At 41.7% G+C, this 144,179-nt stretch overlaps 1 protein-coding gene, 2 long non-coding RNA genes and 1 pseudogene across 8 annotated transcripts; 1 reads left to right on the plus strand and 3 right to left on the minus strand.

Annotated features, from left to right (window-relative positions):
• Positions 1-7,627: 7,627 nt before the first annotated feature.
• On the minus strand, positions 7,628-41,287 carry Ccdc80 (coiled-coil domain containing 80). Its single transcript, NM_022543.2, has 8 exons — positions 40,911-41,287; positions 38,579-40,464; positions 31,136-31,292; positions 18,891-19,027; positions 17,093-17,241; positions 12,066-12,169; positions 9,812-9,892; positions 7,628-8,833 (listed from the first exon to the last, which is right to left on the minus strand). Exons 2-8 carry the CDS (start codon positions 40,451-40,453, stop codon positions 8,487-8,489), a joined length of 2,850 nt encoding a protein of 949 aa, NP_071988.2. The 5' UTR covers positions 40,454-40,464; positions 40,911-41,287; the 3' UTR covers positions 7,628-8,486.
• A 7,190-nt stretch (positions 41,288-48,477) lies between these two features.
• On the plus strand, positions 48,478-61,340 carry LOC102551825 (uncharacterized). 2 transcript variants are annotated; one of them, XR_015633436.1, is made up of 5 exons: positions 48,478-49,029; positions 50,357-50,477; positions 50,929-51,121; positions 55,337-55,604; positions 60,620-61,340. It is a non-coding gene; the product is annotated as an uncharacterized LOC102551825 (long non-coding RNA). The 2 variants fall into 2 exon arrangements; XR_015633437.1 differs by having other exon boundaries at positions 55,439-55,604.
• Positions 61,341-69,268: 7,928 nt separating this feature from the next.
• On the minus strand, positions 69,269-89,891 carry LOC102551884 (uncharacterized). Of its 5 annotated transcripts, XR_015633441.1 has the most exons (6): positions 89,300-89,887; positions 89,021-89,225; positions 76,733-76,887; positions 70,153-70,362; positions 69,881-70,041; positions 69,269-69,781 (listed from the first exon to the last, which is right to left on the minus strand). It is a non-coding gene; the product is annotated as an uncharacterized LOC102551884 (long non-coding RNA). The 5 variants fall into 5 exon arrangements; XR_015633440.1 differs by lacking the exon at positions 70,153-70,362; XR_015633438.1 differs by lacking the exons at positions 69,881-70,041; positions 70,153-70,362 and having other exon boundaries at positions 89,300-89,891.
• Positions 89,892-129,075: 39,184 nt separating this feature from the next.
• LOC120095569 (thymosin beta-10-like) lies at positions 129,076-129,207 on the minus strand (annotated as a pseudogene).
• Between the last annotated feature and the right edge of the window lie 14,972 nt (positions 129,208-144,179).

The following is a 144,179-nucleotide window of genomic DNA, read 5'->3' on the forward strand; positions in this document are numbered from 1 at the left end:
GTTTTCCTAAGAACGCACTCACTGTTCTCCATAATAGCTGTGCCAACCTTTCCCTTTCCTTTACGTTTTTGCCAGAACATTGTGTTTTCTTTTGATAATGGCCATTCTGCTTTGCATGACATGGTCATGGCATCATTATTTGACAGTTCTTTCTCTCGTGGCTGAGTGTTGGGCAGTATGTAATGTACGTATTAGCACTTAACTTTCTTCTTTTGAGGAATGTTTATTCAGATCACTCCCTCAGTTTTAACTTTAATATGGATGTGATATGAAGGCTACATGTTTCTGTGCTTGTTTGCATATGTGTAAATGCACATGTGTGAGGGGTGTAGGTGCAAATGTGTGCATCTGTATATAGATGCCTGAGGCTGACATCCGGTGTCTACTTTGATTGCTTTCCACCTCACTCATTGAGGCAGGGTATCTCAGTTGAACACAGGGTTCAATGGCTTTTATAGCTAGTCAGCTTGCTCCAGGGAATTCATCTCTGCCTTAGATTCTAGGAATCCAAATACCTGTCCTTGTGCTTGATTGTGTAGCAAGCAGTAGAACTACTACGCTATCTCCCATAACCCATTTCCCCATTTTTTGGATGATTCTTACATATTCTAGATATTAATCCTTAGACAAGTGAATAAATAGCAGGTTAATATTCTTCCCTTTCTCATTTGTCCCCTTACATTCCTGTCTTTTTTACTGTGCAAGCCTTATTTTGCTATAATCCCATGTGTATAGGATTAGTTTAGTTTTTATTTTTTTGGTCCTAGGTATGTAAATGTGAGCATGTGTGTCTGTGTGTGTGTGTCTGTGTGTTTCTGTGTGTGTCTGTGTGTGTGTCTATGTGTGTGTCTGTGTGTGTGTGTGTGTGTGTGTTAGCTCTTTTATAAAAAGAACATCTGCCTATAACAGTATTTCAAAGTGTTTCCCTTTCTAGTAGTTTCAAAGTTTTGGGTAAAATCCAATGTTTTTAATTATAGCATAGGTATAGAATAAATGAGGTATAGAGGGAACATACTTCGGCATCATAAAGGAGGCACATATACACGTGTTCACACATTCATTACACCATCATCACATTAAGTAGGGGAAAATCAGAAAGCATTTTCTCACATATCAGAAATAACAGTCAGATAACTAATTGTAACTGTATTCAGTATTATATTGGAAAACTTAAGACTGTAAGTCTTACAGGATTTGGAAAGAGGAAAGAATAAAAAGATTGCATAAAGGAAAGGAACAAGTAAAATCATTTCATTTTGCAGAAAATATTCAATAAATAGAAAAGCCAACATATTGAATAAATGGTTAAATGGGAATAATGGAAGGATAAGGATTGAATGAGTGGGGTTTAGGGCAAGGTAGAAGTTAGAAGTAGGGGTTGGGGATTTAGCTCAGTGGTAGAGCGCTTGCCTAGCAAGTGCAAGGCCCAGGGTTCGGTCCCCAGCTCTGAAAAAAAAAAAAAAAAGAAAGAAAAAGAAAAAGAAAGAAGTTACAAGGAATTCAGGAAGGGATAAGTAACACTTAACACCATTCAAAGAAGTCATGTGGAAACTTAGGATGTTGAAGCAGCATAAAGTACATGTATACACATATATTTTAAAAAGTGGTCGAGTGTGAGTGCCATATAATGACACAGCAATGTCTCTAGACACAGGCTAATGAATATTCCAGAGGCATGAAATTTCATGTCTTTTAGAGTTGCTGACAATGTCCCAAGAGCCTTACAAACATCATAGGCTACCCCAATGCTCTTGAACCCCCACCACAGTACTTAACAATAGAACAGGATAACTGAGTCACAGAACATGAGGGTACCAATCCCCTACAGGGCTGAAAACTTCCCCTTAGTTTTCATAGTGCTGGAAAGAACTATGCATGCTACTGGAGGAGAAAAGCAATCAGCTACCTCATCCAGCTCTGAATACTATTAATAAGCTACAATAATAACGGTCTGCCAAGGCATGCCAGACTGGTATGAGAGTGGCACGAAGGTCATAGGAGTGTTCAACACTTTCTGATGGAATTAAGGCCTACCCCATAAGTTAACACCCACAACTATAATTGTTATCAAGGCATGAACCTATGGCTAGACATGTCATTGACTATAGCATAACTACTATAACCACTCTACTAACTTTCCTTAGTATTAAGCTTATTATTATAGCCATAGATTAGTACATCAGCCAACCTTCATTAGCGAGGCTTCTTTCTATAGTAGATGTTGATTAACAGAGACCCACAACTGGTCAAGGTGCATCGAGTAGGAGACTACGGAATGCTCAGCCTTAAATGAGGTGTCTGAATCATAACCCCTTCCTCCCTAGACTTAGAGATCGTGGCAGAAAAGGAGCCAGAAACCTTTAAGAGCCCAAGTGCTGGATATCTACAAAGAAACATCTTCCAGACACAATACGGAAGTTACACATTCTGCCTCACAGCAGTTTGTGCGACAGAATCTGCCCAAGCTCAAGCCAGACAAATGCAACATGAAGAGGGGAGGTGGTCCCAGAATCCTCACCTTGGCTGAGGAGCTCTTGGCAGCTGAAAGTTGCTCAGAGTGGGAGAGCTAGCTTGCTTTCTGGGTATTATTTGGGTAGGTCAAACATATTTCAGTGAGAGGCCAAGAGTGTAGAAGTAGCACAGACTGTCACTGACGTAAGTGACAGTAGTCACAATGGTAAGTGTAATAGCTACTTTCCTGTTGCTGCGATAGCATATCATAATCAAAGGCGATTTCTGGAAGAGTTTATTTTATCTTATGGTTCTGGTAAGCTGAACACTTACATCTTCAACTGCAAGCATGACGCAGACAGAAGGGACAGAAAGAAGAATGAAGTCTGTGTAATGTCAATGACCATGCCCAGTGATCCATCCCACAGCAAGGCCACACTACCAACCCCTTTCCAAACCATGCCACCAACTGGGCAGTGTGTGTTCAAACACCCGAGTCTGTGGGCAGGGGTGGAGGTAAGGGTGGGGGTTTCTCATTCAATCCATCACTGTACGGAAGAGGAAGTAGATCTTGGGGTCTTACTCTGCTGCTGTCTTCAGTCTTTTAAAGTTTTCACTGCACAAGTCTTTCATTCCCTTTGTTAGAGTTTACTCCATGATATTTAATTTGGGGATCAGCGGTACTGTGATAGGGTTGGTTCCTGATTTCTTTCTCACCTGTTTCTCTTTGGTATTTAGGAAGGTCACGTATTCGGACATGTTAATTGTGTAACCTGCTCTGTGCTGAAAGTATTAAGGAGCCTTGGCAGTTTCCTGATGAATTCTTTGGCTTTTCCTGTGTATAGATTCATGTCTCCTGTGAATAAGGATACTTTCACTTTTTCTTTTCATGACTCCCTTCTATTTGCCTCTCTAGTGTAATTCCTCTACCTAGGACTTCAAACAAAATATGAAATAGGAAGCAAGAAGACAACTAAGTAGCCGGTGTTGGTTCAGACTTCTAGAGTCTGACCCCGAGTAGGTTATTTTAGGTACATTTAAGCACAGCACTATTTGATGAAAACTTAGTCTGGTGACAATTAACTCAATCGCATGTGTACAACAAAGCATACATAAATCTCTTTGAGGAACAAATTAAGCTAAATACAGATTGGACACGACTACATGGAAACTGTTTACAAAATCCACAAAGGTAAATTCTACAGATTAACTGAGGAAAACAAGATTACAGTAAGAGTCTGAGGACCCCATGCTGGAAAAGTCTCTAGCCACACAGAGAGTGAAAGGACACCAGGGTATTAAACATGTTTGCTCCCAGACTGGTACAACCATTCTGGAAATCAGTCTGGAGGTTTCTCAGAAAATTGGACATTGCACTACCTGAGGACCCAGCTATACCTCTGTTGGGCATATACCCAAAAAATGCTCCAACATATAACAAAGACACATGCTCCACTATGTTCATTGCAGCCTTATTTATAATAGCCAGAAGCTGAAAAGAACCCAGATGCCCTTCAACAGAGGAATGGATACAGAAAATGTGGTACATCTACACAATGGAATATTACTCAGCTATCAAAAACAATGACTTTATGAAATTCATAGGCAAATGGATGGAACTGGAAAATATCATCCTGAGTGAGGTAACCCAATCACAGAAAAACACACATTGTATGCACTCATTGATAAGTGGATATTAGCCCAAAAGCTTGAATTACCCTAGATGCACAGAACACATGAAACTCAAGAAGGATGACCAAAATGCGGATGCTTCACTCTTTCTTTAAAAGTGGAACAAGAATACCCTTAAGAGGGGATAGGGAGGAAAAGTTTAGAACAGAGGCTGAAGGAACGCCCATTCAGAGCCTGCCCCACATGTGGCCCATACATATACAGCCACCAAACTAGATAAGATGGATGAAGCAAAGAGGTGCAGGCTGACAGGAACCAAATGTAGATCTCTCCTGAGAGACACAGCCAGAATACAGCAAATACATAGGTGAATGCCAGCAGCAAACCACTGAACTGAGAACGGGACCCCCGCTGAAGGAATCTTAGAAAGGACTGAAAGAGCTTGAAGGGGCTTGAGACCCCATATGAACAACAATGCCAAGCAACCAGAGCTTCCAGGGACTAAGCCACTACCTAAAGACTATACATGGACTGACCCTGGGCTCCAACTGCATAGGTAGCAATGAATAGCCTAGTAAGAGCACCAATGGAAGGGAAGTCCTTGGTCCTGCCAAGGCTGGACCCCTAGTGAATGTGACTGTTGTGGGGAGGGCGGTAATGGGGGGAGGATGGGGAGGGGAACACCCATATAGGAGAGGGGGAAGGCCTAGAGGGATGTTGGCCTGGAAACCGGGAAAGGGAATAACATTCGAAATGTAAATAAGAAAATAAGAAATACACAATTTAATAAAGATAGAGAAAAAAAAGAAACTAAGGAATTAAAAAAAAACAAAAACAAAAACAAAAACAAAAACAAAAAAAAAAAAAAAACAGGTCTGCTCCCGATCTTTTGGGTAACAGGTTATACATTCCTGCCTTTGAAGGAAGAACCCTGTGTGTTCCCTGAGTGCCAATCTGTGAGCACAAGGATCCCAGTGTCCCTTACCCAATATAACCACTATGAAAATAAATACAGGGCTTTTCATTCTTTTAAATAGAACTATCATAGTTTCCATTCAGTCTGTCCCTGAAAGACTCTTACAGAGATACCTACACACTCATGTTTATTGCTTCATTGTCCTCAGTGGCAAGGAAATGACAGACAGTGGGATTTTGTTCAGCCATAGAGAAAACTGAAGTGAGATTTTCAGGGAAGAGAAGCAAACTCGAAAGTGTTACATTAAGCTGTCTGTATGAGGAGCGTGTGTGAGTAGACTGTATGCAACCAGAGAGAAGCTGAAAAATGAAATGTGGAGAAAACATGGTAAGGCAGTGAGGTGCACATGAGGTAAGAAAGAACAAAGGAAGGAAACCATGGGATGGATGGGTGAGTGCAGGGTACAAGGGGAGGCCAAGGACATTCGGAAGGAGTAGGGAGGGAAAGACATATTTGTTTAAAAATATATAAGGTAACCTAATGATAATTAGAAAGCAAAAGCAATAAGAAGGGCAAAGGCCTTTTAACCAATGTAAATGTGCATGAGTGTGGGTTTATATACAAACAAACATGCCTTTTCCCCAAGGCAGGCTAATTTACCCTGCTGCTCGGCTGTCTTTTTAACAACTCCCTAATGTTGTCTGTATACTGTAAACCCAGCTTCACATTCCAACTGAGCCTGCTATTTGCCATGAGATGGTGTAGGAAAAATTCCTCTCATGTCATCCCTCTTCGCTTGAATACTGTTTGATGGTCTTTGAGATAGTTGCCTCAAAGAGGAGGAGAGACAGGCTGTAGAACTTTACATCGAGGGCACAGTGGCTGTTCGTTTTCCTTCTGCATTGATAAAAACTCCTTAAGGACCACTTCTCCAAAGACAGGAGTAATGCCACCCTCTGTATGTGAGGCAGTTGGGTTTTACCTTTTGTAATGGTTCGTATATGCTCAGCCCACTATTAGAGTGGCACTATTAGAAGGTGTGGCCCTATTGGAGTAGGTGTGTCACTGTGGGTATGGGCTTAAGACTCGCACCCTAGTTTCTTGGAAGTGACTAGTCTTTGGATGAAGGAGTAGAACTCTCAGCTCCTCCTGTACCATTCCTCCCTGGATGGTGCCATGTTCCCGCCTTGATGATACTAGACCGAACCTCTGAACCTGTAAGCCAGCCCCAGTGAAATGTTGTCCTTATAGGAGTTGCCTTGGTCATGGTGTCCATTCACAGCAGTGAAACCCTAAGACACCTTTGCTTGCCTGTTTTGAAGTAGGTCCCCTGCTTTGATAAGAAGTCAGTCGGGTTAAATGAAATACCTCAGAGCAGCTCAGCTCTATCTGCAGCTATAAAGACAATCACAAGAATTCTCATTACATTTTATAGATTTCTAATATTCGTCGTGTGTGGTCTTAATATAGTATGCAAAGTATTTTTGTTATTTTAGGCTTAATATTTTCTATGTTTTATAAAAATATTCTACTCTTCCAAGTTTTCCCAAGTTCACATGTTGTTTCCTTGTTTGTTTGTTTACAGTGGTAGAGGTTAAAGAAACCTTATGCTTTAGGCATTCTGGGCCCAAACCTTGTTGAAACAGTCTCTGATGTACTATCATTTGGGTTTAGTTCAGAAGAACAGAAGGCAGCATTTATAAATGAGTTGGTATTAGTGCCACCATCTTTCCTGTATACCAAAAAAAAAAAAAAAAAAAAAAAAGGATCCAAAATCCATCAACCATTGACCATGATGATGGAGCCAATGGGAGACACCTGGCAAGATCATGGGGAACTTGTGGGGAAGGCAGTGTAATCGTCCAGATGACCAAACTGCTGTTCCGCCTCGGTTGTCCCTTTCTGGTGCTTCCTCCCCTTTCTTTCCATCTCTATGCCTACCAATTAGCTATCTCTGTAGCTGTTCTCTCCTTGTCTGAGCTTATGTATAAGGAGAAGTCTTTCCAGTTTTGTGTTCTGGATTCTAGCAGAATGTATAAAAAAAATAGCATACGTGATTTTAATTATTTATTCTCCATGGAGTCTAACCTTCAGGGTGATATCATGATTAAGAATGGCAATGTCAAACCATTACTTGCATAAGCCAAATCTTTCAGTAACTCCCAACTTGGTCTTCTCAAATTTAGGAATGTTTCTGGAATAGGATCCACTCATGTTCTCTTTTGTCTGTCTGAAGACAGTCTGTGGCAAGAAGCAAAGTAAAGGAGCTTATGCATGAAGTACCAAGAAAAACTATAACACATCGTGTAGCTGCAGTAGGACCGGGACCCAGACAGAAGAACTAGTAAGGTTGAGTGAGCTCAGACCCAGGGAATCTCAGACTTGAGATCTCAAGTCTCGCCACTCCCTATCCATTTCTGTACCTGCTCTAAGTATCCATGACACCCCATTGAGAGGACAACACCAGTTAGTCACCTGGAGTCCTTCCCCATGCAAATAGAGCATCATTAACATCTCAAACTGAGCCAATAGGAAACTCCTACCCCTAAATCCCACCCCACTCCTCAGTGTTTATGAAGACCCTGTAGACACAGAATAAAGCTCTCACAATGATGAGATCATCAAGGCTCATGTGGGAGTGACTGCTTTTACTGAGCTGTAACACTAGGGGAAAAGTTCGATCTGAAGCATTCATTGCTAGGCCTTGGGACTGCGTGGCTGGCCAGGCTCACACCACCACTGCTACCACTGTTGCTGCTGTGGTAGCTGACAAAAGACCTGGGACCTTGGCTATCTGCCCTGCCCAGGTCACCCAAAACTCAATTCTTTGCTAAGAGCTGCAAAAGAACATCATATGGCATAGAACTGTTGTAAATATTTTTAGACTGACATTTCAAGTGTTAAGCCATCTGAAGCCAGATATGGTGATTCATGCCTTTAATCCCAGCATTTGGGAGGCAGAGGCAGGTGGAACTTGTGAGTTTCAGACAAACCTGATCTACATAGTGAGTTCTAGGTCAGTCAGAGCAACACAGAGAGATCCTTTCTCAAAAGGAAAACTAAGCCATCTGTTTCCTTCTGTGTCTATCCAGATGTTCTACGAAAACATTTGTACTGTGAGTTTTAATATTCCTTAACACAATTTTTTACTTACAAATTGATAGAAGAAATGAAGATGTACAAATAGTTTATATACATTTGCATATCTAATAATAGCTATTATATGAGAAAAGAGATACTACCTTTTGTTTTTCAGTAAAAATTATTTAGCAGCACATTTTCCTCTCTCAAGATAGAGAGTTCTTTTAAATGTCTTAATAATAACTCATGAGTAGGGGAAAGTTTACTATTCCTTTAATCTTGTAAGAACACTGAGAGAAAAAGGCAGGGTATGTAGAATATGGAGAAATTCCCTTATGAAGCTGTCTGCACACAGCTTTAGCAGATGAAGGGGAAACTGGATGGGAATAAGGTTACACATTTCTGTTCAGTAAGGGTATCCATGGTGGTAACTTTCATGATGACGGTAGTCATCCTGGTAGCCATCCTGGTATCCTTGGTGATAACTATGGTAACCATATCCCGCATACTCATCTTCTGGACAGCGCATCCCCAGTGACTGCTGAATGGCCATTTCCTGTCTCCGAAGTTGCATGGAATCAATTAAGTCATACACGATGACCATCGACCACATAGGAGAAGGATACCAAGATTTAACATTGCCATCTTTTCCAACTAGAAGCATGGAGAAGTACTCTGGGCTCACTTGAAAATAGTTGCGGATGTCTTTGACCAGGTGGGCTGGCACATCTTCCCGCTCAACAGTGGAGCTCCCTAGAATAGCATCGTAATGGTTGTTAGTGGATTAAAGAGTCAGAGTTCAAAGATACAACAAAACAAGAGGAAATCACCATGAGAACAGAAGATCCACAAACCTGTTCTCTTTAGCACAAAAGCCAGTCGTTTGCTGGCAGTGTCCAAAGAGCAATTAAATGCCGGGTTGTGCAAGGTTGTTATTGCCAAACCATGGGATGATGGACAAACTATGGCGTCTCTTTTGAGAATGTTACAAAATACAGAACCAAGGCCTTAATTTAATGCTGCCACGTCAACACCTTTACAATCTGTCACAAACAGTGATGCTTCTATTTCTAGGTATGTTTCCAATTAGTACACTTCTTTATAGTCTAGTTTTCCCTTCAATGGACAATGGAAAGCTTGTTTTGTTGTCCAGAGTGAAAAGGAGCATTTATGTTGAAAAACAATGCCTGGATCTAAACCAGTAGTGTGTGTGTGAAAAGAAAAAAAGAAAAGAAAAGAAAAGAGATGGGGAACTATGGCTTTCTGGGGGGGGGTCTACTCTGGTGCTCAGCCAGGGAACTCCCACACTGGCATTTGTTTCAAACTGAGGGTCTGTGTGCAGGAAAGATGGCTATGCCTTCTGCAAGCTTCAGTCTGTAGTCGTTTTCGTTTGACTTCTTTGAGCCTTTTATTGTATTTCTTTACCTTGTGAATGGAAATCAAGGTGCTAAGACCTCATAAAACAATCATGAGATTAGATGATAGAGCATAGTTACTTTGAAAAACCTTAAAACTCGTTATCGAACAAAAGCATGATTTTGATTATGAACGTGGATGTGTTTACTGCTGGTTTCAATGGTTTTATATCAAAACCAAGATTAGTCCTTAGTCCAGCCCCTGCCCCATACACATCACGGACACACAAGCATGCCTGTGCTCACATACTGTTCCCTGGAGGCACTCCTGTCGATTGCATGCAGCCAAACAATGTTTAAAATAATAAACTATTACCATTAATTGGGAACAGTTCTAAAATGCCTCCAACTTCCTCTCCAACGCCCAAAAGCTTCAAAATGGTTATATGTCGCAGGCCTGACACAGAAGAAGAAAATTACAAAGTTAGAGGGAAAAAAAATCTGAAAATGTCTTTTCCTTCCACAGACCTGACAACTGATGATTTTCATGTCACTTAAAATCTGAAAAGAATATATAAGACACACACACACACAAAGAACAATCTGTCTTTGATATTTCTATGACATGGAAACTTTTTTTTTTAAACTGACAAGAGCAGTTACAGATTTTAGGATTAACAAGAATCAAGCAGTTTTGTGTGTGAGGCAGAAGGACTGAGATAGATTTGCTCTTAGAATGATTCATACTGTACAATACCAAAATATGAAACTAATGAAAGTAAAATATCTACCATGAGCTAAGCACAGTGTTGGAATCTGGGGGAAAAAATAAACCTGAAAGTTTCATACCTTTTATGGATAAATTCCGCTCAGAGAAAAAAGCCACACAAACCATCTAAGTGATAGTTTAGGAGTCAGTCAGGTGCTAGACACTTCACATGACTGACAGGTTCTTACTCATGCAGAGTATATATTGGGAAACCCCGGGCAAGCACAGCTGGCTTCCCATCTTCTGCTAAGGTTTCAGCAAAGGAGAGGAGGTCATGCCTTGATAGCTTGTTGGAATTCTTTTGAAGATGAAAAGCATGTGAAGGGACTCAGAAAGAAAACAGCAAGATGAAGAGAGTCTCACCCAGGTCCTTTGAGCTAATGATAAGATCAGTGGAGTTCGTTGCCCAGGGAGAAAATTAAAAGTTTCTATATGGGAGGGCTCCATTAAGGAGGAGCTAACATCAAGGCAAAACACCATTCCCCACCATTTTGTTTTGTTTTTCCACTTTTTTCTTTTCCTGGAAAGGTGAAGCAAGCGTTCTACTCCAAACACCAGTGAGTCATATTTTGAGAACCTGAAGATCATGAATTTAATGACTCCTGGAAAGCATGATTTGTTCACATTTCCTGCGTATAACAAAAGGCTTTGCTTACACTCCTGTGGCACAGGCTTTCTGTGCTAGGATAAAAAACCCAAACAGCCCCACCTAGCTCTTGAGAAGGTATCTACAGAAAAGTGGCAAACCATGATTTTACTTGGCATCATTGTATCTTTGACATGGGCCACACTCTGCAGCCCAAGCTAGCCTGGGACTCAAAAATCCCTAGTTTGAGTCTCTTGGCGATGAGATTACACGACCTCTGGAACAGCAGTCAGTGCTCTTAACCACTGAGTCATCTCTTTAGCCCCCAAGTGCAGTTTTATAATTGTGCCATAATCAGAGACATGATTCTTCCTACTTGAAGTATCAGAATGGTCTGGATTTGTAATGTTATAATGATGAATTTTTATATCAGTGACAGGAAAGCAGCCCTCCCATACATACCTCTAATGATTCAAAGCCCTCCTCTTGGCAGCTGCAGGGCTCACGGTGTCAGCTGTGACACTGGCACTATTGACCTCATTGTCACCGCAAGTCACAGTGAACCTACTAATAAGTTCTGTATACTGTACATATATTTCCATGGCAAGATTTAAAATGATTCTAGTGCTTTTAGTTAGCCCAGCAGAAAATGTTTAGCAAATAAGGTGCCATGTTATTTCTCAAAATATTGATATTTGCAACAAGTAGAAAAGAAATGTTCCCTTTCTGATTTGGCTTTAAAAGGTTCAGAAATAGACACAGTAACACACACCCAAAATTCCAGCAGGGAGGAGGATAAGGAATCTGGAGTTACATAGTGACATTCTGTTTTTAAAGAAATAAGCATTCTGTTGCATTAATTCCTAGAACAAGATCTGTATATGGGAGAGTACCCAACATTAGTAGCCAGGACCCAAGTATCTGATAAGTGATACTGCTGGCATTTCATCAACTTAAGACGTTTTAAAAACTGGCTTGCCTAGCAAGGGCAAGGCCCTGGGTTCAGTCCCCAACTCCAAAAAAAAAAAAAAAGAAAAAAGAAAAAAACTGATTAAAAGTAAAGCAGTGGATACTTTCAAACACTTGGAAGGAATGTATACCCGATTAAAACAGTACTTCGAAAGCAACCTTATATTCAGTATAATAGAATACGTGTCTGGGAATGTACATCTGAATTAGAGTATATTTGGATGAGCTAATAGCCTATGTTCCATTTTAGAATCATCCAGAAAGAAAGCGGCATGGGAAAGCAGAAATGAGGTGCCTCCTCCTTACCAAAATTGCATGCCTGACCGTTGAGGGCGGAGAGCTGCTGTGAATAGGCCCAGTCTTCGTCATTGGGAGCAGAGATCACCAGCAACCGCCTCCTCCATCGGAACCTGGAAGAGATGCGGAGGGCCGCTATGACTGCTTCCCACACTAGAGGCCAGTGTAAGGAAACCCAGCAAACATCGGCTCTTGGGTTTTTCCATTCCCAGAATAAAAATCCCTGGCCCACAGAACTCTTCCACCGCTCCCGAAAGCCATTCAGCTGCATTACCGCACACTCTTACTTTTTCCGTGTCTCCTGTATGCCTGAATAGGTTGGGTCATGGTCACCACTGCCTGACGAGGACACTCAGAGTAAAGTGATGCTCTCAGTTATAAGGAACAAAACTGTAAAGGAAGCAAGGCCACCAAGATGACAGAAGACAGATAAAGTCCCTATAGAGTTCCCCCTTGAGTTCGGCAAGAGCTGGGAAATGAGACTATCAACAAGAAAAGACTAGAAAGGGACCACCAAATTTTAAGTACGTGACCACGGCAACAAGAAAGAAAGTGGGGGTTGGGGATTTGGCTCAGTGGTAGAGCGCTTGCCTAGCAAGCGCAAGGCCCTGGGTTCGGTCCCCAGTTCCGGAAAAAAAAAAAAAAAGAAAGAAAGAAAGTGGGAAAGTCACTACAAGGATTAAGGAGGGTTCCAGGAAAAGAAAACCCCACGTATTTTCCTTAGTAGGGGGTTGTTATTCCAGAGGAAAATGCAAGTTCCGATCTCTATCATATCATTGCAAACTGCCCCATGAAGTTCAGGATTTTGATAAAGCCAGCTTCTACTGTTAGCACGGCTGTCATGCTGGACTAATAGACTTTTTTTTTTTTTTTTTTTTTTTTTTTCGGAGCTGGGGACCGAACCCAGGGCCTTGCGCTTCCTAAGCAAGCGCTCTACCACTGAGCTAAATCCCCAGCCCCAATAGACCTTTTATCTTATACATGGACACTTGAATTCAAGTTTGTCATCACTACTTCTTGGATGTCTTTGTGCACGTCACTCAGTTCAACTAAGTCTCAAATTTTCATTATTTCCGAAGTAAAAAGTATATTGGCTTCTACTCCAAAGACATGTTCCAAAATTAAGCTCCTAAAGCCATCAGTATGTTATCCACATGATGCCCCGGAAATCGTGTCTTCATTTACAGCTGCTCCCAGTTTAAAAACCTGTACCATTATCGTACCTTGGACATCACTCATCACAGTACAACATGGCAACCTATTCGATGGTGTCCGTATGTCGTTTTAAAGCTCACTTTCACTGCATAGTAAGTGTCCTTCACTGAGGCTCGGGAAAGCAAGCTGGTTTGCCCCCATTTTGTGAATAGTAAGACATAAGTAATTTGCGCATAGTAAATCTAAGGTAGTAATGGTACCAGAATACAGACTTAAGGATGAAGATGCTGTATTTGTTCTTACAGGGTCCTCAGCGCACTATGAAATAATACAGTGTGCTCCCGGTGGAAAGCTGAACAGAGTTATCACAAACTGGAGGAGTGTCGCTTTCTGCCCTAGGTGCAGGAAACCAGAAAGCATTAACAGTCACCGAGCCAGTGGCCGGCCATTTTGTTTGTGTCTTCTCTTCCTATGCCCTATCTAGCTTCAGGATGAACACGAGAGTTTTTAACCCCCAGGAAAATGGCCTCTTGGAGGGAACAGTGGTTTGGGGTGGAATGAAGGAAAATAATAGTCTAATGAAATACAAGCTCTGAATGGATGTCTGTCTCCTGAGGCTTGCCAAGAATTGCTTGCCGTGACATTGCATTCACTTCCTCTGCTTGTTTTTCTTCAAAGGGAAAGGCAAACAAGGCTCCCCTGAGGATAGGAGATGCATGTTTTGGCACAGATAGAGGGAAAGGAGCATATGAGACAGCCCAGAGGTTCCTGGGAAAAGGAACAGTGGTGGCTGGTGGGTCACAAGCTCTGTCTCTGATCTCCCTGCTTCCTTAGGATGAATGCCAGACCAGAACTGGCCCCTAGCCAGCATGTAACCAGGCCAGCCTCGCTGGCCTACATGGAGCCATAGAGTTATTTTGGTGAGGTCTGTTTTAACTTGTTTACCTGTATGTGCCACTGAATGAGGTTTTGATGGTAGAAGGATGAGACACCTTGTCTCAGACACAACCCAGAGAAGGTTGCTTCCCATAAGGAATGATTGGACTTTACACACTGAGACCTAAGGCCCCAGCTCAAAGGCACTAAAGAAAATAACTTCCAGGGCCCATGACAAGAACTGTGACCCTGCTTAGGTCCCCATTTGGGCCAAATTATTCTTCTGTCACGATATCTTCTCAGTAATGAAACCCTACAAGCTCTGTGTGTGTTTGCTTCTTTTAACTGGCATCCCAAATTAGTGTGCCTTAGCCCACTGTTTGGGCTTCTGTCTCAGGAAGGGTAATTATAGTCTAAAGTATACTGCTAAAGACCAGACTGGCTTCAGGGTCTGGTCACTTGAAACCAGGCTGTGCAGTCTTACCAACCAGTCAGCAAATTTAAGGAAAATTCCCATTTAGGGACTGGCTTGGCCATAGGATTTCTTTTTTTCATTTTGGAGCTGTTTTCTTTTTTTTTCTTTTTCTTCTTCTTCTTCCTCTCCCTCTTCCTCTTCCTCCTCCTCCTCCTCCTCCTCCTCCTCCTCCTCCTCCTCTTCTTCTTCTTCTTCTTCTTCTTCTTCTTCTTCTTCTTCTTCTTCTTCTTCTCCTTCTCCTTCTCCTTCTCCTTCTCCTTCTCCTTCTCCTTCTCCTTCTCCTTCTCCTTCTCCTTCTCCTTCTCCTTCTCCTTCTCCTTCTCCTTCTCCTTCTTCTTCTTCTTCTTCTTCTTCTTCTTCTTCTTCTTCTTCTTTTCCTTTTTTTGTCTTAGCCTAGATACCGATTCTGAATGGTCTACTGAGCTTCTCTCACTGACGAAGTGTATATAAAGGTCCCAAATAATGCCCTGGAATACTGTTATAGCATTTACTAATCACCTGCTTTGTGCTAGGGCCTGGGCTACTGTTACCTTTAGTATTAAGTTGCTATTTAGTATTTGAAGTATTATTAGTATTAATAACAAAAATGCTTTTATCATTTTGCAAATTAGAAAACTGAGTGAGAAAAAAAGAAAGAGAAGGAAGGAAAGAAGGAAGGAAGGAAGGAAGGAAGAAAGAAAGAAAGAAAGAAAGAAAGAAAGAAAGAAAGAGGCAGAATTGCAACACAGGGCTATTTTATTCCAGCCTCTGAGAAATCTGTTTATTCTGTTTTAATTTTTAGGAAAATATTTTATTAGTTCTTTGAATATTTCATACACTATATTCTGATTATATTCACTACCTGTCAACTCTCTCAGGTTTTCTCTCCCCACCCATAACCTCCTACAAATTCAACTTCCAATTCTATCATTATTATTATTGTTGTTGTTGTTGTTAGCCATTAAATATAATTGCATCGTCCAACTAAGCTTAGGAGTTAGGAGTAGGGCCTGCCCTGGAGTGTGGTTCTCCCACCAAGGGTCACCATTAAAGAACACTGACTGTCCCTCTACCAGCCACTATCAAGTGTCAGTCTCTCTTCAGTTGGCAAGTGGGATTGTGTCTCTAGCATGAAGGAGGGACTAGGGATATTTTAAGTTCAGAGGTGGTGGTTAACTGTAAGGAAAATGTTTTCTAGACACAGCAGAGTGGTTGTACACACAAACCTAAGAAGATTACGACACAATCCACAAGACCTGTAAATAAATGTGTACGAACACACACACACACACACACACACACACACACACAATCTAAGTGAATGCAATGGGGTGGGGTGGGGCATTTGAAAATATCCAAACACAAGAATCTATGGGCACCATTTTACATCTGTATGTACAACAGTGAAGGTTCCTGGTATCAACATGAAGGAGTATACAGCAACCCTGGGTAGAGGAAGGGTTCCTTGCTATCATTATTTCAATTTTATAGTGGAAAGATTTTTTTAAGGCAGTTTAGTTAAGAAGTGTAAGGTCAACATGGCGAATGTGCTGCAAACTGAACATGAATGATAAATTTACCTTCTTTAGATGAGTTGTTATAGCCTAGGAGTTCAAGTCATTCATCTTTTAATCCCTTAGTTCTTGAGATCCTGACTAACACCAGGCTGTGGGTAAAGTTTAAGCCCACGTGACTCACATTTAACAGTGAGCCTCCAGCAAACGTTTGCTTCATTTCCGGAGACCCTCAGCCTTGAAGTACAGCTGGGGCCATGCTTATATTGAGATCTCTGTGATTTGATTTGTTGTTAAGTATATTCTTCAGTTTTGTCCCTCTTAGGAACCGACTCAAAGTCCCTATGAAACTTTCACCCAACACTGGGAAAGCTTAGAGCAAAGACTTAGAGCAAAGAAGAAATTGGTATTTTGTTTTTCTTAAGCTGGTCTCTAGGGAATGTCCCAACCCCTGCTGTCAATGGACTTGGAGTAAACACTACTCCCCAGAGAATCCAAGAGCAAAGTCAAGAGGATTTCTACTTCTAGGGTCTCAGTGGAGCAAGGTCAAGAGGATTCCTACTTCTAGGGTCTCAGTGTGGCTTTCGTTGTTTTGCTGTTAGGAAATGGAAAGTCAAGCACAGTGCACCAGTCCCATTTGTAAGTGGAAGAAGACTCATGGCAAACAAAATATGATGTCTACAGCTTGCACTCCTTATGAAAGTTGTGAATTCTATGTGAAGTGCAAAAAAAAAAAAAGACCTCTCTAATATCACAACACCAACCTTTGCAGTTGGAGTTGGAACTGGCCTTGCAACCAGAACCATTTCTAGACACACAGGACGAGGCCCCATAGCCAGGGTGCTCAAAAGATGAGTACATGTGAACCGCCATATTTCTTTGATTCTCAGTCATCAAATTCAACCATCAAATTAAAAAGAAAAAAAAAACAAAGAGAGGAAGAAAGAAAGAGAAAGAAAGAAAGGAAAAAAAAGGATAAAGAAAAATCTCCATGTAAAATTGCACTAGCCTCTTCTGAGAATACAAAGATGATGTACCTGGATAGGAAATTCTCCAGGGACTGCCTCTTGTCCTCCTTGCAGGTAATGCCCTCCTTCTTCTGCTTTTCCATATCTTTGATTCGGGATTGGAAAGTATCGATCAGATCAAACACGGACTTCATTGCTATTGGCACTTCGTAGTATTGCTGTTTAAGAAAGCACAGGATGCATGCAATTTATACCTTCCAGAGAAATCTAGGAAAATCTTTTGACTTGGAGGCTAGAGGGTTTATGGTTTATGAACACTCTTTTGCAATAGTACTATCTGCTAACTGTTTGAAATTGGGCCCCCAAGAAGCAATTGGTATAATTATAAAGAATGGTTCTAATATTCTTTTACTGAAAACCATTTATACCTTCCTTACCATACAAACCCTAAGTTTATTCCCATAATACTGGCACTAAGCTGGTTTCTATTTATGACACCACCAGAAAACATAGACCAGCAAATGAGACCACATGTTAAGGTTGTTAACTTGACTTTCCCACCAAATCCTGTTTTCTTGAGTCATTTAATGTTAGGTCATGTTTGCTGATATGTTCTCAGAAGCAGGTAAGGACCCAACTTACAATTAGATTCATTCCCTTGGATCCCAGCTACCCAGACTTTCAAACATCATGTGATGTGGATATGGACCCTGCTGAGCGAAACCAATATGAGGGCCACCTGAGCAGGGCTTCCAACTTTGTCCCTTAGAGATCATCTAGTTCAACTTCTCCCATGAGAGATGTGGTAACACGTGCAGAGCACATGAATGGAGTGATATCTCCTCAGAGCCACAAAATCACTGCAGGTCAACTCAGCTGTTCTGATGGTGCAGATCACAACCCCCTCCAAACAGATCTTCATGGAAGCTTGCTAACTGTCAGCATCCTAGAATGCTAAAGACTCCAGGACCTTAGATAGTCTCTGTGGGGATGAAATCTAATGCTAGCTGGATCAACTTGGACTAGCCACTTACCCATTCTGGGTATATTTTTTTCTCTGTAAAACAAGAAGGATACTGGCATTTGATTTAGATCCTTAAGACAAGGGTTGCATATTATTTGAGCAGTTTGCTTGGTGTAAGGAAAGCACCTAATAAAGTAAGCTTTTTTGTCACTATTGTGACCCTGTAACTCAGTTTTTGGTGCTCCAGATACTTTGTTGCTACAGAAAGAAAATAAATGGAAAATTCTTGCAGTCTTTGTATCTTAAATCCTGAGGTAAACTTCTAGACTTTCCCTAAAGCAGTGGTTCTCAGGAAGTTTGGTTCCTTCCAAACGGACCTTACAAAGGGTCCAATGCTGGCACCCTTTAATACAATTCCACATGTGGTGACCCCCAACCATAAAATTTTGCTTCTGTTATGAATCATAATGTAAATACCTAAAATGCAGGACATTTGATATGTGATCTCCAGGAAAGGGAAATTTGACCCCCAAAGGGGGTCATGACTTACAGTTGAGAGCCACTGCCCTAAAGGAACCCAATGTAAGTGTAGGGTTTCTTGAAGGAAGGAACTCCCCTGACTCTTGTATTTCCAGGGCATGGATCACTACAGCCATTTAACTCGTGTCTGATAAATTCTCCACATTGGTGTGATGGCAAGATTCAAACTGAATCATGTAGCTGAGCTGTCTAAGTTTAGGTCTCCTTTTCTGGAGAGATCATTTCTGAATCTGAATGACTGAAATACTAGGGGCTGTTTAAAAGCCTTACCAGTAGAGCAAAGTTTTCGGGCTTACTGATCACAAGAAACTGTAGTTTCTATTCTGAGAAATTGTACCACATCACTCACAGCAAATCGCATACCTTGACTCTGAGATCCACATCTGTCAGCACCATGAAGAAGTCATTGTAGGTCATTCCATACTCCTTCCTCAGCTCACTGATGAGATGCTGGTCTACCAAGTCCTCGTCATCCACCACACGCATGGGTTTCTCATTATCTTAAGAAAAGCAAAATGTGCAGCAAAAATGAATATGACAAAAGAGAAAACACTGAAGAAGGTGAGTGGGGACCCTGAAGTTCATCCAGCTCAAACCAGACCATTCTGTCTAGTTTTATAGACTTACCTCACAATGTGTGTGAACAGTTTTACAGTGAACTATATAAAATTAAAACTATACCAATAGTGAATTCACAGGTATAAAGCCACCAAAGGAATATACAAAATACCATTTAAAACCACACCTCTAAAGATGACAGCCCATCTCCGCCCCACGTTCTTGTGAAACAGAAGTGTTAGCATTGAGTTTGCCTAGCATTACTAGAAAACTGTCCATCCTATGAGGCGTTACCTAAATTGCCAGGAAGCTAGACCAGACATGTTTGTTAAGGTTCACTTCCACTATGGATAATTCTGAGTCTGAAGCCTGTATCTGCTCCTCTTTTGGCATATAATTAACTTTGGAGCTCAGTAAACATGTGCCAAAGAGAAAAATAAAGAGTCTATGCCCAAAAGTAGTCGCAGGTTCATTTGGGCTCCAGAAGAAGCTTTGCAAATTACTCAAATGAACACAATTTCAAGCAAAATTTAAGAGCATTTGGAAGGCTTTAAGCATTATGCGTGCCTTCAATCAAAGAATTATAATTGAGAACAGTTCCTGAAGGTGCCACTGAGGACATGGGAAACATGAATATCCAATGGTCTTAGTTAGGGTTTTTATTGCTGTGTTCAAACATTTAAACCAGAGTGGCTTCGGAAGGAAAGGGTTGATTTCACCTTATAGTTCCACAGCACAGCCTATCACTGGGGAAGTCAGGCAGGAGCCTGGAGACAGGAACTCATGCAGAGGCCATTGAGGAGTGCTGCTTACTGATTTGCTCTTCCTGGCTTGCTCTGCCTGCTTGCTTATAGCAACCCAGGACCAGCAGCCCACAGGTGGCACTACAGGGACCACAGTGAGCTGGCCCTCCCACATCAATCATCAATCAAGAAACTACCAAAGGGTCTTCCACAGGCAGTCTGGTGTGGGAATTTTCTTAATTGAGTTCCCTCTTCCAAAATGACCCTAGCTTGTGTCAAGATGACATAAAACTAGCCAGAACATAAGTATCTATAGCTTTTACATACAAGTTATATATCTGGAAGTTATTTAAACATTTCTAAGGACAAGACAGTCTACAGACTGTCACTAACTTGTGGTTTGATTTAAAGTTTTTTCAACTTGATGATAGAGTAGAAGTGACACAAGTTCAGTGAAGCCATGATTTGAATGTTAATCCTTTCCAAGTATTCTCTTACAAGGTGAAGGCTGTAGAAGCCATTTGATCATGGGTAGCCACTGATTCTGTAGGGCCAGCTGTGCTGCTATGCTGTGTATCACAGCTTAGAATGTCAGGTTAAGTACATTTCTTATTTTTACTGGTATTTATTTGTGTGTGTGCAAGCGCTGTGTGTGCACTCAACAGCATAGGTGTGAGGGAAACTCTCAACACTTCTCACAAAAGCCAGGTCTCCCCTGCTACCCAAGGGCTCAAGGAATCAAATTCAGGTCATAAAGTCTTCGTAGAAGAGCCTCCATAAAGAGATTAGTGTTTCCTGCAACTCCAACTAAAATTGTACCTTCAAAATAATCACTCATATTTAAGGTAAATGAAAAATAAAAATAAAATTAGTGAATGCGTGACAACGTAACTATTACCACGGGCAGTCTTAGTTATTAACACAGACACACAGTGCGCAGTAACAGGGACTATTTTGCAAATAAAAGATTAAAGCTGAACATATCCATTGCCTTCCCAGATAAGAAGACAATGACAGTTAAACTGTTACTTTGATCCAGTTGATTATGCTAGGTAGAAACAAGTAGCTTGCTTCTAATTTCTTTTCCAAAGTCATAACAGTGCTTCATGGAGGTGGTCCACAGACACAGAACCTAAGAAACTGTATGAGAACCAAGCATTGTCTGAAACCTGGAGGAGGATATGATGGGACATATTGCATAGATGACATATCTGGTTTTTCAATTGTACAGTTTGTTCTTGACAAAATACATACTAATTAAAAACTCTCGTGTTACAGTAGTAGTCTTGCTCATTTTTAGTATATCTTCTTCAGCATAGAAAGTTAAGATGCAGAATTAAATGTGCCATATGATATTATTCTTGGTTCAAAACATGTTTAAGGCAAAAGAAGATGCAAATTGGACAACACAGCAGGCAGCACCCGTTCTGTAGGACCCAGAGCTGTTCACAGTGATTCCCTTTGTGTGATGGGAGTGGCAGATATAAGGTGGCGTGTTGACTTGTTACTCTCCGCCTCTATACTGCTCACATTTCAACAAGGCATACTTCTCTGCGAATAGTGAAGATTTAAAATTTCCTTAACCATAATGTGTCCATCAAGCTACCTTCTAAATTATTGTGTTTGTGCCCATAGGATAGCACTCTTGTCAGCTTTTTGCAGTGCCCGGTGGTAACTCCAGAGATTCACTGTTGGTCAAAGTAGTGGGAATGAACGGTTGAGGAATGACCTTCCCTAAAGGGGACATCTGTAGCACTCCCCCAAAGGCTCAGGCGATATCACAGAAGAAGGAACAGAAAGAATATAAGAGCCAGAGGAAGGCAGAGGAGATGAATGCTGAGTTCTAGCCATGATGTGGCTGCTACACTTCTGAGACTCATGTCCACCATGCTTACCTATACAAGATGGTGCCTTCTAGTCACTGAATAAGAGGCGATTATAGGGCTCTGTATTACAGTCGACAGGGAAGGAAGAAACCATTTTCTTCAGTGCTGTAGACACTGATTAGGTACCCATGTTTCTATAAACAAACTCTCACCCTTGTTTCTGTTAGCAACGCTAATGAAACTAATTGGTACACACACACACACACACACACACACACACACACACACACACCCCATAGAAACAGAAGGAAGGCTAGTTGGGAAGAGTGAGGGGATCAGTGAGAATGGGAGAAGGCCAAAACAAGGAAAAAATGCTAAGATGATTAAATATATTGTGAACATGAAAGAAATGTTACAATAAAACCCATTATTATGCATATATAAAATGCCAATGAAACTATGAAAGGCAAAAATGTCCTTTGCAGTTAATATTCTAAGTCTTTAAAATCGGATTTTTATCTTCACCTAAGAATTGTAATTTTGAGGGGTTTGTTGTTACCTTATTTTGTTTATTTTTTTTTAAATAGTGTCTCACGTAGCCCAGGCTGGTTCTAAATTCACTCTATAGCTAAAGATGGCCTTGAACTCTTTTATAATAATGTATCTACTTTTTATTATTATCATTATTCTCTCTCTCTGTCTCTCTCTCTGTCTCTGTCTCTCTCTCTCTCTCTCTCTCTCTCTCTCTCTCTCTCTGTGTGTGTGGGTGTGTGTGTGTGTGTGTGTCCATGATGTGAGCAAGTGGATGCTTACTCATGCCATGGTGCACACTCAGAAGTCAGAGGACAAGTCTGTATCCTCTATTCTCTGTTTCCACCCTTACATGGGCCCAGGGGATTAAACTGAGGTCACCAGGCTTTGAGTGGTAAGTCCTTTTGCCATCTCACTGGCCTGACCTTGTACATGTGCAATGGTGGGTGCAAAGTTGGGTGAGAATGATGGATATAAAAGCCATCGCACTCACTCCAAACTGGCAGCCCCAAGTGTCAGCCACATTAGAGCTCAACGCCGCCTCCCCCCTTTGTCCATCCTTGTGCTCCTTTCTCCCCTAGGACTGGAGGAAGGGAGATAACTCTCCATTCACCTCCTTATATTCAACACTCAGAGAGTCGAGATCTCTTTCTCAGAAAACATGCTATATAATAGATTGTGAGAAGGAAAAAGAGAACTGACTTGATCAAGTCCATACTGCTAACTAGAAGCAAAATGGCAGCAGGACTCAGACAGCCCGACATTCTCCCCTGTATCCCTCTCGGTTCTACACACAAACACCTCCCAATCATTGGCCAAGAGGAGCCTGATTTAAGACCTAAGACAAACTTTGCTCTAACCCGCAAGAAGCTGATTTCACAGTCTGGTTTCACCTCTCAAGCAAAATGTTTTCAGAAGCGTTGGAGCCAAACATTAGAAATAAAACGTTTTACACTCTCGGGCTACTGAAAGGCTACATGTTTGACCTGAGGAGAAAAACTCTGCCAAAGGACAACAGTGAAGTCTCTGATCAAGGCTGAATCCAAGGAGGACAGAGGCAAGTGTACCACAGGGAAGAATCCACTCCTAGCCAAATTCTAAAGAAGGTGCATGTGAGGCCAGCTCCTGTCTGTGGCTGCCTGCCCTAGTCACAGTAGCTCTGCTATTCTGTGCAAATCAGAGCGAGGCTAATAATATCCTTCAGTCTGGGAGGCAACACAGAACGTACATATTCTTAAGTTTATCCGCATCTGTCTGAGCACACTAGTCAGTACTCATGGAGAACTCTAAGACATACAAGCAGACATTCTTTAAAGAGGTCCTATAAACTGTTAACTGTCTCCTAATACAGCTACCATAGCTCCATGTTCTGTTATGAGGTCAGGAATGGGATTATCAAAGAAAGGACTAGCCCGATGAGGGGAGCTCTTTTTCCACACTATTACAAATAACCTAGAAATGGGATGCTTGTCTGGTCCCTCATCCTTTAGGCATCCCAGTCCCAAAACCCACTGGCACAATTCTGGTTGCATTATAGTAAGTTTCTTTCTTGATGGACTATAGATAGGACTATAGAGAGCATAGATAGAACAGTGGCACTTAAACGTCAGCTTCAATTATAAGCCATTAATCAATTGTATGTCTGGCAGTCTGGTCAATATCCCCACTTGTGACTATTTCCTCTCTTGGCATCCATGATTTCTTTGCCTTCCCCTAAGTTCAAGCCATGAACTGAAGTTCTCTAAGGGTGCCATGTCTGTGCTAGAGAGTGTGTAGACGACTGACAGACGACTGACTGAGTGACTGACTAGAATGTTAGAACTGTGGAGAGATGGACTGTCGCAGGTTAAGAGATGAAATTTTCCTCGGACTATCTTTAGTTGTCTTAAGATCCACACGTTCCCAAACCATGCCTTTGACCTAACATCTCTCTGACTATTAGTAAAACTTTTGGAATGTGCTACTCAGCAGATCTCCACCAACCCTAAAGCTCCAACTGTTAAAAGATAACATCTGGGCTGAGATGACTCATGTGGTACAGCACTTGCCACGCCAGCGTGAGGAGCCCAATTTGGATCTCTAGTCTCAACATAAAAAGCTGTGCATGGGAGTGGACGAGCTGCCCCGTCTAGACAATCAGCAAGCTTCAGGCTCAGTGAGAGGCTCTATTTAAAATGGGGGGGGGGAGGTGGCCAGGCATGGAGATGCTTGCCTTTCATTCAAGCACTCTGGAGGCAAAGGCAGACAGACCTCTGTGAGTTTGAGGCTAGATTAGTCTACATGTAGAGTTCTAGACCAGCACTGGCTACATAGTGAGACCCTGTCTGAAAACAGAGAGAGAGAGAGAGAGAGAGAGAGAGAGAGAGAGAGAGAGAGAGAGAAGGAGAGAGAGAGAAGAAAAAGAGAAAGAGAAAATGGTGGATTATGACTAAAGAAGAAATCTGATATCAACCTCTTATCACTACACAGAATGGCACACATAGGAACATATATATACACACACACATATACACAAGCACAGACACACTGAGTCAGGCACACACACCTAGACACGCATATACACAAACACACACAGAGAGACACAGAAACACAGACTCAGACACCACACACACACACACACACACACACACACACACACAGACACCCACCCCATCCCACCCCATCCCACACACACACACACACACACACCCCACCTGAAAACTGTAGAAGAGATTGCCCTGATGTACCTCACCAACTTGATCTCCTATCAATGTATTTGATAAGTACATTGATTTATGAATTTTCTTCTTGTTTTATCACTATGAAAGCTCGTATAACCTCTTCCACATTAGAGCATGCCATTCGAGGTGACCTGAATCTTCACAGGCCATCACGATGAACTCCATTTTCCCCTTGAGTCAAGCACTGCATGTCGCATCTATAAATCCCTTCACCAATGCCAGGATCATTTCCCCATCTCCTGGTGCTATACCACTTCCACATGGTCGCTTGCTGTTTTCTTAAGAGTGGAATTCATTGCCAACTTTCATCACCATCACTAGAAATCTTCCTGTTACAATCTTTGGATCCAGATCAATCAAATTAGAATCACTCATAGTAAGGCCAAGTGAGTTGCATCTAAACAGATTTCCTAGTTAATTGCAATGCTCTCAAAGGGCAGAAAGCCAGAGAAGAAAACCTGAACTCTTATCATAGCATATAAGGCCATTAATGTTCTCAAGTCAGTGTATCTTAACTAATCTATCTATTAAGACTGCCTCCATATTCTATGTTCCAGCTCTCTCTTCTCAGTTGTTGAAACTATGGTCTCTCTCAACACATTGGTGGTACACATCTGGAATCACAGGAAGCTGAGGCAGGAGGGTGGCAAGTTCAAGGCCAATCTGGACTAGAGAGTGACTTCCAGCCCATCTTGGGACTCTCAATTTCTCTCTCTCTCTCTCTCTCTCTCTCTCTCTCTCTCTCTCTCTCTCTCTCTCTCTCTCTCTCCTCCTTCCTCCGTGTGTGTTTGTGTGTGTGTATGTGTGTGTGTGTGTGAGATATAACAAATAGAAAATAGATATTTGTACTTTCATAAAGAAGTGCAACTACATACAGCTGCCTGCAGAGGGCAGGGAGTGATGGGAAAGTGATAGGGAATGAATCAGGCATAGATTCATTGTAATACAATGTATCAACATCAAAAGTTAGTTAAAGATAAAATACCTCAGTTTCCAAAGTTTGCATGATATAAATTTGATTTCCCAAGGCTTCTCCATTAATAAACTCACTATGTCATTTATGGTGTTATTCCTGATTATGGGAGTTGGAAGAATCTCTTTTTCTATGTGTATATATACATACATACACATAAAAGTCTAAATGTAGCTTCTGCATATGAGAGAAAGTATTAATTGTCTTTATGAGTCTGTCTTCTTGTGCCTAGCTAGCATGATTTCTAGTGGCATCTGCTTTCCTACGGTTTCATTTTTTTTACTAGCTGTTGAAATTTCCTGGGTTTATAGCCCATAGTTTTGTATTTGTTCATCTTTTGATTGGGAATCGCTTACCTCTCCACCACATTGTCCAATGACTTGTTTTGCACATGTGACTTCTGCACTTTTGTCTCCCTGATTATCCAGGGTTGATGTTAACACTGATACCTTAGATGGTAAGGGCAGACAGTAGAGTAAAGATGAGGGAATGGGTGCTGGGCTTTCTAGCCCACTTAGATCCTTGCTCATCATCAACTGAGCAAACAGGAAACCCCGTGACACTGTGGACACCTGCTTACCCAGGCTTCCTGCCTTTCTAAAAGGAAGACACTGTGGTGGTGGGGTCTAGGAAGGTCAGTTGCCAGACGCTATAACCACAGATGAAAGCAACAGTTGGAGTCAGAGGATCAGTTTTTCCAGAGTGCCTCAAAGGAAAAGCAGACTGGAGGGTATTATTATGGGTACTGATGTTGTGAGCTTTGCCATATAACATAATTCTCTTCCAGAAAAATTGAAGATGCAAAATAACCTAGACTAGAATGTGTTCTGTTATTTGAATTTGTAAATGTTAATTTTAAAACTCATCTCTGTGCATACCTTATTTTTATAAACAACTTTGTCTCATATTGTATTCCACACCCGTCACTTTTTCTACCTCCTTTTTATTAATGTCCCTTAAACATTCATTCCCTCAGAACAAACTATCAGAGCTGGGGAGATAACCCAGTGGGTAAGAACACACACACCGGAGCAGGTATGGGCCTTAAAGTACCCTTTATGTTTTGGCCCTTAGTATGTGGAAACCAATAAAAATGTAAAAATATTTTTCAACTTTATGGATTTTCTAGGGAAATCAAATTCTTTTTTTTTTTTTTTTTTAGTGATGAAAGAGGTGTTTATTTCTCATCTTCCCCAACTCAAAGCTGACAGATATGAAGGAGATAACTTCCTTCTAAGTGTGGGGACACAGAATTAAATCTGGATCATCAATTTGAAGTCCCAGGATTTTACTTGCCCCATCAAAATCCAATCATGGACAGGGAAATCAAATTCTTACTTGTTGTATTCTATCTCCTTCTCATTTTATCCTTTGATAAAGAACCAGTACCCAGAAACTTCTTCCTAACTGACCAATTCTATGATCTTTCAATTTAGTATATACATCAATATTCTTATGCTAGAGTGACATTTTAAATGTAAACAATTAAGAAAGACTTTATGTGTGAATCCATTTTAGTATCTCACACATAATATCCTTCTGTGTTGGCAAACCCATATGGACACTGGAATTTGCCCAAACCATATGACTAGACTAATGTCTGAAACCTTAAATTTAAATTCCTAGTGTTTGTGACCCATAGTAGATATTCTAACTACCATTAGCAAGATGGACCAGCTGATGAGGGCACCCACATTGTGTCTTGTGAGTGTCTGCTTTGAAGAGCCAGTAAAACTCTGGAAGAATACAGAGTATTTACTTCATATTTAAGGAGAAGTGAAGCTGCTGGACAGATCTCAGGCTGAAAATCAGACAAATCTGGGATTTGGTTCACGAAGACTATGGCTCATGCCAAGTTTTATTTTCCCATAACCGAATCCCAGTCTTGGCTGAAAGAGCTACAAGCCTTTCTCATGAGGGTAACCTGGGACACAGGGAGGGAAGGGCCTTCCAGGAATTAGGTGAAAGACATAAAAAGCTTCTCATCCCCCGTCAAACAAGGTCAGTGCTGTCCCTCTGTGAGTCAAAGATACAAACGGCAAGACCTGATTTTCAATATCAGAAAAAGAAAGAAGGAAAGAAAGAAAGAGAGAAAGAAAGAAAAAAGAAAACCCTCAGCCCCTACAGTTCATATTCAATCCAGATTTCTAAAAAACACCAGAATAATGCTAAAAATTTTCCAAGGCGGCACCAGATGCTTATAATATGACTATACCAAGACAGATGCAGCAGATATAATGACTTTCCCAAACTCCTCTGAATTAAGGAATGGGAATGCTTTGTGGAAGAGTTGGTAGGTAGCACATTTGACACTGAGAACACCTGGCTGAAGAGGACTTTTATTTCTTGCCACCACCGGTATGTGCTGGATTGAATGTCTATTTCCTCTCGAGACATCTGGAGTATCATGAAGCCGGCTGGCTCAAGCTACTATGTGAAACTCCAGGAAACAAATAGTTTGAATCCTTGTTAACCACTAAATATGCATTTATGTTTTTAGTCTCTTGGGCTTCTCATTTATCATCAAGAGTACTAATATGATCTTGCCATCTGACCAGAAAGAGTACTTGCAAATCAGCATTCTGTAATTAGCAGAAAGCAGTAACAATCGTTTTCCTGGTGACAATTGTGACAGCTCTTTGATTTCCAACTACTTGGATCAAACTACACTGATCACCAGATCCAACAGTGGTGATATGGATAGCTATAAAAATTGTGCCCATCAGATGCTCACAGCCAACCATTGGACTGAGCACGGGGTCCACAATGGAGTAGTTAGAGGAAAGACTGCAGGAGCGGAACGGGTTTGCAACCCCATAGGAAGAACAACAATATCAACCAACTAGACCCCACCCCAGAGCTCCCAGGGACTAACCCACCAAACAAAGAGAGTACACATGGAGGGAGCCATGGCTCCAGCCACATATGTAGCAGAGGATGGCCTTATCAGACATCACTGAGAGGAGAGGTCCTTGGTCCTGTGAAGGCTCAATGCCCCAGTGTGGGGGAATAACAGGGTAGTGAGGCAGAAGTTGGTGGGTCAGGGAGCACCCTCATAGAAGCAGGGGGATGAAGGATGGGATAGGAAGTTTCTGGAGGGGAAACTGGAAAGGGGATAACATTTGAAATGTGAATAAATAAAATATCCAAAAAAAAGTGCCCATTATCAGCAGGGGTGTGTTTACACAATCTTATTTCATCATCACCACAGCCTGTAAAGTGGGTTTGATTTCTTCTAAGACTTAAGAGTTGGGTTGGAGAGATGAGTCAGCCATCAAAGGCTTAGGTTCACAACCAAAAAGTATCCACAAGATCACATAACAAATAAATTATAAATCTGGATGTGGATCCACTGACCTCCTGAACTGTTTCGCCACCCCCCCTTGGTTTATCTGATTGGCGTTTTTATTGCTTGAGGCAAAATATCACTATGTAGTCCAGGCCTCTCAGACTCAGAAAGATATGTCTGCCTCTGCTTCCCAAGGACTGGGATTAAAGATGTGTGCCACCATATCAGGCGGCTGGAGTTGACTAAGGACATTATTCTCTCCCCCAGACAAGCACATAGCAGAGGGATAGAGTATAAAAAGAAGTTACTAATATGTAGTAATTAATGATGAGCCACAAGGAAGGATGCTATCTATGTACCCTTGCAGCCACCTCAGGGGATAGCGAGCTAAGGAAGAGAATGTATAACTGAAAATGTGTAGCCACGTTCCAGAGAGCTGCTGTGTAACACTTGCCTATGCTTACACCACTATATTTTACATTAAAAGATGTGTGAAGACGAGAGGTTGTATGTTAATAATTGTGGTTACAATTAAATGTGAATGGTTTAGAAAACTCATCCATAGGCAAATTGAGTTGACATAATTGGAGCAGATGGGTCATTTGTACCGAGATCCTGCATCAGAAAAATCTGAGCTATGCTAATATTAACATTAGCATTAATAATTAATAGGGGAAATATCTGTATATCTTTTCTGATATTTTCAGAAGAAATGTATTATATGGGAAATATAGAGGACAATGAAGATAAAGAAGACTAAATCCAGAGAACTTTAATTACAGCTAAACAACAAAAGCAGTAAACCATGTTTAAGGAAAGATTTAAAAGAAAAGAAAACTTTTGATGAGGAGAAGAGTTTCAGTGGGAGAGGGAGGGGTATGAGAGAGAGTAATTGGGGTAAAAATGACCAAAATAACACACACGTACACACACACACACACACACACACACACACACACACACACATACACACACATACACACACATACACAATGTACACACACACATACACAACACTCACACACACGCACACACACATATACAACATACACACACAGTACACACACATGCACAAATTGTCATATAGAAAATTTTATACATAAAAGAACTATAAAAAAAAACCCATCACCTCTGGTTCCAGACTTCTGAGTGTAAGACTGGACTAATCAATAAATCTTGCAACCCGCTCACAGGAACTGCTACATACCTCACCTCAGCTGTGTGAGGCTAAGCTGTGCCTCACGCACCTCATACACATCGTTATGAAAACTTGTGAAAACTCTAACATTCAGCCAAATTATTCTGCTCTCCAAAACAACTTGGGAGAAGTTCAATCTACGTTTTCAGTGGCTCTTTAGTTAGTTCAACAGTTTCCAGTTCTAGATAATTCTCTCTTCCGGCTTGCCAGCATCTAGATAATTCTCTCTTCCGGCTTGCCAGCATCCAGGGGTCTGGCAGGTCCCCATGCATGCTGAATCAGCAGTAGCGTAAAGTCTGTAGGCATGTCGGCTGGTACTGCTCACAACCAAGAGGACCCAGGAACCAAGAGAAAAGGGTCCATATACTCTGATTATCCCAATTATGTGATACATTTCTCATTTCCCTACGCCTTTCATATCTTTGTTTTAAAGTGCTAACATCTTAAACCAGAATGTTCCTGGTTTGGCTGAATAGGCAGGAAGGCAGGCAGACATTCAGACAGCCAGATGATTGATAGATGATAAGATAGATAGATAGATAGATAGATAGATAGATAGACAGACAGACAGACAGATAGCATGTCTGTCACCACAACCAGAGAACCCTCCAAGCATCCCATTGTTTCTTTTGACTTCCGCCAACGACCCCCTAATACCTCTCCCAAAACAACTGTCGCACCATAGAGAAGAGCCTAAATAAATAAATAAATAAATAAATAAATAAATAAATAAATAAAAAATACAAAACCAACAAAATGCTGAAGAGCACCTAGCTGGAAGTGGTCAATTTTCATGGAGCTGTTGTTGACAGGACCAAAGATAGTAACCACAGAGATCCTCCTGGTGGCCATCTTGCAGAAGCTCTCCAGATACTCATCCCGCTGCTGCACGTACATATTGTTCTCGGCCTTGGGAGTGGTGATCAGCTGCAGGCATGGGAGGACAAGCAAGTATTAGTTCATAGTGCTCCAGTCACGATGAGGCCAAATCCAGAGACAACCAAGAGTAGAGAGCGCTTAAACTGTGTCAACTGCTCTCTTAGGCAGTTGCATAATCAAGACCCAAACCACCATTTTGGCAGTCTTCTTTTTCTTTTTTTTTTTTTAAAGTAAAATAGAAACTAGCCCAAAGAGTTTAGATATCTCTATTCAGTTCTCTAATTGGCCCTCACTTCATGCGTACCATGGCTTTCCTATTTGTGGGCACACAGAAGTATTTATTCTTCAAGTCTATCACGGTCCATGAATATCTATGTAGATCTATCCTAACGAGTTAGACTCTGGATAGTTCCATCATTTTCTCACTTCCATAGTGTTGGCAGAGTTTCACAGCCAGGCCTGGCCACATTATGGGATAGAATTTTTATGACAGTGCTTATGACGGCTTATGGGGCCATATATTGCCATGTAGATGATATTCATTGTCACACTGGGCCCAAGGAGGGGATTTTGGTACTCTATTCTATCAGATGGCTCTAACTCACTTATTTTAGCCTTCTTTTAACCAGATCTGGGATTTTTTTTAAATCCATGTTTTATGACTCTTCTGGAGAAAAGACATGCAGATATTTTGATCCCGAGCCATCTGACAAGCTGTATTTCATTTTGGTTCAGTTAAATGAGTAGTCTTTGATTATTCTATTTATGAATATATGCACTGTGTGTTTATGCGTATGTATGCACACATGTGCATATACATGTATACGTGTATGAGTTTAGTTAATTATTCAGGTTCTCTTGCGTCCTCAAAGAGTGTCTACCCTAACACAAAAACTCCAATCCTCTGGCCATTTAGTTGCCTATTTTGGAGCCTTCTCCAATGTCACAAATTTTCCAAGCTGAAACCAAAACTCTCACCCACACTCTGAGAATGGGCAGGCGCATGCTGCTTGCTCTGGCAGTGGGAAGCCACGAAACGTTTTCTGATGGAGGTCAGGTCCTTCTTGATCCTTCTGAACTGGGAAAACTCACAGGGCAGGTGTCTGCAGTGAGGCCCGTCCAGACCCCCTGTGTTGGCTCACCCCTTGCCTCAGAGACAAGCCCACAGTTTGCTATTTTTTTTCTGTAATATTTTCTTGCATTAAGCCATGTTCAAATTTAAAGTCACTTTCCCACTTACCCATCAAAAACTTTCGAGCTCTTTCTAAAGTCTGTGTTCACAAGGTTAGCATTTTCGGGTAGGAGGAGTTACTGTGTCAAATATTTTACCAAAAACAGCCAGTAAATTGGGCTCTGGATTTATCTTGCTCTTTATTTTTCTCCATCAGACTTGTTTATTGATGCCTACTAGAGTTCCCTGATGAAATTTTTGTGCTTGACAAAATACTCCCTCTGGGAATTTAAAATGCTTCTGGAAGCCTATGAGTGGAACACTAGCAAAGGTTTTTGATTTTGCCTTTTAAAATGTTTTTTCTTAGCTTATCATTTTAAGCAGACAGGCTCCGGTTAATTTTGATTTTGTGTTTTATGCCTGTTCAGATGGTCATATTGGCTATGAAATATGTTTTAATCTTCATGAGAAAAAGTATAAATATTTCACGCACTATCTAAAATATATTCGTTGATTCAGACTTAGTCTTAAAAAAACCAGGGTGGTTCTAAAAAAATATGCTGATCATATTTTTGGTTGTTGGTTTGTTTTTTAGTTAGCTACATGTTTGATAGGGAAGGATGAGTTTTGAAATTTTATTTTAACTTGACATATTTTAGATTTTTCTTTTCTGGCCTGTCTTTTGCTTATAATAGACCACATGGAATGAACAAAACGTTGCTTAAGCGACAATGTAAAGCAGTGAAGACAAATATTAAAAAGGTCAACTGCTTGTGATTTTGGACTCCCTGCCCATATTTAGAATATATCCTAGAGAGTTCGAAAGCACAGCTTCCCAGACACTGGACGAGTGATAATTACTGTCCTCTCTTATCCATACACAGGCGTCATTTCATCGTCTCATGCTTCATCATGGAGCCCTGTGGTCCACGACCATATTTTAGGAGTCCTCAAAGTCTCCTCCAGTCTTCTCCTCCTGGACATGTATAATTAAGAATTGGAGACAATGTGTAATCTCAGAGATGACCTTTCTCCCCTGCACGGCAGCGTCTTCCACCAATGTGTACAGCAGTACCAGGCGATGGGAGACCAGTAACAATCTCAGAGAAATAAAGTCCTCCCAGGCTTCTCTTAATCTGGAGCTTTTGCCCAGGGACGTTTTAACTCACCAGGGAGGTGATGCTCATGTCGCACGATTGGCCTCCTGGCTTCTGGCCATGCAGGCTCTCCCCCCACGGTTATAGACTCTCTTGACCCTTGATATCAGACCGATCTCAATCATGAAACAAAAGCAACTTTAGGCAGAGTGGTGCAGAAGAAAAACTGATGCCCACGGTCAAAGTGGGAGGCCTGGCATTTTGTCTTAGTCCAACCCCTGTATATCGTGTGGCCTCTCACCTTTGTCATCCTTGCCACAGAATGACCTCTACACCAACTCCATGGCCAGGAGTTGAGTGATGCACACGGATACTTGTACAGGCATCCAAGCACGTGTGTTGCCTTTGACGAGTTCATGCTGTCTCCTCCTGTGTGTGTTTGCCCATGTCCTCCAGCCTCCTACACTCTTCCCTACTACCATGGCTCAAATACTCACTGCTTTTAACTTCAGTTCTAGTAGTCTGTATAGTTCCCATGGGATTTTTTGTATCTCTTTTATAACTCTTTTTAGGTAGACATTGTGTTTCTTAATACATCGAGGTCTCAGACTCTGCCCCTATCCTATGATCCACACCAGCTGGCTTGCATTCCTCAAGCTGCAGAGATCAACCCATCCATATCAGAGGCAGGGGAAACTCAGAAACATGAGGATCCCTGTCTATGACTATCTAGGCAGAGCCCATAAGCCAGATGGGAAAACCTTCTCCTTACACTTAATCTGCTGGTGGATGGATGGGGTTTGCACAGGGAGAGAGGAGCAGCTGATCACCTGACATGTCCGAGCCTTTCCCTGTGCGTTGACCTCTCTGTCGCATCCATTTTCTAGCTTGGCTGCATTTCCAACAGTGCTAAAAATGAAAACTGTTCCCAGTTTCCTCTTCCTAGAAAGAGCTCTCCAGCACTCCCCAGGGGATGGGCCAGTCATTTGGCCTCTGGCTAGCTGGGTGGCAGTAACTCAGGGCATGGGTCATGAATTGAAGTGTGCAAGATCTTACTTGTGTTTCAATGGTGTGCTGGATCAGTGGGTCTCAGAGGAGGATGAAGCCTGGTTCATAAGTTTAGGGGGCAAACAGGAACCAGAAGATACTGAGAAAGCTTTTGGAATACATTAAGTTTCTGCTTAGTCTAAGTAACATGTTAGCCTCAAATCACGAGACTTTTAAGAGGATTCCATAAACTAACTTTCTGCCTTGTAAAACAGAAACCTAGACTCCTTTGCTAAAACCAAACCAAGTAAGCAGATTGCCACCTCCATACCCAAGTCTCTGAAGCAGCGTTGAAAATATTAACCCACTTGAATTATGGGGGACTCTATTGCCTAAAGGAAGCTAAGATGGGAGCCTGAATCCATGTAGTTCAGCATATCGAAGCTCCCCGTGAGCTGGCAAGTAGGGGATCCCAGAGCCACTCAATATTGTCTGTTAGCTATCCTCCACAAAGACCAATATTTTAGCGATAAACAGCTGTTCATCCTCTCTGTAGGCAACCCCAAATGAACAGTAAGCCGTCTGAAGGAATAGGAAAATGAACTCAACTATTTTACCAACTGCCTGGGAAGTCAGAGTCTGGAAAACTTGTGTAGTAAGGACAATAACTCCACACTTGCACTTCTTACAAAATGTGACTGTCTCCTCACTAGTTTCAGAAACTCAAAGTACAAAATGAAGTTTTACAAATGCATATTATTTATTGACTGCATGCGGGGAATGTGGGCGTGTGATGCACGTGGAGGTAAGAAGACACATGCTCACTCCCAATACTGGGATACCAAGACTGGACTACCCCATCAATATGGAGGTAAGGGTACTCATACTCATTTCCAATACTGTCAGAAGAAACCGGCATCTTGGGAATTGGTTCTTTCCACCATGTGGAGCTTGGAAGTTGAACTCGGGTTGTCTGGCTTGGTAGCAGGCCCCTTGACCTGCCAAGCCACCTCACTAATCCCAGAATAAAGTTTCAGACGTTCATATTTGTTAACGAGTAGTTTTACTCCCCAGTTTTCACTTCCTTAGTGGCATATACCTAGTGAGGCTCATGCTCAGTGGGAGGGAGGTTGGAGTGTGGATTGAGTTCGAAGTTGAGCAGATACAAAGTCTTTGTTACATAAAAGTTACAGGCCTTGGGTGAGCATCTCACTAATCTAAATTCCCACTCTCTCATCTGGGAAAGAAGGTTAATAAATCATTCCATGTAGGAACTGTGCGGACTAAGCCATGCAGTCTCTACAGAGGTCCTGACTGAAAAATCTACTCTTTTTAACAGACTAAGATGCAGATGACTTAAGGGATTGAGCTCTGGTCTAAGAACAGGACCCCTGGATCTCTCTGCAATACACTCGGAGGCCTTGGAGGAGTCATTTGCTTAATCAGGACTTACACAGTCGCTGCTAGGGTTTCCCTAAGTAATTGGTTAAATAGCAGCTATGGGATGTTTTTGCACCTAAAGAATGGTTTGGATGAATATAAAACACCAAGGGTTTTACAATAAATTTGAGTCAGGGATCCAGTCACCAAAAAGCTGGAGAAATGAGGAAGAAAATGCACACCATTTCTTGGAATGCAACCACACTCATAAATTGAGCAATTGAACACACCGGGTTAAGCTGAGGCTAGAAGTGAAGGTTCTCCCGCCTTTCTTTCACAGCTCTGAGACTGTTAAACCTAATGAATGCTAATTTTCGCACTACACTTCCTGAATAACGTCAACAGAGTTGGAATGGAAAAAGTGAGTTGGAAGGGATTAATGCACCAGGAATTAATGCCTTTCACCCAGAACCATTGATTTGATATCAGGGTAGTTTCATCTTGCCTCTTCTACTCCATTTTTTCCCCCTCCTACATCATTAGCACTTCAGAAAACACACTAGTGATATGATCAGCTGGTCACACACAGGCCTGACAGATGGAGCCTTATCCTGCTGGGATTTTCTTTCTAATAACAAACCTGATTCTCTGGCTAGCTCCAGAGAGCCAGCATAGGCAGAGGCGATCCCAGCTGGTTTCTGTTTTGCCTCCTATGACATCAGCAGAAGCTGTCCTTTGAGTTTTATTTGATAACAATTTATGACCAGGGATACTGTTAAAAGCAGAGGAGCCCCAGCTGGGCATTCCGATCTCTAACAGAGAGAGCAGCGAACAGGCAAAAGAAGAAGAAGGCACGGCTAACATCAACGGTGGAGTATGAAAACCTCTTTCTTTTGACTCTCATTGGGGCAATGAGAGTATTTGTCAGGCGGTCCCACAATTGCAATCCTGACATTTTACCCTCGGTTACTTCTTTCTGTTTGAAATCCAGCAGAGGAACACTCTGCCTGCATTGTTAGCTAATTGGACAGAATTGGGTGTGAGGGTGTTTTAGTGGGCTGGGCAAAGTCCCAGGTACTCAAGAGAGCAAATCAGCCCAAGTGTTAATGCTTTCCCACGCCCCCAAGAGAGCAGCTTGGCTCCGTGGATCCCAGACAAACATTCAGGAACCTGCTAGAGTTCTACTTTGAAATCAGTGATTCTTATGGCACGGACCAGAACATTTCCATTTTGGTTTATGGATTCTGGGCATAGACAAGTGGCTGTAAAATGACTAACAGCTAGCCTATCAGATGATAACCTAAATTTGTACAAGCACTGGCTTAAAATGCCATCAACCTACAGAAAGTACCAAAGGGAGTCTCTTCCATTTCCCGTCCCTCCCTACCTCCCTCCCTCCTCTCTCTCTCTCTCTCTCTCTCTCTCTCTCTCTCTCTCTCTCTCACACACACACACACACACACAGAGAGAGAGAGAGAGAGAGAGAGAGAGAGAGAGAGAGAGAGAGAGCTTTGTTCTAATCTCTAACATCACTACTGACGGAAACTAAAAGAAAATTCAGACATGTTCAACCCAGAACAAATTCCACAAAGGCATCTGCCCTGGTTAACATGTCAAATATGCATTTAAAACTTTCGAAGCCACTGCAGATACATAGTCATCAGAGTCTCTCTACTCGATCATTAATCCAAGTTTAGGCCACATTGGACAAACCAAAAGACTCTTGAGAAACACCCTAGAGAACAGTGCCTATCTGGCTTGCGAGATGAATGCAGGCCAAGAGTCAGCTCCTGGGTTCAGAAGAATGGGTGTGGTCCCATTGGCCTGACATGGCTCCTTCAACCAATATCTAAGAAAAGCCTCACCCAGCATGAACTTGCTGATCTTTGTTATGTATTATGAGTACCATATTAAACTTTTTCTTGGCAGTCTGGGCTCATACCATGATGTTAAGAAGCCAAGGTTAGGGTAGAAATCTTGGAGTTCTGGTTACATGCAGGAGTCATAAATAGGAGAAGCCATGGTTCTTTCTTTGATGAGGCAAGACCTTCCATTTAGGATTGGCTTATTCCTGCCTAAGACCTTCTTTCAGTTTATCTAGATCCTATTACAATTTCACAGACAGTGGCAAGTAATGCCCAAAGAGAAGGTTCCTGAGATGAATGGACACACCCAGCATTAGTGGTACTCATTACACCAGGCAAAACAGAACTGAGGATTGAGTATCTCCTTTCCCCAACCTGGGCCCACATGCTCATTTCCAATACTGTCAGAAGAAACTGACATCTGACTCCAAATTCACCCAAACCTCTGGGGGACTAGAAACCAGAGCAAATAACTCAATTCAATGTCACCCTGAGATTCTGTCTGCTCTTTCTAATAATTGGGACAGCAACAGAGGAGGCAGCCTTCCTACCGAAAAGATATCAGCCCGTGTGCTTTAAAAGCGTCTCTGAGTTTCACCACCACCAACTCACTATGTACACCAGACTGACCTTGAACTCACAGAAATACATCTACCTCTGCCTCGAAAGACCTAGTGTCAAAAGCATGAGCCACCATGTCCTGCCCCCAACCTTCCTGAACATGAAGCAGACTCAGCCCCAGTCTTTCGTCCACGAAGTGATTTCACATACACAATGAACACGCCAATGCCCCCACCTCAGCACACAGAGGAAAATGCCAAACAAGTTACTTACGAGGAGTCTTCGTTTGCCTTCGAAAGACCCCAACAGGTCGGCCACTGACTTCCTGGGACTCGGAGCGAGATGTTTTGCTGTGGGCTTCTGATAGTCGTCCTGCTCTGTCTTACCTGCCTTTTTCTTCTTAGTCTTCTCTTTCTCCTGCTTGCTCTTTTTCTCAGCTTTCTTCATTTGCTTTTCGCTCCTGAGTAACTTGTCTGGTTTTGCACTCTTCCCCTTTTTTTTCTTCTCCTTCTCGGGTTTCTCGGGCTTTTCATGCTTTTTTGACTCCTTGGCATTCTGGGAGGGAATGTTATCCACCTGCAGCTCCTCCTCCCCCTGAGAGGTGGTGGGCCGGCTGAGGTCATACTTAGCTTCATACTCATTGCTGAGAATTTTCTCCTTCTTTTTGGGCAGCTTCCCCTTTATGGGCTTGTGAGGACCTGGCACCACATTTGGGTCCTGATGGCCATGTTCTCGTTTGTCTGTCCGGTTGTCCCGGAAACGGCTTGTGCCCACAGCTCTTGTGCTGCCCTCCCAGAGGGTGGTAGGCGGGGTGGCTGTGAAGCTTCCATAGTTGGTGGCTTTGTTAGGCCTCCTGGTGGCCTGTGGCTTTTCTCTCTGTTGCTCCTTCCGAGGTAGAGGGTAGAGCTGCTCTGAGACTGAGGGGCCCCTGACGGTGGTCATCTCAGCTGTTGCCGGAGGCCTATGGGAGACTGAGAAGGGATGTAGCCGAGATGTCCAGGGCCTCTGAGTAGCTGGATAGGCAGTGGTAGTTGTAGGTCTTGCAGCTACTGTCACCACCCGGGATGTGGCCCGAGTGGCTGTTGTGACTGGAGCAGGAGGAAGCGTGGTGGCCCTTGGAGTCGGGGGAGGTTGAGGAGTGGCTGCCTTGGTGGTGGTCTGCTTTCTTGGAGGCTCTCTAGTGGGGTGGATTTGTGTTCTCCTTGGGTCCTCTTTCCTCTTGTCACTGCCCAGGCCTGTGCTTCCTCCTCCACCACCGCCATTGTTCCCTTCCTGGACCACATGGCCCTCTATGCCCGAGGCCTTACACTTTTGGACAAAACCCTTCTGCCTGATTTTCTCAATCCTGCGGATGGGGCCTTGATCAATAACCTCATACATGGCTTCCAGTCTGACTGGGTAGGGGTAGCGCTCCTCCACCTGGAGGGTCTTTTTCAACAGCACCATGCTAAACTTGCCCTTCTCCAGTTTCAGGAAGCTCATCAGCTTGGGGATGAGATTTGGGTCCAGAGGCTGCTCCAGGATCTGCCCCTCACTGGTGATCCTCCGTACCTTCCCCCCTTCCTCCCCTGCCTGGTGGAACAGCACAATCTGTTGAATGTGCCTTTCTGCCAGCTCACAGTACACATCATCCTTCAGGAGGCTCATCATGAGGCGGTAGTAACCCTCTGAGGCATGAGGGGCTGAGATGACCCACACCCTGTTCTTTCCTGCAAAGCTGGCCAGGATATTGGGAGAACTGGATCCAGAGGGGAATCGCAACATTCTTGTCCGAGCAGAGGACCCCTCATCTCGGACCATCTCACTCGCGGAGCCCCTAGCTATGGGTTTCAACTCAGGTCTGACTGGGGCTCCATTGATACCTGAGGGGGGCGGTCTCACAGTCGGGTGAGCTAATCTCAACACTGGTACACTCTTCCTCCTTTGGAAAGACTGAGGATTTGGTTCTTCCTGAGTGGATTTCTCAACTCCACCAGACCTCCCAGTGTGCCTCAGATATCGAGCTGACCTACTGCTGATTGGAGAAGCCAAAGGTACTTTCCTTCCTGGGCGGCCATCGCTATCCAAGGCAGAAGACTGAGATGCTGATCCACACACCAGCCACATGGCCAAGAGCATGGTGAAGTGGGGTCCCATTTTCCACGTCATTGTGTTATCCACTTGGGGAAGTAGAGGGAGCATAATACAAAAATAAAAATAAAATAAAATGAGAAGGGAGAAAAAGAAAAGAAAAAATCATTAATTGCAAACAGAGTTGGGCATTCTCTCTCTCTCTCTCTCTCTCTCTCTCTCTCTCTCTCTCTCTTTCCTGGCTAAGGAGAAGGACAGGGGGTAAAGAAGAAAAAGGAGGGAACGCGGAGGAGAGAAAAGGGAATGAGAGCTTCTCTCACGCTGCTGTGATTGTCAGTGCTTAGCAGAGGCAGTCGTTAAGCAGGAAATCCCCCTTTGCTTCCCAGGCAGCCGGCTTGAGGCATGCCTGCTCTGCCTAGGCTGTGCTCCGGATGCACCAGAGACCGTGTAAACGGAGCATTCACATTATGAGCACATTCACACTTCGTGCAAGCAACAAGAGACAAACACCAGAGAGCAAAGTTTGCACACTTACACAGTGGTTCATGGAGATGGCGTGCAGAGGCTTTTAAAAGAAACTTGAAGGTTGGTCCCGAGGACAGTTTCCTAGGTGAGATCGTTTCTCCTTCCTGCCCTCAGTCTCCTTGTGGAGGGTGAGCAATACAAAAGGGTATGCTGGGTTCCTGTCTGCAAAGCGGCCCCAGGGAGGCCAGTCTGGGCTGATTCCTCTTTCTGGCTGTCTTTTACCTTCTGGTCCAGTGGGATGGGGTGACTGTTGCTGTCCCTGGGACTGTTTGTATCTCCATTTGTCTGCAGTTCCTCCTGGATCTGTGTGTGCCGGTCCTTGGCTGCCACAAGGTTTTTCCTAAAAGTGAAGTCCTGGTGAGTTCTGAAGCTCGCTCTTCCCTTCTCTGGAGTTCCCAGAACTTCTTATCACCCTTCCCCTCCCGCAGCCTGGCTGAGCCCCTTTGTTTCCGAGCTTAAAAACACTGGGATTAATATGTTTTCCAGGCTGAGGGAAAACAGAGGAGTGTGAACGTGAAAAGGGGACAATTTCCCCCTTTCCTTCCGTCTCTCCTCCTTTTATTTCTCCCCACCTTCTTTTCTCCTTCCCCCCCCCCCCCTTCTCCTTCTATTTCTTCCTCATCTGGATTCCATCCCAGACATGTCAGGGCTACTTCAGGTTTGCTCCAAACCAAACTCAAACAACAGCAGCCACTGGAAATGGAGAAAAATTCACTAAGAATTTAACAGATCAGCAAAACACGCCTCCTTCCCCCCCTCTTCAGTGCACGGAGAGTCCGTGAACCTGGCGAGGAAGGAGAGGGTTGTACTTAGGCTGGGAAAAGTTTTGAAACTCTACACATCACCGTAAATCACTTCAGAATAGGATGACCGACGAGGACTTAACCCCTTCCGTACCGAGCCATGGGGCGGGGCCTTCTTTCCCTGTGGACTCTCACGCTCTCAAGTTTGAACGGGGGAAATGTGAGGACATTGCTCCACCTGACTGGGTCTCCTAGCAACAGCCACTCATTTGGGCCACAGAAATTGGTGTTGCACACGGAGGCAGTACGCATCTATTCATAGTTCCACCTGTGTATTCTTATCTCTTTCTGCCTGTTTCACGCTTTGAGTTTTGGGGTTGGAAAAGCCCATGGAAAACATGACTAAGTTGTCTCTATATTATGCTAATTGGGGCTCGAGTTACTGTGTTCTTGGGATGTATTTCTCCTTGGGATGGGTGGAAGCTGGTAAAAGGTTAGCAATGCAGGCAAAGGCTGCTGTCTCCTGAGACTGAAGTTGGACATTACATCAGAGAATGGGCATTCTGGTTCACAGCTTCTCTCTCTCTCTCTCTCTCTCTCTCTCTCTCTCTCTGTGTGTGTGTGTGTGTGTGTGTGTGTGTGTGTGTGTTATATTATTCAGCTCCCCAGATACTTTAGGAATCTAAAATCCTTAGTCAGGCCCTAGAAGTGGCTTGTATGCCTGGGTGGGGAGATGGCTCAGCTGGTAAAGTGTTTGCTTCTTGAGCATGAGAACCTGAATCCCCAGCACTTACATAAAAACTGGGCACCGAGGCTGTAACCCCACCACTGGGGAAAAGAAGCAGAGGCAGGTGGATCCCTGGAACTCACTGCCCAGCCTGTCTAGCTGAATCAACAAGCTTCAGGTTCAGTGAAAGCCCCTGCCTCAAAAAAGTAAGGTGGAGGGGCTAGTTAGACTCACTGGTTAAGAGCATTAGTGGTCTTTTGAAGAGGACCTGGATTTGATTTCTAACACCACATGGTGGCCCACAGTCATCCAAAGCTACAGTTCCTGGCAATGTGGATCTTTCTGACTTCTGTAGTCACCAGGCATTGTGCGCGCGCGCACACACACACACACACACACACACACACACACACACACACAAAGGAAAAGCTTTCATACACATTAAACAAATAAGGTAGAGAGTGACTGAGGAGGTGTCAGCATCTGAGCTCCACTCCCTGCTATGCGTGCACACAGGTGAATATGCACAGACACACATAAGACACACACCCACACAAACACACTCACACAAAGAAAAAGTTGTATCAGGCTCTATGGGAGAGACTGTGGCAGCTTTCCCACCCACCTTCTGGGTCTGCCATGAGAACTCAGCTTCAGGGGAGAAGAGAAGACATCTCAGGTCCCATGGGCATTCCTCCCACCCTCTCCCAATTACTGTTAACTGTCCACAACAGTGGCAACCAGGATCCAACGAAGACCCGTGAACTAAGCCAGACAAATGGCTTCTCTCAATGGGTGAAAACCTCACCCCCAGTTCCATCCACCCCTCAATCGGCTCCATCTTTCCCAGTTCCATGCGCCTTCCCTGCACATAAAGCTCTGAGCAGAGAGGTAAGGAAATTCCTGTGGGTGGTGTTGGATGTAGCACTCTTATCTCATTGTTCAGAGTGCACAGGATACCACCAGGCAGGAAGGATGTACATACCTGGGAGGTAATAGGATGACTTCCCTCCCCAATTAAGGCTTGGCAGAGGCTTGGGATGTTTCAATACATTTCTTGTTACCACACAAATGATTAAGTGGATGTGATGCTGACGTTCAGACATGGTGTCCCACATCGGGGTTTCCTGCCTTTGTTTTCCATTTTCTGCCCACATTCTTCCTTTTTTAAAATACACTCTCAGTTTCTTTGTGGTTTCCATTTTCATAAAAGAATCTCTCATTGTTTTGTTCAACCAGAACAATGCTTTCAGAAACAATTGGTCAACTCAGCTTTTGCCTTTCTCAGTAGATCCTTGAACATCTCATCCTACTTCCTTAATCTTGTATTTTGAAGAGGACCTGGATTTGATTTCCAACACCACATGGTGGCCCACAGTCATCCAAAGCTACAGTTCCTGGCAATGTGGATCTTTCTGACTTCTGTAGTCACCAGGCATTGTGCACGCATGCATGCGAGTATTCCACGAACCCTCCCAAACCATGTGAACAACATTGGACAATCCGTGCTCCGTGGGGAAGTAAAGCTGAGGTAGTTATGAAAGCAAGCTGGCAGCATCCATAGGGAAAGCCACCAAAACTCTGAGCTGCCTTTCTCTTCCTGGTACCTCAGGCTCTCCTTCCGTCTCCGACATTGTGTCAGTAGGTGGCGCACTAAGCACACGAGCAGAAACAGACCTTTCAGCATCTGCTCCACTCAGGGCCCAATTGGGATTTCTCCTGCTTGCTCACTTTAATATCTTGCTGTTGAAACCCTAACTGAGACCTCAGAATAGCTATTCGGTGATGTCTGGGATGCAGGCCTCTAGGAAGAACGATTTAAAGAACAAATTTGCATCTACCCCTTTATGGGGAGACCTAAAATGATTTGTGGTTTAGGAGGATCTGAATTTCTAGTTTTGAAAGTTTCTCATTTAGATCAGTCCTTTATCCTGCAACCTAAGAAAGAATTGTTTAGGGATGGGCAGATCCACAGGAGATACTAGGACTGAGAGATGTCTACACAGCCAAAGGGAAAACTATACATAGATTCATTTAGGAGGATCATTTGAGTTTGTGGTTGGTCTTTTGAGACAGGATCTCCTTGCAAAACCCTAGCTGTCCTGGAATTCATGCACAGACCAGACTGGCCTCGAACTTACAGAGATGTGCTTACCTCTGCCTCCCAAGGACTGGAATTAAAGATGTGCACTCTCCGTGCCTCCACCAAGAATAGAAGTTATAAATGCCAGCTTAGAGATTTTGTGACAGGAAACTACCTGGTTTGGTTGCATAGTAATTGAATAGGAGGGAAGGAAAAGGTTTGAGGATTGCTTTAGAGAAATGAGGGAAGGAGGTTGTGGTGGTTTGAGAGAATATGGTTCCCATAAGCTCATAGGGAGCAGCACTGTCAGAGGTGTGGCCTTTTTGGAGTAGGGGTGGCATTGTTGGAAGAGTCTCAGTATCTTCCTGCTGCCTGCAGACTCAGATGTAGAACTCTCAGCTCCTCAAGCACCATGTCTGCCTGCGTGGCCCCAGGCCTCTTGCCATGACAATAATGGGTTAAACCTCTGAAATTTTAAGCCAGCTCCAATTAAATGATTTTCTTTATAAGAGTTGCCATGGTCACGTTGTTTCTTTACAGCAATGAAACCCTAATTAAGACAGATGTGGTTGTCTAATGAAAATGGATGTGGGTACAAAGAGAAAGGCACCCAGAAAGGAGGCTCCTAGCTGGTTGAACCCACATTCATAGAAATGTTCTGTCCCAGGCAGACCAGAGAACCCAGGTTTCCCATCACCTGCAGAGAGCTCTCTTGCACAAAGTAACATTCAATAGATGTCACTGACCTGAATTCAAAGCACTCTTCTCTTGCCTGGAAAATCATTTGCTTAGAAGGAAACAAGAAGCAAAGAGGGAAGAAAATAACCGAACATCTCAACGTTATGGGACAGGGCGCAAAGGGAAAAAGGTAACCCAGTGCATCAATGTCACAGGACAGGAAAGCCACCTTCCCTGCTCTGGGACTCCCTTCTCACCAACAGGAAGCCTAGCAGAGCTATTTGGTCATACCTTGAGGTTCATACTGAGCAGTCACACAGCACACATGGCTGTGGTTTCTCTTTCCATTCTCAGACTTCAATCAGACCTTCTTCTTCTTCAGCCACAATTGTGCTCTTCAGCATGCAAATGAACTCTCCTCTCTCGATATTCGAAGTAAAGGAGGAGATAAAGGGAAAACAAAAAGAGAGGAAGGTTAAAGGGGGAACCCCACCATGACCATTAACTCAGGATGCTGAGGAAGCCCAGAAAGGTTCCCAGAAAAGATAACCCCAAAACAAAGAAATACTTGAAATTGATCTCAAACTACCAACCAAATGCCACATAAGTAAGTTAAACTTGAAAACAGTGTGTGTGCTTTTTCAAAAAACAAAACAAGACAAAAGGCTGCCAAAGAAGACCTGAAGAACTACACCACCAAATAGACATGGTGATATGAAAGGGGGAATCTCATGGCACCTGACCCTTAGGTAAAGAACTATAGGCAACCAGGATCAGTAGGTCAGCAGAGATGGTCTTTCCCAAGGATGATTGTACAAGTGCTCAGCTCTGACCTCCTAGACACTGTTAGCACTAAGTGAATTGAGAAGATTGTATTTATATAACTTTGTGTGTGTGTTTGTGTATGTGATATGCCTACATATGTAATAAAAATTAAAGAAAAAGAGGTCATTATTTTTAAGATAAATCAAGGCAGCTTCATGGGAGGAATTTAAGGGAGAAAAGGGGATGGATAAATTTCAATATATTTTATTATAAAATTTTTAAATTAATTATTTAATTTTTAAAAAATTAAAATATAATTTAAAATAAAATACACAGGAAAATATATTTTTTAAATGTTGCCTGAAACATCGTCATGTATGAGTGTGTGTCTGTATATGCACCACATGCAGACTAAGTGACTTCAGAGGCCAGAGGGGGAGTTGGATCTCCTGGAATTGCAGTTACAGACAGTTGTGAGCTTCCCCATAGCTCTTAGAAACTGAAAAATGGAACTTCTGAAAGAGTAGCAAGTGCTCCTACGTACCGAGCTATCTCTCCAGCTCGATGGTTCTTTTAAAATCCCTATGGTTAGTGATCTAAACTTTAAATCTTTACTGTTCAGAGAGAAGAATGAACCTATCAGAATATGAATCTGCTGCTTGAAAGATCCATGCCTGGGTCGGGGAGAGGAGGTTTCAAAGCCTTTACCATTAGCCAACTAATCCATACGCAAGATTTCTATCAATTGCATTTGAAGGAGAACATTCTAGTTCTTTCTTTCTGTGTCCCCATAGGTATAGTTAAGATGGAAAAGATCCAATTTCTTTTCTTTCTTTTTCTTTCTTTGCTTTTCTTTCATGTGTTTGCCCAGAGTGCAGATTTTGTACCAGGATTAGCAATTAAACAGATAGCATATTTTCCCAGAAGCTTACAGTCTGTCAGAGAGGATAGGCAAACACTATACAGACTTCATGGCTCTACTGCCAACTTTCTCCTCATGTAAATCTCAGGACCAACGGTGGCTATGGCCAATTACGGGGTTCACTCCTCTTACAGACATTGCTTCTCTGTTTCCTAGGACAGGCTATCCCCAGAGAACTCAGTGAAGATCATATAGCATCTGGTCCAGCTTGCTTGCAATCGTCTATTGATCTTAGAATGCATGAGTCTCCACTCTTGCAGGCCGTGTTGGATGGCCTGCTTGTCCTTTCATTCTCATTCCTACAATCTTGGCCCCACCTCATGCTCCTGCTTTTCTAAGTAGGATGAACCCCACCTTTCTCTGGTCACCTCCCTCCACATTTTGATCAAAAGGCCTCAGATTGTTACCTTTTCAGCACGTGGGAGCCAACAGAACCACAGTTCACTTCTTCTTCATGTGTTTGCTCAGTGCTGGGCATGGTTGCGGAATACGAGTGTGAGCTCTGACATTGGCGGAGGCAAATGGCTCATAAGAATGAAAGTAACATAAAGAAAGTAAAAACCTAAGAAGTAAGAAAGAAAGAAAGAAAGAAAGAAAGAAAGAAAGAAAGAAAGAAAGAAAGTGTAGTACTCTTCCCTGACAAGAGCTTTTGCTTTCTAAAGCCTCAGGTACCTGTGGGAAAGCAAAGATGAAAATAAACCTATATAAATGGTCTAAATTCCATGCTATTCTGAGTAATAGGCTTAAGTCTTACACTCTCTTGCTCTTTCCTTATCTAGTACATCCCCAAGCCATACACTAGCCTTTTGGGAGTCATGACAGTGACGTTCTTGGCCCCACAGTGCTTGCATTAAAATAATGCACATTTTGCTGAATGCACTCAGAGCGCATGGGTGATGATACCAGCTATCGAGATATGGCAAAGAGTCATCACAAAATGTGTCCTTTGGTAGAAAGATGAATCTTCCCAACTCAATAAGCATGCTGGTTAGTTTTTGTCACCGTGACAGAATGTCAAGTCATCTGGGCATAGGGACCCTCAACTGAGAAAATGCTTTCATAAGATTGGCTTGCAGACAAATATTAATCAAGATGCGTGCTTGTGAAGTGGAAATGTAAGGGTTCTTTGGAAAGTCAGTTGTGTTGGATGGTGCTTTGCTGAGGCACGCACATGAAGGACATGTGATGAAGGATTCTTCACTAATGACACATATGTATTGGTTCAAGTTACAAGTGTTGTAGAGTGCCATAGAGAGAAACACATCAAGAAAAAAAAACCTTCTGGTCATGTGCTGCATCTTCTTGCCACTTCTACAGATCCAGGCTGATTGGTGGTGTGATGTCAGTTGATACAGACTCACATGGAGTTCAGACTCCTATGCTGAGGCAAGACATATACATAGTGAGGCAAGACCAATGGGGGAACACATGATGTTTGGAGGGCGTATAAGAAGGTCTCAACAGACTGTGAAAGGGCTTACTTGTAGAGTTAGCTGTGCAACGCTTCTTGGTCTCTCATCTTCATGGACTCTGTCTTACATCTTCATGGATCTTTGCTTTCTGAGAGAGGCACAACCGAGGACTTCTAGTATCCTGGTTGGTCCTGGCCCATCCTGCTCACTCCTGCAGATTTGGCTAAAGCCTGGCTGTCTCTGCTAGGCCATGCCACAGCTGCTGATTCGGGTTGCTATCCCAACTCTACCGAACTGGACTGCTGGTGTATCCATGAAATATTTGCAAGTGGATCGAGCTGCTGCTGCTGACCTGTAAACTGATCTGCTGATTTCCTGACAATGAAGATGGGATTTGGTCCAAAGAACCATTTCCAAACAAGTCCGCTCACCCTGTATCCTTTCTTTGCCACTACCTCTGGTGGGTGGTGGGCTAGAAGGGAGGTTAAAGCATTTAAGAACTATCATTAAAAGTAGGTTTGAAAAAAATTTAAACTACACCCTTGAATAATGATTGATGTGGGAAAGCCCATCACACTATGAGCAGTGTAACCCCTGGGCAGATAGTCTAGGGTTACATAAAAAATAACCTCTGCTATTAGGTTTCTACCATGTCTTCCCCAAATGATGGACTCTAATTTTTAAGCCAAATAATCCTTTTCCTCCCTAGGTTGCTTTTGGTCACTGTGTCAACACAGCAATGAAAACCTAGAACAATAAATATGTTTTAAAAATGTACATGGAGATATTCAAGACCATGGTAAGAACAATTCCTCTTGAAATTGTGAGGAAAAAAGGTTCAAGCTGGTATTGTAGCCCCATCTCACACTACAAAAGTCTGGTCATTGTACACAAATGTTTAGGGGATCTCGAAAAGGTATTAAACCTGTGTATGTATATGAAAACATTTTCAGGGTTCAACATTATCTTACATTATCTTTGGCTAAAGGCATCCACTGAGGGTCTCAAACATGGATGAGAGGTGGCTGCTGTATGCCTATAGATGTGCTGGAGAGACGTTGAAGAGGGAAGGGGTAAAGGTTGGTAAAGAGAAGGAGGCCATTTTAGTTGAGGACAAGGATAACACACCTAGAGACGGTAGGAACAAGTCATTCATGTGGTGGGAAGGGAAAGAACGTTCTAGGCAGAGAAAGTAGAACTACAGATACTGAGGCAGGTGTGTTACAAGAGTGTTCTAGAAGAATGATAAAGAAGGCTTTACATCAAAGACACGACAAACTTACTATGGGATTTTCAAGCATGCTTATGGATGCTTCCTAGTGATGAGAGTGAAGGCCAAAAATGACATCTGGGAGCCCATTAAGATGGTGCTGTACCAGTACAAGGAAAATGCATGGTGTTTAAATGGGGGTGTTCACAGCAGATAAGTATAGAAATCATCTTACTGTGGCATGTATTTTGAAGACAGGGCTGACAAGAGCATTTTAGGGCACAGAGAAAAATAAATGTTATATTTGAATTTCTAGTCAGAAGCTTGGTACAGATGATAAGTCATCAGTGGGAGCCAGGGTCTGTACTTTAAGGAGAATAGGGGGCTGGTATTACAAGTCTGGAGGGCTAGTTCAGTCATAGTGCTAGAAAAGTCACTATTTGAGGAATGAGAACAGGTAGCTATGAAAACAGGCCTCTGTTGTGCATGATTAGATGGTGAGGGGAAGCTTAGAGCAACAAATGAGGCAGGAGAAGGGGCAGAGCATGTGATGCTCTAAAAGCCCATAGTTTGGACGATACAACCTCTTGGGTTCTTTCTCTTGGATTTCTATTTCACATGTCCATCTTCAGCTGAGAATCTATGTCTAGGCCCTGGATGAGCATCCCTCAGGATTTCTTAGAAGCTCCTCCCTGGGCTCTTCCTTCTCGGAGAAGGGCTTCTAAGGATGCACACTCACATGGTTTTCTCTCTCTCTCTCTCTCTCTCTCTCTCTCTCTCTCTCTCTCTCTCTTCCTCCTCCTCCTCCTCCTCCTCCTCCTCCTCCTCTTCCTCCTCTAGTTCCTGAATTCCTCTGTCCTCCAAAGCAGACATTGAACTTCTGAAGTACCCTTCTGTTCTTATCTCTCTGACACAGAGCTCTGGCACTAAGACTGTAAGACTATGGCAATCAAATACAGTTGGCAGAACTTGGCAAACCCCAGAAGACAAGCAAAGTATGAATGGTCACTTTAAGCAAAAACTGAAGAGAAGAAAAGGTCTGTACTGCTAATGAAACAAAGGGTCTCTTTCACTCCATATATATTAAACAACAGTAACAAAAATAGAAGACGTGACATGGCCAATCATCAAAATTAAAGCGAAAATTTTATTTTGTTTCATTTTATTTCCCCTTCCTTCCTTCCTTCCTTCCTTCCTTCCTTCCTTCCTTCCTTCCTTCCTTTCCTCCCTTTCCTTTTTTTGACAGGGTTTCTCTGTGTAGCTCTGGCTGTCTTGGAACTCACTGTAGACTAAAGTGGCCCCAAATGCAGAGATCCACCTGTCTCTGCCTCCTGAGTACTAGGATTAAAGGCATGTGTCGCCATCACTCTGTGTGAATAGTTTCTTTCTTTTTCTTTGAATATCTTCTTTTAAAGAAAGTTTTCTTTATTTTTATGTTAAGTTTGTGCATGTATTTATGTGTGTCGCGTTTATGTCTGTTCTCTACAGAGGCCAGATGTTAGATCCTATGGAGTAACATACAGTTGAGAGCCACTATGTTGGGTGCTGGTAATGGAACCCCGGTTCTCTGCTGACCAGGCACTAATCTGAGCCACTGCACAAACTCTCCAGCCCCCAAAATGAATATTTTCATCAAATGCTAGAATTATGAAACTGGGGCAAATCACTTCAGGAAAGTACAGTAAGTTTTGATTTTACCCATGCAATATACATTCAGAGACTAGCTATGAATGGATCTGATTCTAGTGTGACAGATAAAGAAAACAGACACATGAATGGAGGTTGTGCTCTGGGGTAAGTACATTCTTAATGGGAGAGCTTGGTTTGTGGCAGGTACAGATAAGTACTCTGAAGAAAAGCAAGCGCCACTCAGGGAAATGTGAAAGCAAGTAGAAGAAGAAAGAGACAGGATTAGATACTGTCGAGGGCTATCCCTGTCAACCCACATACATTGTGTTACAGCTCATACCTCTAATGTTTCCTAAAAGCCTCCCCCACTCTGTCCCAGTTGACATTACTATTTGTCAGTGGTAGAAGATTTAGGCTCTGGGGCCTAGTTGGAGGAGGTAGGCCAATGGAGGCGTTCCCTGAAGAATATACTGAGACTTCAGATCTTTGCTCTGTCTCTTTTCTGGCTGGCTGTGATGAGGTTAACAGCTTTGTTCTACCACACTCCCTGCCATGATGTTCTGTAGGTCACAGGCCCAAAGCAATGGGGCCAAATAGGCAGAAGTTGAACCAACTAAAGTTGAACGTTTTTATAGGTTGATCGTCTTGAGTACTTCCCCAGTGATGGGAGGCTGACTGGCGTCAAGCTTGCAAGGAAAACTTTGGATACGGCTCCAATTTGTTTATTGCAGTCTTTAGATTTCTGAGTCATTGTTTGGAACCTCTGGAAGCCAAATTTTATGAATTTGGTCATAAATTCATATATTTATAATTTTATAAATGGTCAAATTGTTTAGCTCCTTGGGGGGGAGTCAACCTATGATTGCATGATAATAAGTGTGCTGAATAGTTCATTAACTAGCATAGGAGAAAATGTTTGGAAGGAATTTCAAGTATGCCTTGAATTCCCGCCACAGGATAAGTGTTCCAGTAAGTGGATACTTTGAACATCACTATCTCCAGTCTCTTTAGATGGCTGCTTTGAAGTCAGGCTCTGCTATTTTCTTAAAGTCACACTGGCTAATAATCACATCAGAGTTCTACTAGAAATCTACATTATATTCTAACTGGAAGTGCCTTTAACAGAGAGTCTATTGCAAAGACTTCAGAGCAAAGGTCAAGTACAATATAACCATCGGAATGTATAAACTATCGGAAAAATTCAGAGTTGGAGCCAATAAACATTAAGTACATAACTTTATCAAAGACCAAGAAAAAATAAATTATACTGAAAAACACAAGTCCTAACTAGAGAGACCCCCGTCCCATATTTGAAGATTTGGAGAATCCATTTGTGTATTGCCTGGGATTTGTTTTGTCCATGAGAAAGCAGCATATGGTGTGTCAACATCCCTGGATCTCAGTTTATTCCTCTCTAAAAATATAATGTTTTTACCAGGAGTAGTGGTGCACATATATAATCCCAGCACTTGGGAAGCCCAGGTAGTAAAATCATCACGGGTTTGAAGCCAGCCAGGATTACACAGTGAGCCTCAATCTTGAAGAAAGGAAAAAGAAACAGAAAACAGTAGAGTCATTTCCCCCTACTAAAGATGCTCTGTTAGAGTGCCGCATGGTTTGAATGACAGGAAAAAACACAGATAACTGGAGAAAGAGATTGGGAATTTTTCAGTTCACCAGACTCAGTATTCCACTCTTGGGTAGGTTTCTTTGTAGAACTGCACAGAAGTTCTACTATGTTTCGTTTGTAATATGGCAAAATAAAGATGTTATAAAATCTACCTTTTAGTCATTGCACCTACAGTTCAGTGTCACACTGTGGACTGGCATTGCTGTGCAGACAGCATGGCTATTTCTCTCCAGAGACTTTCATTTTCACAGGCTGAAGGGCTCTGCCCACTGAACACTACCTCTCTGCCTCTCTTATTCCCTCGGTGCCCGATAAGAACTATGCTGTTGCCTATACCTTTGCATCCAACCAGAAGTGGTTATATTTACTGTATGAAATATAGGCCTGCAACCATGCTAAAAACTCAGCAACTTGGAAAATAGCCACATAAGACTTCACTTATTAGCAGCTTAAGGCAAAGAGCAGTGAGACGGCATAGGACGGAGATGGACAGAGGTGCTAATGCCTATTTGTCATGTAAGTCGAAGGCAGAGCAGTTCACGCACACCATCTGTGTTAGCTCTCAGCTCCATGACTTTAACTGCCTTGTGGTTGCTCTCTGGGTCACCAGAGCCATCCTCTCTAATCACTCCTCCAAATGGTCACTACCATGCCTTCCTCGAAATGTCAGCATTGCATTCCTGCCATAAATTCCTTAGCAGTTTCCTCAATGCCCACAAGTTAAATTTCGGCCTGTAAATGAGGCTCGCCTTCTGTGATCTGTTCTACACCCATGGTATTGGCTTCCTCCGCCTTTGCATGCCAATCTGATGACTACTGATCTTACCGTTTGCAGCAAGCACATAGCCCCCTCCTCCTCCTCCCTCATGTCTTGGAATCTGTGGTTGCTCAATTCCTTCCTCTGGAAAGGTCCTCTCCCTTCTTCCTGTACCTGCCTGTGTGTCATGACTCACTCTACGCTCTGCTCAAATGTAATATCATAACGTTTGAAGGAATTCTTTGACCCATCTCCAGACTGAAGTTGAACCTTTCTCTTGTACCCACTTGAAAACCCACAGGGTCCACTTCTTGGTAGATACCATCTTCAGTCTGTCTCCTTACCATGAACACCAAACAATTGCACAAAACAAAGACTATGTGCTCAGAAACCAGGCTAGTAAAGTACCAATTAAAACCTACTGAATGAATGATAAACAGAAATTCATAAGCTTCTCATTCAAAACAATATTTCAGAATGAACAAAGACTTGTTTTCTACTCTCAGAAAATGAAATCAGTGGTTAAACAGTCATTTATAACCATCCAATATATGTGTAAGAATCTCTAATTATACCTATTTGTATTTGGAAACCTTTAAAAATTAGTCTCATTTAAAAATGTTCTTGTCTATATAACTCATATTTTTAATGCATATACACTCATATATATCATCCTCATATGTATCATACACATACATGTATGTGTAGACACACACACACACACACACACACACACACACACACACACACACACACCCAGTGATACTTGAATGGTTTTCTCAAACTTTCAAGAAATACTTTTCCTCCCCAATGCATACCTATAACAAAATAGGTTTTACTCTGTGGCCATCTGTCCAGGCCTTTCAAACGTCAATCACATAACTAAGTAGATGTAAAATGGAGAGGTATGATTACCTGAGAGGAACAATGTAATTCAGGACATTGCAACATCTGGTTTTCCTTCTCTGAAATAATGTGCTCCCAAAGAAGCCAACTGTCCGCCACTCAGGGAAAGCAGACCACCCCAGGAGAGCTCCCAGAGCCAGGGAAATGATGCTTTCCTTCAGCATCCAGTAGTAGCCCATCTTCCATTGTAAATCTACAGTAAGTTTTATTATGTGGGCATCACATATTACATAAAGGGTTTAGAAAACTAATATGGCCAAGATACCTTTGTCGAAAAACAAAACAAAAAACTGTGGAAGTGAGATTCAGAAGTTGAGACCAATTATGTGGGATTTCTGTGTGTTTTTTTTCTCCTTTTTCTGGGTCTTGCATGATTTCTTTTACCATATGGATACCTTATGCCCTCAGAGGCCAGAGGAGAAGATGAATCTCTTAAAATTTTAGCTCCAAATGTTGTGACATAATTGCTGAAAATCAAACACAAGTCCTCTGGAAAGCCAGTCAGTTCTTTTCACCTCTGACCCACCTCTCCTTCTATCTTTCTGATTGTCTATAGCAAACAATTGTCTAGTGTTTTAAAACTATAAACTATAGTCATACATTTATATAAATGGATATTGAATATAAAATTTTATAATGCATTTTCTATATGAAAGATAGAATAGTGAGTATCCCCACATATGAAGAGAAAACAGACAGTAGACCTAAATAGGACAATTTAACAACTGAGTAGCAGCAGAGATTCCATTGATAAAGAATTTTTAACAACACAATTGTAAAAACCTTTGCCTGAATCTAAACTTGTGATAAAGTTGAATGAAGGGATCTGTTATTGCCATGCTGGTCCTAAGGTAACGTGCCATACATGAAGCTTGTGTATCGCTGCTTTGTTTGAAACAGGAAGAAGATCCTGGTTCACGTTTTCATTTTATTTTATTTTTAAGAATGAATATTTTATTTTTTTCTCCATTCAGGAAGAAGATTGTGGTTTGAATTTCTATTTTTAAAAACAAGATAACATTTATTTAGAAAAGACTTTGGCTTCAATTCTATTTTTAATTTGATGATTTCTCAAGGCAGGACTCAAGGCAGGATGCACGAGCACGTGTTCATGGTGATCTGGTACAGTGACATTATTTTTGTGAAAATACCTTTTACATTCTAAGAGACTGGAATGTTCGCTGGCCCTCACAGACAAGTTAATAATACCCATGGAGGTCATTTATGATCAACGATATGCTGGTATGTGCTCAGATTATTTGTTTAACCTTCCATTAGGACAGTGGTTTTCAATCTTCCTAATGCTGTGGCCCTTCAAATGTAGTTCTTCATGCTGTGCTGACCACTACTATAAAATCATTTTCATTGCTACTTCATAACCGTAATTTTGCTACTATTATGTATCATACTGTAAATGTCTGTGTTTTCTGATAGTCTTAGGGGATTCCTGTGAAGGGGTCTTGTGATCCCCCAGTGGGGTAGTGACCCACATGTCGAGAACTACTGTTTTAGGAGAACAGTGTAACAATTAACCTTACTTGCCTTCGATTTCTATGTAATTAACTTTTACATCCTAAATTATTGCATACCTTTAATTTTAAATTATGTACTCTCCTATATGCTTGTCCTGGAGAGCAATGCACTTAGTCTGTTTGCCTGCTGTCATCATTTCTTAAGAAACAGCAAATAAGCCAAGAGTGACTTTATACAACAGATATTTAATGTTGAAAGCAGAGTACAGATATTGCCCGGTAAAGATATGTTTGCTGTATGAATATGTTGGAGTCCATTGGGGTAAATAATTTAATCCCTTTTAAAATTATGTTAAAGGGTTGGAGAGATGGCTCAGTGGTTAAGATCACTGGCTGCTCTTCCAGAGGTCCTGAGTTCCAAGCCCAGCAACCACATGGTGTCTCGCAACTATCTGTAATGAGATCAGACGCCCTCTTCTGATGTGTCTGAAGACAATTACAGTGTACTTATATGTAATAAATGAATACAATCTTAAAAAGAACTCTGTTAAAGACTTCTGTAAGGAATTTCTCATGTCTTTTTCATGTGGTGCTTTCTATTCTGTTCAATTAATATTGATTCAGACATCAGGCAGGTATGGACACAGAGTGGAAAGGCTACAGACAAGCCAGAAACCATAAATTCCAGGAAGAAGGAAGATGCAGGGTGTGGTACTTTGAATAAGAATGCCCCTCCTCTCATAGGTTCATATGATTGGATACATAGTCATCAGCAAGTGGCACTACTTAGTAGGGATTAGGCGGTGTATCCATGGCTACTGGCCACCAGGTTCTCCAGCATCCCTCAATCTCTACCTATTGCAGGACTCTCTAGGCTGCTGGACTATCCTGCCACCTATCGTAGCCTGCACCGGCGTATCCCTGGGCTGCCCTTCGTCCAGTCACCCTTCCCTATATAACGCGGCTGTTTTTGTCACCTGCCATCTCTTCTGGTCTTTACCTTCCTTGGTCTGGCTCTTCCCACTTCCCTCCCCTTTCTGCTATCTCCCACATGGCCTGTCTCAGTCTAGTCAAACCCACTTTGGGGCCTCCCAGATGTCCCTGCCTCTGGCTATGGTCTTCCTCATAGATATAATAAACTTTCTCCTTCACCATACCTAGAAACCCTCATGTCCTTTTATTTATTTATTTAGTTAGTTAGTTAGTTAGTTAGTTCAATTATAATAATCATTTTAAAGAAATTATTTAAATTCTTTATACAATCTCACAGCAGAGAAAAAAGTAAGTATATACCACTTGAAAAGAGAAAGTTTATGCTTTTGTATCTTATAAATTTAAGGTAATTCGATTGTTTGATTAAACAAAACACAACCTATGTAGATTTATAAGCATTCATTGGAGGCTGGTCATCGGCTGTCACTTTTGAATGAGTATGGGTTAGAGCTTTAGAAAAATTGATGTACCAAGACTCCGACATTTGCTTCTAAGCGATACCTGTTCCAGCTTTGAGCTTGAACTCCGTTCCTCTTGACCTACTTCCAGCATTTTGGAGTCCAGCGAATCAGCCTGAAGGGTATCTGAGTCCAAGTTCACCCTTGGAACCCTCAGAGTCCTCATTTAGGTTTGTGTTAAAATAAATCTTACCCAAACATCTTCACAGTGGATTGCCAAGAAAAGGTTCCCTGGACTCGCTCAACCTCCATTTATTTTTTCCCTAAACGTAGAGTGCTATCCCAGAAAAGAACCGGGAGGTGGGTGGGGTGTCAAGAAATCTTGGACTGAATGGGGAAGGGTTATAGTCATTCGCAATTGAGTTGAGGATTTTGGATGTAGTTCAGATGTAGGCAGAGCAGAGGTGTGGCATAGGGCCGAAAGGCAATCCCTAGATATCAAGCTGTGCCCTGGGACCTTTCTAGGACCTTCTTTATCATTTATAGAATTCATGAACTCAGGTCTTAACCTCAAACACACCTTCCTTTAGACTGAGGCAGCAGAGTAAAGCTTTTGAAGAAAAGGCCTGGAGGTCCATGCTCCTTAGTAACTTACTTATCACCAGGAGAAAGGGCTTAGCCTCTGCCTGCCTCCACTTTTACATTCATACCTGAAGGCAGCACCAGGAGCCAGTTGCTTATTTTAATGAAAACAACTTAAAGCCCCATGCTTGATATTTTCCTAAAGTTTATCTGTCTGGTTGGTTTCCTAGCATTTTCCTCTATGTTGGTAAATTCATGCCAGATGAGTTTTTCATTTGTTTTTTTGTTTTGTTTTGTTCGATATGAGGTCATAGAGCGAAGTCTTTAACTACCTCTCTTGCCCTTGCTTAACCAGTCAGTATCCTTGTCTTGGGAATAGGTAGGTTGTTCATACATTTGCTCCTGGCTCTAAACAGATGAAACACAAGCTAATTGCTGCCCTGTGGGGCATACCAAGACAGTGTCTCATACTCCCTGGAGTGCAGCACAGCACAGCACGGATGTCTAAGGGAGATGAGAAATATGCAGCCCTTTCTCTGTATTTGTCCTCCACACACCCTGTGAGGGCTAGCAAAAATCTGTTCTGATTCTGCGAGTTACTCTCTGGTATGCATTGGGTAGTAAAATTATGTTTTGCATTTGTAGTTGGTATTTCATTTTTTCAAAAGTGAACATCTGGTTTTCCTCTTTTAGTTTTGAAGCTCTAGAACAGTTGGGCAGGGCCACTTGGCGTCCTTCTGTATCTCTGTGAGTCATAACTGAAACTTACAATCCATCAGCTACTTGTCCATTGGCTCACCAGCCGCCCCTCATTTCCCCACAGCTTTTTTGGTTCTGGATGAGGAAAGGGTTTGTATTAGCTTGTTCCATCCAACCCCTGGGAGTTTTGGGAGAGCCAATATTACATGAAGATGCCTCTGGTCAGCTGTTACCAAATGTGAAAGGCCCAGCCCTGAGTGGGTGAAAAGTAGAGTCTGGCTTGCACTCGTTGGGGTTTTGAGTCATAGCCGATTAGTGTTTAGAGGAACCGTTTTTCTCTCTTCCCTATTTCTGTGATCTGAAACTACAGATAAAGTGAACTGTGCTGAGGTTGTGAGGACTCGTTTATTTTCACCAAGGAAGTGATTTATTTGCATCACCTTATGAGTCCTATACTATTTGGAAGAGGGAGTTTGTTTTCTACATGCCTCAGTGCTCTTGAGTTCGAAAGTTCTTCATGTTTCCTAGACCACACAACTGCGGCAGCTTCTGGCCCTGGTTCACAGGAGAACCAAAGTACAGCACTGTCTGAAAACTCTTCATCAAGGCAGCCCCTCCACCACCCAGATGTAGAGTCCTCTTCCTGACCCACAGTGTCAGTTAGGCTATTGTCATGCTCAGTCACCATGACAGCTCACTACTATTAAAAACAGCCCACACTAGGTAGCCCAGCACTCAAGATCCTCTAGAGTTTGTCCCCAAACAGTGATAGCCAACTGCTGCTATCAGAGCCTCGTGTAGTCTAGCCCAAGTACACGACTTGCCGTTGTTGTTTGTTCTCTGGTATCTACGGTTTCACCTTATGTGACAGTGAGTGCTGCGAGACAGGTGATGGTTCCGTACGCTCCTTTAATGTCCCCATCACCTTTTCTCTGCTGATTTCAATTCCACCAGAACCCTGATCATCCAGACCCAGGTCAAATGTGTCTGCTACTTTAGAGTCTTCCCTGAGCACACTCTTGGCCTCTTCCAGTTTTCCCATCTCTCCCTCAAAGCACTTGCCGGTATTTTTACCTGGAAGAACAGGTAGGTTAAAGTGCCTCGTTTGCCTGTCTTCCTCCATCATGGGCAGGCATGGCTTGGCTAGTTGTCTAGGTTACCTTTCTACTTTCCTTAGACCTGTCTAAGAAGTATGCACTTGGTAAGCCCTTTCATAAACACAGTAATAAGTATTGGTGGAGAGCTGTAGATTTACAGAGTGGATCTGTGGTCATTACTTAATTCCCATAAAAGGTATTCTTTTTATGACAAATAAGAAGGAAATGAAAAAGGACTCCTCTTAAACAATCATTTGCCTCATTATTACTGTATACCTTGTCTGTTGTTCTGATAAAGTCTATGGAAGAAGGAGTCATGCTCATTAATTACTGTTATATTTCCAGTAAATAATACACACACACACACACACACACACACACACACACACACACACACACACACACACACACACGGGTGAGTGCTACGAAGCAGACAGTGGCTCGGTGAACTTAGTTTATTTTTACTACAAGTATTTTTTCACTTCACGACTAAAAAAGATGTTTCCAAGACACATGAGAGATCTGTGTCTTGGAGTGGAATGGAAACCCGCTCTCAGGATCATAGACACCACGCATTTTCCCACCATACCATCAGATTCCCATCCATGGCTTTCAATCATCTTTTGATTTGGTTGGGTATAGCCCTCGTCGCTACAAATGTATAAAAGGTGAAAAACGAAGTAAACTAAAGCCACCCAAAATTTTTCTTAACACAATCTAAATATTCCTCCCTATTCATTTCAGACACCCAAGCAACTGAAAAGGGGCAGTAGCTTTTTTTTTTGTTGTTGCTTTTGTTACCAAAACCAAGTCCAAGAGTATCATTGCGCAGTAGGAGAAGGGGTGTACTCTTAGAATGGTGGGGTTATTTTTCTACCAACCTCATCGGTTTCCTCTATAAGAAACAACAATTTTGACCTAAGAGTAAATAATAGTTTCCATCTCAACTTTATTTTGTGCTATGTTGCCTGGAAGAATATCCATCGTTACAATTTCTTTTCCTATTTCATTTAAAGGAATGAAACAAGCATGCAAAGCAACTGCATCAAACCAAGATTTAAGGGAAGAAACACAGGGGACAGACAGCAGCACTCACCTCTGTTTCAAAAGTGAACTAAGCAAAAACTGGAGGGATGCATGGGCATCGTTCAGAAGACCCAAGCTGGGTCTCAGTGCTCTCACGGCAGCTCTCATCCACCAGTCGCACCAGTCTTTTCTGGCCTTCTTGGGAACCAGGCAGCTACATTTACAATGCTCTTAAATTACTCATTTGTAGGCAAAACATTCATACACATAGATAGATAGACAGACAGACAGACAGACAGACAGACAGACAGATAGATAGATAACCTTATTTTAAGAAGGAAACTAGGCATAGAGGCTATGGCAGGAAGAGATCCAGGCTGGCCAAAGTTATAATGTGAGAAGCACTCTCCAAAAGTAAAAAATAAAGAAGAAAAGACAGCAAAGACCTCACTACTTTTATTCTAAGCAAACTCTAAATTTTTCTACTAAAGCTCAAATAAAAATTTTACCATTTACTTTGAGTTATTAAACTTTTCTGCTTCTCTTTATGGGAAATTTGGAGAAAGATAACTTCTAGTATCTTGAACATTTGTTTGTTTGGGTTTTGTTTGTTTTTTGAGGGTTTTTGATGTCATTACATTGTAGTTGATTATTAAATTGCTAGACTTGAAATTTTGTGTTTGGTTAATAAAACATTTAAAAGTAAGAATTAAACATTTGGTGTCTACTTGTTATTGTTAATTAAATGTGTTTACCCTTTTTTTCCGGTCTTGTTAACAATGCGTTTCTTTGAAGGCTGTCAATGGTTAGCTGGGTAAAGGTGCTCATTACCAAGGATCTACATGGTAAAGGGAGAGGACCAACTCTCCTAAGTTGCTTTCTGAATTCCACACTCATGTCATGTTATACGTGTTCCCACGTACATAATACACGTAACTAAATAACCACCTAAGTGTTCGGAGCTAAGCTCTACACGTAAGAGAGAAAAGACAGTGTTTCTCTTCTGGGCCCAGGTTATCTCACTCATATTTTATTTGTCGGTTCCACCCATTTTCCCACTCATTTCATAACTATATTCTTTATCGATGAGGAAAATCTCATTCTATCTAGTACATTTTAATTACCCACTGGTCTGTAGGTGGCTACCTAGGCTATTTCCTAGCTATCGGATGAGAGCAGCAATGGGCACGGCTGTACACGTGTCTGGGTTGTAGGAGCAGCGTCCTGTGGGCATATCCCTGGAGTGATAGCTGAGTCAGAGGATGATTCTATTTTCAGTTTCTTGAGAAACCTCTTCAATGAGTTCCATAATGCAGCACCAGGTTCTGGTCCTAAGGACAGGAAATCAGAGTTCTTCATGCCTCATGTCTGGTCAGCATTTGGTGCCACTTGTTTTCTTGATGGCTACCATTCAGACCATGGTGATATTAAAGGAGTGCACCACAGCATCTAGTTTGTTGTAGGCTTTTGAAAACTCAAAGCCTACCCCACATTGATACACTTCCTCCGGCACGTCCACACCTCCTAATCCTTCTTAAAGAGTCCATCCCTTGGGAAACAAACACTCGAAAATATATGACTCTACAAAGGGCGATTCTCACTCAAACTACCATACACACTATTATGAAAGAAGTACAAATGGACATCACGTCAGAGCACCATTGGCTGAAGGACGTCAGCTTCTTTCGTTATCAGACAAATTTGAGGATAAATGAAAACCTCTGTAGAGTTTGTTTTAATATTTCAAATAAACCCACATAATTCATATGGTCTCACTAGTGTAGAGGATGACAGTTCTTTCTTCCTACTTATGTAGATTGTCTGGAACTTAATGTTAGAAACGGAGTGTGTGTGTGTGTGTGTGTGTGCATGCTTCACAGTATGTATGTAGAGGTCAGAGGACAATGTGGGGAAGTTGGCTTTATCCTTCTACCATGTGAGTTCTGGCCATTAAATCTAGATCACCACACTTATTGTCAAGCACTGCTAAGCCATCTTCTCTACTCCTAAGGAGTTTCTCTATTTTTCCCACATTCTATTCAAATTCTTCTCCCTGTCTTTGTTACATCAAAACTACTTGAGGAACTATTGTTGCCAAAGCACTGCACAACACGCGTGTTCTTTATAACATGTAAAGGAACATACTGTCCTTGACATGCCAGTCTGATAGAGGCACATAAAAGGCAAGCAAGGATAAGAAATAATACAGTAAACTAGAATATACTACATGGTAAGTACATGGTATAGACAATGGTTTTATAGGAAGGAAAATATTTATCTGATATTGAAATGATACTTAGTTTGTTTTCTGTTGTAACAAAACACTTGAAACTGGATATCTTAAAAAGATATGAGGTTAGCTTGATTTGACTGTTAGTTCTGGCACCTCAGGGTCATGGCTTCGTCTCAGGAGTATGACTGGTAGTAAATGACACTGTCCAGGAACATCCGTGAGGGGAAGAGTTTATATACTAAGAGAGGAAGCTGAAGAAAAATTCAAACGTCAGGGTCAATCTTTCTTAGCAAACCTTTCTGTGAGAACTAACAAGGTTCCCACAAATTCTGCCTCCACTCCTTTGAAAAGCATAAGCCTCAATGGCCCAATTACATCTCATGAGTGCCACGTTGAAAGGTTTAACACCACCTTTCAAAAGTATCACACTGGGGAACAAACTCTCAAGACACCTTTGAGGGACACACTCAGGCTACATCCAAACCACAAGAAACAACCCTGAAGAGGGCCACAGAAGAATAGTGTAAACCATAGGATTGGAAAATGACAGTGCTCACCTACAGGCAGCACAGCCAAGCAAGTTGTACGCCTTAATTTGTTTCATTCTTTGCAATATTCATTTGGGTGTTATTATCCTTTGTGTTGGCAAATAGAAACTTAAGGGCCACAAAGCTAAGGAGCACCATGGCAAGTTCTAGAACTTCGCCACAGGTGTGTGGTGTTAAGAACTCTTCAACTCTAAATATCTTAACAACAGCCAGGCCTCTTGCTGGGGAAGCAGCAGACAACAGAGTCAGGCATAGGTGGACATGGGACAGAGGTGAAATCTAAGGGGAAGGAACAAACCCAGGAATGTCCACAGACTCTAATGTTATTGATGCAGGTGAGACCTTGAACGGCATTCACCTCTGAGTCTTAAGACAAATTATTTTCATCTTTTTCAAAGTAAAAATTTTTATTAACTCCTTGAGAATTTCATACATGCATGCGATGTGTCTTGATCATATCTATTTCCCATTCTTTCCCCCCAACTCCTCCCAGATCCCCTGTGTATCCCCTACCATTCCCAATTTTGTGTAAAGGGTACAGTATTTTCTACCTGCAGACACAGTGCGGTCTCACAGTCACACACTGCAGCTGGAGTTCACTGAAAATTGAAAGGTAGAATTAGAGGTAACCATCCAATTTAATTATGATTCTCAGCTGTGGAAATGTACAAATTAGATGTCACCTGGAATTTGTGGCTGTAGCTTTGACATTTGTGTGTGAACATCTATTCTAACTTCAAAAATTCATGAATGTTATATTTGGTCTTGGGACTGACCCTCCTCCATGGTGCTGTTTCTTGGTTTTTTCCTCCTCTGCTGTTAAATCAGCTGGGCAACAATAAGACCACTACCACAATTTTGAGCCAAATTTAAAGCAGGCTTTATTTAGTACTGGCCAAGAAGATGGTCATTGGCCAGGTCTATACCTGGGACTCCCGGAGAAATGGCCACAAGTCACGTTTGGCAGAGGCGTGTGTGTGTGTGTGTGTGTGTGTGTGTGTGTGTGTGTATGTGTGTGTGTGTGTACATATGTGTATGTATACATACATGTACATGTATAGGTGGAGAATGTATATATGTGCATGTGTGTATATACATATTTATACATGTATATGTTTATACACACATGCACATATATACATATATACACACACGTATATATACATGCTATACATATATGTGTACATATGATATATATATTATATATATCAGGTTCAATCAGGGGGGCAAGCATATATCCTGGCACAATTCCTGTCTGTGTACCTCTTGCCTACATCCAATCAGGAGCAAGCATACATTCTAACATATTTCCTCTTTACCTACCTCCCACCTACATGAGAGCAAGCACAGCTGGTGCAGTTGGGTCAACCAAACTTGCTCAGGAAAGTGAAAATATGTGACTAGTTATCTTTTATGGACATCAGCCTCCAGCAGCTTAGGAAGTCCCTAAGCTGTCCCTAAGTAAGGGGCTTTTACCTTACAGGTTAGCACCATTTTTGTTTTATGGATCTCTTAGGCACAGCAGTTAAAACTTAAAACATAACTGGCTCTCACACTGCCACCATGAGAGACAGGCAGACATAGTGATCCTGCTGCACAGATTTGATCCCTGTGCTCATTGAGGCTCCGTGTGGATAGAGATGGGGGCCAGCACAACTGCTCCCACACTGGTCACAGAGGACAGCTTTCAGCCTTAGGAGCAGAAGGAAAAGACGAAGGATGTAGCAGAATGGAGGAGATTTTTTTCTTGCATTTTAGGAAAGAAAAACTGTTTGGAGTGAAAGTGAGCCTCGGTCAAATTGACATTATCTATCCTGGAGCAAATTCACAGAACTCTTTCCAGTCCCAAAACATGTTAGGAAAACAATGATCTCATCTGAAGGAGCTGACTCGACTTGGATGAGGACTCCATCAGACAAGCTTCCTGAAAAGACAGAAGAATAATAACCAACATCTGTGTTGCATAAATCCATTTTTTAAAAAAAAGTTTCCAAGAAAAAAGCCAATAACTCTGTCTTCTTCCGGCCTTAGTTCAAACAGCATCGAACAGAAACAGAATCCATGCATCTATTTAGGGATTTGAAGGGGGTTTTCTCCCTTTGGCTTTTTGTTGTTGTTGTTCCTTCTCTACCTACGCTGAGGTTTTCCTTTTTTGTTTTTATCTTTCAATCATATGACATTCATTTTTGCCCCTTTGGAAACTTGTTTGTTTCTGATTCCAATTCAGTGAGGTCGGGTCTGGCTTTACCTCTTTCGATTAACATGAAATAGCAGAATTTTGCCAGCACTGAGATAGAATATCTCTCACCACACACGCTTACTCTTTGGACATGGCCTCGTTATACAGTCTATAGCTTCAGGAACCCCAAGTAGCCAAGACTAAGGAAGAGTGACCCAAGAGTTTAGCTTCTAGGCTACCTAGATATGACCTTCTTTCCTTGGAATAAGTGGAGAGTATTAGTGTCCCTTATGCATCTTGTCTCCTAGCATGTGTTATTTATTTATTTATTCATATTGAAGTCTCAGTCGACATCTCTTTAAATGCTCTAGAAAATAAGAAAAGGTAAACCTGTTTAGAGTTCGAAGGAAAAGAATCTATACTCACTTGCTTCCAATTGTACTTTACTCATGGATAAATGAAAGGAAATAGTAGCCCCTGGCGCCTCAAGCAACAGCAGATGCAGTGTGATTCTCAGAAGGGAAGGATCCAGAAGGCCAGGGGATTCTCGGAGAAGGGTGAAGATGGAGAGGCAGCAGAGTTTTCAGTGAGCCGTGTGCGGGCCATAATTGGCTGCTGAAGTAGGAGAGGCTCAGGATGGCACATCTCTGCCTGAGGTAGAAACAGGTAAGGGACTCGGATGGTCACATGACCAGGTGAGAGGGCCCTGCCAGGTCTTGGAAAGGAAGCAGAATGCCGCAAAAGGCAGGAAGGTTGTCTGATAATTACAGACGGTGACAAGCTAGTTTGAGATGATCAACTAGAAGTACGGTTCCGAGAACTGGCCTCGAGCTCTGATTGGTGTCTTGTTTGTTATGTTCCTGATTTTCTAGGTGGGGTAAAATCACACACTTCAGGGTTTTTGTTTTTGTTTTTGTTTATTGGTTTTTTCTTTTCCTTTCTTTCTTTCTTTCTTTTTTTGATATGTCCTACTTTTGCCTCCAATATGCTTTATTAAATTTTTCTTTTTGTTTTTTTATTGGAAGCTATCTTTTAATGGAATTTTGAGACAATCTTACCTTTTCCACTCATTTCCTTTAGACATTTAATCAGCAGCATTCATTTCTTCCTGGCTGACTCTTGTTATTTAGTTTGGTAGTTGTTGGGTCTATTTCTGATTTTTTTTCTTATTTTTCTTTCTGGATCTTAAATTTTTTATTGGTTATTTTATTTATTTACATTTCAAATGTTATTTCCCTTTCCGATATCCCTTCTGCAAACCCCCTATCCCACGTCCTTCCCCCCTGCTTTTATGAGGCTGTTCCCTCACCCACCCATGCACTCCCTCCTCACCACCCTACCATTCTTTTATGCTGGGGCATTGATCCTTTACAGGATCAAGGGCTCCCTTTCCATTGATGCCAGATAAAGCCATCCTCTGCTACATACACAGCTGGAGCCATGGCTCCCTCCATGTGTACTCTTTGGTTGGTGGTTTAGTCCCTGGGAGCTCTGAGGCCTTTGGTTGGTTGATATTGTTGTTCTTCCTATGGGATTGCAAACTTTTTCAGGTCCTTCAGTCCTTTACCTAGTTCCTCCACTAGGGTCCCCATGGCCAGTTCAATGGCTGACTGCAAGAAAATGCATCTGTACTGGTCAGGCTCTGGCAGAGCCTCTCAGGAGACAGCTATATCAGGCTCCTGTCAGCAAGCACTTCTTGGCATCAGCAATATTGTCTGGGTTTGGTGGCTGCATAAGGGATGGATCCCCAGGTGGGACATTTTTTGAATGGCCTTTCCCTCAGTCTCTGCTCCACTCTTTGTCCCTACATTTCCTTTTGACAGGAGGAATTCTGGGTTAAATTTTTTGAGATGGGTGGGTGGCCCCAGCCCTCAACCTGGGGCCTTGCCTAACCTCTGGATGGTCGCTATAGGTTCTCTCTCCCCTTTGTTGGGTATTTCAGGTACTGTCATCCCTGTTGGGTCCTGGGAGCCTCTTGCTTTCCTGGCATCTGGGACTTTCTGGTAGCCATTGCCAGTTCCCCATCCCCCACTGCTACACACCTCTGTTCAATTTTCTGACCCTCTATCCATCTGCCCCCTCTCCTCCCATACCTGATCCTGCCCCTCTTTTTTCTCTCCCTCTCCTCTCTCCCTCCCAAGTCCCTCCCTCCCGCTACCTCCTGGGATTATTTTGTTCCCCCTTCTAAGTAGGACTGAAGGGGGGTCTTCTGAGCTTTTTTCCTATTATCCACTCATCAGTGAGTACATACCATGTGTGTTCTTTTGAGACCAGGTTACCTCACTCATCTGGTAAGCATCATGAGATGAGAAGACAACCCTTATACCTGTCTGTCTTAGTCTGAAATAAACACAGAGTCAATTTATAGGGACATTGAAGCAAATACACGTGTTTCTTATGTGAGGAGAGTTGATGAAGCCAATGTAGCTAGACAAGGGAGACTCAGAATTGTACTTACCTGTATGGGTTTGTCTTCACGTGGTTTAGAATATCAACCCACTCTTTTTTCATAAGAATCCAATGAGTGAACTATGGTTATTAACCTCATTTTATACATGACTACCTGGGGCAATGTACTCAAGCACACACAGAGAGACAGCCAGCAGAAAATCTTCCTCCAGCTGCTGCGGTGATAGGAGACATAAAGGAAGTGAAAGAGGAGACAGGGATGAGAGGAACAGGAGCCTTCTATTTCTCGTCAGGTCCTAACAACACAGGAGGAGCATTCAAGCCCCCTTCTTTTTTTTCTAAGTTTTTTATTAGATATATTTCTTTACTTACAATTCAAATGTTATTCCCCTTCCCAGTTTCCTGTTCATAAGCCCCCATCTTTTTCCTCCCCTCCCCCATATGGGTATTCCCCCCATACATCCCCCTTACTGCCCCCCATATTCCCCTGCATTGGGGATCCAACCTTGGCAGAACCAAGGTAAGCCCCCTTCTTTATTGAAATATTTTATGAGTGCATATTATCTATAATGGGTTTTTATGATGATATCTTTATACATGTGCATAGTGCATTTTGATCACCCCTCACCCTCTCTTAACCCTCTTACTTGTAGCAATACCCTCTTCTCAACGAGGCCCCCTTCTACTTCTGTGTGAACATGCATGTGAGCACCCTCAGTGAATTTCACTAGGATTGTTTACAGGAGCACAGATGAGGTTTCTCTCTCTCTCTTAAATTTTAAATATATATATTATATTATGCCATACTATGTTGGAATATATTTAATATGCAATATAGTATATTCTATATTATGTGTATGTCTAAGCGCCTATGAGAGTTTATGTGCACCGTATATGTATATATGGCACAGGGTTCCTGATTCCTGGAACAGGAGTTATAGGCAGTTGTGAGCAGCCTGATATGATTACTGGCAAACAAGCCGGGGTATCATGCAGTAACTGGTAGCAAGTAGTTACTGCTCGTACTGCTGAGCCTTTGCTCCACCTCCTGCTTGGGGCTTTTAAAGAAACTCGGGCACATACCCAGCAGCTACACTACTGAAGAAGTTACACTGCTGTCCCTTTCTCCCCCCTTAACTATTAACTGCATCTAAATCTTCAAAAAGGAGAGGGCCTGTCAGTTCCTCCCCTTTCCACAATAGGGTACTAACGTCCAATCTTGCCTCCAACCTCTCTTAGAAGGACATTCATAAAGACAGAGCCCTCATGGTCTAATTTCCCATTTTATTGCATCATATGAGGGAATGCATTTCATTTCATTTGCATTTGCAGTTTATTGCATCATATGAGGGAATGCATTTCATTTCATTTGCATTTGCAGTTTATTGATGTTGACAAGCTGAGCATACCACACCTAAGTGCAAGCTGACTCTGGCTTCTGTCAAGTTTTTATCCAGGTGGCCGGGGAATTCTTTGAAGCTTTGTAGCTAGAGTTTGGTTCTTGTAGAAGTTTCCTGCCCAAGACCACAAACTGTTTAACTCTGGTCATCTGGAAGAGTGCCTTCACTTCTGTGTTGGAGTGAAAGGATCCCCAGTTCCGGGCATGTGAACTCCATAGATCGTTGGGAATGCCGTGTCTATGTGTACGATGCTTTGTAGATGCTGTTTTACATCATTCAAATCAGCTAGGAAGAGGTGGCTGCATTTCTAATGGTGGAGGATTTTGTTTTCTTTACATTCTTCATCTTCCTATATGAAATCTAGTCAACACGCATTTCATTAGCTGTATAAAAAAAAAATCAAAAATTAAAGCACCCTCTCCCCTCTGAAGGCTCGACACTGCCCCTACAGTAGGACCATATTTCCCGGCCTCTATAAACACCTGACAATGCTTTGCGATGTTTTCTCCTTTACTTTAGATACAGGGGTCTCTAAAGTGGTCCACCCGGTTCTCATCAGGTGCATCTGACTCAAAGCATGATCTGGGGCTGCCTGAGGAAATGTCTGAGCCAAACCATGGAAGTTAAAAGCTGGGTTTAGATTCTGTGGAGAGAGGGGAAATAGAATAAGAAATAGAGCGCGCTAGTCCACAGACCAACCTGTAAATTCCTCTTTTGGCAAGTTGTGAGATCACGGTCCTGCCAAAGAACTTACAGAGATCCTGTTTTCACCACATGGAAATAAGAAACCTCGACCACATTCCGGTGTCCCGTGGCGTTTACCACAAACACGCAGACCCCGTTTTCCTTTCACAGCTTCTCCTTCCCAGCAGCTGGCAGGTGAAGGAGGCTGCCAGGGTTGTGATGATTATATTTGGCTTACGTCATTTTCCTGACTTCAACTTTTCCTTTGAGAAGTTTAACCCTATGTTAAAAATCAATTAAGGGAATTAACAACTAGGTCTAAGATGTATACAAGAAAAATTATACGAACAATCCGGATTTATAAAGTTGCGTAACTCTAACACCCATCCAGGCTACTGGCAATGATTAACCGCAGCAGTCACAGGCATGACTTAATGCTCCAACTCTGGTCAAAGTCTGAGACACCCAAAGGAACCCCAACAGCTCCATCCTAGACTCAGACTTGTCTTTCTGTCTAGTCTAGGAAGTGGAGGCACCTTGATTGCTTGGTGACTATAATTAGTTTTAGAGAATAATTTCTGATGGGAGTTTTCCCCCTCCTTGTGGGCTGCCCCAGAGCACTGAAGGGACCCATATTGTTCTACGATTAGGGCAAGGCTGCTGAGCTCTTTCATTCCCATTAGGCACTTTGCTTCTATCCTTGCTGGACCTTCTTTCTCAGACTCTTCCAAAGCACGTTTGATGGGCTGGGAGGACCGACCAGTGACTAAGTGATTATTGCAACAGCATGAGGACCTGAGTCCAGAGCCCAAGCATCGTGTAAAGAGTGGCCATGGTGGCATGCACCTGCATTGTCAGCTTTGGGGGGCAGAAACAGAAGAATTGTGGAGCCTCTCTGGTCAACTTGTCTAACAAAAGTCATGAGTTTGAGGTTCAACGAGAGACCTTGCCTCAAAAGATGGAGAACAGATACCAAATGTCATCTGTCCTCTACATGTATGTACCACACACACACACACACACACACACACACACACACACACAAACACATATCACATACATACACATACACACACATGAACGCACATCACACACACATCACACACATATCACACATACATACAACGCAATGAATTTTATAGAACATTAAGCAATGTTGTGTGGTAGTTCCTTTGTATTTTACTTTACTATTTAATGCCAGATTCTATACTCCTTTTCTTACCCTGTCATGGGAAATCCAAACCAACTATTAACTACAGTGAATACATTCTAAATGCATTGATTCTTTGGGAATCATCCTTATCAATGTTTCATTAACTCATATGAACCAAAAAGGCTTTACATTTTTAATAAAATATTATGTTCCTCCTTTTCTTTTATACCAGTACAAGCATAGTTCCATTCTTTATGATTACCTCCAAAATACTACTATAAGGATTATAGCACTTCACCAGAGAACCAGTCTTGGTTTCTCTGTCTCTGTCTCTGTCCCTGTACTTGTCCTTCTGTCTGTCTGTCTGTCTGTCTGTCTCCCCTCCTCCTCCCCCTCCCCCACCTCTCTCTCTCTCTCTCTCTCTCTCTCTCTCTCTCTCTCTCTCTCTGTTGTTTTGTTTGTTTGGCAAAGGCATCCCAATGTATCCCAGTTGGTCTCAAACCACAACGCTCCTCCAGTCTCAGCCCCCTGAGTGATGGCGTTACAGGTATTAGGTATGCACCATGATACCTAATAATAATCCCAATTTACAATCTACATATCAAATTGAGAGAACAGACATGGTCACATAGTTCTCCATGGATCCTTCTGTTAAAATCACTGTTTCACTCGATTACTGGATATGTTAAACCTTTTTTACTTTAAATACAGCAATCTGAGAAGATATTTCTGCCTTTCCAGATGCTTGTCCTCTGCCTCATTGCTTAAAGCTTCCCTGTGGCTAAAGCTTTCCATCTCCAGACTCTCAGAATTCTCTAAACCTAACTACTCCTGGGAGAGCCAATGCTCTAAGCAAGACTGTCATAGGAATTCTTTTTCTCAATCAATGAATCAGGATACTTGGATAGAATTTTGTAGTTGGGACAGTGAACAGGAAAACCAGAATTAGGGAACCCTGCTCCAGAACAAAGTTAGGAGACAGAAGCCAGATTGGTGGCCTCATTGCAAAGCAGATTTGTACAAATCTGAACTCCCTAGAATGGGTCAGGAGAGCCAGGAAGTGAAGGGAAAACGTGTCATACTTCACAATGGTGTGCAGAGCCAGAATCTGATGATGTGTGTATTTCATGATCCCTTAAATCAAGAAGGGGAATCATTTTGCCAATAAAGTACCTTGTATCTCCATATCACTTAACATGTCCAGACAAACAGCATAATGTTAGAAGAGTAACACAGAGATGGGGAAAATGGGAGTCAATGTCTTAACCCATCACCAGTCAACTGAATTCTTCATGGACATTTTTAAAAGATTTATTTATTATATGTGTTTGGGTGTTTTGCTTGCATGTTTATCTGTGCACCATACGTGTGCAGTGCCTGTTGAAGCCAGATGAGGGCATTGGATCATTTGGACCTGAACTTATAGACAGTTGTTAGCAGCCAAATGAATGAGGAGAATTGAACCTAGGTTCCCCGGAACAGAAGTCTGTGCTCTTATCCACAAAGCCATCTCCCTAGGCCCCTCTCTATGTATTTCTACCTAGCACCCCTCTCTTGTTGTGTGGATATCATTTCAAAGTTTAAGAAAAAGCTCCCACTAAGCATGATGCAATTGTTTTATCAGACATAAAAACAAAGATATTACCATTTGGGAAGCCATGCCTGAAGTCTTCGGGGAAGAGCCAAGATACTTTTAAGTTCCAAATTAATGTGCACATGCTCAGAACCCATGGTTTCTCACATAACGGCATATACTCAGAGTGGGCAGGTTAAGAAACACAGTGTACAGATGAACACATACACATTGGGCCAGCATTCTACATTAATTTCAGGATATAATGTATTCTGGGTGCCATTTCAACCCCTAAACTGCTTTAGATTAAAAACAAGCAAAGCAAGGTCTGTAGATACCATCCATTTTGAGCACTGGAACCCTCTCTCCTCCTTGAAGGATGATGTATGCAGATGTCCCAGTGTCTCAGCAACCTGCAGGGATGCATGGCGACTCATTGAAGTAGAAATCCCCTGGAGGCAGCCCATCATCTCATGATCTGCATCCAGAGTCACCAGTATGACACCTGGTGTCATAACAAAGTAGCCTAGTGCAGGTATCCAGAAAAGGGGGAAAGCTATTGTTGAATGGACCCTGCTTTCCTCAGGCTCTGTCCCAGCACTTGTTTTGACTGGCACAGGCAGAGAATTAACAACCAAGAAAGATTCTAGGTACCAACTTCTCCATCTCACACCCTTTCCTTGAGGCATTCCTTAGCCTGACTGGATCTCAGCAAAGCAAGAAAACTGGTTCTAATGGCCTTAGTGTTTGTTCAAGTTCAGAGGACTTTAACACAGTTGCCATATAGTATGAAAAACACCTATAGTGGGAACTATTAAAGAATGGATATTTTAAAAACCTCTTAAAATAGAAGATATGAAGAATCATAAAACCAAAAACTATTTTATGGCCAAAACAGATTTGAGAAGCACAAAATAAAGGAAGGAAGAAGATTTACTTTGTAAACCTGGACAAGCCCATCAAGCATTCTTTGGCATTGCAGCCAATTAACTTCACCTTGCAACTCTCCCATCTGGCTAGATTTATCAACTCAGTTATTGGGCACCAAGAAGTAACGAAGCTTTGCAAATACATGCTGAGTGCTGGGAAATGGCATAGCATCAAACCCTTGTCCGTGTGGGATCCTAGAGTGGACTGTTTCCACCACCCAGAACCACTAGCAGATGGATCTGCTTTAAAGTTGCTGTTCTTATGATCGCATCCCTGACACAAACCCCAGTACCATTTACAACATGCCCCAACCAGAGCCTGAGTGTACTTGCCATGTCAGACAGGAAGGACTAAGAGCAAAAGGATAGCGAACTGGATTTCAGGGCCAGGGAGTGTGAATCTTCTGGTCGGAATGCTATGTGTTAGCTTTTAGCAATCAAACACGGAGTGTGACTACTAGATTAACCTTCATTTGTACCAGAGTATCTTTACACCCAAAAGCCAGATGCCTCAACTTCAACCCCTGACTGCCAGTGAGGCCTGACTTGAATTAGTAATCCTCTTTGAGCTTTACTTTCCTCTTTTGCCTATGGGAACCAGAATGCTGCCTACCTCTGATGTTTCACTGAGAACTTAAAGATTTCATATATGTTAAAATCCAAACGAAAGCAAAGACCTCAGAGTATGGCACAGAGTAAACACTATATTAAAATAAATCACTACATTGCCTCATTGCTATAGTTAAAATTCCTGAGATGTATGGAAAATGATGAGGTTTGGGATGTACGTCTGTGTAGGATTCTTGATTCTGTTATCACTTGGGCTTTTCTTCCATCATTTTCTTTGCGAATGGTAAAAGCAGAGGTGCCCCGGCATTAAGACATATGATTGCTAAGTCTATGGTACTCCTCTTTTTCTCTCTTTTCTTTTGCTCAAGAAAGCAAATTGTGGGTCAAACATATATGTTCCTCCTCCCATGGACCTTCACTGGCTGGAGAAATGCTAGAACACTTCAGTGAAGACTAATTTTGTCTTGTGAACCAGACAGAGAGAGTTATGTCCGCTTAGGGAATGGCTGAAAGAAGGTACATCACTGTGGAGCCACAAACCAAACAAAAAGTTTGGACTTAGTTGTGTAGACAATAGCTGGATTAACAGGGTGCTACCCTAGAGCAACCGTGCTTATATTTTTGCAGATCTAGTCAATAGAATGGCTGGGAAAGCAATTGTTCAGGTCTTCGCTTCACTGGGATGTGCTTTTCTTTGACAGTAGAGAATTTCCAACACAGAGGGCATGTCAGTGTCCTAACAGTGTTCATAAGATAATTTGTCTGACCAACATTTTCTGTCTTCCCAATCTCCTATGTGACTCCTTACAAATGACTTTACCATGTTTCTCCCTGAAAATAAAAATTGGCCCAGGAAGTCTGATGTTTTCATTAGCAATCCAACTACACAAGGAGGTTATTGAAACTCAAATGGATGGAAAGTTTCTGAGAGATGTTGAGTATTGGCCAGAGAATATGCTGCAAATGAAGATGGAGACCTTGCCAAATACAATGTCCCCACAAGGAGTTTTAATTCAACACAAAACTAACAGCCCTCAGGAACGGTACTGGGCTCTAACTAGAAATAGGAGACAAGTTGTTCCTCAAAGCATTCTAAATACTTTTCAAGATTCCCTCCCTAGGTATTCTTTGCACAATAACCACACCTAAATGTGCCCTCTGTCAATACTTCTCTGAGTTTTTTACTCTTTGACAGAGACCTGAAAAAGAAAGTGATTAGAGTAATTAGTCATCACCCAAACTAAGCCATCACTCCAAAGGCATTTGGAGTGATGGCCACAAATCGCTTTATAGCCATCAATAAAACCAGTGTTTTACTTTCAACAAAATGTAAGAAAACTAAACATATTAGTTTCGTATATCAATTCAATGAAGCAAAGGGTCTGTACATAGATATGTGGTGGCACAGAGCATTCATCGCTCTATTCTCAATTGCTAGCCTAAATAATTCTTGTCTTTTGTAAACTTTGTGGTGTGACATCATACCAAGTCTATTCCATCAAAGAAAACATTCTGGGCCTTTTGTTTTTCATCAATAATTTTAAAATTATGTTGTTGTTGATTAGTATGGAGAGAAATGAGTTTCATAGTGACTTTTTCATGATACATACATACATACATACATACCATCATGCTTCCCTATATCCTCTACCCACCTTGGTGGTCCTTTTTCTTGACCCTAGCTACCAAGTTTCTGCTTTCAAGATAACCATATTTTATTACTGTCTCTATTCTTTTAAACTTTAGACCTCTTCCTCCCCTCTCACAGTCCCCTTCTACTTTTACAGATTATAGATAGATAATGATTAGCTAGGTACGTGGGTAAGTAGGTCTGTGGTAGATTGATTCTGCATGAGAGGAAGCAGTTGATATTTGTCTCTCTGAGACTCTTGTTCTCTTTCAAAGCCTCCAGCCCACTAGCTCACTGAGGAAGAGGATAATTTTCAGTCCTGCAGACAGTAGCAGAAGAAGGCAAAGCCAATCCAAATTGGTCAATGTTTTCTACCTTAAGATTATTAGCATGCTGGTTTTGGCAGGAGAGGAGAGTTTGCTCCCAGCAGCTTTCCCACTCAGATATTGACAAGGCAGATGCTATAACTGGTTTCTGCAATGCTGTCGGCTCTTGCCCACAATGGGTAAGCAGTTTCCTCTCTGGACATATCGACCTGCCTTACTTCAAAGGGTTCCTTTGGTGTGGACTCCTTGCTTGTTAAAGGTCTCTAACCTATGGTGGTTTCCCTCCCACACCAGCACTGAGCACAGACAACAATGTAGGTAGCAGAGGAAGAAACCCCTTGGTTTATTTTCACACCTCCCTGTGCAATCTTTGTTACTGCTAAATTAGTGGTTTTTCTGCTCTCATTTCATGATATTCTATTTCTGCATTTATTTCTTCTTCAGCTTTTAAAAAATGAGTTTAGCTTACCTCTTCCCTTTTCCACCTTTCAATATCCTAAATTGTCCAAGCTTAGCAGCCACACCTCTAGAAGCAGGTCCATTGATTCAGGCACCAAAATTAGAAATGTAGTCCAGAGGACCTGGGTCACATCAGGCACAGAAAAGCCCCAAGATACAAGGGCCCTAAATGAGAACCGAGCAGAAGAGGTAAGTTACTATATTTGGTATGTAAAATATAGAACAGATGTTGAGGCCACAAACAAACCTCAAAAAGAAGTTATACCCAAAGCCAAAGTTCAGAGCAGGAGCACAGAGCACAATTTGAAAGATGAGTTAGCAAAGAAGGGTTGTCTGCAGCTAACATCACTACCATTACTTGATGTCTACAATATAGCTGATAGTCTGTGTGATGCTGTACACACACCATGGTTCTGCTGCACTTGGTCTCTATGGTCCCCACGGTGTAGCAGAACATGGCTGGATTTACACACGTATTCCGTGTCTCTCTGATGATGAGCCATCCTTTCTCGTGGCTTTCACAAATACGGGACAGGTTTTTGATGGTCTGGGTCTGGCTGACCCTTCTTAAAGAAGAATCTTCCAAAGATGATATGTGGATTTATGGGGTTCTTGGCTTTTTTCTACACCTTCCTTCAGATGTGCTCTCTTCAAGGAGTAATTAGGGTGGGTAACATTGTACTGATGGGGTTGGAGGAGTAGGGAGCACCAACTACCTCCATCTCTATTCCTCCATTAACTTTCATGGCCAGACATTAGCATCAGTCCTTCCGGAAAGGAGTTTAGCAAACTACTTGCCAACCCTGGAGACAGACCACCTGGTCTTTCACCGAGGCTCTTTGAGAAATTCCCTAACTTGAACAAAGTCCTTACCAACCACAGCACACCAAAAATAATGTTCAGTCATTTGACTAGTTGTTGTACTAAGTAGAATAATTTTTTTAAATTTTAAGAATCTAGTCAAAATATTAGTTCAATTTCTGATGTCTTACGTAAACAATTACTCAGTGTCCATTAATGTTGTCACGATCAGGAACAGCTTTCTGTTTTAGGAATTGTGTAACCTAAGAATATAAGACAAAGGCAGCCTGTTGGAAACTTTGGTGAACAAGATCACCATGCATCTCTCTGGGAGTTGACCAATTCTATTGGATCTTTTCTTTTACAATCTGTCTTTTAAATATCCCAGCCAGCTCTTCTTGAGGAAGAGCAGCAATTTTCCAAGCTTTTGGGCTAATATCTACTTATTAGTGAGTGCATACCATGTGTCTTCTTTTGTGACTGGGTTACTTCACTCAGGAAGATACTTTCTAGTTCCTTCCATTTACTTATGAATTTCACGAAGTCATTGTTTTTAATAGCTAAGTAGTACTCCATGGTGTAAATGTACCACATTTTCTGTATCCATCCTCTTTTGAAGGACATCTGGGTTCTTTCCAGCTTTTGGCTATTATAAATAAGGCTGCTGTGAACATAATGGAGCATGTGTCCTTGTTATATGTTGGAGCATCATTTTGGTATATGACCAGGAGTGGTACAGCCAGGGTCCTCGGGTAGCACTATGTTCAATTTTCGGAGGAACCTCCAGACTAATTTCCAGAGTTGTACCAGCTTGGAATCAAGCAATTTTCAACCAAGGAATGTTTGTCTATTTTAAGGTGTGTTTGGCAATGTGTAAGCATCTATGGAGGGCAGAATGTCAAATATCTGCCTTGATTGTGCAATACATTAATTTCTTTTCTTTTCTTTATTTGTTTCACATTTGTGGATATTTTGCCTGTATATATGTATGGGTACCACATGTGTTCAGTGACCACGAATGTCTGAAGATCCACTAGATCTGGAGTTACAGATGTTTCTGAGCACCCTGTAGGTGCTGGGAATTGACTCAGTCTTCTGCACAAACCATGTAATATCCTTTATGGTTGAGTCATCTTTACAACCCCTTCCCTATTTTTGGAGACAGGGTCTCTCAGTGAACTTAGAGCTCACCAATTCAGCTAAACTGGCTGGACAGCAAGCCCTAGGAATCCCACTGTCTCTGCCTCTTCAGCACTGGGAGCACAACCATGTGCCACAAAGCCTGGCTTTTATATGGATGCTGGAGAGCTGACTTTGGGTTCTTATGGTTGCATGGTAAGCACTTTATCAACCAAGCCACCTTCCTAGCCTTACTGGTATATTTTAAAGACCTGTCTGTTCTAATTTTTTTGTTTACTAAGCATTCGTTAATCTTTATTTTTATGACCCCCTCTCTTTGCTATTGATATTTCCAAATGCTATGTGAATCTTGGCTATCTGGTTGTATTTACAAGAAGAGAGTCTACATCATCAAGTCTGAAGTCTGGCTTGCCATGTAACCAGTGGATCCCAAGCATTAGGGGTGGAGTTTGGGTATCTCTACTTGTATAAAGTTTCTAGGATATTTGAAGACACCATGAGGTTCTAACTAAAATAAGGAGCTGGAATAGTTTCATTTCATTGGGCTTAGGCTTCAGAATCATCGAGAATCTCGGATAAGGAAAAATGAGATTTGAATGAAGGCCACTATCTCAGAGAGGCCACTATCTTATCGTCTTTAAGAAGGATAGAAACTATTATTGGCATGGGTGAACACAACAGAAAGGCCAGCACAAGCTGATGGAATGGTGTTGAGGTTCAAGATGAGAGGAGAAACCCTAGAGCAATTTTAAAAAGTGAGCAGAACAGAAACAGCTTCATTGCTAGCCTTTCCCCCGGGGCCATTGTTTCTACTCTTGCTTTCTGTAGTACCAAGACGCTGAGCTCATTTTCTTCGTTCTGCCTTACCCTGATTGCATGGGTACTTCAGACCATGGCTGTAGACATTCATTGACAGTGTGCATTTATATTTGGGCATCTGTGTGCACTGCTGTCATCCTTGAGGCCCATAGCCACCGTCTTCCCAGTACACTCAAAGGCAACCTGGAAATTCAGTGCTCACAAACAATAACAGGAAATATATGTGCCCTTCACTAAGAGCTGGGTGGGCAGCCTGGGTTTGAACTGTCTATAACAAGGCCTTCCCAGGGTCTCCATTACTTTCACATATTAACCTGGGTTTCAGAGCTTTCTGTACAACTACATTGTTCCCCTAGGTTACAAAACTCCTCCCTCAGCTTTATCCCTAATGCTACAGACAGGCATAGACAGGTGACTACAGTCTGGATTCCTTTTGGTGTTAGATGAGGCCAGCTAACTTCAAAGGGGCTGCTCGGGTTGGCTCAGAAATGGATATGTTTTCACTACCTCTTGGTACTGATGTTGCTGTGCCATGGGGGAAAGAAACAGGCTACTGGTACTTATCTCCAGGATAGCCCATTGGAAGAAGGCATTCACACATGGTAGTCAGTAGAGTATAGCTCTATTTGGATACATCCATATTTGGTAGGATACCCTATGAATCCAAAATAGCAATTAAATAACATACATTAGGCATGCTTTCACAGGATGAGTAGGAACAAATTATATACATACGCTAGCAGTTTTTATTTTATTACATCATTTTATTTTATACTATATACTGTATATTATTATATTCTTTTATTGTATTACACAGTTGCTTAAAAACAATCTCCCCCATGGGCTAAAATTGATGTACCATATACCAATTGAGCAGCTACTATGTCTCAATAATATTTCTAAGCACTTAGACAATGAACACACTAGAATATCTGCCCAGACTGATGGCATTTGTGTTATATTTCGTGAAACAGCAGCGTTTAAATAAGTTAGAAATAAAATATAAACTTTAGTCCTATTGAATTAGCTATACTTTAAGTCTTCAATAGCTGTATGTTTTAAGGTCAACAAGAAGGAAAGATAGATAAGGAGAGTAAGCAACTGGATGATGTTCAGGATTTTATTCAGAGACAGACCTGAAGAAAGGGTCTCTGGTTTGAGAAGCTGGGCCCAATGTCAGATTGCAGAACAGAGTAGAAACAGAGCCAAAGGATGCTGGTATGAAGGGTATTGAAGTGTTTTCTTTTTTGGACCACAGACAGCCATTGCTAAAGGTTTCCAATGAGTGGTAAATTAAAGAATGTTAGGCAATCCATAGGCCTCTTCTGGCTGGGTGTTATTGGGGTGAGGAGTGGATCAATAGAGCAAAGAAGGCAAGAATGGAGAGAAACTAGTTACTTAAATTCTGGAAAACAAATTCCTGTCAGTTGTGGTATTACGAGAGTGGAGAATTTTACAAAATGGGGCCATAATTGAAACATGTACTATTACTTGGATCAGTATAGGCAAAGACCTTATTCTATGAATACTTAAAAGTTCTGTTCAATAAACCTCTTAAAAATGGCTTATAATACACATAAGTCTTTGTCTTCAGTTTCTCACTTTGCTTAAAACCCTGAGCCTATTAAGTAAATTGTTCTTGGAAAATGACAGTACCGCAAACTATTATTCTCTTCCTTCCTTCCTCCCTACTTTCCTTCCTTCCTTCCTTCTATTCTTCCTTTTTCCTCCCTCCCTTCCTTCCTTCTCCCTCCCTTACTTTTTGCCTTCCTCCCTTCCTTTGTTTCTTTCTTTCTTTTCTCTTTCTTTTCCTGAGACAGGGTCTCTTTACATAGCCCAGACTGTCTTGAAGCTCACTATGTAAACCAAGCCGCCTTTGAATGCACAGAGTTCTCTGCCTCCCAACTGTACAGAAATGATCGAAAAGGCATTGATTTGGGAGCTAAAATGTACTCAAATCTCTGTCATACACTGAAGTAGCTGAGGAAATTCAGCCAGGATAGTGACAGTACTTCAGAGGGATCCCTTGAGCTGGTGTCTGTAATATAGCTAATTTCACATGACCATGTATTCTTTATGTAGTTTCCAGTTCACTGTAAAAATATATGCCAGACAAAGACATTTTTGTGGCTAAATAATTATGCAGTTAGATCAGTGCCATTCTAAGTTTTCTATATATGCAAATTCACTTGACCCTCATAAAACCCAAAGGTAGGGACAGTAGTATTTTCATTAGTAGAAGAAAAAAAATGAGATAGATTAAGTAATTTGCCCAAGAACTGAGTTTCTATCTGTCATTGTTAATTTCTTAGTGGCTTTGTAAATAGCTCTCAAATTTCAATATCTTGACACAGAAAAAAAATCTCTTTTTAAAGACAGAGGCCAGCTTGTGTTTGGTAAAAACCACTATGTAAGTTAAGCGTTCCAGGAACCTTCTACCTAGTAATTCAGCCAACTTTAGGTTCTCAGAATTCTCTTGTGAATGTTTTGTGTCCAGGCTGCAGACAGAGAAAGAGTTTGAAGCAGCATTTCTCAACAGTATTTGCGATGACTAATTTTTCTTTTCTTTTTTTCAGAGCTGGGGACCGAACCCAGGGCCTTGTGCTTGCTAGGCAAGAGCTCTACCACTGAGCTAAATCCCCAACCCCGCAATGACTAATTTTATATGTCAACTTGACTGGGTTAAAGGATTCTTAAATAGCTGGTAAAACAATATTTATGAATGTGTCTCTGAGGATGTTTCTGGAAAAGATTAGCACTTGAATTGGTAGGCCCAGAAAAGGAGATCCACCCTCATCAGTGTGGGTGGTCATCATACAACTGTTGAGGGCCCAAATAAAACAACCTGGTGAAGATGTGAATTCATTCGCTCCCACCTTTCCTCCTTCCCCTCCCTCCATAACTTTTCTTCCTATTTTCCTCTTTCTCTCCATTTCCCACCATGAGTTGAGTCACCCACCTTCTGCTGCCTACATTCTCAGGGCTTCCTCATTCTCAGTGTTACAGCAGCTCCTCTGGTTCTTGGGTATTCAGAAACTGGGCTGAATCATGTCCAGAGTTGCTGAGTTCCCACATAACAGATAGTGTTTGTGAGACTTCTCAGTCTAGAACCATGTGAGCCAATCCCCATCAAATCTCCTCTCTCATGCATCTATCTATACATAGCTTATGGGAGGCTCTATTTCTATGGAGAAACCAGTACCCATATTTTGGGCTGGATCACTCTTTATTTCCATTATGGGATGTTTAACAGTAATCCTGGTCTGCATTCCCTAGGTGCCAGTAGCCATCTCCTAGTTGTGACAATCATCATTTCCTGGGGATGAGGGTGGAGAAGGGGGCAGATATCAAAACTATCCTGTATCTAAGAAATGTTAGTTGAAATGAAGTTGTCATGGGTCATAAAGTCTAGGATAAAGAGTGATGAGATGTCACTAACCCAACTCTTTTGGCCAGAACTCAATGAGGTAGTCCCATTTAACTGCAAAGAAGTTGGAAAATCCAATCCAGAGATATGTCCAAGAAGAGAATGAGGTGTAAGAACATTAGATTAGCAATGTGGAACCTAAGTGGTATAGACACTCTCACCTCCCTCCCCCCACACATATAAAAACCACACTGAAAACTTAGTAGACATATGCAGAGTGATCTGCACACTGTTGGCGACAGAAACACTGCACTATGACATTTTCCCACGGCTAAGCTACGCAGGGCCCCTACCACAACCACTTAGTGCAGTAAACTGTTAGATGCCATGGTCCCAGGCAAATTTGCTTGCTAAGAACCAGAAGCATTCAACATGTTGCAGAGACCTATGAGAATGCTGAACACGTGCAGGGTGCGTTTGAAGTTGGGAGGACGTGAGTGTTTCCCTGGGGCTGTCCAGCCCCAAACACACTCCAAAAAATATGAGCATTTACGATACGTGTGGCCAGGAGTGCGAAGGAGATCAAAATGCCTTTTTGGACAAGTATCAAATCTGCGGATACCTGCCTGTATTGAGAGAGCTCACACCAAGGAAAGGGGAATTGCTATTCATTTACTGGCAGAGAATGCTCCCAGCTTAGAGCAAAGACTTTTTTTTTTCTCTAATAAACGATGCTGCCTAGAATCTCCCTGGAAGCTTGAGTACTTTTGTTTCTGAAAATGCATGAGATCATTGCCATTTTGTACATTTTTTAAAGATCATCTAAGTTTCAGCAGGATCCCATGGGCACATTTAAACCCTTTAAATATGTGCCCAGTTCTCTGGTAAATGGCAAAATGCTTCTTGAAGTCTTCTTGTCTTGTTTGTTTTATTATATGGTGTGAGAGAAAGTATTTCTCAGCTACCTAGTTTAGACATTTTTCTCTTCACTATGCAATCATATTGAAAAGAACTAAAGCCGCTCAAGTTTCCACCAACTGGCACCGGAACAACCTCCTGGAGCCAAGGCTGGCTCCCTCACCCCACCCCATCCAACTCCTACCCTAATTAAAAGAGAACATTTCATCTCCGTGCCAATCAAAACAAGTCAAATCGAGCCTACACAGTCATTGCTAAAGAAAGAAAACTTGTTGATCTAATAAGTATGTAAGAAAGAGCTATATTATATTAAAGTTACTGATAGCCTGGCTATGTCTTACTAAAATTAATTATTCCATTTCTTTGAACAAAGACAAATAAATCTCACACGAAATAAAAAAATAAACAGAAAAATGGAAGATAAAGCCAGGCATGGTGGCACGACTTTGTAACCCCAACACTCCTGAGACCGAGCTCAGGGTGGAGAGTTAAAGGCCAGTCTGGGCTACATAGCGAGAACCTGTCTCAATAAACAATTTTGTTAAATAAATTAATTAAGAGCTATTCTGATCCTGCAAGAGAAGTAATTTTACTTTCAGCCTTACATAACAGATCTCCGTGACATTTTCCAGAGAATGGAAAAAGCAGTCATGAAATAATCCCAACCAATGCAATGGAGGCAATGGCCTTTTACAAACGTGTGTTTTTAATTGAAATAGAGTTACGTCACTTTCCTCCTCACTTTCCTTTCTCCAGCCAATCCCAGAAACCCTCTCTTGAGCACTTCTAATGCCCATCCAAATTGCTAGTCTATTTTCATTACTATTATTGTTACATATGTATATGTGTGTGTGCGCAATGTATTACACATATGTGTGTGCATGACCTGCTGAGTTCATTTTGTGTGTGTGTGTGTTTGTGTGTTTGTGTGTGTGTGTGTGTGTGTGTGTACATATATAGTTTGCAGGCTAATGACTGTGTTGGACAACCAATAAGGGGTTTCTTCCCTGGGATGCTAATTGTCCATTTCCCAGGAATAATTAATTGCCTGTTATTTTGTCTGGTGGTGGGATGCCTCAAAAATGTTCCCTTTACATACTAATATGTCTGTCAATATTGCCATTTTCCTGGTCTTGTCTAAGCTGTGATTTCTAGAACAGATGATTTCATAGCAGGCCTTCTGGTATTCTAGCTGTTTTACTCTTTCTGCCCCCTCTTTTGAGATTTCCCTAAGCCATCAATGCGGGATCTGTGGGATAGATGTAACCCCTTGGGCAGGGCTCCCCACGACTGCTTGGTTGCTGCATGTGTTCAGTTGTGGTTTTCTGTAATGGTCTCCATTGGGTCCACTTGCTACAAAGAGATGATTCTTAAATGAGTGTTGGTAGCTACCCTTATCTGTGTATGTGGATATGGTGTATAGATATATGGACAATATTTAGGATGTAGTAAGAAATTAGGCTGGTTTAGCAAAGACCTTACTAGCCCTGGGAAGTTGGCTAGGCTTCCAGTAGCAGCCATGATTTCCCTCCTGTTGAGTGGGACTTAAGTCCAATCAGACGGCTATTGATAACTGCTGACTTGTTAATGCCAATTAACCTTCAATTACTGAACCTTCATGCATAGCTTGCCTTACTGGTAACTGTCGTGGTTCATGATTGTTGAAGCTGGATAGTTCTGTCTAATTTTTCCCTTCCCTTGGCAGCTGAGGCAATGGCTTTTCCCAAGCGGTTTAGCAAGAAGAATGATCATGGCTGGCTAATAGGTGTATCCACATGCATGTCAACCTAGTGACTATTTATTGAGAAAAAACTATATGCAAAACATTTTGTTTAAAAGACAGATAAATAATGGGAAGTAAGGAACTGTAATACGCATGCCCAACAAACTTGAAGTGTGGTGGGCAAGTAAACAAAATGAGGTGTTGACAAGAGGTGAGAAGAAGGAGGAGGTAGAAAAAGAAAGAGGAAGATGGGGATGGGAGAAAATGAAAAGGGAGGTGACAGGAAGAGTTGGGAGATGAGGGTAAGGGAAGAAAGAGACTAAAGGTTTGAAACTTCCTGTTAAGTTACCACTAGAACTGACTGACAATCTGAGTTAGATCCCTAGTACCCACATGGTAGCAGGAGGAAATGGACTTGGACAAGTTGTCCTCTGATCATCACATGTCCCCACATACATATACACACACATACCAATAATAAGTAAATAAATGTAGAAAAGAAGAGTACAAAATCTGGGTGCTGGAGAGATGACTCAACAGATAATGCTGCTTCTTGCTCTTCTAGGAGACCCACATTAGGTATCACACAATGGACTGTAACTCCAAGGGTTTTGGGACCCTCTTCTGACCTCCAAACGTGTGTGTGTGTGTGTGTGTGTGTGTGTGTGTGTGTGTGTGTGTGTGGCCAAACACACACACACGCACACATACTCGTGCAATTAAGTCTACCCTCTTTCTAAGTGAGAGAAGACAAGGATTTTACAGCCGTTTTTATCCATCAAATCAAGTGCCAAAACAGCCCCCAACAAAGGCTCAAATGGTTTTCTTCCTTCATCCCAGAAATGAGTTTTCCTTCCCAAAGTTCTCAGCCAAAGCTTGGCCTTGCTCTCAGGCCTGAGGCTGCCAACAAAGAGACCTCCCTCTGCAGCATTTCACCATCTACTTAATCGCTTTCCCCTGTTGAATTTGGAATTCTGTAAGGAGGGTCCTTTTTCTTGTTTCAGAGACGCAAGCATAAAAACACTGAGCAGACAAATGAACCTGAGAAATGGGTTGCTTTAGCCAGCCCCTGCCCTACACGGCCCAGATGCTACTGACTAACGTTCAGCTTTCCTCTGTGGTTCAGCCTCGCCAGTGCACACGGCTAGAGAGAATCATGGGCAGACTTGACTGCAGCCACAAGAGCTTTATCACTGCTTACAAATAAAGCAAGCCAGCTGATAGGCAAGAGAAAATGAGCCCTATGTCAAGAAATAGAAGTGGCTGAATTTCATATCCTCACCTGCCTAGTGGATTTATGTACACATTAATAAATGTACTCTCCAAAGCTGCATGGTTTCCCATATGGAATTTTCTAGAATAATATAATTGCTATCAGGCTATGCACATTTCTTCCAGAATCTTGGTCGTTCTGTCTCAGCATCATCTACAGCTCCATCCACACACGAGGTCATTTCCACTTCCATGCTCGTTCTAGCTACTGTGTTTTGCTCTCACTGAGACAGAAACCCGAAAGCCACATTACTGGGTGTTGACGCACACAAAATAAATGTAACCAAGTTGTCACTTTCCTCTCCAGGGTGGCAGAACAGGCCAAAGCGGTCTTATTTTAGCTCTATTTCTCACCATAAACCTCATTCTTTTTGCCTTCACAGTGACGTTCCCAAAATGCCTGCCACCGACTATGACTCAGACAAGTACTATTCATGAGTACCCATCCTCCGTGTGAAGGAACATGCAGTAAGAGGGACCATGGATGTGCATGCTGATTCCCTCCCTATTTTTTTTTTCTGGAATAGTCCTTCCTCTCTTTGTAACTATTTCCCCCAAAGTTCTATCAGTCATTCAGCACGCATATCTTAGAGCTCTATATTTGTATTTTCCCCCTTCTTGTTCTCTTTCATATTGAACAGGTTAAGAGTTCTTCTGTCAAACAGTTTATTCTCATGGGCTACCCCTCTTCTCTTTCCATAGCTCTCAAGCTCTGGCATGGTAATCATGGTTTGAAGTACTTTGAAGCCATATTGGTAGCCAATGCTCGCTTTCCTCTTCTAACAGTGTCTGCCTGTAACCTGACTTCAAAGCCACCTGCAATGCTTCCCAGATTTCTTTGGCTATGTATGATCAATTCCCAAAGAGCTCAGCAAAGCAGCCAGTAGTTAGTGGGCCTGAGGAGGGTCAGCTGTTGCTACTCTTCTAGAAGATTGCATCACCCATCTACTGAGTGAGTCACTTTCTCTACACATCAATAACTTGACATTGGTTTTGATTCCGTTTTGTTTCTTGGGAATTAATTTTTTTCCTAACCTCTTCCCTGGGCTGGATTCTTCCCCTGCCCCTCCCCAACCTATGTTGTTGAAACTTGTGTGAAGTTTCTCTACTACAACTGACCACCTAACTCAGGAGTTCTGAAACAGTTTTGTTCTGTAACTTTGCATACATCATGTGATTTTTTTTTGAGCCCTTATTTGTTTCAATAGCAGAGAATTTATTCAGTCACTTTCACAGATTGACTCACAAAATCAAGTTCAATTTTAGTTCACACTAGAAAAATGAGCTAGCTCACACAGATATTTCTTTCTTTTCCTCTCCAAGCTATTTTGGAGGAAGAGTACTTTCTCCATGCCTTCTGCTATCTTTCTGAATTAGTAGAGGGTTCGGGATGATCATCAGATACTGAAAATTGTAGATAAGGCCCAACGTGTAGCTTGTCAATCATCTAGCATGAATGGGCAGGGGAAGGAGAAAAAGTCGACCCCTAGCAAAGGAGCTATTAGTCTTTAATGGTTGCTGGGGGGGGGGGAGTCATCCTTCTCAGTGGTGTAGCCACCCTACCAATACATTGTCAATGGTTCAGTAAATCCCCCCTCACCCATCCATGAACACGCAAGAAACACCAATAAAACCCAAGGGTCATTAAAAAAGAAAAGACATAGAAGGGGATGTGGTGGAAAGAAGGGTTCCAGTGGGAGGGGATCAGAGAAAGTAATGGCTGATGAATGTGATCAAAATGCCTTGTATATACATGTGTGAGGTTGTCAATCCATAAATTAAGATGCATTCTTTAAAAGAAAATTACAGGTGAAAGTTGACTAGAATACAATAACCATTTTCTCCCTAAACATTTGGCTTCAATTGATCCTACAAATATGTAGCCACTTCAGCATCTTACCCCACAGAACCAGTGAGCATGCTTTCTGTTTGTCTGCATAATTGGCTCTAGGGCCTCTAAGAGTTAGCTAATAAACGTATACTTTTATTATATTAATATAGTATTAAAGTATATTAATAAAAGGGTCTACTAATATAAAAAAACTCCCTGGAACCATAAGGGCATTATACAAAGCTTAAAATTGTTAATCTTTGAGGGAAATGGAATATGGCAAATGGGGAAGTCGTTGCTCCTGTCCCACAGGCCTAACTGCTGTGTTTTTCACACAGCCCAACAGTATGGCTACCAGTCTAAGGCTGTGCTCAGGAAAATTCACTAATTCACACATAAGGATATTGCTTTATCCTCTGCTCTTTACCTTCCAAGACTTTCCAGAGAGATGCATCATCCATCATTTCCCCTCAAATCTTCATAGGTGCTGAATTCTGCACTCAGAATGGAGTCTTCAAGCTACCCAGACCGAAGCATCAACAGGTTCTGTCCCCATTTCTACTGCAGAACACTCTTTCTTCAGCCTTTTCCTGAAGCCTGAAACTTGCCAGGGGTCAGTCACTGTTCTATTGCTGTGAAGAGACACCGTACACCATGACCAAGACAACTCTTACAAAAGGAAGCATGTAATTGGGATCTTGCTTACCATTTCAGAGGTTAGTCCATTATCATCTTGGTTGGGAGCATAGTGGCAGGCAGGCAGACACAGTACTAAGAGTTCTACATGCTAATCCATTGGGGGCAGGGGGGTTGGTGTGGAGACTAGCCTGGCCTTGGGTTTTTGAAAGTGCAGCAAGGCTTCCTAATCCTTCTAATCCTACCAAAGAGTTTATTTAAATCACCACACCTGGGTGAGAAATGAAGGTAGAACAGGCATAAACTGATTTCTGGGGAGGCTTGTCTCCACAGCAACCATTTCCAACTATGTCACCCAGGAAGGAAGGGCACAACAGGGCCCTGTTTCACAAGAGCTTGAGACACTTTCCTGTGGTCAACCCTCCTATTTATTAAATCATCCAAGGAGAGAAAGCTGCCTCCAGCAGTGGATAGGAGAACTGTTTGCCTCACAGAATTCACATCTAGTTAAAACTCAGCTGGTAAAAACCGATGTGCTTCTGAAGTGTGGTGGAAATTTGCAGAACAACAAAAGTCCCACCAAGTTGTTGGCTGAAAACTCAGAATTCAGAATAGAAGCACCCTAGGGACCTGCTCTAATGCAATAAATTCAATCCCTATCTGGCCCAGGCCTCAGACAGTGTTACTTGGCAGCTGTCTAGGTATGATCACAATGTTTACTGTGAGGCAATAAAACCTTGCAACTGTTAGAGTCCAAGGAAGTTACAGGATTTGCTCACAGCTTACTCAAGTATTTTTAATTATTTCTCTTTTCTAGACTGGCCATTTTCTTATTTGGTGAACATTTTAAGTACCCTCACGAACACACACCATTACACATAGTGGGTTGTAAATACTGAAAGGAAAACGTAAGAACTTAAAATTCTTACTTTTACAAAATTTGGTACTTTCTCATGCAGGGGAAAAGGTGAGTAAAACTCTTTGAAGTGGTCAGATGGGTTTCTTAATGTCCTCTTCATTTTCTTCACCTTCCGTGGTCAGCAATAGCAGAAAACCCAACACAACTCCGCCAGCTCTGCGACCTGCACTTCCAGAACCACCACTCCGGTAGAACCAGGAGCTTGATACACACACACACACACACACACACACACACACACACAATATTTCAAGATAAACCTGAAGTAAAGGATAAGAGTGTGCATCCAAGGGATTGGTACACACCGTTGCTGCAAAGACAGAGAGAATGAGATTTATTTCCCGTGAGACTGTGCATATTTCACCATAGAACGTTTGGCTTTTGAATTGCACTGTTAAAACCACTTTACAGCTAAATTAAGGTTTAAGTACAAAAAACAAAAAACAAAATAACCCGATGTTTTGGTATGCTTATCTAAGGAAGGTGGAGTTTTCTTGTAAATGAGATTATAAAGCAATTTATTGACCACATTTCTGAAGTTTTCAGATAAGAGAGGAGGGCTGATAAGATAAACCCTCCATCCCAAAGGTCAAAGGAGTTCTTACTATACACAGATCTCCAAGAGTCAAGATAAACGTTTGGTAAGTAACAAGGTTGGAACTTTCTCAGAATAAAGAGGATACAGCATTTTTGCAGGAAATTTCATCAGCCGTGTTGAAATTCTTGACTCTCAGCCAACAAGAGACTTAAGATCCAGAGGCAGAATGGGTTATTTTCCTTTCTCTTGTCGCCTTAATTCTCGCTATCATGTAGCTTGCCTCACAGTAACAAGGTACCACAGTCTGTGGGGGAAGATGAGGTTCTGTTACTCACCTATCAAAGACTTGTGGTCAACATTCCTATTACAAAGGACAGGCTAACCAGAGAAAGCATGCTGTATTATGCTGTATTTATTGAATCAAAAGATATATTATAAAATATACTATAAATTATATATGTTATAAAATATATTATATATTACATATATATATGTTGGTGTATGTGTGTGTATATGCACCTGCTTGTCTATATGAGTACCACATAGGCAAGAAAGGGGTGTCAAATCCCCTGTTACAGGTGACTGTGAGCTGCCCGATGTGGCTACTGGGAACCACACGCAAGTCCTCTGTAAGAGAAGCACGTGCTTTTAATGTGGAGCCATCGTCTCTCTATCCTTTGTCATAATAAGAGTTTGATGGAGCGCAGCACCCTTCAGAGGTGTCTTACATTCATCTAAGAGTGGACAGCAGTATAGATGTGTGATTGGACGAAAGGCTGTGAGAAGAGGTGATAGGTTGAGGGACACTCAACGAGGCTACCTTGATTCCTATCGTCTCTGTGTAGGGCAAGAGTTCAGAGGATGCCGCCCCACACTCTGAGGTCATGTGGGGAACACCAGACACAGAAAGAATTTTCTCCAGACTCTCCTTATTAACTTAGAGGGAGCTGCCCTCTAAAAAACGCACTGTCAGGAATTCTCCGTTGCAACCTTAACACTCACCAGGGAAGACGAAGTTGGATGACAGAAAACTAGACAGAGGTTTGTTGGCATCATTAGAGTTATGGATTCTATTATGACTTAAAAACCTTCTATCCTACATAAATATTCTACTACTCACTTCCCCCCTCACTCTCTTATAACTCATGACCACAGCCTTCAGTAGACACGCACCCACTATACTTTCTACAGCTCGGTGTCCATCACCACGTGTCTTCAAGTCCTATATTTTGTGAAACTCTTGCATGCAGTCAACTAAACTGTTCTCTCGTCTGATAGTGTGCTCTATGGCAATTTCGCTTGTACTGTAGGCAGCAGATCTAGAAATGAATAAGGAAGCCATTTTCTCTCCCTGAGGTATAGGGCAGAACCCATCTGAAATGAACTTCATATGGCCAATTTCAAGTGAATTTCAGAGGATTTCTTTATGGTGAGACCTAGGGCAGAGGTGCCAGAGTGCTCAAGGACCTCAGTGTTGAGTTTTCTAAGCCTTAACATTGCAATCAGAGTAGACTAAAACAACACAAATATGTTACCTTACACCTCTGAGTGACAGAAGTCTTTGATGGGTCTCATTATGTTAAAATTCAGAAGGGCAAACCCAGTTTCTTGCTTCTTAAAGGCCACTGGCATTTCTCAGCTTTCTTTCTCCATATCATGCATGAGCAGTGCAATAAGTTCAAATCTTTCCTGTCTGTCTGTCTGTCTGTCTGTCTGTCTACTATCTGTCTCTGAGAACACCTGTAACCCCTTTTTTGCCTTGAAAGGCCTTTACGGTTATCATGAAACCCCAAAATATGTCTTGAAAGATTGATTTGTTTGTTTATATTTATCTCTTATATCAAGATGACTAGTCAGAGAAACTGTACACCAGTACATAATCAGAGATGTATTGACATTTAAAAAAAAATAGTTTCCTATCTTCCCAGAGAAGATTTTTGGAGACTGGGGTTTGAGAGTTGGCCCTGGGATACCCCACCTACAGAAAGAGACCCCTCTGTCTTTGTGCACACCCCACTGAAGTCTGAGAGCACTTCCATTGCCCTGGATGCTCAGGCTTCCGCCCTTGCTTAGCTCTGCATCAGATCAAGCCGCCGTGCCCCCTCTGGGTCTTGCACTGAATCCATGTGCTTCCCATGTTTAGTGTAGAATAAGGGTGCGTGTTCTTCTTCCTTAACACACTTATCACTGCACAGACTCAAGTTATCAAAACCTCGAGGAGGAAAAAAGGGAATATAAAACTGCCCTGCTTGGCACTGGCTCCCCCTGGATAGCCCGATCAATGTTTCCCATGTTAAAGTCAATGAAGTAGTAAGCTTAATTCCATCTTTAAGCTTTGAAACTTCTTTTTTTTTTCACCTTATAGTCAGCTTTCCTTAAAGATGTGGCCCCCGATGGGCTGACCACACTCCACTGAATGACTCCATACTTATTAGTGTAAATTGAACTCAGTGGGTTATTTGAAAAAAAGGAGATGTGAAGTTAGGAGATTGAAGCATGAACCTAGGAGGGGAGGGGTGGAAGGGAGGGTGCGTACAATCAAAATACATCATGTGAATGTATGAATTCTCAAAAAAAAAAACCCCATAATTAACAACAAATCTGTAAGTCCTATCCTCAGAGAAGTGAAGTTAGAGTCCGAAGTGTCACTCGCACTGGTGCTTGGCAGCCTAAGAATGAAATGGTTTGTGTCTGTCAGGACTTCCATGGTAGAAAGACGGTTCTATTGCATTCGTTATTTGATAGCTATTAAATAGTTCTGCATCGATGAACAAGGTCAGTTATGTATTGATGATTGCCTATGCCTGTGTTTGTTTTTCAGATCCTCTTTAAATTGGTCTTAATGTCTTACTCTTCCCTTAATTATTATGTAATTTGTTATGTGAATCTTTGTAATTTATTATGTATTTATTAGGTAATTTATTATACAGAATCTCACCAGTTAGCCTTGGCTAGCCTAGAACTTTCTATGTAGACTAGGTTACCCTCAAATTTGCAGAAATACTCCCATGTCTCCCAAGTGTGGGAATCCCAGGGTATGTTGTTTTTATCTTTAAAAGTTGATTTTTTTCCCTTTTTTTCTTTATTAACTTGAGTATTTCTTATTTACATTTTGAATGTTATTCCCTTTCCTGGTTTCCAGGCCAACATCCCCCTAGCCCCTCCCCCTCCCCTTCTATATGAGTGTTCTCCTCCCCATCCTTCCCCCATTACCACCCTCCCCCCAAAAATCACATTCACTGGGGGTTCAGTCTTGGCAGGACCAAGGGCTTCCCCTTCCACTGGTGCTCTTACTAGGATATTCATTGCTACCCATGAGGTTGGAGCCCAGAGTCATTCCATGTATAGTCTTTAGGTAGTGGCTTAGTCCCTGGAAGCTCTGGTTGGTTGGCATTGTTGTTCATATGGGGTCTCGATAAAAGTTGATTTTAACGTCCTTGAAATCACCTAGCAGGAGCTGGAATGCATTCTCTATGGTACACTCTGGCGAACAGTAAGTAACTTTGTGAGTGTTAAAAGAAATATTCCCTGAAAGGAAGGTTTCATTTTAAAATAAACTGAGGAGATATTTTATTTACCAATTCCCTTTTTGGTGTCTGCTTTGGGTGTAAATATTCTTTAGAAAGTCTTGCTCTAAACTCTAGGATCCTTGTGAACTACTGACAAATCAATGGACAAGACTCTCATACACTACAGATCATATCAGGAAGGATATTTATTGTCTTAATTCTTTTGATTTAACTTTACAACATCAAAATGTTCTTAATTATTTGTGGCCTAAGCATGTACATCCCGTTGGGTTACAGTTATACATACAGCTTTGTCTCAGAAATGAAGCTGTCTCTGTCTTGCTTAAATGTTTTAGGTACTCAAGAGATTTATTTGGATTTAAGGTCCCCAAGTGTGTGTATAAAATGTATAACTGGTGACTTAAAAAACTAAGTTTAGTGTCTGATATCCCAGCTTCCTTGTAGCTAAGGGTCTAGAAACTAAGGACCCTTCAGGGGCCGCGCATCGGTCCAGTTGCTATCAATCAATATAGGCCCTGCTTTTCATGAGTAACATGACCAGCTTACTACAACACAAACCAAACCCTGAGATAATAGGTTACTTTTCAACATTACATGGCACAGGGATAACTGCATCATCTCTGAGGCCTGTGTGGCAGGAAATGTCATGAAACACAGGTGCCCAGGCCCTTATCTGATTGGGGCCAGGCACCACAAGCCAGAGTTCAGAAGGTTAGTATTTTAGAGAAACTGACAGGTCATGTAGTTTACACCACTCCTAGTAGGAAGTGTGTACCATGCCATGCCTACATTACTATACATTTTAATGCTTTTAGATTATTACAATAAACTTCAGCCTCAGTGGAAAATCGAGCTTTGTCTTGTTATTCTAAGGCATGACTATATCTATCATAAAAATTAAGCCATTCGAGGGGATGGAAAGTTGGCTTAGCATTTACAAATGCCTGCTGTCCAATCATGATGACAGAAAGGGGTGCCAGCAAAGGCTGGTGACTCAATCCCTGAGGGATCAGACATCCTCTTCTGTCTCTATACACCAGCACTCATACACATGCGCACACTCACATGAGCACACAGACACATATACACCCAGATAAATTTAATTTCATTCTGAAATATTAAGTATTTTGTTGTCAATGAATCTTGAAACTGCTTCCATGGTCAGCCTTTTGAGTCTAGGCATTCTGGACCTCTTTCCTCTTTTCAAGAACCCAGTTTTATTTGCTGGGTACAGTCTCTGTGTCTGTGTCTGTGTCTGTGTCTGTGTCTGTGTCTGTGTCTGTGTCTGTGTCTGTGTCTGTGTCTGTGTCTGTGTCTCTGTCTGTGTCTGTGTCTGTGTCTGTCTGTGTCTGTGTCTTTGTCTGTGTCTGTCTGTCTCTCTCTCTCTGTGTCTCCCTCCACCACCACTACCCACCACCACCACCCCCATCCCCCTGCCCTGTTCTAACTCCTTGATTTTAGGTTTGAGCAACTCACTTTCTAACTAGTCCAAGTTTGGATCAATCAGGGCAGAATAAATTTGACCTCAAGGGGGAGCTCCAGGCCTCTGGTTCCTTCTCATTGCTACCACGCCCTTCCTATCAACCCATAGGACAAGGCAACCACCCAAGCATGCCAACAAGGGATGAACCACCCCACAAAGACCGTAGTCTCTTTCCTGGTGTTTTGTTTTTGTTTGTTTGTGTTGAAAATCTTCTACACATATGGCACAATGGATGGCTAAGAGCTGTCTCTGATTGCCTGGGCGTACACTTTAGATATAACTGTCCCGTAGAACTTAAGATGTTGCAGACTGACTCTTCCCTTTCCTTGGCAGGCAGGCTTTTGTGTCTCCCTTCCTTGTCTTACAACAGTGAAGTCATAGGCTCTGATTTGAAGCCAAAGAGGTGCCAGGGTGTGGGGGTATGGGGTGTAGGGGTATGGGGTATATGGGTATGGGGTGTAGGGGTATGGGGTGTAAGGGTATGGGGTGTAGAGGTATGGGGTGTGGGGATATGAAATGTAGGGGTACGGGGTATGGGAGTAGAAAGTCTTCACTAAATGAAGCAGACACCTTGCATGCCTGTCTTATCAGGGCACACTATTGCACTTTAGGGTACAAATTCACAGAACCAAACTTGAACTTCTGACCTTGCCTTCCTCATTTCATGTTGTTTCCCACATGAATTTTGGAGAGAGGGATGGCTATAGCAAGATTATTCCCTAGTTCCCCACACACTGTCTCCTCGTTCAAAAACAACTTTTAAACAATTGTTGGGGCTGGAGAGATGACTCAGCAGTTAAAAGTACTTGCTGTTCTTGCAGATGACCCAAATTCAATTCTTAGCCTCTACATGGGGGTTCCCAACCATCTGTAACTCCAGTTCTAAAGAATCCAATGCCCTCTTCTGGCCTCAGCATCAGGCACGCATGTAGTACACATACACATGGGCTGGCAAACACTTGTACACATATAATTTTTTTAATTTCATCATTTAAAATATACACTTGGGGCTGGAGAGATGGTTTCATGGTTAAGAGCACTGACTGCTCTTCCAGAGATCCTGAGTTCAAATCCCAGCAACCACATGGTGGCTCACAACCATCTCTAATGGAATCTGATGCCCTCTTCTGGTGTGTCTGAAGACAGATAATAAATAAATAAATCTTTTAAAAATGAAATAAAATAGACACTTGTCTAACATTTATACTTACTAATCAATTGTTTGAAAATAAAAGCAACCATGTAGAGAAATTGCATTAAACGGAGAATTACTTATTGGTAAGAGCATTTACTGGATCACTTTCAAGGATATAAATATAATTTCTTTGAGATGTGGTCTTGATTTGTATCAAAGGCCATCACCAAATTGACATTTTAGTCTTGTTAGCTCTTATATTAATCATCCTGCTGTAACCTCCTGGGTGCTTAGATTAGAAGCATGTACCACGCCCAATCACCTCATTGATATGCCCAAATTTTTATAAAAACTCCAGATTTTTTAACTCGAACATTTTGGACCTCAGAATATCAATTTATGTAAATAAGATGTTAATTATCTTTTAGTTAAAGTTTTTTTATTTTTTAAATTTTTATGTGTATAAATTTTCTGCCTGTATGCATGTTTGTGCACCATGTATGTACCTGGTCCCCATTGAAGAAAGAAGTCATGTGATGTCCTGGAACTGGAGCTATAAATGGCTGTGATCTGCCATCTGGGTGCTGGGAACTGAACCTGGGTTCCCTGGTTTGAATTTTAAAACAGAACCACTAAATATGGCTTGGGAAGTTCAAGTATTGAATTACGTGCTAATAACTAGACAATATTCCCATCTTGTTTTCTTTTCTGGTCCTGTCTTAAAACACTGACCAAAAGCAACCTTGGGGAAATAAAGGGCTTATTTGGCTTATAGCCTGTAATATATCACAAAGAGAAGTCAGGGCAGGACCATGAGGCAGGCACCTGAAGGCAAAACCTGAAACAGGCCATGGAGAAATGCTGCCTACTGACTTGCTCTCCATGGCTTGCTCAGCTTGTTTTCCTATATATCCCAGACCCACTTGCCCAGGGATGGCACAGGCCACAGTAGGCTGGGCACTCTCACATCAACCATCAGTTAAGAAAATGCCCACCTATACGCCCACAGGACAATCTGATAGAGGCAGTCCTCATTTGCCCACAGGACAATCTGATGGAGGCATTCCTCACCCGACTTTTCCTCTTTTCATCTTACTACAGTTTTTGTCAACTTGACAATAACTAAGCAGTAAAATTCCTCATCAGGAAAATACACACACACACACACACACACACACACACGCACACACGCACACACGCACACACGCACACACACGCATTTGCTTAGGTATGCACTTTCTTGCTTCTGATCACTCCAGTTACATCTTGAACTCATTTGATCTTACACTTTCTAGGTGCTCACATTTACAGAGATCTTTTGTTTTTTCCTGAAGGCAGCTCATAGTGTCCATTTACATCTCACCAGTTTAGCTTCAGAGGGTAACTTTGCACCCACACTGAATACATAAACCCCTGAACAACTGCAGCAACATAGGAATCAGCCAAAAAAGACACATGCTGGCCTCCAGCCACAAATTGCACTGTGCTAGGCCACACAGGTAAAGTCCCATCACCGCAGGTATACCTCTTGTAAGAATTTGTTGATTCTATTTCAGCCTCTGTTAGTGCTCCATACTCACTCGTGAATGAATCTTTTTGTAACCCCGAGGGCACACACTCAGAGAAAACATATGTTACGGTGGTGAAGCAGAAGACAGAAGCACAAACCAACCTTGTGATGATGCTGATGCCTCCTGACGTGCAGGAAGGAAGGAGCTGCTCTCTGTGGAAGCTGAGAATCTGCCTCTGAAGGGCAGGGTGTGGCCTCTAGGAACCTGTTCTTGTAAAAGGGTCAGGCCTACGAGGCTGCATCAAGCCTCCAGCTGAAAAAGACTTGCCTCTTTCAAATTTTCCATCTAGAAAGCACCAAAAAGATGCTTCTTAAACCTACTGAGTGTAACCTCCTGCTATAGCAACACGAGGACCCAAAAATACACATTTCATTTAACTATCTCAGAGCTTTCTGAACTGTGGACCGCAAGGGGGGATGAACTGCTTTTAGTACATGGCACATGAGTTATCGAACTCAGAGGTCTGTTCTTCACACACGAGTCCATAATACCACCTCTTCACCAAGCAGGAAAATCTACCTATGACTCTATCAGACACTATATATCAGGGGAAAGAAAGAGAACTAAGACCATAGAGTCATTACAGGAAGTTTCAACCAATAGCAAAATACACACAGACTTAGAAGAACGGTCTCTGAACAAAACTGGGGCAACTCAAAGCTGCCACCCTAAGTGTTTTGCTGACTGATAATGATGTCCAAGCTTTGTCACGGCTTCCATTTCAAAAGCACATAATATTATCGCCAGAAAAATATTAAAACAGCTTTCTTTTCTATGCAGGGAAATATAGGTCACTTCATCTCAACTTTGCTTAAAGCAAACAGAAGGGGGTTCTGGTGGATATGAATGTAACCTAGTGGAGACAAGTTGATGGTCTCTTTGGTTGGCCATTTTCTGCTGCGTAAATCACGGGCTGGCTGGTGTTGGATAAAATGTCCCCTTCCTAGGTCTCTAGGCAGTGAGCCTGAACTCCAGTGTGGAGACCCTCTTCCTTCTAACCCATTCTATTATCTTCGTGTTCTCACTCTTGGCTCATATTTGTAGGTTCAAAACCAGCTCTGAACTTAATTTTGATAATTTCAATCAATTGCAGAACTCCTTACGCACCCTTATAAGAAGCATTTGTGTGCCACAGGTACGGTCACTTACACTTTACTAAAATCCCTACAGACCGTGTTAGAATATTTTCCAGCTAGGAGTCACAATGACCACATCTGAAATCTGTGCATGGAGAAGAGCAATGTGTTATTTATCAGATGTAGACTTGGCAACTTAAAAGCAGCTTGCTGTTAACCCTGGAAGTTTGGTAGGCACCATCTTGCATCTTGCTCTTGACCTGTGGTTATGCAATAAGATGATGGATTCTGACCTGCTGATAAGCAGTGCAGGGCCAAAATGCAAACTCTTAAAGCTCACATCACCTGTTACCAAGATAACGTTGGGGTTTTACCTGGAAAATCCTGGTCACGTTATCAGCTCATTTTAATCTTTGCTCGTTCACAGTAGTAATGATACTGTCTACATTTTATATATGATTCAGGTGAGCTCAGAGGGAGCTCACACCCTCTCTGAAGTCTCACAGGTGAGATAAGGCGGAAAGGGCAGGAATGGATGGAAGGACTAGTTCCTGGGTGGATGGGTGTGAAGAAACTGCTTACGATCTTTAAGCACAACTTTTCTTAACTGAAGCAAATGGATGGGAATGTTTAAATTGCAGACTGGGCACTTGGTAAAATGAATGAATGAGAAAATTTGCTAAGTGCTCAAAAATTTCATGTGCCCTATTTAAATATGTCATCATTAAAATGTCAGGTAAATGATGGTGCCTCCCAAAAAGGAGGAAATTATTTACACACATGAACACACACATACACGCACACATGCGTACACACACATGCACACACACAAATATCAGAATGAATGAATAGGAACAAGTACAGAGTTACTTTGAATGCATATGGAGCTGTACCTAGAAGAATACAATCTTGCCAATTTTATTCTTACTGTCTAAAATTACTATATATTATTATTATTATTATTATTATTATTATTATTATTATTATTATTATTATTATACATAGGCTCTCTTGAACTGAATCTAACAGTAGACTTTTGTGCTATTTACATTCTTCAAGTTCATTTAGTCAAAACTTTTCCCTCAACAAACTTCATATGGCATTCCATTGTTCAAAGCAATGGGTGACAATTGTGTTCTAGTTCTTCACTAGGCTTCTCCTTTTTTCCCCCGACAAGGCTCCTGAGATAAATATATAGATCCCAGGGTGGAAACTAGACACAATTTCTTTTACATCTCTAATCAGAGAGCCTGACCTAGGTATACCTTGCCTCTCGCCATTCTCTTTCCTTCATGTGCTCAGTCATGGCACATAGTTCAATGACAACAATGCATAGATTTTGAAAACCTCACTTTCAATCACTTATTGATCTTATGCAGCCTTATTAAATGCATGCTTCTTTTCCTGTTAGTAGGCAGTGTAGGATTGCTGACAGCAGGCACACATTTAAGCAAAGTGATCAGAGCTCACAAAACCCCAGTGAATTATAAAAAAAAAAAACAAAAAACAAAAAACAAAACAAACAAACAAACAAAAAAAACCAACCAACTACCAAACCCATAAAGCAAGTATACAAATTTTCATGGACCTAACTATCTCCCATCAAAATCTCCACAAGTGATGACCATGAGTCCACATGCAAGTCCAACCTACAGTAGGTTTTCCACAGCCAACCAACACTGTTCTTCATATGTTTGGAGAGAAATGCAGAATTTCCTGTTAGGTATTGTGGTTTTTGTTGTTTAGTTGATGTGATCATCCAGAGCCAGCCTTCCTCCTATTGTAAGACAGGAAAACACAGAAACCAATGAAGAAGTTTCAAATCACTTGATTATCTACTGATTCTGATTTATGAGAATCAGACATCTGAGAACACTGCAGGGTGCAACCCTTTGAGCAAAAGGCCTAGAAAGAACATGCTGTACCTTCAAGGCAGATGTTGGGCAAGACATGGAGGCCCTGTAACTTTTGTCTGGCTACAGCAGATGGTACTGCATGGGGAGTTCTGGAAAGTGAGGACTCTGAAGAGGCAGGATCTTAAGAACCAACTGGGGTTCAAAGTAGTACACATGCCTCTTAGGGGAATTGCCAACATAAGAAACTTGGCGTTAGCTTTCTTGAGATCATGGAGAAGATAGGGCATGTATGAAAATGCCAAAAGGTTGAGGAAGTCACAGCATTTTGTTATCTCTTCTACTTGGTAGATGCATCCTGTGCTGATAAACCTTAAGGTGGTTTAAATTAACAAAACATATCCTTTCATTTGTTTTCCCCAAGGATGGTGCTCTCTCTTTCTCGTTCTCCCTCTCTCTTCCTTTTGCCCCCCCTTCTCTCACTCTCTTTCTCCTCTCTCTTCTCTCCTCTTCAATCTTCTCTCCTGACCTTTGCAGACTGAAGCCAGAACTTCTTACATGTCAATCAAGTTTTCTGCCACTGAACTACTTCCCCAGCCCTCCTTTCTCTTTTTGGCACAAAATTTCTAATATTTAATTTGGAGGATCTTTATCTGGCTATAAATATGTGATACACACACACATACACACACGCACACACAAGGAAGACTAAAAATACTGGGAGAAATTGGAAAGAAATCTCTTTAATCTGATTGGGCAGTTTAATCTCTTTAATCTGATTGGTCGACTTTATTTTTTCCGCAAGTTTAAATGCAGAGTTACTTGTTTGAGAGCAGCACAGTACAAGATAACTCATTAGATAGTTCCAGATAATATAAGAACACAAGATTGCCACAACATTTTCATCAAGAAATTGTATCTCAGTACAATTTGCAAGATCTGTTCCCCACTAAAGTCATGGTTTACAAATAATATTTTTTAATAGCAATTGATGACAGATCATCTCAATATTTAACCTAATAGTTTTGTAACGATACATTGGCCCATTAACTCTTGACACTAGTAAAGGAATTTATCAAACCTGGTGTCTTACTTTTTTATTGCCATGACAACACACCATGACCAAGGCAAGTTATAGAAGAAAGGGCATACTGGGGAGCTCACAGCTTCAGAGAATGATTTCATGACCATCACGGAGGGAAGTATGGCAGCAGGTAGACAGGCTTGGAACTATAGCTGAGAGCTTACATCTTTAACTGTAAGCACAAGGCAGAAAGAGAGCTAACTGGGAATAGTGAGGATTTATAAAAAACCTCCAAGCACTGCCCCAGTTACATGTGTCTTTCAACAAAGCCATGCCTTCTAATCCTTCCCAAATAGTTCTAAGAACTGAAGACCAAGCATTTAAGAATCTGAGCCTATGGGGACTATGCTCATGAAAACTACCACACCTGCACTCAATTTGAAGCTATAGAGTACCTCATTAAGACTGGAACAGAATGGTATTTTTTTCCTCATTTTATGTACAGGCAAAATTTGGGGTCATAGGTACTATTAAAAGCTATTGGGGTATTTATGGTTTATTTCCTTTTGTTTTATATATAGTTCAGGCTGGCCTTGAACTAACAATTCTCTTGCTTCAGCTTCCTAATTTTTAAGAGTCTATGTATAGACTAATAATCTATATTAAATTTTATAATTACATCTACATTTTTAGATTGCTGGTCCTTGAACTGTCTATTAAGTTGAACCTTCTTAAGCACTAACTTTTCAGTGTCTATAGAAAAGAAAACCAGAACAAATCAACTCCCAAGTAAAACTAGAAATATTCCAAAAACAAGAATATTAAACAGCCTGTTACTATTTGGAGGATTTCTCCACCAAGTCTATGGTGTTCTCCAGATCTTTACCAACTGACAATACTAATTTTAAGGGGATTTTAAAAAGCTTATTAGCTGTCCTTTTGTATTATTCTTCTTTCAAACTGAAGACCTAAAAACCATGTATGGACTTAATAAAAAACCAGATGCTACTTGTGCTGGAGTTGGAAGTGTCAGCATCTTAAAACCATTTGATTTTAATTACTTACATGGCAGAGGTGACATGGGGTGAGAAGAGGAGAGGTGGGTAGGTCCTGGGGTCATGATATAATGCTCATTTCCACAAGTCTGACTAGCAGGGTAAGAGACGGAGGAAGTGGTACGTTGTTTGGTGAGACAAGCTTCACAGAAGTGGTATCTGGGGGCCAGTAGCTAACCTAAGGGAAAGCACTCCACTGCGGCAGACAAGAAATAGACGAAGATGGTGTGAGATTTATTTTCTATTTCCTAGGCCAAGGGGAAGAAGCCAGGAAGAAAATAAGCAAGACCAAGTTTCTTGAACTAGAGTGAAGTAAATTCTGTCACAAACCCTGGGCTATTATAGTATAAAAGGATTCCTGTGCTGTTGGTGAAGGTGTGGAATTATTTGGAAACAAAAGGATGTGAGCACTTTGGGATTTCAGTCAACCCTACTTTCCCTTCCCCTGATGGTTCAAAGATGCATAACAGTCTCCAGAGCCAAGAGAATGAATTTGACTAAAAATTAATTCATCATTAACAATGGTAGGCATAAGATTTTATAGTTCCACATAGTCCCATAGAGGCTTTCTGTTGTTATTATGTTAAATATGTAAGTTTTTATCAGATAGACCAACCAAAAGTCTGTTACTTTGTTACATTTCAGTCTGTAATACAAACATTGTGACCAGGAGTCTTACCATAAGACAACCAGTAGCTTTCCTAATGAAGGTTTTTACAATGTTCAAACATCACAATTATCTGTGATTATTTACCTGAGTGGGTCCTGAATTAATTAAGATAAGGTTAAAAGCAGAATCTGAGACAGTAAAGAGGCCTTTATTATTTTGACATCATTGCCTGTTTGAGTAAGAGCTGTTAGGCCCTAAAAAGATGTTACATTTTTGTCTTTTTCTTAAAGGTAGTAACTTCCATGGTCAGCAGCCTTACGATTAATATCTTTAATTTTAGTTGGAAGTTTGCTTACAGATTCATTCAACTAACATTTATTGAGCAATATTCTAGGCATCATGCCCAGTTCTGGTGATTTGGAGATGAATTTAAGAAAATGGAATAATTATTTATGAGCCTAGGCTCTACCAGGCATTACATCAACCAACTTACCATATGCCAATCAACATACACTAGGCAGTCACACAGTATAGATATCATTTTTCCCTGGATTGTTTATCTTTAAAAAAAAAGACCATTGTTGTAAAACATGCCATCTCATTGCAAAATAATATGTGATTGGTATCAAAATAAGGAAAACCTAATATCATGGTAGAAACCCCTAAAGAGAATTACTATTAACTTGGGCGAGTTTAATGCTTTAGAGCTGTTGTGTTTGAAAGATTGGAGTGTGTCCTAAGATGTGGGTCTTGGCAGAGCTGCTGATAGGGATTAGAATCTGAAGGTTTGTGCTTACATTTACTGGTTCCTGTAGTTTTGATTGGAAATATCTTCTAAAGGCCCATTGGCTAAAGGCTTAACTTCAAAATTAGTACCCTCAAGAGATAGTGGAATTATTAAGTGTGTAAGGCTCACTGGGAGGTTTCTTGTTATTGGGAACATGGCCCTGAAGGTTATAGTAGAACCCCTGAACTTTATGATCCCTCTCTTTCAGTCTCAAGCCATGTAGTGAATAACTTTCCTAAATTATACCACCAAAATGTGTTTGTAGCTAGCCAAAAACAAAGGAGCAGATTGGGGCATGAACTAAAATATTAAAACTGTGAGACAAATAAAACTGTCTTGTTATTTGAATATCAGGTATTTTGTGGTCATAACAGAAATCTGAGAAAAAGCAGACAGTTTGTCATTGTCAGATTTTCTTCAACTGCATTCATATTTCCACCTCTCCACCTTTCATTGGAACAGACCTCATCTTCCTCTAGTCTAAGAGATGATCATTTTCTCTGTGATGTCAACATAAATGTTTTATCAAAACAGTCACCAGTAAAGTAATTCCACCCTTCTCTGCTGCTGAGTTTTCTTATGTAGCACTAGTTTCATTATAAATGGAAGAACCAGTTTTTGTTTAAGATCTACTTTCCCTCATTGTACTGTGATGTGTGGTACTTGGACAGAGCCCTTCCTCATTTTCCATATATATATATATATATATATATATATATATATATATATATATTCCCCCCTTGGGCTCCTACCTGCATCTTTCTCCTAACTTCACATTCTCTATCTTATTTACTTAATGACTCTAGCAGGAAATGGTGGAACATATTTTTAGTCAAGTATTTGGGGAGGGATAAGTGAAGGCAAGTAGATCTCTGAGATCAAGGTCAATTTGGTCTATATAATGAGTTCTAAGCCTGCCAGGGTGATACAGTAGGACTCTGTCTCAACACACACACACACACACACACACACACACACACACACACACACACACACACGCACGCGCAGAGAAGGAGGAAGGGGGGGGAGAGAGAGAGAGAGAGAGAGCATGATTTCAATTAGTATTGCTCATATATGCACGGCAGTGAAGCTATCCAAGGTAGTGGACAACCAACCTCCCAGTGGTGACACTCTCTGAAAAAGGCGATTAGTCCTCCTTAAGCTCCTTAGCTAAAAGTCCAGCTCTGTGATCTCCTCTACCAGTCGTGCTATAATCTTGACTGATTTAATTTTATGCTGGTCTTGTGCAGACAACCACAGCTGGTATGAATTCATGAGCAAAAGTATCATATCATCTCCAAAGGACAGCGTTTTGCTTCCCTCCCCTTCCTCTAGTTCTTACATTCTTTCTAACCAATCTCATGCTATGTTCCTCAAGCCTTGGGCGAGGAGAGGTTGATACAGATGACTCACTTAAACCCACTCAGAGCTGAGCACTCAGTCATTTGTTCTTAGCACTTTCACCAGTTGTGGGTCTCCGTATTAACCTCTAGCACGGCAAAAAGAAGCTTTTTCTGGCCAAAGTTGAGAGCAGCACAAATCTACTAATAGAAGCATAAATGTTTAGAAAACATTTTGACAATATGATCTCCTTTCTATCCTTTAAACTATGGGATCTTCATTCCCTAGCCAAGTGTTGAACATATAAATTAGTGTTGAGATAATGATAGTCAATGGATGATGGGTTGTAGAATAAAGACAAAGGTTATATAGAAATTCTACCAGAAATGTGGATGGAAACTACAGGGAGAAGCTGCTGCTCCTAACCCTGGTGTGTGCCCTACTGGGGCAGAGGATGAAGAGCAGAGCTTGTCAGAATAGGGAATAGCATGGCATAGAAATTAAATGTGGATCCCAGAGAAGGGAAGAGAGAACGTTCCAGTGGACCTAACTTACAGAGCATAGAGTTCACTTTGTGGGAGACAGATTCATTTGGTACAGTACAAATTCCAAAAATAAACCGCACAAATGACCTCAAATTCATGTTTATATAAATAAAGAAAATAGCCCAAATGAACACTCATAATCTCACATAATAGGTCAAATGCTTTGCAAACATTTAACAGCGTGGAGAACTTAGGAGCTTCTTGGAACTGGGTGTGGGAAACAAAAATAGTCTCTGTTTTCTGGTGAAACATTTGTTTTTGTTTTTGTTTTGTTTTGTTGTTTTTCAAGAGTTTGTTAAAAGAAGCCATTCTGAGCAAGCACTTTCTTAAGTTATCTTTTATTCCCTGGCTTTTTTCCAAACTAGAGGAACAGTATCATCAGTCCACAGGGTGCTGAAGAGAACTTTCTTCCCTTTGCAGCCAGAAGGAAGACGCTGAGTTTTTATGCATTCTGTTTTCTCCACCATTGTCTGCCTTAGGATTCTCCCAGCTTCCTGGGCTTCATTCACATGGGAGCTTTCACAGTTACCTATGACAGGTCCATTGCATTGCTTAAGGTGAGCTAGAGAGACTCACCTAGCTGCTCAGTGGTACTCTCTTCCTCCACTATCCTGTCCCTGGGTGCCATCCTGTCCTAGCATGAGCTGTGTTTACATGTATTTTGAGACAGGAGGATGAAGCAATGTTGAGGATTGACCAACATTGACCAACTACTACATAATGATGCCCGCCATTAGGCCAAAGGTACCCACACTTCCGTACACACTAACGAACCAAAGGACACATGAGATTCTAACACAGAAATGAAATGCATCGAACCACTACCAGGTGCTTCTTACAGCCCCAAGAAACTTAGACCTGGCACCATCCTAAATAAAAAAAAAATAAATAAAGTGACAGAACTAAATTTGGAACATTTGTTTCTTATTTAAATTGAAGTTTCAGGTTAGAACTGGATAAAAGTCAAACACTCGAGGAATCTTTTTTTCGTCCTCTTTAAAGAGTGGTTGAGAATATCTGAGATCGACGGTGATGTCTTAAGTGATGCTGAACACATGAAAGGAAGGCTTCCTCAGGCGTTCTCACCTCTATACCACACCAAGAAATTAAACAAAGAAGCTAATCTCAAGGAGACAAGGGTGAAACAGCCAGCCAGAGCCGTTTTATTCCTCCTACTATAGGAGTTCTTATAAAAACATGCAAATGAATATAGGACACATAAAACATGGATGAAGATCAGTATGCAAGGAGCTGGCTAAGCAAAATCAGCATTAGATAGCCCAGGATCTAAGCAACTTCTGCCATGCTGGGAACAGAATTTCTTTCCCCTCAGAGATGAAAACAGAGTGGAGCCTGGGTCACCAACTGGGCCAGCATAGCCCTCTAGAGCTCTGAACATCTGGGCTCTGGCTTCAAAAAGAACAATGTAATCTTCACATTCACTTGGCCCCAAAGACTTTGGCCCCAAAGACTCTTCTTTGGCCTGACAGGGTGCTTATCTGTTTTGTACATTCAGTCCTCTGCAGAAAGATTTTCCAAGAGTAAGCCAACCCTTCTTCCAGATTGCCAAACACTTCTGTGTCTCCCAGCTGGAACCCCACTGGACACACATGCATCTGGCTGACTGCTTTGTTGGTCCATTAACTCAGAAGCTGCTCAATTAAAAAAAATCCAACTTTTGATTTTCATTTTTGGTCATGGTCTTTCAGGCTTTTGTGAGTTTTCAAAAACATTTAATACAAGTGGCTCTTTGAGATCTTTAAAGACAGCCCAGATCCATCAGGACAGCGGATAACTCTGAAAACTCAGAAGTGCTGCTCTTTCTAGACTTTGAATCACAGAAGCTTGTGAGAGACAAAGGTAAAACAGGAGAAGATAATCATTTAGAAGATCTTTGGGGGGAAAATGGGTTGAGTTGATTTTTTGTGGGATTGTAACCCACACAAGAAACAGCCTGAAGCCAAGTACACTCAAGGGACAATAGTCAAACCATTTCACTGTGGCTTAAAAAGCCTTCGGGCATTTACTCAATTCTTATTGTAATTTCCAAAATCTGTTCAAAGAAAATCCATATTGTATTTATCATTTCTTCTCCCCAGGGTAACCAGGCTTCACTCAGCATTATGTGAAGTCCCCTAGTTAGCTATACACACACACACACACACACACACACACACACATACACACACACACACACACACATAATGAATAACAGATTGAAGCTACAAAGGGAAGCCATGCAAGCTATTTCATTGGCCAGCTCAATGAACATGCACTGACCAGCAGCTTTGTGTTACACTACCCTACCCTACCCTATTCTGCTCAGGATGTTGCTTTTTAGTGCTGGGATTAGGCCTAGGGACTTTCACAGCCAAGGCAAGTAGTGCTCTACCACACCACTGCTAGCCCTTACCTTTCACTGTTCTAGGCATGGAGACTACAGATCAGAGACACAGCACCAGGAAGGATGGTACATTGCATGTCTCTACCCCGGCAGCACTCATAGCCAGAGATGGGGGCAAGAAGATTATGAGTTCAAGGCCAGCCTAGAGTGCCCAGAGAGATTCTGTCCCTGCTCCCAGCCTTGTCAAAAGGAAAAAGATGCAAAAAGAGAACCCTTTCTATTGACGATAAACATCTATTAAGGCAGCAAGGTAACTGACTCTATAAGAAAACATCTACAGTCCAGGATTGAGGGTTTCTATACCTCCTCAAATGTCAATGAGTAAAGAAAAGTAGAAAACTAATTTACACATGATTGTTAACCCAGGAAGGAGTTTTGTTCCTCAAACTTTGGTATTTTAACATGTGACCCAGGGTATGACTTATATAAATGCTACCCAGGGCTATCTGGTTTGGAGCATTACTTCTAATTAAGATTTTTGGTGTCTTGAAGAAGAATGTCCCCCATAGGCTCATATGTTTGATTGCCAAGGAGTGGCACTATTTGAAACGATAAGAAGGCATGGCCTTGCTGGAAGTAAGGTATCACTAGGGGTGGGCTTTGAGTCCAAGTCAGACCCTCTTCCAACCCCACCCACAGACCAGGGGATGTAGCTCCCGGCTACTGTTCCACCACCACATGTACCACCCTCTGAGAACACATCTTGGGACTGAGGACATTTTAGCACAGACCACTTTTCTAACTTTCAGTGTTCTTGGTCACATTTTATACTGCAACCTCTCAACTAGGACAGCTACATTGCCATCTGAAGACCGGTAAGTCCCAATAAAAAGGTAAAGACATACAAGCTTTGGTCTTGGTCTATTTGGGACATGAGTGCCCCGACTCTTAAACTACATAGGAACTGAAGGCTCACTGGTGGGAGGCTACTCCATAATCTACACCTTCTGTGCCACTGCATGCTCCACTAGGCAGACTTTAAATTATTGCACTCCATTTTCTCTCACATTCACCCCTTCTCCAAGCTCACTGCCCTCCACCTTATCTGGCGGGATGTGGAAGCATCTTCCTTTTATAGTGGAAAAACAGAAATCTAGGGAGAAAGAGGGGCTCATCCCTATTGGCACTGGATTGGAAATTGAAGCAGGACCTCCTGGTTCAATGAATTTTCAGGACGATGCAATACTTTGCTTTAGACATGGTCCATGTTCCACCTGCCTGCCCACTTACAAGATGAATTGAGAATTGCTTTTGCTGGATTTCTTTTTTTAGCATATAGATCTTATAACTGATTCTGGGGCTGCCATAATTACTTATTACAAATTCTGTGGTGTGAAGTAAGAGCGGCCCATTATTTCACCATTCTGAATGCTATCATTCTGAAACGACATAAGTGATGTTGGTTCCTTCCAGATTTCTGGGGAAACCGATGCCAAGCATCTGTTCTGGTAGGGAGAGGGCAGTCACTGGTATAGGTGCATCATTTGAAGCCCAGCTTTTGTCTCCCTCTTTGTGTTGAATTTGGGGAGTCAAGGATAACATAGGATTACCTCAGAATCTTAACCTAATTATACCTATGGTTATTTTCCAAACATAGACACATCTATAAGTTCAGATCTTGATCCTTGGACCAGCCATGGGGGAAGAGGGAGCACCAATCACCACACCATGGACCTCCATTGGATTTATTTGTTTTGATTTAGACTTGCTACATGCTAGAGTTATGTAATATGGCAGGCAGAGAGTTAATCACAAACCTAGAAAAAAATGAATTTCTGTCATAAAATAGGAGTCCAGCTAGGAGCCAGTAACATCAAAACAGATGAGCTTCAGCACTGTCCTCTGAACTGTAATCTAATAACTGGATCATAAGCCAGTGATCAAAGGCACCAGTGCAGCCGCAGCCTTTATGCTGGGATACTGTTGGACACTTGCATGTTTATCACATAGGAATAATTGCAACATCAACAAAAAGTCTCTCCTCAAATCTCACAGTTAGAGGAAATGCCATCATTTCCTTTGCCTTTGGTGCGAACCCAGAATATGAAAGCTGGCAGTACAGGAAACGAGCAAGTGTGAAGTCGTGCCAGCCCTGATTCTTTGAAATGGTTCCATGTGGTATGTAACAGAACTCTGGCTGGTTCAGACTTCCCTTTGATGCCCATGGCCAGACACTGGTAAGTGAAGGTGGACCTTAAAACAAGCCTTTTACTGTAGCAAGCAATCAGCCTCCTAAGGCTTCCCAAAATGCACTGAAGCATCCAAGATGGGCAACGTGTTAGCTTGAGCAAACTGTTCTCACTGTTCTCATCCCAGAAATCCTGGCAAGTTCCCCAAGAGCACCATCTTCTAACCAAAAGAAGGCACTGTACTTTGTCTTCGTTTTATGCCGATGTAGATTTCATGGACAATTCACTAAAACAAGACTTCTACAACTGCCTAGATTGACAAAAAAACAGAGTTATGAAATGACTTGTGTCAAAAGGAGAGATTTAAAAAAATGTCTCTAATCCCCATCCCAGACCCACCTCAGGCTCCATTCGTTTTCTCCAGATGGTGTACCTGTACATTTTTCTGAATCTTTGCTGCCATTTCATGAACAGATTCTGTCCAATGCAGTCTCAGTGCTATGTCCTCTGAAAGCCAAGGGGCATAAAGGAAGAGCCTTTCATTTAAAAAGTTCTTAGCCACACAGTGGACGGACCTTGGGGACTCTTATGGAAGATAGGAGGAAGTATTGCAGCCCCTACGAGGATAGGAACTCCTCAGAAAGACCAACAGAGTCAACTAACCTAGACCCTTGGAGTTCTCTGAGACTGAACCACCAACCAAAGAACAGACATAGGTTAGACCTACTTCTCCCTGCACATATATTACAGATGTGCAGCTTGGTCTTCATGTGAGTTCTGAACAACTGGAGCTATCCCAAAAGATGTTGCCTGCATGTGGTTGAGAACATGCCTAGCTTCATAGAGACTTGAAATGCCAGGGTTGGGCGATGGGGAGGGGGCACCCCCTCAGAGGAGAAACAGAGGGGATTAGGGGAAGGATTGTGGGAGGGAGTGACCAGGAGGAGGGCAATGAGTGGGATGTAAACTGAGTACATAAAAAAAGTTAAATAATTTTTAAAAGTTCCTAGATTCGAGATTCTCAGTTTTGCAAGAAACTTGAGAAAAGATTAACAGCTGTGTTTGCAGAAGAGTAAAGCTTGAAGCAAGACTTAGATAAACAGAGGTCTGCTATTGTGCTACTGTGTTACTGGTACAGGCAAGAGATGAGATCACCAAGGCTTGTTGTCTGATGACTCCTAGCAGGAAAAGGAAGAGGGGAGAAAGTGAAGAGGAGGGAAGGGAAATACATCAAGGAAGTGGGAACCCTATTGCTTGGTGCCTAGCTTGATTCGGGGGCCCAACTTGCAGCTGAAGACAAGGCCACATGTTTCAGAGAGCAGAATTAGAGTGGAGGTGACCACAGGGTAAAGTCAGTTTACAGACCTAGTTCAGATTCCGATGCAAACTTGCTTGCCAGACTGGAGGAAGATGCCCTCTGGATTGCTTCTCTTACTGCTGTCAGAATCAACATTCTTCAGGTTCTTTCTGCTTTAATGGGTCAGCTGCATTTGATCTCTAGGTCACAGATTCTCCAGAGAAGGATAGATACCCTTTCATCCGAATCCTCCCCTTTCTGTAGGAATTCCATTGGGAAGCTACCAGTGTGGTAGTTACTTCTAAAGCAACATTTCTGTTTGTCTGTCTGTCTGTCTGTCTGTCTGTCTGTCTCTGTCTATGTCTGTCTCTGTCTATGTCTGTCTCTGTCTGTTTCTGTCTCTGTCTCTGTCTATGTCTGTCTCTGTTTCTGTCTCTCTGTCTCTCTTTCTTTCTTTTTTTTTTTTTTTATTAACTTGAGTATTTCTTATATACATTTCAAGTGTTATTCCCTTTCCCGGTTTCCGGGCAAACATCCCCCTCCCCCCTCCCCTTCCTTATGGGTGTTCCCCTCCCAACCCTCCCCCCATTGCCGCCCTCCCCCCATAGACTAGTTCACTGGGGGTTCAGTCTTAGCAGGACCCAGGGCTTCCCCTTCCACTGGTGCTCTTACTAGGATATTCATTGCTACCTATGGGGTCAGAGTCCAGGGTCAGTCCATGTATAGTCTTTAGGTAGTGGCTTAGTCCCTGGAAGCTCTGGTTGCTTGGCATTGTTGTACTTTTGGGGTCTCGAGCCCCTTCAAGCTCTTCCAGTTCTTTCTCTGATTCCTTCAATAGGGGACCTATTCTCAGTTCAGTGGTTTGCTGCTGGCATTCACCTCTGTATTTGCTGTATTCTGGCTGTGTCTCTCAGGAGCGATCTACATCCGGCTCCTGTCGGTCTGCACTTCTTTGCTTCATCCATCTTGTCTAATTGGGTGGCTGTATATGTATGGGCCACATGTGGGGCAGGCTCTGAATGGGTGTTCCTTCAGTCTCTGTTTTAATCTTTGCCTCTCCCTTCCCTGCCAAGGGTATTCTTTTTCCTCATTTAAAGAAGGAGTGAAGCATTCACATTTTGATCATCCGTCTTGAGTTTCGTTTGTTCTAGGGATCTAGGGTAATTCAAGCATTTGGGCTAATAGCCACTTATCAATGAGTGCATACCATGTATGTCTTTCTGTGATTGGGTTAGCTCACTCAGGATGATATTTTCCAGTTCCAACCATTTGCCTACGAATTTCATAAACTCGTTGTTTTTGATAGCTGAGTAATATTCCATTGTGTAGATGTACCACATTTTCTGTATCCATTCCTCTGTTGAAGGGCATCTGGGTTCTTTCCATTTTCTGGCTATTATAAATAAGGCTGCGATGAACATAGTGGAGCACGTGTCTCTTTTATATGTTGAGGCATCTTTTGGGTATATGCCCAAGAGAGGTATAGCTGGATCCTCAGGCAGTTCAATGTCCAATTTTCTGAGGAACCTCCAGACTGATTTCCAGAATGGTTTTACCAGTCTGCAATCCCACCAACAATGGAGGAGTGTTCCTCTTTCTCCACATCCTCGCCAGCATCTGCTGTCACCTGAGTTTTTGATCTTAGCCAATCGCACTGGTGTGAGGTGAAATCTCAGGGTTGTTTTGATTTGCATTTCCCTTATGACTAAAGATGTTGAACATTTCTTTAGGTGTTTCTCAGCCATTCGGCATTCCTCAGCTGTGAATTCTTTGTTTAGCTCTGAACCCCATTTTTTAATAGGGTTATTTGTTTCCCTGCGGTCTAACTTCTTGAGTTCTTTGTATATTTTGGATATAAGGCCTCTATCTGTTGTAGGATTGGTAAAGATCTTTTCCCAATCTGTTGGTTGCCGTTTTGTCCTAACCACAGTGTCCTTTGCCTTACAGAAGCTTTGCAGTTTTATGAGATCCCATTTGTCGATTCTTGATCTTAGAGCATAAGCCATTGGTGTTTTGTTCAGGAAATTTTTTCCAGTGCCCATGTGTTCCAGATGCTTCCCTAGTTTTTCTTCTATTAGTTTGAGTGTGTCTGGTTTGATGTGGAGGTCCTTGATCCACTTGGACTTAAGCTTTGTACAGGGTGATAAGCATGGATCGATCTGCATTCTTCTACATGTTGCCCTCCAGTTGAACCAGCACCATTTGCTGAAAATGCTATCTTTTTTCCATTGGATGGTTTTGGCTCCTTTGTCAAAAATCAAGTGACCATAGGTGTGTGGGTTCATTTCTGGGTCTTCAATTCTATTCCATTGGTCTATCTGTCTGTCTCTGTACCAATACCATGCAGTTTTTATCACTATTGCTCTGTAATACTGCTTGAGTTCAGGGATAGTGATTCCCCCTGAAGTCCTTTTATTGTTGAGGATAGCTTTAGCTATCCTGGGTTTTTTGTTATTCCAGATGAATTTGCAAATTGTTCTGTCTAACTCTTTGAAGAATTGGATTGGTATTTTGATGGGGATTGCATTGAATCTGTAGATTGCTTTTGGTAAAATGGCCATTTTTACTATATTAATCCTGCCAATCCATGAGCATGGGAGATCTTTCCATCTTCTGAGGTCTTCTTCAATTTCTTTCCTCAGTGTCTTGAAGTTCTTACTGTACAGATCTTTTACTTGCTTGGTTAAAGTCACACCGAGGTACTTTATATTATTTGGGTCTATTATGAAGGGTGTCGTTTCCCTAATTTCTTTCTCGGCTTGTTTGTCTTTTGTATAGAGGAAGGCAACTGATTTATTTGAGTTAATTTTATACCCAGCCACTTTGCTGAAGTTGTTTATCAGCTTTAGTAGTTCTCTGGTGGAACTTTTGGGATCACTTAAATATACTATCACGTCATCTGCAAATAGTGATATTTTGACCTCTTCTTTTCCGATCTGTATCCCTTTGATCTCCTTTTGTTGTCTGATTGCTCTGGCTAGAACTTCAAGAACTATATTGAATAAGTAGGGAGAGAGTGGGCAGCCTTGTCTAGTCCCTGATTTTAGTGGGATTGCTTCAAGTTTCTCTCCATTTAGTTTAATGTTAGCAACTGGTTTGCTGTATATGGCTTTTACTATGTTTAGGTATGGGCCTTGAATTCCTATTCTTTCCAGGACTTTTATCATGAAGGGGTGTTGAATTTTGTCAAATGCTTTCTCAGCATCTAATGAAATGATCATGTGGTTCTGTTCTTTCAGTTTGTTTATATAATGGATCACGTTGATGGTTTTCCGTATATTAAACCATCCCTGCATGCCTGGGATGAAGCCTACTTGATCATGGTGGATGATTGTTTTGATGTGCTCTTGAATTCGGTTTGCCAGAATTTTATTGAGTATTTTTGCGTCGATATTCATAAGGGAAATTGGTCCGAAGTTCTCTTTCTTTGTTGTGTCTTTGTGTGGTTTAGGTATAAGAGTAATTGTGGCTTTGTAGAAGGAATTCGGTAGGGCTCCATCTGTTTCAATTTTGTGGAATAGTTTGGATAATATTGGTATGAGGTCTTCTATGAAGGTTTGATAGAATTCTGCACTAAACCCGTCTGGACCTGGGCTCTTTTTGGTTGGGAGACCTTTAATGACTGCTTCTATTTCCTTAGGAGTTATGGGGTTGTTTAACTGGTTTATCTGTTCCTGATTTAACTTCGATACCTGGTATCTGTCTAGGAAATTGGCCATTTCCTGAAGATTTTCAAATTTTGTTGAATATAGGTTTTTATAGTAAGATCTGATGATTTTTTGAATTTCCTCTGAATCTGTAGTTATGTCTCCCTTTTCATTTCTGATTTTGTTAATTTGGACGCACTCTCTGTGTCCTCTCGTTAGTCTGGCTAAGGGTTTATCTATCTTGTTGATTTTCTCAAAGAACCAACTTTTGGTTCTGTTGATTCTTTCTATGGTCCTTTTTGTTTCTACTTGGTTGATTTCAGCTCTGAGTTTGATTATTTCCTGCCTTCTACTCCTCCTGGGTGTATTTGCTTCTTTTTGTTCTAGAGCTTTTAGGTGTGCTGTCAAGCTGCTGACATATACTCTTTCCTGTTTCTTTCTGCAGGCACTCAGCGCTATGAGTTTTCCTCTTAGCACAGCTTTCATTGTGTCCCATAAGTTTGAGTATGTTGTATCTTCATTTTCATTAAATTCTAAAAAGTTTTTAATTTCTTTCTTTATTTCTTCCTTGACCAGGTTATCATTGAGTAGAGCATTGTTCAATTTCCACGTATATGTGGGCATTCTTCCCTTATTGTTATTGAAGACCAGTTTTAGGCCGTGGTGGTCCGATAGCACGCATGGGATTATTTCTATCTTTCTGTACCTGTTGAGGCCCGTTTTTTGACCAATTATATGGTCAATTTTGGAGAAAGTACCATGAGGAGCTGAGAAGAAGGTATATCCTTTTGCTTTAGGATAGAATGTTCTATAAATATCCGTTAAGTCCATTTGGCTCATGACTTCTCTTAGTCTGTCGACATCACTGTTTAATTTCTGTTTCCATGATCTGTCCATTGATGAGAGTGGGGTGTTGAAATCTCCCACTATTATTGTGTGAGGTGTAATGTGTGTTTTGAGCTTTAGTAAGGTTTCTTTTACGTATGTAGGTGCCCTTGTATTTGGGGCATAGATATTTAGGATTGAGAGTTCATCTTGGTGGATTTTTCCTTTGATGAATATGAAGTGTCCTTCCTTATCTTTTTTGATGACTTTTAGTTGGAAATTGATTTTATTTGATATTAGAATGGCTACTCCAGCTTGCTTCTTCTGACCATTTGCTTGGAAAGTTGTTTTCCAGCCTTTCACTCTGAGGTAGTGTCTGTCTTTGTCTCTGAGGTGTGTTTCCTGTAGGCAGCAGAATGCAGGGTCCTCATTGCGTATCCAGTTTGTTAATCTATGTCTTTTTATTGGGGAGTTGAGGCCATTGATATTGAGAGATATTAAGGAATAGTGATTATTGTTTCCCTTTATATTCATATTTGGATGTGAGGTTATGTTTGTGTGCTTTCATTCTCTTTGTTTTGTTGCCAAGACGATTAGTTTCTTGCTTCTTCTAGGTTATAGCTTGCCTCCTTATGTTGGGCTTTACCATTTATTATCCTTTGTAGTGCTGGATTTGTAGAAAGATATTGTGTAAATTTGGTTTTGTCATGGAATATCTTGGTTTCTCCATCAATGTTAATTGAGAGTTTTGCTGGATCCAGTAACCTGGGCTGGCATTTGTGTTCTCTTAGGGTCTGTATGACATCAGTCCAGGATCTTCTGGCCTTCATAGTTTCTGGCGAGAAGTCTGTTGTGATTCTGATAGGTCTGCCTTTATATGTTACTTGACCTTTTTCCCTTACTGCTTTTAATATTCTTTCTTTATTTTGTGCGTTTGGTGTTTTGACAATTATGTGACGGGAGGTGTTTCTTTTCTGGTCCAATCTATTTGGAGTTCTGTAGGCTTCTTGTATGTCTATGGGTATCTCTTTTTTTAGGTTAGGGAAGTTTTCTTCTATGATTTTGTTGAAGATATTTACTGGTCCTTTGAGCTGGGAGTCTTCACTCTCTTCTATACCTATTATCCTTAGGTTTGATCTTCTCATTGAGTCCTGGATTTCCTGTATGTTTTGGACCAGTAGCTTTTTCCGCTTTACATTATCTTTGACAGTTGAGTCAATGATTTCTATGGAATCTTCTGCTCCTGAGATTCTCTCTTCCATCTCTTGTATTCTGTTGGTGAAGCTTGTATCTACAGCTCCTTGTCTCTTCTTTTGGTTTTCTATATCCAGGGTTGTTTCCCTGTGTTCTTTCTTGATTGCTTCTATTTCCATTTTTAATTCCTTCAACTGTTTGATTGTGTTTTCCTGGAATTCTTTCAGGGATTTTTGCGATTCCTCTCTGTAGGTTTCTACTTGTTTATTAATGTTTTCCTGTGTTTCCCTAAGTGTGTTCATGTCTTTCTTGAAGTCCTCCAGCATCATGATCAAATATGATTTTGAAACTAGATCTTGCTTTTCTGGTGTGTTTGGATATTCCATGTTTGTTTTGGTGGGAGAATTGGGCTCCGATGATGGCATGTAGTCTTGGTTTCTGTTGCTTGGGTTCCTGCGCTTGCCTCTCGCCATCAGATTATCTCTAGTGTTACTTTGTTCTGCTATTTCTGACAGTGGCTAGACTGTCCTATAAGCCTGTGTGTCAGGAGTGCTGTAGACCTGTTTTCCTCTCTTTCAGTCAGTTATGGGGACAGAGTGTTCTGCTTTCGGGCGTGTAGTTTTTCCTCTCTACAGGTCTTCAGTTGTTCCTGTGGGCCTGTGTCTTGAGTTCACCAGGCAGCTTTCTTGCAGCAGAAAATTTGGTCTTACCTGTGGTCCTGAGGCTCAAGTTCACTCGTGGGGTGCTGCCCAGGGGCTCTCTGCAGGAAGACCTGTGCCGCCCCTTCTGGGAGCTTCAGTGCACTAGGGTTCCAGATGGTCTTTGGCGTTTTCCTCTGGTGTCCGAGATGTGTGTGCAGGGAGCAGTCTCTTCTGGTTTCCCAGGCGTGTCTGCCTCTCTGAAGGTTTAGCTCTCCCTCCCACGGGATTTGGGTGCAGAGAACTGTTTATCCGGTCTGTTTCTTTCAGGTTCCGGCGGTGTCTCAGGCAGGTGTCCTGCCGCTCCTGGGCCCTCCCCCACGGGAGCCCAGAGGCCTTATACAGTTTCCTCTTGGGCCAGGGATGTGGGCAGGGGTGAGCAGTGTTGGTGGTCTCTTCCGCTCTGCAGCCTCAGGAGTGCCCACCTGACCAGGCGGTTGGGTCTCTCTCTCCCTGTCTCTCTTTCTCTCTCTCTCTCTCTCTCTCTCTCTCTCTCTCTCTCTCTCTCGTAAGCTTTTAAAGTCTTTCTTAATCTCAATTAGTCTTCTTTGGCCCTTCTTTCATACCTGGGAAGGCTTCCAAGGCACCACCTGGGGATTTCATTACTCAGGATTGTTTTTCTTCAAGATCACAAAACTACGAGCAGCTTATCCAGGTCAGAAACACTTACTGCCTCTAAGGTACACACTAGATATCCCCATTACCCCTGAAACTATGACGGTATCCCTTGTGTGTATGACATGTCAGTTTGATGTTTACTTAATAAAACTTGACAACACTTTCTCAAACGTTGAGTGTTCTCAAGAAATTCTGTAGATTTTTCTACTGCTTCTTTAGGATGTCTACAGGTGTTTCCAAAGTGGTTAGAAAGGAATTCCTCCTCTGCCCACGATTCCTGAGGCAGTGAGCTTAGCATGCCTGTGCCCAGCATGACTAAGTGGAAAGTGGGTGGGCAGCAAGAGAGGCTGTGCTTATGTGTGATTGTCTACCAACAGCCCTCACCTCACTTCCCTAAGCTCACTACCCTCCTGTGCTGCAGTATTATGTCTCAACAATGTCACATTGGAATGACTCTCTCGCCTACTGTGTTCTTTATTGTTACTAGAGCTGGTAGCATGAAGAGAAAGCAGCCCTTGGACTAAAAGCCATCCACGTACAATCAGCAATGGCTAGAAGATGGCTGAAGAACAGAGACTGTGCCGACCTGAAATTAAGGCTGAGGAGGGGAAATGTGAACCCATGGAAACTGAATGACCAATCTAATCACTTTTATGTCTTTGGATCACTGGAAGAGCATACACTGCTGCTTTTCATAAAGCTCCCAGGACTTGGTGGATGGGGTTATTGTTTATCTTTGATAATATTTTGGGACTTACTTAGTGTTCACTGCTGTGAATTGGGTGAACCTCATACTCCCGAATCTCTCATTTTGCTCTCCCTCGGACTTTTGAATCTCCTTGCTGCAGGTTTAGCTTTTCTTTCATGGACCTTTCTTATGAGCCTCTACCAGTCCTGTGCTGACTCACTCTTGAAAAAGGGCAACTCGTACACAAGTCTACAAGCCCTACCTCTTAGCTCTTGAAGTCAGTCAAAAATTAACATTAAAAGGTACTACACATACACACACACACACACACACACACACACACACACACACTGCCCAAAAGGCATTATTCACAAGGCAGCCAACAGTGAGGAAGAGGGAGGATCTGGCTTGAGAATATTAATGGAAATAAAGCCTGGTTACCTGAGGTTAGGGAAAGGTGATGAGGGTTGTCTTAGTTGAAACAACCAAACCTCAGTGTTCCCTATGTGGCTCTTTCTATGACACCTCTAAGCTATCACTTAGAACTATCACTGTGTTCTGGGAATACAGTCTGAGCCCTCAGATATCAAAATAGTCACCCACTGGAATCTTAGAGAACCCAGATAAAAGGTGAGAGGTTTCAACTGGTTTTAAATCTGAAGAAGTTCTTGAAAAGCATAGGACCAGTCAGCAGTGGTGGTAGACACCTTTAATCCCAACACTTGGGAGACAGGGGCAGGTGGATCTCTGAGTTTGAGGCCAGCCTGGTCTACAAAGTGAATTCTGAGCCACGCAAGGCTACACAGAAAAACCCAGTCTCAAACAAAACAAAACAAAACAAAATGAAAAAAGACAAAGACAAAGAAAAAAGAAAAAGACAAAGAAAAGAAAAAAGAAAAACTTAAACTACTTCAAGATCTATAACAAAACCAAAACCAATGAGAATATATTGCTCAGGGGGGTTTTGACATTGGCCACAAACAAGTACAATAAAGCAATTTAGGGTTACTTGGGGTTCCTATTAGATATTGTTTCATAAACTTTAAAGTCATCTCAAGGTAAAATATTTCCATATGTAATTAGTCAAACGTGTTTTAAAATTGTGCTATATGGTTAAGAACACTGACTGCTCTTCTAGAGGACCTGGTTTCCATCACCCACAACTGTCTCACAGCTGTCTATAACTCTAGTTGCAGGGGATCTGATGCCATCTTCTGACCTCCCCTGACACCAGACATGCACATGGGGTTCACATGCATGCATACATGTAGGCAAAACATTTATACACATAATAACAAATAAATAAATCCTTCCAAAATTCTTTTTTTAATATGGAAAAAAAGGGGAGAGGGGAAGGGGAGGAGGAGGGGAAAGGAGGAGACAATTGTGGTACAACATAAATTGTCTGTGCTCTGCAAACAATTCATTTGTTGGCTTCTAAGTCTGAATGTAGTGGTTTAAGATCTTTTAGAAGATGATTAGATAGTGAAGGCAGGTATCCCATAAGTAAAATTATTTCTTTTTAGGATTAAGGGAGGCTGGAGAGATGGCTTGACCATTAGAGGCTGGGCTCACAACCAAAAAGACCCAGAGAATTTATATATATGGATTTGAAGTGAGACCACAAAGAAGGTGCCCTCTGGAAAGAATGACCTCTAACCAGACACTCTACAGCCTCTGGCTCTCGATAGCTCAGTCTCCAGGACTATCCACACAGTTCTGTTACTTTAAAATGATAGGTGTTTTGCTTTATCTGCCTGGGAAGGATAAAAATTTGACCCGAGTCAAGAACTGGATGGCATCTGAGGTTTGAAAGAGGCAGGGAGAGAAGAATAGGATAGTGATGAGTGAGATGGGTGCTTGGTGATTTTCAAAGTCAGACTAGTTCTCTTTGTAACTCTGTTAAACTTTCACACACACCACCACACCGCACTGCACCGCACCGCACTACACCACACCACACCAAACCCTGTATACACATTTGTCTGCCACTGAAATTTTCTCAATTGCTGCTTATGGTCTAATTGCCATAAACTGTTCTCTTATTCTGAAAGAACCTCTATGGGAAACATCAGTCCAGGAAATTTGTTCTTAGAAGACTCTAGAGCAAACTAAGACCTCAATTTCTTTCTTAGGTTTAATTAGTTAATGATTACTCATTAACAACACTGCTTTGGAATGTTTAGATTAATAAGGCTATCATACATAGATACACCCCCCCCCCCCGTTTTGAGGTAGATAAACAGTTACTGTTAATACATAAGAAAAATTAAAGCTTCAGCTTTGATACCATTCATAACACATTGACTAAAAATATTGCAGCAGCTTTTCCTAAAGCAAGGTCTATTTTTCCACAGCCAAGTAAGGAGAGACCGGGGTGGGGGACAGAGAGAGAGAGAGAGAGAGAGAGAGAGAGAGTGTCTTTGGAACACTCAGCTCTGAGAGGAATGTCTCCATCAAATTCCTCCCGCTCTGAGCTCAGGGAACCTGACAGAAGAGTAGTCAGAAAGAATGTAAACACCAGAACGGATGGAGGATACCAGGAAAAAAAGACCCTCTGAATGGACCAAGCAAGGCTCATGTGAACTCACAGAGAATGTAGCAAGTACAGAGTCTAAATGAGTCTGTACTAGGTCCTCTTCGTGTGTGTGTGTGTGTGTGTGTGTGTGTGTGTGTGTGTGTGTGTATAAAATTGTTTTCAGTCTAGTATTTTTATGAGATTCGTGAGTGTGAGAATGAATGGATCTCTGATCCTTGTGCCTACTTTTGGGGCTCAATTCCTTCTGTTGGTTTGCCTTGTCCAGCCTCAAGGTGATGGGTTTATCTTATTATATTTTATTTTGTCATGTTTGGTTGTTACCTCTCAGAAGCCTGTTCTTTTCTAATGAGAGACAGAAAGGAAGTGAATCCAGAGGGGAGGGGAGGGGAGGGGAGGGGAGGGGAGGGGAGGGGAGGGGAGGGGAGGAGGAACTGGGAGGAGTATTATACGAGAAAGTAATCTATTTTCAATAAAAGGGAAAAAACAAAAAATAAAGAAGAAAAGGATCTATTTCAACCACATCCACTTCTCGGTTCTCTTGAGCAAGGAATGAGTGTGTGGTTCCTTCGCCTGTCTTGCTCTTGGGCAGGCAGGAGTTGGACTGCTAAGCTAAAGCCCCAAGAGCCTCTTCTAACTCTCCTCATCTTGGCTACTTGTTATGCTTGCATTTGTCATCATCATTGGAACCTCACAGAGTTTGGGAGGTAGAGTGCAATGCTGTTTGTGGGGGTAACTTGGAGGATTTCTCCATGAGATACCACTGCCAGCTTGGAAGCAGGTTTGGTGTATAGCAACAGTCATAAGGGTCTCTTCTGATGATGGGTCTTCTCATCTTCTCCCGAGCTACCCATCCTCCTTACTATGAATCTAATAGCAAACTCAGCCTTGTTTGAGCCACAATACTGTCCACTGAATTTTCATACATCACTTCACCTAAGAATCCCCCTCCAGGAGTCTTCTTCCATTAACCTTAAAACTTTATTTCTGCAGCTATTAATCAAAGCATTGGTCTGCCTTGTAGCATACTTAGTTGCTAGTATGAAACAAGATGCTAGGATGCAAATAATCTATTCCTTGATCTAGAAGATAATTCATAATATTATCCTCTATTAGCTGAATATTTAGAATTTCTACTCTGTCATATTTTAATAAGCAGATTTTAAATCCTCCCACTCCTTTCACTCATCTATTCCCTGAAGACTATTTTTTTCATCTTCCCCAAAACTATGGGCAAAAAAAAGTGGCTGGTACCTAAATAATTATCATCGGGCATTTATTTCAATATTAATGAGCCTTTTTGTAGAAATGGAAAAGTCCAATAATAAAGTAATAAACCACAAATTTCCAGGCTCAAATTCTGGTCATAGGTCTGCTGTCCTAAATAGTTGATTAAATGTTGACAAGTCTTTGGCTCTTTAGAATCACTTTATGTGACTATAAAATAGACTTTCTTGCACTTGCCTTCTTGCTATGAAGATTCTGCCTGGGAAAGAGTAATGTGCAAGGCAACTATAAGATGGATTTTACAAAGGGCTTCCTGCCTCCATCCAGGTGGTTTTGGGTGAGTTGGAATACAAGAAGCCAGGGGGTCAGATCTTGTGTCTCTCTTTGTGCAGTAGAAATAGGAATGCTTTTTATTGTATTATTCCAAGACTTTTAAAAAAATTTCCTCTTCATGTTCTCTTTGAGCCCATCAGGTCACTTCATAACCCTGCTTAAGGATACACAAGGAAGCAGTTACTCACTGTGCACCATGCAGTGCACAGAAGTCAGAGCCAACAGGAAGCAGCAGCAGTGGACCTGTAGGAAGGTTGTGATTAAGTGGAATATGAATTGGTCTGCTTGAGACAGCAAGGATCTCTCAAAGGAAAAAGCTCAACCAGGGCCCATTATGGTGCAAGCTGCAAGGGAGGCACTTCCGCTGAATGGTCTTCCTGTCCTAGATATGGCACTCTCACCATGGCCCAAAAAGCTATTGTAAATTAGCATACTGTATATGCTTCTCTATGCCAGGAGTGTTCTGGGGACCAACTTTGAGCCATGTCAATTCTAATTTGAGTCTTCACTATACAGCTTTATGGATGCGTGACATTGGCCCCTACAAATGTCAACTGTTTTTCTAAAAATCTGCCAGGAGGTTTCTGCTGAGATTTTCATGAGATTAATGAGAGAAGACACAGAAAGCATTTATTACTGTTTGGCACATGGTAAGCACATATGTATATAATTAACACATATTAAATAACATTCCTTACCACTAATGTTAAATTAAATTTACAAGAAACCATTTTGTTTGAGTGTTCTACCCAAAAACTCGTGTAGAAATCTCATCTGTATTACGAAGTATCAAAAGATAGGGCAGATGAAGGCTTTATGATATCATTAGGTTATGAGGGCTCTGCTCATGAATGGTTGAGTCTATTCGTGTCTTAGTAAGTTACCTTGAGACCAAATCTCAAGACTAATGTGAAAGTCAGTTAGTCCCCATGTCTTTTTTTTTTTTTTTGGTTCTTTTTTTCGGAGCTGGGGACCGAACCCAGGGCCTTGCGCTTCCTAGGCAAGTGCTCTACCACTGAGCTAAATCCCCAACCCCCCCTTTTTTTTTTGGTTCTTTTTTTTCGGAGCTGGGGACCGAACCCAGGGCCTTGCACTTCCTAGGTAAGCGCTCTACCACTGAGCTAAATCCCCAGCCCCTAGTCCCCATGTCTTATAGCTATGCCCATCTCTTCATATGATATCCCATGACACCTCACTAATCTGAGGGGTCTCCAACAGCAAGAAAAGCCCTCAACAAGTGTTGTTTCTAAACACTGAAGAACTCAATTTCTGGGCTCATGAGCAGGCAAAATTTTTATTCTATTATATAGTACATAGGTACAGCAACAGTAAACTAAGGCAGATATCTATCAGTGATATGGAGTGAACTTCTAAACTAAGCCCCAACAGATCAACTCAAAATGGAGCACCTAAGATGCTGACAACACACTGAAACCTGGGATGTTTGTTTATAAGATTTATGAGTAATTAGAAGAGAGGCCATTGCCAATCCCATAAACAAGCAAACATTAGGAAATTCCCTTTGCTTTAACCCTTACAAGGAAAATTACCTCAAGCAAATTGATGTTGACCAATTTATTGTTGTTTAATGTTCCTGTTCAAGCTTTCTTACAAGACTCAACTGATCATCAGAGAACCTTTGTATTTTATAGATACAAGGCTGTCCAACTCGTGAGTCAATAACAGAATTCCATGTTATTATACTGAATTTATAAGTTTAAATAAAATTCGATGCTTTTAACTTCTGTTGTGTATTATTTGGGCTATTAGTTCCTGGTCTAAAGTCTGGGATACTCACTACTAAGAAGTAAAAACTCTGGAGTCGAGAGTTGGTAGGAAAGAATCAGGTTTACTGAAGAAGCAGCTCATGGAAAGACTGGGGTGGGTAGCCCCTGCCTTACTAGGTCCATCTCTGGGTAGGTCATAGGCAGAAGGGGCTGTAAAGGAAAAGAGAGGATAGGGAAATGAAGGAGAGGGTAAGGAAGGGGAAAGAATGTGAGAAGAGATAACATCATGAAGTCATTAAAAAAATGGATACTTGCCATTAAAAAAAAGTAGTCCTATTGAATTATTCCTTGAAACCAGTGTAGTCATAACATTAACTATGGATGACTTCTACTCCTACCTTAGGAACAACCATATGCAGTTATGTGAACAATATCTGTATCTGATCATCATCTTTTTAGATGTACAGGCAAAAACAGATTAAGAGGTGTTCGTTTACAGCTAAACACATGGTGCAAAATTGTGGACAATGCCAAGTGTTAGGGTCAGCTGACCCTAGAAATGCAAGGTGTGTAAATAAATAATTTTCTACAACCCTTTGCAAAAATAAAATATTTCCAAACAATTCTAGAAGATGTTATTATCATCCTTGGTGGTATCTTTCCTTTGGTATCTCATCCTACACTGTTAGAGCAGTGTCTTTTCTTCTGGGAAACAGGTGGCAATTTCTACAGATAAACCAGATAGAGCCCCAAGGAAGGGACTGTGAGTGAATGTGTCTCTGCTGATCCTCTCTACAGGCTAGATGAAGCCTTGGTTCTAATTTTATAAAGGAAATTATATAGGGAGGGAGACTAAACGTCAGGAGAAGTGAGCAGAACCTAAGCACTGCCTTAATTCATTATACTCAGTTATCTCCCTTCTAAGCAGGACACCCTCTCATTTTACTTCTTTGTGTTTTATATATGTCTATGTCTATCACTTATGACAGCTTATGAGCACTCACTGATTGGTATCTTTGTATAGAAATGCATTTAAAATGTAACAGTGCTATATTGTTTATGTGTATGTTCTCTCTCTCTCTCTCTCTCTCTCTCTCTCTCCGTATGTGTGTATGTGTGTGTGTGTGTGAGAGAGAGAGAGACAGACAGACAGACAGACAGATGACAGAGTGAGTGTACACACACACTAGTTCTTTACTCTTTCACTGTGCAATGTTTTTGAGACTCGCATGTGTGTTGATGCACACTATTTATTCCAAGGATAATTACAGAGGTAGGCATCTAGTGCAACAATTGGAAGTGCATCATTAGAGCCAGGTTTCCTGTCATCATAACCCACTTTCCAGCTATGTGAACTCAGCCCATTTACTCAGCAATGTGAGTCTTCAGTTCTCTGGTTTCTCAAACAATGTTCACACTGATATCTACATCAAGGAGTACTGAGTAGGTACAAAATACTTAAAATATAAATATCTAGCAGATATTAGCCAACCTAAGTAGCACCCATCATGACTACTATTGCCTTGTCTAGGCTGTAGTGACCAACCTTATACATGTCCTTTTATGAAGCATGCCTGAGCTTCTCTGAGGTGTAGACTACGGAGAAGACTAGTTAGGTCATAGGGTGTAGACTGTCATGATTTCACTACGTACTGCCAATTTTCTCCACAGCATGACTCCACAGTCAAAGTTCACACCATGAGTTCCTGAGGGTTCTGGGAAATGTTTTGTCAGCCACTGAGAGCACAGATTTTTATGAGTCTTCCTTCAAGTTCCACTGACTTCATCTGTCGGCGAGACTTTTGTCCAAGTTGGGTGGAGAAACAGCTCATTGACATGCTGCCAATGTAGCAGCCTGTGCCATAATTCTTCTGGAGCCCTGAGCCCTTCAAGGTTCATCAAAAGGCAGTCAGGAACACCCTGAGATGGAGCTCGTGGCCCACAGTGCTTCCTTGGTTTCTCTGACTTACTCTATAGAGGCCATGGCTCTCTAGATCCCTGTTCTGGATAAAAATCCCTACTTCTGGGAGCCACTGCCAATGCTGGGTGGTGTCATGTTAGGGTACCAGGCAGAAATATTGTAAGAGAGATGGGTCTTCAGTGGGTCAGGGCTCTGAAGGACCTAGCTGTTAATGTGAAAGGATGGAGCTGAAAATATGGGGCATCCCCTTTCCAAATCTTCTTGTTGTCAATGGTCTTACAAAAAATAATATAAATGAGAGGGTTGTGTTGGTCTCTGAACCCAGTAACACTTTCCCTGTGAGGGCTCTAGGCTCAGTTCCTATTATTATTCCAGGGTGTAAACATCAAAGCCACAGACACTAAAGGACTTGGGCATATGATAAATGTTTGGTATTTAAAGTGTGATGGATGTTTGGGATATGTGTCTTGGGGTTCCAGGGACAGTAAGTACAGATCTAGAGGAGACTCCAGGCTCTCTCATAAGATGTGCCATTTATATCCATCCTGACACCCGTATCATCATCGTAAAGATAATAAAGATTCCAGGATTGGTAGGCAGGCTTGTAATCAATCCTAGCTTCTTGAAAAACTGAGGCAAGAGAGTTGTACATTCCAAACCTGCCTGAGCTTCAGTGAGATGGAGACCAAAGTAAGCAACATAGTGAGACTCTGTCTTAAATTTTATCAAAAAATGTAAAAAGAAAACTGTGTGTGTGTGTGTGTGTGTGTGTGTGTGTGTGTGTGTGTGTGTGTATACATATCCTAGTGATAACACACCAGACTAGCATGGCAAGGCCCTAAAATTCAATCCTTGTAACACAAATACTAACAGTCATTTTTTTTTTGCCACGAGGTGTGTTTTGTTGTTGTCAGTCATACACATAATGTTCTCTAATATCCCATGGCAAAACAGTGAAATTTGGCAGTTCGATTTATGTGGCGGGGTCCCCTTCAGAGACCCACAGCCTGGGGCATCGGCGCGGAGTGTTCGGGTTCACAGTGCAACTTGCGTCCATCTTGCAGGTAGCTCTTCCTCCACATCACGAGGGGGTTTTGAAGATGAAGGGGTCAGGTGGGGAAATCTTCCTAGGTTTTTAGGAGATTTTACTCCTCTTTTCCTGTTCAATGGCCTCTTTGGTTGGCAGGGTGTTCTCCTGCTTCTCGGTTTTCTTCAGCTTGGCCTTATCGAAGCTGGAAATTTGCCCCATGTCTAACTTGTCCGCCATTTTTCTACAACTCATGGATTCTCGTTCGGAGCTCGCGCTCCAGGTGCTCCCACTTGCATTGCTGCAGCAAAAGACCACAATCATCTTTTAAATACTAAGTATAAGGGCCGTTAAGAGCCTAAGACCTAGGTCCAGGATTCAATAACTTCAAGTATGCTTCCTTTCTTGAGAAATGAGTCAGTAAAATTATATAGGCTATATGTCTTTCCAGAATAGTTCATTGAATTTTAAAAGCAGAAACCAAATTAATCATCTGTTCCCTACTCACCGCCGTTCTCACACAGAGTGAGTTTCTACTCCCAAAACAAACTACAGCTTTGCTAAAGCTGTTAGAAATGGAAATCAACTGAGATTCATGAAGACTGTAGAAATCTAGGGGCTGACAGGAGCAGAGAATGAAGCCCTGAACCAGATAATGGACAGACATAGGCTCTAAGTAGTAATCCTGTGATGCATCCTGACTTCTGTGTGTCTTCTGGCTGCTTTTGTGCTGTCATCTGGAGGCTATCTGCTACATACTCAAAATCTTTAATGCAACAAAAGATAGGGGAGGGAAATTCAAATAGCAGGATACATAGATGGCTTTTCTCGTTGCTGGGATCAAATGACTGCTGGTAAGCAACTTAAGGGATGGGAAGCTTAGTTTGGTTTATAGTTTGAGGGGGTACAGTCCATTGTGACTGAGAAGGCATAGTGAGATGTTGCTTTGTGATGGCAGACCTTATGTGGCTGCTTTCTTGAATCTAGTGGGCTGGGACAAAGGTGAATTGTATGATCTTCTGTAGTGGTTCTCAACCTTCCTAATGCTGCAACTCTTTAATACGGTTCCTTATGTAGTGGTGACTCCCAACCATAAAATTATTTTCATTGCTACGTTATAACTGCAATTTTGCTACTGTTATGAATTGTAAACTTTTGATATGCAGGATCTCAGTTATGCAACCCCTGTAAAAGGGTTGTTCAGGTTGAGAACCATCACTCTGCCTGAGTTCTCTCTCTCTCTCTCTCTCTCTCTCTCTCTCTCTCTCTCTCTCTCTCTCTCTCTCTCTCTTTTCGTGTAGTCCTCATTCCAAGACCCAAGCTCAGGAAACTGTGCCACCCATATTGATGATATCCAAAGTTATTCTCTTCTTAGCTAAAATGTTGAGAGACCATCACAGATATATCCAGAAATGCATCTCCTGGGTGAATATAAATCTAACCTGTCAACAATGAAGACCAGTCATCTGAAGTACTAGCCGATTGCTCGGTTTTAAGACCTGCCACTCTTTCTCATTACACTTTTCTTTTGAGACAGTCTGTGTTAGTTACTCAAGCTGACCACAAACTTAAACCCTCCTCCTCCAGCTCTTCAACAGATGGACTTATAGATGTGTACCAACACAGCTGGCTTCTTGTTACTTTTTCTTCTTGGTAATTTTTAGATGGACCAATCCAATTACACCCAGTAGTTTACATCTTAGAACACACCGAGGGTGAGTGAGTAGTTAGGAATTTTTTTACTCTTCGCAGATTGCACCGATGCTGAAACTTCTTCACTTTCCCACGTGCTCTTTTGGTTTTACAGGATATATATTATTTAAGAGACATTCTGGGATCTGAGATTGTCGCAGTGGGGGGCTCTGCAGCCTCTGTTGAAGACCTGGTCTGAAGCATGGCAGCATGGCATCAAATATGGTGAAACTGGACTAATAGCTACTTCAACAGAGGGAGAAGCCTTGGGAACTGGTGTCAGGAGGTAGGTTACCCTGGGTAACATTGATACTCACAAAGAACATTTAGGAAGCAAGAAAAGATGCTGCTATAGAAAGGATAAATTTAATAAGGAGCACCCAATAGAGTGGCAAGGTTGAAGACAATGTTGAAGATAAAGTTTAGGGTGGGATCACATATAATGAGGATAGAAGAGGTTATGATCAGTCAAATAACAAGAAGTTGAGGTTTCTGACTTGATTCTAGAGTACACAGTGGAAGGTTCTGGTACAGGTTTTCCTTATGGCCTCTCCCCACTTATCCTGCTCCATCCCATGACATCCAAGGGAAGTAGTTCTAAAATTTGGTCCTCCTACCTAGCATCAAGTTGATTGCAGTAAATGTATCTTTTTGGGTTTTTGGGAGCCCAGCCTTGATGGACTCAAGCCACCAAAGCTGTCCAAATGTGACACTCTCACTTCCCACACAAAGTCCTCCCTTGCTTCAGAAGAAACAGGAATAAGGGGGCCCTGCCAGCCACCTGGGAGCTAGCACCATTAACTACAGCTTATCGTCTATCTCTTACTTTAGCCCTAAATTCTGAACACTGAGTCCCAGTTAACACAAAACCTTTTATGGAATTCTGCTGTGAACCAGTTCCTCTTATACTTGCTGAAAATGAAGTAAAAAATAAGGTGTTGGCTCTGGGTTCATGGAGATTGTAGCCAAGGGAGAGCATCCAGTACATAGTTTCCATACGATAACAGATGCTGTGATGGGGAAATGGAAGGCATGTGAGAGAGCAGCTAACTGACACTGGGGGTCAGAAGGTGGGTGGGACAGGAAGGACTCCTTGAGGAAGTGAAAGTGAACCCTGATACAAAAGACAAGTAGAACTGAACTGAGTAGAGGTCTGTGGTATACATGGAAGGCTGATGTAGAAAGGAATAGAAGATTGAAGAAGATAGGACACATCCAAGGGTCTAAACTTAATACAGTTGGAGCCACAAAGGATATTGCATTTCATTTTCTGTGAGTTTGAACAACAGGGTTGTTTGACACCTATATCGTCTTGACTTCTTTGACGCACATATCACTTGCCGAAGAATGAGGGGTGTTACTCTACAGAGTTTTACGGGATTAGATGAGGTGAACACCGTGACAACCAATAGCTCAGTTCCTGTCTTGTGGTAGATGGTCAATAGTGCTGTGCATTCATTTGCCTTCTTCATACTCAATCATGCCTACCCTAACTGTTGTTCATGTTCTCAGGTAGGGACCTTACTTGGATTTCTTTATGGGTTCCAACTGTAGCTATTTCCACCAAGTGGGGGAAGTGATAGATCCATAGCTCATCTATTCTACTAAATTAGGTTTAGAGGATTCATGCCCAAAGTCCATTAGGTAGGGTTGATAGAATTCTGGCTTCCCGTGGAGGGTAGGGACACAGGATTTAACCAAATGCTGCTATTAAAAGTCCTTCCCTGCCCTGACACCAGGTTTCTATTAGCCTATGTGCTGCCTTAGTTAATCCAGCCCCAGGGCACAGAGTCTACCCAGACCTCCCTTCACTTTAGATCATCTTCTCCATAGCACTACAGGCTGATGGGTAGGCTTCAGTATTAATTTGGAAACGCTATATCTGCTGAAAAGGATTCCCATTTCTCTAGCACCTTGGCCACTCTAATGTCTCTCAGAGTAGAAAACAATTCATGTTACAATGCCCTTGCTTCAGTGGACACTGATGATCTATGAACATTTGTCTGCCAGGATCAACAATGTTTTTTGCTCTGGAACTAACTTGTGACATCAAGGGAGTGGTAATGAGAGGTGTGGCTTATAAGAAACCCTTACTAAATGTCTTCTCTACATTTCTGATGAGTTTTTCTTTTCACCCCAGGGGTTCTCAGGAGTAGGGATGATGCTGTAAGAGAGTTATTAAAAGTCAAATTGGTAAATGGGATTACAGTTTGAAAGGCACTAGCAAATTGCTCCTTTATACTGCAAAGTTCCATTGTCAAAGGATGGTATTCCCTATTCCAGACCTGTACGGAAGCTACAATAATGATTCATAAAGGACAGTGATTAAGATAGGCTTAGGGAGCTAAGTCCATGAGACTGAAACTTGCTTATTTATTTCTGTTTCCCAAATCTTGTTCAGGACTTAGAACTTAGTATCAATCAGTAATACTAGATACACGAATAATAAGACAATTGAAGAGAATTATAAATTTGAAAAACTGGAAACTAAAGTAAGTGCAATAAAGTGATGTGGATTCCTCTACTTTTAAAAAAGAAAGAATTAAAGTGAATTTAACAAATGTTGAATTTAAAACATTGCAAAGACTTAATTGAAGATCGAATGTGTCTTATTTACTTTTATAACATAAGACACCATGGCCAAGCAACTCATAGAAGAAAAAGTTTATTGGAGCTTACGGTCTAAGAGTGCGAGTCCATGGGCCTCATGGAAGTGAACATGGTGGCAGTCTAGCAGACATAATGCTGGAGTGATAGCTGAGAGTTCATATCTTGAGACACAACCACTAGGCGGGGGCAGAGTGCAACTGGGAATGGCTCAGACTTTTGAAACCTCAAAGCCTAACCCCTAGTGGCACACCCCTTCCACAAGGCCACACTTCCTGTTCCTTTCCTAACAGTTCTACCTACTGAGAACCAAGCATGACAATACCTGAGCCTGTGGGGGGAGGGGCATTCTTATTCAAACCACCACAGAATGTGACAGTATCAATGGTCATTTTCTTACTGCTAGTGGTGTTCTCTTACAACTGGAGTTTTGGTGACAGTTTTGTATTTCACAGATGAATGTATTTACATATATCTATTGAACATCTAGATTTAAAAGGGGGGCAAGTTAGGCCTGGATCACAATTTCTCAAAATCAGGACCTATTGATTATTCATCCTCACATCCTGTAAAGCATTTGATGCATCATATTCGGTTCAAGTCCTTCGTTCTTGAGTTCAGTCTTTGCATTAGCTAACAGCTTTATTCTGCCTATAATTCCACAGGCTGGATCATCACAGTGATGGATTTATGTCTTCTAGTAAAACCTGGAGTGAACTGCTATTAATCAGACAACAATTATTTATTAAGAATATACACATGAACTCCAGCAAAAATGTCCCTCTTTCCATAACTCCCACAAATCCCACAGAAAAAAATACTGCAGAATCATGGTGCACAGTATCACACACAGGCACTTTGCTGATCCCTGTCTCTCCCACCTCCTTTTTCCAGAAGTCTTTTTTGCTAGCCGTTTGATTCATATAAAAATTCTTGCATCTCGAAGCAATACTCTGTCAATGACTTCTCATATTTCACGGTTAGGTACTGTAAGAAGCAATACTCACAAGCTCACCGCTGAGTTCTCCACTTATCTTGTCTGTGACCAGTGGAGACAGCAACATCCTTTCTATCATCAGCATCCAGTGATGGAAAGCTTGAGCAGCAGGTATGTTTCTGTGCTAACTTGATTTTTATCTCCATTTTACATCAAATGCATAAGTACCACCTTCCCCCCATGACTTACTACTAGGGTCGTGGGAACAGTGTTCCTGTTATGTCATCAATGTGAAACGTCCTCCAGAGGCTCATGTGTTTGGACACTTTGTCCCCAAGCTTTGTCCATGAATGGTAGTGCTGCTTTGGGAAATTGTGGAACCTGTAGGAAGGGTTGCATAACTGGAGGAAGAGGGTCACTGTGGGTAGGACCTGAGGTTATAATATGGTTTAGCTTCTGCAATTCTACCTCAAGATATCTACTTCCTGTATTCCAAGGTATAGCACATATAATCCTGCCCCATAGAGCTATAGTACTGTATCTTCCCCACTGTTAATAAGTTTATATGCTCTGAGCCCACGAATCAAGATATATCCTTCCTTCTTTAAGCAGCTTCTTTCAGGCATTCTGTCATAGTGTTGTGAAAGATAACTAATACAATTATTGGTTTGCGTGTATAAGTGTTTGCTTGAATATGTTTGTGTAACAAATGCATGCCTAGGTGCCAGTTGGAGGCCAGAAGAAGGCTTCAGATCCCCCTGGAAATGGAGCTACAGATGGTTGCAAGCTGTTGTATGGGTTCTGGAAATTGAACCCAGGTCCTCTGCAAGAGCAGCAAGGATTAACTGCTGAATCACATCTCCAGTCCCAACCAATACAATTCTTAATAAGTTCTAAAAAGGAGATGTTCTCATTCTAGAGAGATGGCTCAGGTGTTAAGAGCACTTGCTGTTCTGGCAAAGGACCCAAGTTTTTCTAGTATCCATGTGCTGGTTCACAGACTTTTGTACCTCCAGTTCTAGGGGATCTAAAGCTCTCTCCTGGCCTCCATACTGTGTGTCTGTGGTATACATGTAAGCAAAATACTCATACACATAAAGTTAATAAATCTTTAAGAAAAAATTTAGAGAAAGTGGCTATTCTCTAAGTACACACCTAAGGGAACTAGAGGCTATTCTGGTTTAGATTTAAGTAAAGATCACTCCATATCTCCAGGAAAAAGAACAATTGCCTTCAACCCAGGATATCCTTTTAAGAATTCATGGGTTTTGCCTGTGGGGCAGCTCTTCTGGCCTAGCTCAGGACCTGTTGTGAGCAGTGAGAATAGTGAGAATAAGAACAAGACACAGAGTTGACTGGAAAGCCAGTGGAACGTGAGAGGGAAGGGTAGATAACAAGGCACAAAGACGGCAGGGTGGTCTTTACAATGGACATTGTCCTCATATAGAGCTTCCTTTTGGAAAAACTGTATAGGATTTAGCAGAACAGATTTGAAGTAGAAGGATTATGTGCTTAAGCACAAATTTAGTATGAAGTCAATGGATAGAAAGTCTTCAGTTACATGTCGACTTTGCATTAATATATCTATCTTTGGAATTGTTAATGGTTTTCTTAAAGTTCAAAGAAAATACACATGCATGGAAATTAATCAAACTGTTAATAATGATATAAGCAACTTAACTTTTTTCTGAATAATTTAACTTTGATTAACAGTCTTAAACAAAGTCTTTAAAGGCAGAAAATTACTCCTTCAAAAAGAGGGAAACTTTAAACTTAATACAGTATTATGGGTTTGACTAGATCAGTTAGGAGGTGAATGACCTTGTGCTATATGAGGAAGTCTAGATTGACTTTTTACAGAAGGAATAGAATCAAGTCTTTATCCTTATCTGTATACTGATCATTTTGTATAAAATCACAGACACTGTCACCTCTTTGGAGGATTTTAATTCTGTCCACTTAGCTCTGTGTGTTTTGTCCCTAGCACCCATCTTCTCCCAACAGACTAATTATTTTCTATTTGTCTGTCTGTCTGTGTTAATAAGTAACATAAAGGGTTTAACACTTGATGGTTTTGTTTACTTGTTTATCTCAACTTTCTAGAGCAGTGCCTGGTACATTGAGTTTGTAGCATGTGCAGTCACAGAGCCACAGACACACAATGGGAGTAGACACAGTTTGTGTGTCCAGTCTCTCTTGCTTCTATCTGAAATATAAACATAGTACTCCACCAGGTCAGATGCCAAAAGAAATGGCCAGGATCTCATGTCTTTGCTTCAAGGACACCACTCTAATTTGGATTTTTTTAATGTCCCTCAAAGGATCCTGTATCAATAGCTAAGCCCCTGCCTCATGGCATTTTGGGAGACATTAGAAACTTTAAGGCAAGGAACATAGCAAAAATAAGTTAGGTATTTGGGGATATCTCTGAAAGGAGATGGTGGGATGTCAATCTAGTCCTCTTTTTACTTTCCAGCCAGCAGAGTATGAAACACAGACAGAAAAATGGATTGGGTGGGCACGCATGCACACTGATGGAGATGCACCAGCCACCAGCAGGAAAGCTTGAAGCATCTGAATTGAAGCAGGTTTGTTGCACACAGCTCAACGAGGAAGCACGTTCTGCTCATCTCAGATTAGCTAATCTAAGATTTTTATAGGGAACCTGAGTAGGTGGAAACATCCAGGAAGAAGAAGCTGTGGTTAATACTCTCTGACCATGCTGTCAACATCTACACTGAGACCAGAGGAAGGCTTTGCATTCCCATGAGTCATCAGCATTGGCGTACTTGACAGAGTTATACGCACGCCAACAGTATACATCCTCTCAGGACTTCATCTGCTCCCCATACTCACCACAGGTCCAAAAGCAATGGACCAACCAACCAACCACAGACTAAAACTCAAATACTGTTATTTTTCAGGTACTTTGTTACAATAAATGAGCGCTAACGTATACAGACACTAAAACATCGATACGTGTCTACCTTATTAAGTAGGAAAAATAAATTATATAATCCAAGGTCTCATTTCTCTGTCATTCCTTAATTTGATGTTGCACTCTTGCCTGCAAATATTGTTTACAAATTCTGTGGTCAAATGGCTTCACCTAGTTGTAATCACCAGAGAAAGTGAGGAAAGGAAAAGCCAGAGGATTCCCATCCACTTCATTTTCTCTTCCTTCTGGTCATAACTCAGCATTGACATCTTCTCTGTGATCCCACAGAACCCCCCACAGGCCTTCTTCCATCCAGCACCTATCTTATTAAAACCTGTCCATCCTTCCACAATATGTGGACACAGTGTGGATTGTTATTTGCTTTGTTGGCATGATGTTAAATTGGGCTAATCCAAGCCCATACCCAAACCATGGAAGTCCCATATTTTATCCCTTAATCCAGATTGACATGGAAAATATATTATCTCCTTCCTGACTGATATGCCATCTCCAAACTTCCGGTACTCAGAGGATAAGGAATAGAGAAAATTTTCAATTATTTTAGAATTAGAGGCAGGTCTAATCAACCTTAAAGTGTATTTATCAAAGAGACCAATTTATCTCCCCAAGTTTCCTTATGAATATGTTCATGTCCATGTTATGTGAAAATACTTTGCGGATGTTTTTAGAGTCTAATATCTAATTGTGGTTAAGACAACAAAGGGACTGCAGCTTTATCCAAAGTTTATTTTGTAAAGCTGACACATAGCTTTTCCAGATACAGTATCCATCCCCCCACAGTATGCTGAGGCCAAAGATCCCATTAAATAAAGTTCAAGTCCTCAGTTATGCGGAAATATAAACAGCCTGCTCAGTGTCACTTGGAATTATATTATCTTTAGGAAGAAAGCAATATTCTAATATTAAACAGTGCTGACCTCTGTATGCAGAAATTTTGAACATGATAGAAGTGGAAATTCTGAACTTTCTTCATTAGAAGATAAAACACTATACATCTACATAACATGCACACACACATACATATTTTATCATTAAAGCTGTCCTCTTTGTGGAGTCTACTTTTAATTAAATAATACACAAAGAGTGCCTCCATGGGTACTTAATGAGATATTTAACCACCCTTTGTAGCAGGAAGCAGAATAAGCAAGCAGAAAGATTTGTCAAGTTAATACAATTCTCTTGGCGCAGTGAGTTCAACTGTGGATGTATTTGTGGGGGTTTTTTTTTCCCTCAGATTGCTTGAAAAAGGCAGCAGATGCTAGGACAGCATATCTAATGTAAATCTCCACAGATTAAAGATCTAATATTGTCTTTGTCCTCTAGAGACCAAGCTAGTACAAGAGATGGCCCAGGTCCATATAATTACCCCAGTTCTCAAAGCCAAATCAAAATTCTTCCTATTTGTATATAAAAATTGTGATCTTAAAGAAAGTCTACTGGGGACTGGAGAGATGACTCAGAGGTTAAGAACACTGGCTACTCTTCCAGAGGTCCTGAGTTCAATTCTCAGCAACCACATGGTGGCCCACAACCATCTGTAATGGGATCTGATGCCCTCTTTTGGTGTGTCTGAAGACAGCTACAGTGCAATCACATACATTAAATAAAAAAAAATATTTAAAAAGAAAGAAAGAAATCTACTGTATGTAATCAGACCTCTGCATTCTCTGTTCACTGACACCCTTAGACATCCATGTCCCATCTCTCTAGTGCAAACAATGACAGATAATTTTGTAGGAGACACTGCCAAGAAAAGAGGTCGTAGAACGGACTCTTCTGAAAGAATAGTAAACGTCCCTTCCCATGAGGAATTTGATCATCCATTTCCATACTTACTTTGTGCTTTTAACTCTCTAAGAAAGATGTGGTCTCACTGTGTGCTTAATTATATTGTGATTTAGGCTATCTCTGAATATAAGGAAATGAGAAATTTTGGTTTACCTTCATAGAAAAAACACCTTCTCTGAAGCATGTGACCCCTGAAATTTCCAACATCCTGGTATTTTGAATCAGCAAGTGACACTGATATTTTGCTGGATTGTATGCAATCAACCGAGGCAGGGGGTGGGGCTGTATTGACCAGCATTCTTCTTAGATATTGCCCAAATACATGGGAAAATGCACCACAGACAAAGAAAAAATTTGAGAGTAGGTTACAGCAAGCAAGATATTTAAGCCATTTTCAAACAGTAATAATATTTACTAGGTGTACCTCTAAGGCAGCGCTTCTCAGTCTTCCTAATGTTGCAATCCTTTAATATAATTCCCCAAGTTGTGGCGACCTCAACCATAAAATTATTTTGTTTCTACTTCAAAACGGTAACTTTACACTGCTATGAATTGTAATGTAAATATCTGATAAGCAGAATATCTGATATGTGATCCCCCCAAAGGGTTCAAGACACACAAGTTAAGAACCATTGTTAACTGACGATGACTCTAAAACATGGCTTGCACTTCAAATGAATAGATTGTTTTAGATAAGACAGATGTAAATGACCAAAGGTCCAGAGCACAGATTCAGTTTGCCCTGAATTGCATGCTCCATTGTGGAAGAAGGGACATGAACTTTTACTCACAAATATGTTGGTGGAGCACTAGGTAACCGGGCTACAAAAAATCAGGTGAGTCTTCTCTAAACATCCTAGATGCTGTAGCAGTCTTGGCCTTTGCATTTGGTGGAGGCAAGAGGTCTGCTAAGGTTAGCAGTACACTCCAGGAGCTTTGCCCAATTGTCGCAGGAATGTGAGGTCAGATGCAGAGGTTGAAAGTAAATGGCTAGTGGAGATAGCCTACGAAAATGTTGGCTTCATTCTCTATCCATCTCTCTACAGTCATGACACTGTGCTCAGTCAATGTAGATGTAACTTCTTCAAGGTCTTTAGGTCCACCCTGGATTAGGAGGGAGGTGGATGCTCTGTAATCTCCAGCCATATTCCACCAGTCTGGAAAGCCAAGCTTTGGTTCTAGGACACTCTGCCCAGTTAACAATGTCGAGGTATCTCTGGACTGTCTGTTGACAGAGAATTAATAGCTGAGGTAAGGCTTGTGTAAGTGTTTAGACTCCTCAGACACAATTTCCTGTTCCTTCTAGTGTCTCTTTATGGTGCGGGGAATGAGCATATGTGCCTGTAGTCTCAGAAGCTGCTCTTCTTAAAGAATATTTGCTTCTCTCCAACCTACAGCTCTCCCTATAATACACTGCCCCCGACTGACTAAGCACCTCAGTATTTCCAGGCACAAAAGCCAGAAAGAGTCATTGCTGGTGGTAATGTTTGTTCTCTGCATCCACAGGGCACTCTTCTACCCAGGTAAATCCTGCCTTTGGGAGAAACAAAGATATGCAAAGAAAGCATGAAGGTCTTTCAGCAAAACACCCATATACGCTTTTAACAGGATCCTTCATGTATGGCAATGATTGTTTACAATGCTAGTATTTCAACTCTAAACAATAGGATCTTCAAAAATGGGCCCCCTGGCCTTCTCTGGTCTCACAGTGACATCTTCATAGAAACTAAAGTTTGAAGCACAGTGAGCTTGAGAAAATATTGAGCCCATGCCTGTTGTTAGAGACACACTTCTCACCATTTCTCAATGCTTTCCCTCCATGTCAGTAGAACACCAAGCTGAGCTTCTTACCATGAGGAAACCAACTTTCAGGGCAACTTTGGGATCTCATGTTGCCTCCTAAAGTTGGATATGCCCACCTTCCCTGTTGAGCTGTTCTGTGTCCCCACTCACCCTGCCCACCTGGTGGGAGCTGGGACTAGCCTGCCAGGAATCTGGTCTCAAAGCTTTTCTGAGAAGTAAACATCTGGGGAACCTTTTCCTGCCCCACCCATCATCCCCTCCAGAAGACTGTCAGCAAATAATCCTGGGTCAGCAAACCAAAGGCATCCCTGGTCTACCTGACTCCTGCCAGAAGCAGCAGTGGCCTTTGCAAAAATAGCAGCAAGGGGAGGGAGGAGCAGGAGCCCTGGCACCAGCTGGACCTCACACTTACCTCCTGCTGCTTGTTTACAGGCAGCCCAGAGAAGGGAAAATGAGGTCACTAAGTACTGCTGCTTCCTCACCACTGAGCACTGGTTACCCGTGACATGACGTCCCTAACTGGACACATTCACCTACTGTGCTTCTTGCTCTGGAACCTAAACTCTGGCGTGTAGTGGGATTATGGAATTATATATATGCCATCATGCTCCATGATTTAGTTTCATGCATGTCGAAAGAGCACTCTACCATCTCGGCCACATCCCCAGGTTCAGGTTCTATTTTTTCAATAAGGCATCATTGTTCCTTAACATCCCTTTGTACCAGTCAATGGTGGCCCTTACCCTCTCGTCTCAAGAGTCTGTTCGCAGATTCTTCATATATATAAACTGGGGATCAGAGGGACTGGATCAGGTTCTCAAATGGTGAGTTGTTTATTTCATGATTCCAAGCTCAGATTTCTAGCTGTCTGTGACCATCGACAGCCTTTTTGTGTGTGTACCTCACTAAGACCTCTTTAGATTTACCTTTTAGTGCTAGATGGAAGAGAAGTATTAAAATGTCCCAACATACGGGGGCCCTGAGTCCTCTTCAGAAAAGCTAGATATTTGGGAAATTCTAGAAGTAGGTGTCTGCAGAACCAAGTAGTTCATAGATGAAAATAAAATCTAAACTCATCTCTATTATTTTATAAAAAGTCACTTCCTGTTTACAGACTAGCTCAATTTAAGCACTACAGTGTATATCGGGTGTGTTTCTATGTGTGTGTATGTTAGAGGTGTCTGTGGGATAGACGCGCTTTAATATGGGGCAGGGAAAAGCCAAGAATAAGCACGTTGTATAAAGTAGAAGGGCTAGAGTGTTCTGTAGCTTTGAAAAACACTGTGGCCAAACAAAGTTTTCTGCCAGGGGCAACCTGGGTTAGCTCTCTCTGTCTTCTCAGTGGGAACAGGTTATATTTTCCAGTTCTACTGCTTTTCAGGGCCCAGCCTAAGGTAGCATGTTCTTACATAGTTCAGCATCCTGGTCAGACCAACAGTTTTATTTGGAAAAAGGGAAGAGAAAATGACAGTTCCTTTACAGATCTATAACTTTTCCAGAGAAATCTTTAGGCCTTCCAGAAGAGCCTCTATTAACAAAGGTTGGAGGCATATTTTCAATCGCAACATGTTAAAGCACCCTTCGGTGGGAAGAGGATTTTGTTAGGCCATACCATGACTAACAAATGACCACTAACTAAATGTAAAGGCACTGTTGACATACAATCTCTCCTAACCTCTAGTAAAGGTCATGACAAAGTTAGCAACTGTCACATTTCTGAGGCAGAAACCAGAGATCAGAAACCGAGCAAATTTGTTCAAAATTAGTTTGAACATCTAGAAAATGATGGAACTTCTCCACTCCAATGGTCTCGACTACTCTTTCTGAAATCAGGAAAAGCTATCCAGATACAGTTGATGGTAGTAGGTACAGATGACCAAGAAATAAATTGTGAGCATCCGAGTTAGGCAGTAGCTGTAGTCTTGATTTCAGATGCCCAGACTACAATTTGCTTCCTCAGCACTGGGAAGCCCCTGACTGAGCACCGCAGTCTCCAGAAGGGGGAGGAACACTATTCCCCTAAAAACAGAATGAGATTTGGGCTTGAATTCTATTTTAACCTTAGAGTATTTATTTATACAACGAAACTAACAAGACAGTCCTAGGGAGGATTTTTGAATAAGGATGTAATTAGTTACCTCATGTGAGATGCCTACACATAGTAAGCCCTTATACACAGGAAAGTCAGGAGTTTTGTATATCACATTCTAAAACACAATCTGTGCTGGTGTTCTTTCTTTTCTTCCTACTTCCCAGATATCTGCCACTTTAAGATTTACCCTGTTATTAAGTATTTGCATTTAGTTTGTTTTCCTAAAACAAATGACAGTCCACAGTCTTATGCAATGCCTGGTCAATTTTTCTAGTTCTTTCCAGACGTAAAAAGTCAAAATAAAAGAGTATGCTTTATTGAGTAATTGTTCTTTCCTTCTTAAAAGCACAAGTTGAAGTGGGGAGACCATTACCTCAGCATGCTCAGACATTATTAAAAACAAATTACTCAGGGCAATAAAGGGGGAGCAGAAAAGGCTGGAAGGAGCATGAGAAGGAGTGAGAGAATGGACCGCTTGTTGGCTCACACATGACATTATTTAGAAACGGTTTATTTTCCTAATGTGACCAGATGGCTCCCAGTCATATATAAAAACACCCAAAACCATACTGATTTGCTTGACAAATACCCTAAGACCAGTTAACCCAGACTGAAAGGTGTGTGTCTATTTGAGGGTGAATTTGTTCAAGGGTTTCATTGTCTGCTGAAGGAAAGGAGCCCTTGGTGTTGGTAAAACCCCAACATTAGAAGGACAGACAGTTGAACTGAAAGTTACAGGTTAGAGTCTTTACTAATTCCTGGAGAGGTAACATAAGCAAACTGCTTCATTCCTTCAGGTGAGAGGCAGGGTTCTGATAGGATTTACGAAAATATTATGAAAGAATGTGGAATAGAGCCTGATGCTTGGTAAAGTAAATATTAGGCAGCATATTAACTGACCCAGTAGATGAACTTGGATGTGTCTTGAAACTTGAGCCCTTAGTTTCAAGAGAATAGAGATCATAGCCAACTGTGAGAAGGTGTTAGACTTGAAATCAAGGGAAAACTAAATTGAGATATATCTTCAGACAAGTTTCTCCAACTCTTTTGTTCTATAAAAATTTTATGAATATATTAATTTTTCTGTGTGTTTGTTTCTTTATTCAGAAAGAGAGAAGGGGGAAGGAGGGAAAGAGAGAAAGAAGGAAGGAGGGGAGAGAGAGAGAGAGAGAGAGAGAGAGAGAGAGAGAGAGAGAGAGAGAGAGAGAGAGAGAGAAAACAACTTTTCTCCTTTTCTAACACTCAGTCTAAGGGCTAGAACTCAGGACTTCTGGTTTGGTGGCAATCCATCTTTACCCACTGAGCCATCTCACTGTCTGTGATTTTTATTTTCT

This window comes from Rattus norvegicus, chromosome 11, assembly GCF_021556685.1.
Source record: "Rattus norvegicus strain SHRSP/BbbUtx chromosome 11, alternate assembly SHRSP_T2T, whole genome shotgun sequence".
NCBI classification, from domain to species: Eukaryota; Metazoa; Chordata; class Mammalia; order Rodentia; family Muridae; genus Rattus; species Rattus norvegicus.

What these genes read in the sequence shown, in the direction of transcription:
- Ccdc80 (NM_022543.2), bottom strand. Translation starts at nt 40,453, where the DNA reads ATGACGTGGAAAATGGGACCCCACTTCACCATGCTCTTGGCCATGTGG. An exon ending in CGGTCAGGCATGCAATTTTG is followed by an intron (nt 9,893 to 12,065) that starts GTAAGGAGGAGG and finishes CTTCTGTGTCAG; the next exon opens with GCCTGCGACATATAACCATT. An exon ending in AGAACTGTTCCCAATTAATG is followed by an intron (nt 8,834 to 9,811) that starts GTAATAGTTTAT and finishes ATGCTATTCTAG; the next exon opens with GGAGCTCCACTGTTGAGCGG.